Genomic DNA, 141,388 nt, shown 5'->3' with positions numbered 1-141,388 from the left:
CGCTGACAGCTAGCTAAATAAGAGAGATACATTGTTTCTATTCTCTCCGTCTGCTCTTAAAAAGGAGTAAAAGTAACTGAAAATTGAAACTAACTTTATTGTTTGAACTGTGCTTAAAAGGATTGATACAAATAGAAACTGTTTCCCTCTAGAGGAAGCCTTTGAAACTATGACAAGAGCTGAGCTGGGGGAATTTCCAGCTGCAAGATAAGGCTGTGAGACTTTGGGAATGACCTTGAATCGGTTAAGAATGTCGACAGAAGAGGCCTTAGTGGCTGTATTATGTAAGATAAAGGATTCATTGGAACAGCTTCACAAGAAGGTGGATTTTTTGGGACAAAAGGTGAATACCAATACAGAAACTATCCAGAAATTGACACAGGAATCTACTTTGACTTGGCAAACTGCGGAGAAGGCTAGGGAGAAAGCTGTTGCCGTTGAACCTAAAGTAACACAATTGGAGAGAGAAAGAGTCCCAGCCTCATACATGCAATTTGATGATCATAAGTTGATGCCTGTTATGATTGAATCTAAAGGAAAACAGACTTTGAGGATCAGAGCCCTGCCTGAACTGGAGAGGGAAGTTTTGATGGACTTTCTTACACAGGAATCTGCTGATTTTTGGGACCTGGACTTGGGCCAAGAAGAGACTAAAATTGTGAGGGTTTTCAGACTTTACCAGAAGAACTTAGAAGAACAACAGTCAAGAGTGGAAATTTTGAAAGACGTCCTGAAATACCTTTTGGATCTGAGGTTTAACTATGGAGATTTGGTTACCCTGTCGAGATGGAATAAAATTATCTTTAGGTGGGAGTTTCCCCAAGACCTACTCTTCAGCCTCAAAGGAAGGAAAACAAAAATAAGATCAGTAGAAGACAAAGTAAAGTTCTTGTATAAGTACGAAGAAGACCCGCAGAAGGGACTTGGAAAAGAGTTAAGAGCATCGGACAGAAGATCACCAGGTTGGTGGACTATATGGAATTGGCGGAATGGACTGGCAGAATCCGAGACCAGGGAGAAGAGACGGTGGAAGAAGATTGGAAAAAGTTTAAAGACTATTTATAGAAATAATGTAAAATTAATGAGTGTTTGAAAAATGTTGGAATGAAGTTATACGGCTTTAGTAGAAATGTTATAAGGAATTAAGTATAGATAGATTATTAGAGTATTAAAGGGAAAATAAGGTTAAAATATGTTAAGACAATTATATGACAGAAATAGAGGAAGATGGAAAGGATTTGCTGACATAATTAACAGAAGTGGAATACAAAAAGGGAGGTGTGAGGAGGTCGATGAAACAAGGGAATGAAAGTTAAGATATTGGTATGGTAAGAAGTGTGTTTTAAAATGTTTTTGTTTGGTTATGTTTAGTTTATTGTGTTAGTGTTGTGTTGTGTATTGTTTATATATTGTATTGTATTGTATTGGTTTTTTTTTCTTCTCTTCTTTTTCTTCTTCTTTGTAATGTTTAAAAGCAATAAACATTTTGGGCTGCTCTCTTTCTCCTTTCTCCCTGCCACCACCACTGGGTCTCTGCCAGCAGTCAGCCATCGAGGAGGACATTTTCCATGAAAAGGACAATGAAGGAAAAGGCGAGGAGGAGTCCGCAAGACGGCTGGATCTCCTCAGTCCAGACTGGGTAGGTGGCCGTGGCCTAAGCGGTGATAGGCAGAAGGGGAGGGGGGCATATCAACCGCAGGATGAAACTGTTATTTCAGTTAGGGGTGCCTTGAGTTTTAATGTTTGGTTTGGTTTTTTAATTGCTCGTTTTTTGCATCTTTCCTTGCAGGTTCCAAGTATGTCACCCTTTTCCAGTGTTTCCTCCCTGTCCTCCCTGGATTCCCTTTGGGACTCCCTCAATGAGGTACGTAGCAGACAGAGCAGGAGGGAAGCCCTGCTGAGCTGGGCAACCCTGAGGCCGGGGAGGAGGAGGAGGAAGCCGGCCGGCCGGTCAGGCCACCTTCTGAACTGGTCGTGAGCAAGGGGGCAGGCAGGCAGGCAGGGGGCTGCTAAGGGTATGCTTGCTGCCCCACTTGTCCTGATGGACCAGCCCCCCATGGCGCCAGAGCTGTAGGGCTTCCCTGGCTAGCGACTTAGTGTGGGTTCCTGTCTCATTTTGGGCTGCTCTCTTTCTCCTTTCTCCCTGCCACCACCACTGGGTCTCTGCCAGCAGTCAGCCATCGAGGAGGACATTTCCCATGAAAAGGAGGATGAAGGAAAAGGCGAGGAGGAGACCGCAAGACGGCTGGATCTCCTCAGTCCCGACTGGGTAGGTGGCCGTGGCCTAAGCGGTGATAGGCAGAAGGGGAGGGGGGCATATCAACCGCAGGATGAAACTGTTGTTTCAGTTAGGGGTGCCTTGAGTTTTAATGTTTGGTTTGGTTTTTTAATTGCTCGTTTTTTGCATCTTTCCTTGCAGGTTCCAAGTATGTCACCATTTTCCAGTGTTTCCTCCCTGTCCTCCCTGGATTCCCTTTGGGACTCCCTCAATGAGGTACGTAGCCGACAGAGCAGGAGGGAAGCCCTGCTGAGCTGGGCAACCCTGAGGCCGGGGAGGAGGAGGAGGAGGAAGCCGGCCGGCCGGCTGGTCAGGCCACCTTCTGGACTGGTCGTGAGCAAGGGGGCAGGCAGGCAGGCAGGGGGCTGCTAAGGGTATGCTTGCTGCCCCACTCGTCCTGATGGACCAGCCCCCCCCCCATGGCGCCAGGGCTGTAGGGCTTCCCTGGCTAGCGACTCAATGTGGGTTCCTCTCTCATTTTGGGCTGCTCTCTTTCTCCCCTCTCCCCACCACCACCTCTGGGGTCCTGTCTCTACCAGCAGTCAGCCTCTGAAGAGGAAGAGCCACAAGAAGAATCAGGGAGCCCCCCAGAGGAGGACGGGGAGGACAAAGAGGACAGGGAGGACCTTGATTTGGCGTGCCCCCCACCTGGAGAACACCTGGAGGCAAGCGTAATTGAGGTCAGACGAAACATTCATTCATGACATATGAAAAGCTTCCCTGAACATGGCTGTCTTCAGATGTCTTCTAAAAGTCAGATAGTTGTTTATTTCTTTGACATCTGGCGGGAGGGCATTCCACTGGGCGGGTGCCACTACCGAGAAGGCCCTCTGCCTGGTTCCCTGTAACTTGGCTTATCGCAGTGGGGAACCGCCAGAAGGCCCTCAGCGCTGGATCTCAGTGTCCGGGCAGAACGATGGGGGTGGAGATAATTCTCCTGGGTTGCTTTTCGTTTGGTATTTGTTTTGTAAGATAACTCTTTTGAATGTGTTTCCAGGTGGCTCCTGCCAAATGAAGTTAGTAATTGCAAAGTGGGTTTGGCGATAATAAAACCATGTTGGCACTTTGCAAAGCCGGTTCTCTCTGGGGTTTTCCTGCCTCCTATACCTTCCCCCCCATCCGCTTGTTCTTGGTTTTGTGTCTCGTTCAGATCTCTCCAAGGCCGGCCACATGAGAACTTGGGAGAGGAGTGTTCCCTACTGACTACAACCCTTTCGTATAACGCCTCGCCCCCAAACAGAAAAGGAGGGATTCTGACAGCCTGCCACCACACAGGCCCTTCTTCGTGTGGCACCTTCACAAACGGTCTGGAGGGCAGCAACACAAGAAGGGGCCTTTTCTGTGGTGGCTCCCACTTGGGGAATGCTCTCTCAAGGGAGGCTCATCTGGCACCTTCATTATGTATCTTTAGGTACCAAGCAAAGACGTTTCTCTAGAACAGAGCTTTCCAAACTGTGTGTCGCAGAACCTTCATGCTCCTCCCAGGGCTGGAAAAGGGCTAGTTGAACTGAATCCCTATGTTGCGAAATGAGGCATGTCTCCAAAGTGTGTCACCAACATGGAAAGTTCTGCTCTAGAACCAGCCTTTGGCTAATTGAACAATGCATGGCCTTTTCAACATGCTTGTGGATTGGGAGGTTGGCTTATGACTTCGTTTTTGTTTTTAATACATATGTTGTGTTTTTATTTTGTATTTTTATCCTGTAAGCCGCCCTGAGAGCTTCAGGTTTTAATTAATCAACCAATTGATTGATTGATTTATTAAAGATTGTGGCATTTTCCCAGAATCTGGAGGTGAATTGTTTACTTTTCTCACAGGACTGCGAGGAAGAGAGGCCCCCGAAGACCCCCAGTTGCCTGGCTTCCATCATCTCCCGGATTCGCAAGATCTTCAGAAGAGCGCCGCCGCCAGCACCACCAGTGCCACCGGGGCAACCCAGTACAAGAGCCAGCAGCGGGGCGCAGGCAGAACGGAGGCCACTCTGCACGCGGCTCAGGCGCTGGATGCGGCAGCATCGCAGCTGTGTCCACCCCGAACCAAGGTGAGGAGGAGTTGGGAGACTTGCACCGATCCGCCCGGGGGGATTTTGTCAGCCCCCCCCAAGGGATGACACTCGGGGCAATACCCCCCCCCCCCGCACCCCACCTTCCTCCGCCAGTGGTGGCTGGGGAAGTAGCACCTGGAGGCGCGCGAGTCCCTAAGGGACATTTCCTTTTTGTTGTCCTTGCACAGGTCTTAATCCTTGTGGGCTGAACTGGAGAGGAAAGATCAGAACGCGGAGGAAAGCGGGGCGAGAAACCCAAACTCTCGTGGCCCTACGCCCGGGGGGATTTTGTCAGCCCTCCCCCCAAGGGATGACACTTGGGGCAATACCCCCCCCGCACCCCACCTTCCTCCGCCAGTGGTGGCTGGGGAAGTAGCACCTGGAGGCGCACGAGTCCCTAAGGGACATTTCCTTTTTGTTGTCCTTGCACAGGTCTTAATCTTACGCCGGCGTCCCACACGGCCAGCCCCAGTCCTAGAGCCTGTCACCTTTTGAGATTATGGAGCGGAACAGAGAAGACAGCGGGCAAAGGGTGGACGGCGAAGGAGAAGTGCGAGAGAACGACAGCGTCTGCGAGAAGTGCGAGAGAACGACAGCGCCACGCTGCCCACGCCCAAAGGAGGAGGAAGGAAAGGAGGAAAGCAAGCGAGCCAGAAGGGACAGCTAAAGAAAGAACTGAGAAAAGAGACAGCGAGACCTTCTGGGGGTCAAAGAAACTACAATGAGAAGGAAACTGAGTTTCCTTCCCCCCCCCCCCCAGCTTGCTGATGGTCCTGCAATGTTCTATTTACTTTTTATGTATAATTCTGTATTATATTGTTGAACTGTTTTCTTAGGTGATAAGCCTATAAAGGAGGGATTTAAGGGAGGGGGGAAGGTATTAAGGGAAGACTTTGAAAAGAAAGGCAGAAAATAAAAAGGGGTGGGAAGAAATAAGTGAGAGGGAACGTGTAAAGGGAAGATACAAAGCATTATATAATTTTTGATTATTGTTTAAAATAAAGAAATAAGTTGGGTTTTAAGCGATTCCAGTCTTTTAATAATTTCTTTTTGTTCCACCACTGGTAAATCTGCAAAGGAGGCAATGAGTTCGATCTCTTCTGGTGGTGTCAGGCCACTTTCCGGATGGTCATTGTCCTTTGCTAGGGGAGAGGAGGCTACATAGCTCTTCTCCTGGAGTAGAACACCCCCTCCGGTGACCACTGGTGGATCGGGTTTAGCAGATTTTGAGCCCTCTTTGGTTATTGCCTCCAACAGTAGGGGTTTAGGCGTAGAGTCTATAAAAGCTCTCGTTGGTACTATCCCACAGCGAAACAAAAATGCTTTCTTGCGTAGTATGATAGTGGGAATTTTTGTGGATTGGAACGCAAGCAGGACTCTCTGAGATTTATGATGATAGACAAGGGGGAGGACTGCACAGAGGTCAATTTGTGTTGCCTCCATATTTAAAAGCACCTTTAAGAGATCCTTGGCACCCCCCAGAGTTCTCCATCTTGGGTCCCCATTTTGTATAGTTAGGCTCACTTTCCTTGGTGTTAAGATCAAGGATTGATGACCTAATTGAAGGTTAAGGTTGTATTTAAATTTGTCAGTACGCTTGTTATTTAAGGACAAACTCCTCGTCCCCTTCCTCTCTTCAAGGGACTTAACACCGGCTGACGCTGGGGAAGTAGTAACTAGCTTTTGTTGGAGGCTGTGCAGCTGGGACGAAAGATCATCTAGTCTTTTGAATATACAGTGCAAGGTTTTGATTATTAAATGGGACTGTTCAAATGTCATATGATTGGCCGTGCCAAGGACCAGTTCCTCCTTCTGAGGAGAGACTACACTCTTACTGTTGGCCGCATCGCTTGTTGTTTGTGGAATTATTCGCTCTTCGTCTTTAAGTGCTGACGCGCAGTCAATCAGTGGGTTGAAACGGTTCTGCGTTTCTACCATGTAGGAACAATCCAGTAGATTACTCCCTTCTTTAAAGTGACATGGTTCGACCCTTATTTGCTTTGATCTCGGAAAGGGAGCGGGGACCATCTCCTCGGGATCTCTAAGACGTTTCCCATATCCCATGGTTCAGATATCGAGAAGAGGGGGGATAGTATTTCAACGTCAACTCAGGTGATAAATATTTCCTTCTAGCCAGCCAGCACTTGCAATGGGGGTATATTTCGCTGCCTGTTCATATGAAAGTCGGCGTCTTCACCCTCACCCTCACAGGCCGGCAATTTAGGTCTATTTAGATCTACAAGGAGACTACCAGTAAGCAACACAGACCATTCCTTTGAAGTCCTACTCCCACCAGGACTAAGACTAATATAAGATTCTTCTTCAAAGCTTCTCGCAGGGCCCACCGCAGTTCGGTCTCAGATGAAAGGGAAACTCTCAGATGAAAGGGAAACTCACAAAGGCCTCACCTTGAACAGGGGAGTTTCTCGTCATGCAGCTTCGAGCTTGGTCTGGATTCCGAACTCGGCTGCAGTAGAAGTTCACAGCAGGTTTCCTTCAGCTGTTAATCTTCCTTATCACTTAAAACAATTAGAGTAGAGAGCGGCGACACACGAACGGGAGTTCCCATAGGGCTTTCCGAGCAGTTTTTCTTAATATGTCTTTGGCTTAACTCAGCCTGCCTGCCAGTGAAGTGTTTCCCAGCAGCTGCAGAGATCCTTTTTTTGTAAAAATAATAAAAATGCTGATGAAGGTAATAAAAAAGCTGATAAAACTAGTAAAAACTAATATAAACTAATAAAAACCGCACAACTAACACGGAGCTCAAATCAATGCTTCTTCTAACGACGCCATCTTGGGAGACTCGTATTAAATTTATCTTAATTAGTGGTTGAGAGATTATCAGAATCCTGAAATTTGGGAAATCACATTTCAGACTCCATTGCCATTTTCTTTGAAGATTTATTAAGCAGGGAAGCAGGTAAACGGAGAAGAGGAAACAGAGTTCTGTGGCGCAAACCTCAGTTGTCCTGAACGAATTACGAAGAAAAAGATATTCTGGTCACCCCAATGGTCAGTGGGGGGTAGAAACTGTTACGATATGGATGCAATGCAGCTGCAAAGTGCTAGCTTGAAAAGTAAACATGATGGGAATGTTGGGACTGTCCGTGGGAAACAGAGGGACAGTCAACTCACAGTGCGAAGCACCGGAATTAGCTCAGAGTGTAATATGAGCTCTTCCGTTTATTCCTGTCCTGGAAGTACAGGAAGTGTTTTGTCTCTACACAGCTATAGTTTGAAGACAGCAGTCATGTTTTTTGTAACGCTGCAAAGACAGAAATAAAGGCATGTAAATACGTTTCTGTCTATCTCTTTCCCCTGCCAGGGGGCAGGAAAGAGGGGGGGTGTTCTTCTCACGTTTGAGAAGAATCGCCGATCGAGACCTTGCCTGCGCCTGCTGGGGAATGCAGCCAGGGAGGTCAACAGGGAATCATGCCGGGTGCCTTGGAGAGTTGCCAGTTTCTCCTGATATGGGCTTGATTTCCCGACAGAAAGGACCCTGAAGAGGGATTCAAAGGCTGCATTCCAGAGATCCGTTTGAATTCATTCCATGAGTGCATCACATACCCACAAATACTCCTAACTGTTCCTCTTTGTTGCACCTTCCTCTTTGTTGCATCCTCCTCGTCTCCCTCCTGCTTTCCTTTTGGTCCTCCTTCCTCTTCATCGGGCGCCCAAGGAAAGAGACCTGCCTTCTCCGACAAACGGCTTTCAGCATCATCTTCTCAGTTGCTGTTTCTTCTGTCTTGGCAAAGACCATCACGGTGGTGCTGGCCTTCCTGGCCACAAAGCCCGGGAACAGAGTGAGGAGATGGCTGGGCCAGAGTCTGGCCAACTCCATTGTCATCTCCTGTTCTGGGGGGCAAGTTCTCCTCTGCACCATCTGGCTGGGCTCTTCTCCCCCATTCCCAGAGCCCGACATGCGCTCCCAGGTGGAAGAGATCATCCTGCAATGCAACGAAGGGTCTGTGGCCATGTTCTACGTTGCCCTCGGCTACCTGGGCTTCTTGGCTGCCACCTGCTTCACGGTGGCTTTCCTAGCCAGGAAGCTGCCTGGCTCCTTCAACGAAGCCAAGCTGATCACCTTCAGCATGCTGGTCTTCTGCAGTGTTTGGGTGTCTTTTGTGCCCACCTACCTGAGCACCAAGGGCAAGTACATGGTGGCCGTGCAGATCTTCTCTATGTTGGCCTCCAGCGCTGGGCTTCTGGGCTGCATCTTCCTTCCCAAGTGCTACATTATTGTGCTGAGGCCTGAGCTGAACACAAAGGAGCACCTGACAACAAGGAATTCAGGGGACATCTGATTCTTAAAATAGTCCATGTTCCTGATGTCCAGAAGTGCCTAAAGGAAACACAGCTACTCACCCATGCTGTTTATTCTCCATCTCTGAAAGAGATTGTGTTCCTTCTTAGCCTGGATTTTAGGAAGTCCTGTTGACATGAACACTAAGATGGGAGGAAATGATTTGCTCCCTTGCTTTGCCAAGGACTACAATGAGTCCTGGTCTACTGCCCTTAGTTTGTAAACTATTATCTTTTAATAATTTTGTGTTTTGGAAACTTATATTTATCTCACAACAAGATAGTTTAGAGGGAGAGGAGTTAGGTTTTTGAGTCTGTTTGCTTTGTCATGACTACCTATTAACCATATCAATTCTGATATTCAACAATACTGTTTGGTTATGGCAGTTCTATGTATTCAATTTTCTATGCGCCATTTCCCCCATTTATGCGCTATCATTCATAAGCTCACTTCACATCATTTCGTTCTCCTAAGCTTTGTATATCAATAAACTGAGAAATTCATTTAAGACATCTTCCGTAGTCTGTTGGTTTAATTTCTGTATTGTGTAAGCTCTGCTCCCTGTTCCAAAGAGTAGCAACTGACCTTAGCCAAGCCTTGACTGGGATCCAGTGAATTTTATTGCACTGGCCAGGGTTAGGGATCGGGTTAGGGGCGGGCGAGGGAGGCGAGGCAGGCGCCAATCTGGGTGAGTCATTGTGAAAGGAGGCGGGGAGGGCGTTCCACAGGGCAGGCGCCACCACCGAGAAGCCCCTCTGCCTGCTTCCCAGTTTGTGGCACAGGTCGTCATCCGATGAATTTAGAGCTTCATTTATTTCTGTCTTTATATTTAAAGAAATTATGCATTTTTTGCAGAGTGCAAATCCCCCAGGGGCCCCTCTCTCTCCCGGGCTCAACTGAAGGCCCTCCCCCTGCCGGCCTCTCTCGCCTCTGAGGGTGTGCAGAGTGCAGATCCCCCCAGGGGCCCCTCTCTCTCCCGGTCTCACCTGGGGGCCCCGTCCCTGCCAGCCTCTCCGGCCTCTGAGGGCGTGCAGAGTGCAGGATCCCCCCCCCGGGGCCCCTCTCTCTCTCTCCCGGGCTCACCTGGGGGCCCCGTCCCTGCCAGCCTCTCCGGCCTCTGAGGGCGTGCAGAGTGCAGATCCCCCAAGGCCCCTCTCTCTCTCTCTCCCGGGCTCACCTGGGGGCCCCGTCCCTGCCAGCCTCTCCGGCCTCTGAGGGCGTGCAGAGTGCAAATCCCCCAAGGCCCCTCTCTCTCTCTCTCCCGGGCTCACCTGGGGGCCCCATCCCTGCCAGCCTCTCCGGCCTCTGAGGGTGTGCAGAGTGCAGATCCCCCCAGGGGCCCCTCTCTCTCTCTCCCGGGCTCACCTGGGGGCCCCGTCCCTGCCAGCCTCTCCGGCCTCTGAGGGCGTGCAGAGTGCAAATCCCCCAAGGCCCCTCTCTCTCTCTCTCCCGGGCTCACCTGGGGGCCCAGTCCCTGCCAGCCTCTCCGGCCTCTGAGGGCGTGCAGAGTGCAAATCCCCCAAGGCCCCTCTCTCTCTCTCTCCTGGGCTCACCTGGGGGCCCCGTCCCTGCCAGCCTCTCTGGCCTCTGAGGGTGTGCAGAGTGCAGATCCCCCAAGGGGCCCCTCTCTCTCTCGGGCTCACCTGGGGGCCCCGTCCCTGCCAGCCGCTCCGGCCTCTGAGGGCGTGCAGAGTGCAGATCCCCCCAGGGGCCCCTCTCTCTCTCTCCCGGGCTCACCTGGGGGCCCCGTCCCTGCCAGGCTCTCTGGCCTCTGAGGGTGTGCAGAGTGCAGATCCCCCCAGGGGCCCCTCTCTCTCTCTCCCGGGCTCACCTGGGGGCCCCGTCCCTGCCAGGCCCTCTGGCCTCTGAGGGTGTGCAGAGTGCAGATCCCCCCAGGGGCCCCCCTCTCTCTCTTCCGGGCTCACCTGGGGGCCCCGTCCCTGCCAGGCTCTCTGGCCTCTGAGGGTGTGCAGAGTGCAGATCCCCCCAGGGGCCCCTCTCTCTCTCTCCCGGGCTCACCTGGGGGCCCCGTCCCTGCCAGCCTCTCCGGCCTCTGAGGGTGTGCAGAGTGCAGATCCCCCCAGGGGCCCCTCTCTCTCTCTCCCGGGCTCACCTGGGGGCCCCGTCCCTGCCAGCCGCTCCGGCCTCTGAGGGTGTGCAGAGTGCAGATCCCCCCAGGGGCCCCTCTCTCTCTCCCCCGGGCTCACCTGGGGGCCTCGTCCCTGCCAGCCTCTCCGGCCTTTGAGGGCGTGCAGAGTGCAAATCCCCCCAGGGGCCCCTCTCTCTCTCTCCCGGGCTCACCTGGGGGCCCCGTCCCTGCCAGCCTCTCCGGCCTCTGCGGGCATGCAGAGTGCAGATCCCCCCAGGGGCCCCTCTCTCTCTCTCCCGGGCTCACCTGGGGGCCCCGTCCCTGCCAGCCTCTCCGGCCTCTGAGGGCGTGCAGAGTGCAGATCCCCCCAGGGGCCCCTCTCTCTCTCTCCCGGGCTCACCTGGGGGCCCCGTCCCTGCCAGCCTCTCCGGCCTCTGAGGGCGTGCAGAGTGCAGATCCCCCCAGCGGCCCCCCTCTCTCTCTCCCGGGCTCACCTGGGGGCCCCGTCCCTGCCAGGCCCTCTGGCCTCTGAGGGTGTGCAGAGTGCAGATCCCCCCAGGGGCCCCCCTCTCTCTCTTCCGGGCTCACCTGGGGGCCCCGTCCCTGCCAGGCTCTCTGGCCTCTGAGGGTGTGCAGAGTGCAGATCCCCCCAGGGGCCCCTCTCTCTCTCTCCCGGGCTCACCTGGGGGCCCCGTCCCTGCCAGCCTCTCCGGCCTCTGAGGGTGTGCAGAGTGCAGATCCCCCCAGGGGCCCCTCTCTCTCTCTCCCGGGCTCACCTGGGGGCCCCGTCCCTGCCAGCCGCTCCGGCCTCTGAGGGTGTGCAGAGTGCAGATCCCCCCAGGGGCCCCTCTCTCTCTCCCCCGGGCTCACCTGGGGGCCTCGTCCCTGCCAGCCTCTCCGGCCTTTGAGGGCGTGCAGAGTGCAAATCCCCCCAGGGGCCCCTCTCTCTCTCTCCCGGGCTCACCTGGGGGCCCCGTCCCTGCCAGCCTCTCCGGCCTCTGCGGGCATGCAGAGTGCAGATCCCCCCAGGGGCCCCTCTCTCTCTCTCCCGGGCTCACCTGGGGGCCCCGTCCCTGCCAGCCTCTCCGGCCTCTGAGGGCGTGCAGAGTGCAGATCCCCCCAGGGGCCCCTCTCTCTCTCTCCCGGGCTCACCTGGGGGCCCCGTCCCTGCCAGCCTCTCCGGCCTCTGAGGGCGTGCAGAGTGCAGATCCCCCCAGCGGCCCCCCTCTCTCTCTCCCGGGCTCACCTGGGGGCCCCGTCCCTGCCAGCCTCTCCGGCCTCTGAGGGCGTGCAGAGTGCAGATCCCCCCAGGGGCCCCTCTCTCTCCCGGGCTCACCTGGGGGCCCCGTCCCTGCCACCCTCTCCGGCCTCTGAGGGCGTGCAGAGTGCAGATCCCCCCAGGGGCCCCTCTCTCTCTCTCCCGGGGTCACCTGGTGGCCCCGTCCCTGCCAGCCTCTCCGGCCTCTGAGGGCGTGCAGAGTGCAGATCCCCCCAGGGGCCCCCCTCTCTCTCTCCCGGGCTCACCTGGGGGCCCCGTCCCTGCCAGCCTCTCCGGCCTCTGAGGGCGTGCAGAGTGCAGATCCCCCCAGGGGCCCCTCTCTCTCCCGGGCTCACCTGGGGGCCCCGTCCCTTCCAGCCTCTCCGGCCTCTGAGGGCGTGCAGAGTGCAGGATCCAACCCCCAGAGGCCCCTCTCTCTCTCTCCCGGGCTCACCTGGGGGCCCCGTCCCTGCCAGCCTCTCCGGCCTCTGAGGGCGTGCAGAGTGCAGATCCCCCAGGGGCCCCTCTCTCTCCCGGGCTCACCTGGGGGCCCCGTCCCTTCCAGCCTCTCCGGCCTCTGAGGGCGTGCAGAGTGCAGATCCCCCCAGGGGCCCCCCTCTCTCTCTCCCGGGCTCACCTGGGGGCCCCGTCCCTTCCAGCCTCTCCGGCCTCTGAGGGCGTGCAGAGTGCAGATCCCCCCAGGGGCCCCTCTCTCTCTCTCCCGGGCTCACCTGGGGGCCCCGTCCCTTCCAGCCTCTCCGGCCTCTGAGGGCGTGCAGAGTGTAGAGCCCCCCAGGGGCCCCTCTCTCTCTCTCCCGGGCTCACCTGGGGGCCCCGTCCCTGCCAGCCTCTCCGGCCTCTGAGGGCGTGCAGAGTGCAGATCCCCCCAGGGGCCCCTCTCTCTCTCTCCCGGGCTCACCTGGGGGCCCCGTCCCTGCCAGCCTCTCCGGCCTCTGAGGGCGTGCAGAGTGCAGATCCCCCCAGGGGCCCCTCTCTCTCTCTCCCGGGCTCACCTGGGGGCCCCGTCCCTGCCAGCCTCTCCAGCCTCTGAGGGCGTGCAGAGTGCAGATCCCCCCAGGGGCCCCTCTCTCTCTCTCCCGGGCTCACCTGGGGGCCCCGTCCCTTCCAGCCTCTCCGGCCTTTGAGGGCGTGCAGAGTGCAGATCCCCCCAGGGGCCCCTCTCTCTCTCTCCCGGGCTCACCTGGGGGCCCCGTCCCTGCCAGCCTCTCCGGCCTCTGAGGGTGTGCAGAGTGCGGATCCCCCCAGTGGCCCCCTCTCTCTCTCTCTCCCGGGCTCACCTGGGGGCCCCGTCCCTGCCAGCCTCTCCGGCCTCTGAGGGTGTGCAGAGTGCAGATCCCCCCAGGGGCCCCTCTCTCTCTCTCCCGGGCTCACCTGGGGCCCCGTCCCTGCCAGCCTCTCCGGCCTCTGAGGGCGTGCAGAGTGCAAATCCCCCCAGGGGCCCCTCTCTCTCCCGGGCTCACCTGGGGGCCCCGTCCCTGCCAGCCTCTCCGGCCTCTGAGGGTGTGCAGAGTGCAGGATTCACCCCCCAGGGGCCCCCCTCTCTCTCTCCCGGGCTCACCTGGGGGCCCCGTCCCTGCCAGCCTCTCCGGCCTCTGAGGGCGTGCAGAGTGCAGGATCCAACCCCCAGAGGCCCCTCTCTCTCTCTCCCGGGCTCACCTGGGGGCCCCGTCCCTGCCAGCCTCTCCGGCCTCTGAGGGCGTGCAGAGTGCAGATCCCCCCAGGGGCCCCTCTCTCTCTCTCCCGGGCTCACCTGGGGGCCCCGTCCCTGCCAGCCTCTCCGGCCTCTGAGGGCGTGCAGAGTGCAGGATCCTCACCCCAGGGGCCCCTCTCTCTCTCTCCCGGGCTCACCTGGGGCCCCGTCCCTGCCAGCCTCTCCGGCCTCTGAGGGCGTGCAGAGTGCAGATCCCCCAGAGGCCCCTCTCTCTCTCTCCAGGGCTCACATGGGGACCCCCGTCCCTGCCAGCCTCTCCGGCCTCTGAGGGCGTGCAGAGTGCAGATCCCCCAGAGGCCCCTCTCTCTCTCTCCCGGGCTCACCTGGGGGCCCCGTCCCTGCCAGCCTCTCCGGCCTCTGAGGGCGTGCAGAGTGCAGGATCCAACCCCCAGAGGCCCCTCTCTCTCTCTCCCGGGCTCACCTGGGGGCCCCGTCCCTGCCAGCCTCTCCGGCCTCTGAGGGCGTGCAGAGTGCAGATCCCCCCAGGGGCCCCCCTCTCTCTCTCCCGGGCTCACCTGGGGGCCCCGTCCCTGCCAGCCTCTCCGGCCTCTGAGGGCGTGCAGAGTGCAGATCCCCCCAGGGGCCCCTCTCTCTCTCTCCCGGGCTCACCTGGGGGCCCCGTCCCTGCCAGCCTCTCCGGCCTCTGAGGGTGTGCAGAGTGCAGATCCCCCCAGGGGCCCCTCTCTCTCCCGGGCTCACCTGGGGGCCCCGTCCCTGCCAGCCTCTCCGGCCTCTGAGGGTGTGCAGAGTGCAGATCCCCCCAGGGGCCCCTCTCTCTCTCCCGGGCTCACCTGGGGGCCCCGTCCCTGCCAGCCTCCCCGGCCTCTGAGGGTGTGCAGAGTGCAGGATCCCCCCCCCGGGGCCCCTCTCTCTCTCTCCCGGGCTCACCTGGGGGCCCCGTCCCTGCCAGCCTCTCCGGCCTCTGAGGGCGTGCAGAGTGCAGATCCCCCCAGGGGCCCCTCTCTCTCTCTCCCGGGCTCACCTGGGGGCCCCGTCCCTGCCAGCCTCTCCGGCCTCTGAGGGCGTGCAGAGTGCAGATCCCCCCAGAGGCCCCTCTCTCTCTCTCCCGGGCTCACCTGGGGGCCCCGTCCCTGCCAGCCTCTCCGGCCCTTGGGTGACTCTGGCCAGCTGGACGGGCTGCAGGCGCTGGTGTCCCTGGCGGACGAGGAGGGTCATGTGGCCCTCGGAGGGGAAGGGGCCACCTTCAAAAGGCCCTGCAACTCCCGCCAGCCTCCGCCGGCAGACTTCCCAGCATGCACTGCCAGCTCCATTAGGCCAATGGTTGAATCCCAGCATGAATAAATTTGAAATTTACTCGTTTTTCCAGTGTATAACCAAATAATTCAATCTCAAGGAGTCTTATGTTTGGCTTCGCTTATTAGCTTCATGGATAAATTAACCTCTATTAGGTTTCATTTCATTTCCCTCAGGTCCTTCTTCCCAGCATGCTTTGCTGCCCCATCTTCTCACAAACAAGGATCCTGTGTCCTATAACTGAAATTTACTCATTTTCCAATGTGTAACTAAATAAATTAATCCCAAATTGTCTTTCGTTAGGTTTCACTTAATAGCTTTATTGGTAAATTATCCCTTATTAGGTTTCATTTCCCTCACGTCCTTCTTCCCAGCATGCTTTGCTGCCCCTTCTTCTCACAAACATGGATCCAGCTTCCTATACTTGAAATTTACCCATTTTCCAACATATAACTGAATAAATAAATCTGAAGGTGTCTTTTGTTAGGTTTCACTTATTAGCTTTATTGGTAAATTATCCTTTGTTAGGTTTGATTTCATTTCCCTCATGTCCTTCTTCCCAGCATGCTTTGCTGCCCCTTCTTCTCCAAACAAGGATCCTGTTTCCTATCATTTTCTTTTTCTCTAGGCGTATTTGGATTCTTCCATTTAAACTTGATGGAGGGGCAGAGCGATGGAAAAAGAGAGGCGGCTTTTCCTCCCAGCCTTTCCCTCGCCCTTCCCAGGCTGCCCTGCGCAACCTTCCTCCTGGCCTGCTCATCAACTCAGAAGAACCAATTCTTCGACTCCTAAACCCCCATAACCCAGGAAGCCTCCCAGAGACCTCGTCCTTTTCCTCATTCCCTTGGAGGCACCTAGAAGGGCTTCCCCCTTTTCCCGACGTCCCGCGGCTCCGGCGCCCTGGACAACAGAGGCCAAAATGGCCTGGGCCACCCGCCAGTTGTTTGACCTGCAATTTAGAGCTCCCAAAATGCTTGAAATGCATGTTGTGGCTGTGATTTGGAGAGTGCTTTTAATGTTCTGTTGGGAGCCGCCCAGAGTGGCCAGGGAAAGCAATATTATTATTATTATTATTATTATTATTATTATTATTATTATTATTATTATTATCATCATCATCATCATCATCATCATCTCATCGCCTTGATTGCAATGAAACCTAAAGCAGACCCATTGAAATGCAATTATTAACTTGGTTTCGGGTTTACACCAACCATTCTTCTTTTCGCAGTTGAGATGTTATTTCTGACCATTCACTTTGTTCTGATTGGTACCTGATTGATAAACTCATTCTTTAACGTCATCTGAATCTCTTGCTATTGGTTTATAGATACAAATTCTGTTCTTAACCTGAAATTGTTCTTAACCTGAGGTACCATTTTAGCTAATGGGGCCTCCTGCTGCCGCCTCGCCGCTGCCACGTGATTTCTGTTCTCATCCTGAAGCAAAGTTCTTAACCCGAGGTACTATTTCTGGGTTAGGGGAGTCTGTAACCTGAAGCGTCTGTAACCCGAGGTACCACTGTATGTATATAAAGTCAGAACATGATTGTAAAGTTACAAGAAAGGAGATTCCAAACCAACATCAGGAAAAACTTTCCGATAACAATGACTCGCGAATACAGCATCGAAGATGCAGAGAGAAGCCCCGAACAAGGGGGGCTCCTCCTTTTAACAAGTTTCTCCAGGTTACCCCCCACACCTTGTGGGAAGCATCACACACATGTCGTGAACATGTCAGAGAACAGGTGTGGTCCTGGGGTGAAAACTGATGCCGTGTCCATCCCAAATGTCAGGCATCTCTGACCCTCCAGACCTTTCTCTTTCCAATACACGGAGACCGGGAGGACATGGTTTCCGGGATGGGTTGGGGTCCGGCTGGAGGGCTTGACCCTTCTGCCATAGGGCAGGTGGGGACGTGAGCATAAGCTTCAGAGATGAGGGCAATGCCAGGCTCAGCCCCAAGCCCCTCCTCGGATGGCCACCTTCCCCCTGAAGAAGCAGCCTGGGCAGGATGCCAACCCGTCCCGGGAAGGATTTCTGCTGATTTCTTTCTCCAGATTCCTCCTCAATGGAGGGTCGCTCCAATGCAGCCCGTGGGTGTCCATGGCTTCTTCGCCCTTCCCTGCTTGGGCAGCTGCAGTACCAGCGCAGGCGTCGCTAGAGGGCGATGTTTCGCAACCTCTCCTGATCCCGCGCTTCGGATTGGCAAAGGAAAGAGGGCTCTGTCAGGAAGGGCGCTTGGGGATTGGTCAAGCCCTTGATGAAGGGGGGAAAGGAGGAAACGAAGGGGATCGCTGTACGCTGCGCTGCACGGGGTTGAGCTACAGACGTGCAGGTCTGCAACACGTGCAAAGAGTCGGCGAAAGAATCCGAGACCAGGGAGAAGAGTCGGGGGAAGAAGATTGGAAGAAATTTAAAGACTACTTACATAAATACTGCCAAATTAATGAATGTTAGAATGATGTCGGAATGAAGTTAAGTGCTTTTAGCAGTAATGTTATAAAGGAATATGTAAAAATGGATTGTTACTAGGTGAGAATACAAAGCTATAATACATTAAGGTAAAGGATGAAGATAAAGATAAGGAAGGAAAGGATTTGCTGGATTAACTAACTGAATTGGAATACAAAAAAGGGAGGTGTGAGGAGGTCAAGGAAACAAGCAAATGAAAGACAAGACATGAAAAGATTGATTTGTTTTTAATTGTTTGTACTTTGTATTTTTTCTCTTTTTTCTCTTTTTTCCTTATTTTGTAACCTTTTTGAAACTCCAATAAATATCTTTAAAAAACAGCAACAAAGAGTCGGCGAACAAAACACAGGATCAAAATTCAGGGCGCCACCGGTGAAGTCAGTCCTCTGTTCTTTTCTCCGGTTACAACCTCCCTGATTTCAGAATGGGGGGAGAGTCACATTTATAAGCCCCCCCCCCATGGATCAGCAAGGGCATCAGCCCCAATTTCAACCCAGAGGGGAGGGGAGGCCAGGAAGCAAGCCGCCCCCTCCCCTCAGCTGGAAGGGGCCGTTAAAATGGGGAGGGCTCAGAGCCACAGACTTTAAGTCCCCTAAGCTATTGGTCTGAAGCTCAACATCCAAAAAACGAAGATCCTGGCCACTGGTCCCCTCACCTCCTGGCAAATAGAAGGGGAAGAAATGGAGGCAGGGAGAGATTTCACTTGCTTGGGCTCCATGATCACTGCAGATGGTGACAGCAGCCACGAAATTTAGAGACGCCTGCTTCTTGGGAGAAAAGCAATGACAAACCTGGACAGCATCTTAAAAAGCAGAGACATCACCTTGCCAACAAGGGTCCATATAGTTAAAGCCATGGTTTTCCCAGGAGTGATGGATGGAAGTGAGAGCTGGACCATCCAGAAGAATGGATGCTTTTGAATTCTGGTGCTGGAGGGGTTCTGTTTGTCTTTAAAAGGGGGGTCCAACTCTGTTACTCCCCCCCCCCATTTCCCCCATGCGCCTCCCGCTGCCGACCACGCTGAGGACTCAGGCCCCCCCTTCAGCTGCCTCCTTCCTCCAGCTGCTTCTGGCGCCCTCGCTCCGCCTCCCTCCGCCAGGCCACGCCCCTTACAGGCCCCCCGTCTTGGCCAATCAGCGCGGGGCAAGGGCGAAGGGCGGGGCGGGCAAGGCAAGCGGGAAGGGAGGGGAGGGGAGGCTCCTGTGCTCGCGAGAGTGGCAGGCCGCCTACGCCAATCCGGGCGAGCCATTGTGAAAGGAGGCGGGGAGAGTGGAGCTGGGGAAGGCAAGAGGTGGGCGGGGCTTAGTGGGGAGTGGTCACGCCCACTGGGAGGGTCAAGGCAAAGCTGGGAGGAGCCTCTGGCCGGACTTATTTCATTATTATTACTAATATTAATGAGTAATGAAGTATGAATTTGGGGGGAGAGGAATACATTACATTAGTGTGCGATCACTGCATTACTAGGATATTTCATTTCAATCAATCAGATCTTTATTACCTTAGTAGACCAGCATCAGTAGGGTGAGGTACAATCATTTACAGTCTGTAAAACGTTTTGGACAGCTAAAAAGTATTAATCACAAAGTATATATAAAAGTCTAAAAGAAGCTAACAGAATCTAAAAGAAAGGTTTAGGAGCATTAAATGGATGTGGAAGAACATAAAATGTTAGTATATAAAGACTATGGCTATCAATTTACAATGTACTCTGATATGAGTGTTCATTAAATCTAGAATAATAATAATAATAATAATAATAATAATAATAATAATAATAGGTGTTGCAATGGAGGAGTGCAGGGAAAAGAAAACTCTTGGCACTCATTCTTTCTTGCTACAGAATTAAAAGATTTCTCTCCTTTTCTCCTTCTTTTTCTCTTGGGTGGTGTGTTCAGCGGTCACCCTCAGGGGAAACAGGGTCACCCCCCTTGGAGGAAATGGACTGATCGGAACCTGGCTGTGACATCGGCTCAGAATCCCAACCTCACTTGGCAGTTGAAGCCAACCCCTGCCTTGATCAGCAGCCTTTGGGTGCCTTATCTGCAACTGCAAAGTGAGACGATTGACGCCTGGGAAAATGGTGAGGGGACCAGCAGGAAACTGCTAAGGGAGTTTGGAGTCCTTTTATTCTGTTGCAGTTGCAGAGAAAGGAGGGTGGGGGATTGGGGGCCACCCCAGGTGTCATCACTGAGGGGGGTGGCAAAAGGACAAAAAGCCGAGTTTAAAATTAAAATAAAAATTGGGCTCACCAAACCTTTTAGTTGAGTCAAAAAACATGGCTGGCACTGGGCGCCACACCGTGGGGGCTGGCACTTACCGGGGGGGGGGCTGTAGAGTGCCTGATCCTAGCGTCTCTCCTGGGAGTGACATGGTGGCGTGGGCCCCTGCAGGCTGGGCGCTGCCTGAAACACCAGCGTGGGGCTTGCGTCTGCCCTCTGCCTCTCCCTCAGCCGCCCTACAGCTGAGGGGGAGGCAGGAGATAGGCTCCAGGTAGCGCCCCCCACCTGCAGGACCCCCGCGTTGAACTGGGCACCCGAGCGGCTGGCTATGCCGCTGTTCTGTTGTTTCAATTATGGGTGCCTTGAGAGTTAATGTGCTGTGCTTGCTGCCCCACTCGTCCTGATGGACCAGCCCCCCATGGCACCAGGGCTGTAGGTCTTCCCTGGCTAGCTACTCAATGTGGGCAGGAGAGTTTGCCTTCTGGGTTCCTGTCTCATTTTGGGCTGCTCTCGGACTTCCGGGTTGGCGCCTCCGGCAATGGCTGAATTCCTCTGATCGGGAGGCATTTGCCTCGTGGAAATCTGGGTCTGGCCGCCATGGCGAAGGCGGAGACCCACTAAAAATCACCGGCGGGTGAAGCCTGTGAACCTGGGATTCGGCTGGCACCTTTTGCGCCTCCCCCACTCGTGGGGAAACCCGGTTTCGGGGTTCCGGAGCAACGTGGGGTGAGTGTCACGGTGCTTCGAATTGACTGCTTCTTCCACGGAGCAAAGCCGCATAGCTGTTGCTGGAGAGCGCTGACGTTTTCCTGTGGACAATTTGATGTTAAAGCAACTACCCGTGAGTAGAGCGGAGAATTGGATTTTTAAACATCTTAATTTGACACCGAAACGGGGAGGTTCAAAACAGGAAGTCCGCCTTCCCCTTTTGTAAATAGATCACAGCAAAGAGACTGTAAGCTAAAGTCTTGGAAAGCCTATTGTACAGGACTAAATTTCCATCGGTAGAAAACATCAAACCCCCCTTGGAAGCAGGAGAAGAGGGGGAAAGTTTTGGATTGTGTGTGCCTGCAGGAGAAAGTGAAGAAAGTCAAAATACCACCGCTCCGAACCTGGAAACGGGCTGCTAGTAAGACTGACGTTTTTGGATTGGTCGTTGACAGTGAATAGAACATTCGCTGACAGCTAGCTAAATAAGAGAGATACATTGTTTCTATTCTCTCCGTCTGCTCTTAAAAAGGAGTAAAAGTAACTGAAAATTGAAACTAACTTTATTGTTTGAACTGTGCTTAAAAGGATTGATACAAATAGAAACTGTTTCCCTCTAGAGGAAGCCTTTGAAACTATGACAAGAGCTGAGCTGGGGGAATTTCCAGCTGCAAGATAAGGCTGTGAGACTTTGGGAATGACCTTGAATCGGTTAAGAATGTCGACAGAAGAGGCCTTAGTGGCTGTATTATGTAAGATAAAGGATTCATTGGAACAGCTTCACAAGAAGGTGGATTTTTTGGGACAAAAGGTGAATACCAATACAGAAACTATCCAGAAATTGACACAGGAATCTACTTTGACTTGGCAAACTGTGGAGAAGGCTAGGGAGAAAGCTGTTGCCGTTGAACCTAAAGTAACACAATTGGAGAGAGAAAGAGTCCCAGCCTCATACATGCAATTTGATGATCATAAGTTGATGCCTGTTATGATTGAATCTAAAGGAAAACAGACTTTGAGGATCAGAGCCCTGCCTGAACTGGAGAGGGAAGTTTTGATGGACTTTCTTACACAGGAATCTGCTGATTTTTGGGACCTGGACTTGGGCCAAGAAGAGACTAAAATTGTGAGGGTTTTCAGACTTTACCAGAAGAACTTAGAAGAAGAACAGTCAAGAGTGGAAATTTTGAAAGACGTCCTGAAATACCTTTTGGATCTTAGGTTTAACTATGGAGATTTGGTTACCCTGTCGAGATGGAATAAAATTATCTTTAGGTGGGAGTTTCCCCAAGACCTACTCTTCAGCCTCAAAGGAAGGAAAACAAAAATAAGATCAGTAGAAGACAAAGTAAAGTTCTTGTATAAGTACGAAGAAGACCCGCAGAAGGGACTTGGAAAAGAGTTAAGAGCATCGGACAGAAGATCACCAAGTTGGTGGACTATATGGAATTGGCGGAATGGACTGGCAGAATCCGAGACCAGGGAGAAGAGACGGTGGAAGAAGATTGGAAAAAGTTTAAAGACTATTTATAGAAATAATGTAAAATTAATGAGTGTTTGAAAAATGTTGGAATGAAGTTATACGGCTTTAGTAGAAATGTTATAAGGAATTAAGTATAGATAGATTATTAGAGTATTACAGGGAAAATAAGGTTAAAATATGTTAAGACAATTATATGACAGAAATAGAGGAAGATGGAAAGGATTTGCTGAAATAATTAACAGAAGTGGAATACAAAAAGGGAGGTGTGAGGAGGTCAATGAAACAAGGGAATGAAAGTTAAGATATTGGTATGGTAAGAAGTGTGTTTTAAAATGTTTTTGTTTGGTTATGTTTAGTTTATTGTGTTAGTGTTGTGTTGTGTATTGTTTATATATTGTATTGTATTGGGTTTTTTTTCTTCTCTTCTTTTTCTTCTTCTTTGTAATGTTTAAAAGCAATAAACATTTTGGGCTGCTCTCTTTCTCCTTTCTCCCTGCCACCACCACTGGGTCTCTGCCAGCAGTCAGCCATCGAGGAGGACATTTTCCATGAAAAGGACAATGAAGGAAAAGGCGAGGAGGAGTCCGCAAGACGGCTGGATCTCCTCAGTCCTGACTGGGTAGGTGGCCGTGGCCTAAGTGGCCGCAGGATGAAACTGTTGTTTCAGTTAGGGGTGCCTTGAGTTTTAATGTTTGGTTTGGTTTTTTAATTGCTCGTTTTTTGCATCTTTCCTTGCAGGTTCCAAGTATGTCACCCTTTTCCAGTGTTTCCTCCCTGTCCTCCCTGGATTCCCTTTGGGACTCCCTCAATGAGGTACGTAGCCGACACAGCAGGAGGGAAGCCCTGCTGAGCTGGGCAACCCTGAGGCTGGGGAGGAGGAGGAGGAGGAAGCCGGCCGGCCGGCTGGTCAGGCCACCTTCTGGACTGGTCGTGAGCAAGGGGGCAGGCAGGCAGGCAGGGGGCTGCTAAGGGTATGCTTGCTGCCCCACTTGTCCTGATGGACCAGCCCCCCATGGCGCCAGGGCTGTAGGGCTTCCCTGGCTAGCGACTTAGTGTGTGTTCCTGTCTCATTTTGGGCTGCTCTCTTTCTCCTTTCTCCCTGCCACCACCACTGGGTCTCTGCCAGCAGTCAGCCATCGAGGAGGACATTTCCCATGTAAAGGAGGATGAAGGAAAAGGCGAGGAGGAGACCGCAAGACGGCTGGATCTCCTCAGTCCCGACTGGGTAAGTGGCCGTGGCCTAAGTGGCCGCAGGATGAAACTGTTGTTTCAGTTAGGGGTGCTTTGAGTTTTAATGTTTGGTTTGGTTTTTTAATTGCTCGTTTTTTGCATCTTTCCTTGCAGGTTCCAAGTATGTCACCATTTTCCAGTGTTTCCTCCCTGTCCTCCCTGGATTCCCTTTGGGACTCCCTCAATGAGGTACATAGCAGACAGAGCAGGAGGGAAGCCCTGCTGAGCTGGGCAACCCTGAGGCCGGGGAGGAGGAGGAGGAAGCCGGCCGGCCGGCTGGTCAGGCCACCTTCTGGACTGGTCGTGAGCAAGGGGGCAGGCAGGCAGGCAGGGGGCTGCTAAGGGTATGCTTGCTGCCCCACTCGTCCTGATGGACCAGCCCCCCCCCCCATGGCGCCAGGGCTGTAGGGCTTCCCTGGCTAGCGACTCAATGTGGGTTCCTCTCTCATTTTGGGCTGCTCTCTTTCTCCCCTCTCCCCACCACCACCTCTGGGGTCCTGTCTCTAGCAGCAGTCAGCCTCTGAAGTGGCTATCCAGGAGGAAGAGCCACAAGAAGAATCAGGGAGCCCCCCAGAGGAGGACGGGGAGGACAAAGAGGACAGGGAGGACCTTGATTTGGCGTGCCCCCCACCTGGAGAACACCTGGAGGCAAGCGTAATTGAGGTCAGACGAAACATTCATTCATGACATATGAAAAGCTTCCCTGAACAGGGCTGTCTTCAGATGTCTTCTAAAAGTCAGATAGTTGTTTATTTCTTTGACATCTGGCGGGAGGGCATTCCACTGGGCGGGTGCCACTACCGAGAAGGCCCTCTGCCTGGTTCCCTGTAACTTGGCTTATCGCAGTGGGGAACCGCTAGAAGGCCCTCAGCGCTGGATCTCAGTGTCCGGGCAGAACGATGGGGGTGGAGATAATTCTCCTGGGTTGCTTTTCGTTTGGTATTTGTTTTGTAAGATAACTCTTTTGAATGCGTTTCCAGGTGGCTCCTGCCAAATGAAGTTAGTAATTGCAAAGTGGGTTTGGCGATAATAAAACCATGTTGGCACTTTGCAAAGCCGGTTCTCTCTGGGGTTTTCCTGCCTCCTGTACCTTCCCCCCATCCGCTTGTTCTTGGTTTTGTGTCTCGTTCAGATCTCTCCAAGGCCGGCCACATGAGAACTTGGGAGAGGAGTGTTCCCTCCTGACTACAACCCTTTCATATAACTCCTCGCCCCCAAACAGAAAAGGAGGGATTCTGACAGCCTGCCACCACACAGGCCCTTCTTCGTGTGGCACCTTCACAAACGGTCTGGAGGGCAGCAACACAAGAAGGGGCCTTTTCTGTGGTGGCTCCCACTTGGGGAATGCTCTCTCCAGGGAGGCTCATCTGGCACCTTCATTATGTATCTTTAGGTACCAAGCAAAGACGTTTCTCTAGAACAGAGCTTTCCAAACTGTGTGTCGCAGAACCTTTGTGCTCCTCCCAGGGCTGGAAAAGGGCTAGTTGAACTGAATCCCTATGTTGCGAAATGAGGCATGTCTCCAAAGTGTGTCACCAACATGGAAAGTTCTGCTCTAGAACCAGCCTTTGGCTAATTGAACAATGCATGGCCTTTTCAACATGCTTGTGGATTGGGAGGTTGGCTTATGACTTCGTTTTTGTTTTTAATACATATGTTGTGTTTTTATTTTGTATTTTTATCCTGTAAGCCGCCCTGAGAGCTTCAGGTTTTAATTAATCAACCAATTGATTGATTGATTTATTAAAGATTGTGGCATTTTCCCAGAATCTGGAGGTGAATTGTTTACTTTTCTCACAGGACTGCGAGGAAGAGAGGCCCCTGAAGACCCCCAGTTGCCTGGCTTCCATCATCTCCCGGATTCGCAAGATCTTCAGAAGAGCGCCGCCGCCAGCACCACCAGTGCCACCGGGGCAACCCAGTACAAGAGCCAGCAGCGGGGCGCAGGCAGAACGGAGGCCACTCTGCACGCGGCTCAGGCGCTGGATGCGGCAGCATCACAGCTGTGTCCACCCCGAACCAAGGTGAGGAGGAGTTGGGAGACTTGCACCGATCCGCCCGGGGGGATTTTGTCAGCCCCCCCCAAGGGATGACACTCGGGGCAATACCCCCCCCCCCCGCACCCCACCTTCCTCCGCCAGTGGTGGCTGGGGAAGTAGCACCTGGAGGCGCGTGAGTCCCTAAGGGACATTTCCTTTTTGTTGTCCTTGCACAGGTCTTAATCCTTGTGGGCTGAACTGGAGAGGAAAGATCAGAACGCGGAGGAAAGCGGGGCGAGAAACCCAAACTCTCGTGGCCCTACGCCCGGGGGGATTTTGTCAGCCCTCCCCCCAAGGGATGACACTTGGGGCAATACCCCCCCCGCACCCCACCTTCCTCCGCCAGTGGTGGCTGGGGAAGTAGCACCTGGAGGCGCACGAGTCCCTAAGGGACATTTCCTTTTTGTTGTCCTTGCACAGGTCTTAATCTTACGCCGGCGTCCCACACGGCCAGCCCCAGTCCTAGAGCCTGTCACCTTTTGAGATTATGGAGCGGAACAGAGAAGACAGCGGGCAAAGGGTGGACGGCGAAGGAGAAGTGCGAGAGAACGACAGCGTCTGCGAGAAGTGCGAGAGAACGACAGCGCCACGCTGCCCACGCCCAAAGGAGGAGGAAGGAAAGGAGGAAAGCAAGCGAGCCAGAAGGGACAGCTAAAGAAAGAACTGAGAAAAGAGACAGCGAGACCTTCTGGGGGTCAAAGAAACTACAATGAGAAGGAAACTGAGTTTCCTTCCCCCCCCCAGCTTGCTGATGGTCCTGCAATGTTCTATTTACTTTTTATGTATAATTCTGTATTATATTGTTGAACTGTTTTCTTAGGTGATAAGCCTATAAAGGAGGGATTTAAGGGAGGGGGGAAGGTATTAAGGGAAGACTTTGAAAAGAAAGGCAGAAAATAAAAAGGGGTGGGAAGAAATAAGTGAGAGGGAACGTGTAAAGGGAAGATACAAAGCATTATATAATTTTTGATTATTGTTTAAAATAAAGAAATAAGTTGGGTTTTAAGCGATTCCAGTCTTTTAATAATTTCTTTTTGTTCCACCACTGGTAAATCTGCAAAGGAGGCAATGAGTTCGATCTCTTCTGGTGGTGTCAGGCCACTTTCCGGATGGTCATTGTCCTTTGCTAGGGGAGAGGAGGCTACATAGCTCTTCTCCTGGAGTAGAACACCCCCTCCGGTGACCACTGGTGGATCGGGTTTAGCAGATTTTGAGCCCTCTTTGGTTATTGCCTCCAACAGTAGGGGTTTAGGCGTAGAGTCTATAAAAGCTCTCGTTGGTACTATCCCACAGCGAAACAAAAATGCTTAATTCCTTGACATTTGATGGAAGGGCGTTCCACAGGGCAAGCGCCACTACCAAGAAGGCCCTCTGCCTGGTTCCCTGTAACCTCATTTCTCGCAATGAGGGAACCGCCAGAAGGCCCTCGGCGCTGGATCTCAGTGTCCTGGCTGAACAATAGGGGTGTAGATGCTCCTTCAGGTATACTGGGCCGAGGCCATTTAGGGCTTTAAAGGTCAGCACCAACACTTCGAATTGTGCTTGGAAACGTACTGGGAGCCAATGCAGATCTCTCAGGACCGGTGTTATATGGTCCCAGTGGCCACTCCAAGTCACCAGTCTAGCTGCCACATTCTGGATCACCTCTAAAGGTAGCCCCATGTAGAGCTCATTGCAGTAGTCCAAGCGGGCAATAACTAGAGCATGCACCACTCTGGCGAGACAGTCCGCAGGCAGGTAGGGTCTCAGCCAGCATACCAGATGGAGTTGGTAGACAGCCACCCTGGACACAGAATTGACCTGTGCCTCCATGGACAGCTGTGAGTCCAAAATGACTCCCAGGCTGCGCACCTGGTCCTTCAGGGGCACAGTTACCCCATTCAGGACCAGGGAGTCCCCCTACCCCCGCCCACCCCCCGTCCCCCCAAAACAGTACTTCAATCTGTTAGCCGCCATCCATCCTCCAACCGCCTCCAGGCACTCACACAGGACCTTCACTGCCTTCACTGGTTCTGATTTAAAAGAGAGGCAGAGCTGGGTGTCATCTGCATACTGATGAACACCCAACGCGAACCCCCTGATCATTTCTCCCAGCGGCTTCATATACATATTAAAAAGCATGGGGGAGAGGACAGAACCCTGAGGCACCCCACAAGTGAGAGCCCAGGGGTCTGAACACTCATCCCCCAACACTACTTTCTGGACACGGCCTGGGAGAAAGGAGCGGAACCACTGTATAACAGTGCCCCCAGCTCCCAGCCCCTCCAGAAGGATGTTATGGTCAATGGTGTCAAAGCCTGCTGAGAGATCCAGCAGAACTAGGAAGCAGCTCTCACCTTTGTCCCTAGCCCACTGGAGATCATTGACCAGGTCGACCAAGGCAGTTTCAGTCCCATGGTGAGGCATTTCTCATAAATAATGGACAGATGTTGTAAAGTAGCAAATTTTTCACATTGCATGGAAGCAACAGAAAAGTGTTTGCATTTAAAAGGTTCAGACAAAGAGGTGTTTCTTCAGGATTAGGCAGGATCCAAACAATGCAGTTAACAGAAATGGAGTGGTCACTGCCTCTCAGTTTATCCTAGATCACAATGTTAATAGAGCACAGATCATGAGGGATGTAACTGATGCTGCAGCCACTCTTTTCCTCTTTCCCAGATGCAGAACATTGCACCAAATGCTCAGAAGATCACCATTCAAACAAGGACAGAGATCAATGTGTCCCCAAGATTACCACCTTCCTGACTTATGGAGAATATTTGGGAATGGTTTTAGCTTCCATTGCCCTCTTCTTGTCCTTAACAGCAGACACTGTGTTGGGAATCTTCATTAAATACAAGGAAACTCCCATTGTCAAAGCCAACAACCGGGACCTCTCCTACATCCTCCTCGTCTCCCTCCTGCTTTCCTTTTGGTCCTCCTTCCTCTTCATCGGGCGCCCAAGGAAAGAGACCTGCCTTCTCCGACAAACGGCCTTCAGCATCATCTTCTCAGTTGCTGTTTCTTCTGTCTTGGCAAAGACCATCACGGTGGTGCTGGCCTTCCTGGCCACAAAGCCCGGGAACAGGCTGAGGAGATGGCTGGGCCAGAGTCTGGCCAACTCCATTGTCATCTCCTGTTCTGGGGGGCAAGTTCTCATCTGCACCATCTGGCTGGGCTCTTCTCCCCCATCCCCAGAACCCGACATGCGCTCCCAGGTGGAAGAGATCATCCTGCAATGCAACGAAGGGTCTGTGGCCATGTTTTACGTTGCCCTCGGCTACCTGGGCTTCTTGGCTGCCACCTGCTTCACAGTGGCTTTCCTAGCCAGGAAGCTGCCTGGCTCCTTCAACGAAGCCAAGCTGATCACCTTCAGCATGCTGGTCTTCTGCAGTGTTTGGGTGTCTTTTGTGCCCACCTACCTGAGCACCAAGGGCAAGTACATGGTGGCCGTGCAGATCTTCTCTATGTTGGCCTCCAGCGCTGGGCTTCTGGGCTGCATCTTCCTTCCCAAGTGCTACATTATTGTGCTGAGGCCTGAGCTGAACACAAAGGAGCACCTGACAACAAGGAATTCAGGGGACCTCTGATTCTTGAAACAGTCCATGTTCCTGATGTCCAGAAGTGCCTAAAGGAAACACAGCTACTCACCCATGCTGTTTATTCTCCATCTCTGAAAGAGATTGTGTTCATTCTTAGCCTGGGTTTTAGGAAGTCCTGTTCACATGAACAGTAAGATGGGTGGAAATCCTTTGTATGCTGTATCATTTATAAGTGCACTTCACATCATTTCATTCTCCCAAGCTTAGTATATCAATAAACTGAGAAATTGATTTAAATTATCCTCCTTAGTCTGTTGATTTAATTTCTGTATCGTGTAAGCTCTGCTCCCTGTTCCAAAGAGTAGCCGCTGACCTTAAGCATAGCCTTGACTGGAGTAAAATGAATTCTCTTGATTTGGCCTGGATCTGACACGTTGTGCACTGATGTTGAGTGGATCACCAGAGTGAGTGAGCCAGCAACAAGTTCAGCATTGGAGGGAAGCAATGAGGCGATGCCAAATAGTTGTATTCCCTGCCTGCCAAACCTTATGCTCAGTCAAGAAGGAAGAGCGAGAGGCCTCCTCCTCCAACTCAGGTTCGTCCCACTCAGGCCCCCATTTATAGAGGAAAGCCAAGATCAGATGGGCAACTAAAAATAATTCACAGAACAGCCACTGATAAAGCATTTATATTAATTAGCCAAGATCGCATCCTGCTTCAACTTTCATGACTCAAAACTAGTGGAAAGCTTACCAAACTCTCAGTCTTATAGCAATTCAACCTGTAGCATTCCAATGAAGGGTGCTTTATAAATTTAATAAATAAAGGTCCTGAGAGAGCTGACTGTTTGTTTGTTGAATCTGGAGGTCTAAAGACCTAAAATATATTGGTCTATATCCCTATATCTATATACCTGGAGGTCTAAAACAACAACCCAATAACAAACCCCTGAAACCCCACATTTTAAAAGGGCATAAGATGTCCTTCCAATCAACCAAAGGCCTGGTTAAAAAGCAACGTTTTTGCTTGGTGCCTAACTGTGCATAATGAAGGTGCCAGGTGAACTTCCCTGGGGAGAGCATTCCACAGACGGGGAGCCACTGCAGAGAAGTCAACAGACACTCAAGGAATAGTTTCGGAGAAAAAGCTTTATTTCTACCATCCATGAACTGGTAGAAGGAGCAAGTGTGATAGTTCACAAACAAGCACGGGTTCACAGTCATTTGCACAGAGCATATATTCCCCTTCCAGTTCCCTCCCCTTTCTCCTCCCCTTCAGAGTCCTGCCTCGAGTTCCCCTGAGCATGAACAGAAAGCTCCTGTCTTGGGACTCTTGGACTCTTGGCACCCTTCCCAGGAAAGGGAGTGAGAAGCCTTGCGTTCAGCATGTCCAAGATGTTGCAACTGAATGAGATAAAAGTCACTTCTCAGGCCTGAGTATTCTTGGCAATGACAGAGCCTATTCATTAGCCTTTTTTGAAGCTCTCTTGTACTGATAAAAGTCACGGTTTGCCTATGAGAAAACAGAGGAAAACTTTAGCTGTGGCTTTTTTAGGAGACAAAAAAGGAATTTTGGACAGTTTTGAGGCCTGGGGTGATTATTGGGGGGGGGGGGGTGACTTCAGCCTAGGCGGGGTCACCTGTCCTCACCTCCTTCATTCCCTCCTCTTAATTTTTGGACAGCTGCCAGGCTCGTCCCAAGCTAGGCTGTATAGGGCTTTAAAGGTTAAAACCAGCACCTTGAACCTGATCCTACATATTACTATTATTCAACTACCAGACTTTTAGAAGACATCTGAAGGCAGCCCTGTTTAGGGAAGCTTTTAATGTTTGGTGTATTACAGTATTTTAATGTTTTTTTGGAAGCCACCCAGGGTGGCTGGGGAAGCCCAGCCAGGTGGGCGGGATATAAATAATAAATCATTATTATTATTATCCTGTACTCCACTGGGAGCCAGTGCCCTGTGGAACCCCACATTCAAGGCTCCCGGGAATGAAAAACATTCCCCAACTAACACCGTCTGGAAACGACGTCAGACCTAATCTGACGCGTAAATTAATAATGCAGAGTTTTCAATTGAAAGAATAAGAGCTTTACTGAGTTAAAATAAACTTCTTCCTAAACACCATGTTTCCAAACAGTTTGACTGAGATTGCACACTGCTCACAACTGAGGCAGACTGACTCTGACTGAAACCTAAGAGAGAAGACAGAGGGAAAATGGTTGCCAAGTCCCATGCCAGAGCGACTCAGCAGTGAGCAGTCCGGTCTGGAGAACTTGACTAGGCAGCCCCAATGACTGGCCAGTCCCAGCACTTCCCAGCCTGCTTGGCCTAAAGCCCACTTGAAAGGGATCCAGAAAACCAGTTTCTTTCAAAAGCGCCTGGATCTGGTCCAGAACCTTGCTCAGGAAAGGGAGATGAGAAACTGGCACCGGTGGTTAGTTAGGTTTTCTGAATGCAACCACAACAGCAGCTAGGACTTTATACACACGGAAGTGGAAAGAAGAATTCCCCACCAACGAGGAATGGCTTATGAAGCTGGTGGAAGAGGCTGAAATGGAGAAATTCCCTGCGAAACTAAGAGGACATAAGGAAGAATTGTTCAAGGAAGAATGGAGACCATTGTTATATTATCTGCCATACTAACATCCATACCTGAAGTCAAAGGCAGGATTTGAAATATAAGCAGAGGATTACTGATATACGACTTCGGGGCTTAGATAACTTAAACATGTTTTTAAAAACAGGTGATAAAAAGTAGTAATAAAACAAACATCAAAAAAGGAGGGGTGCGAAGTCAAGAAGCAATTATGTATTTAGTTGTTTTAAAAAACAACTCTAGTGTTTAGACAAGTGTTTTGGAATATCTTTGGAGAATTAATAAAAAATATTTTTTAAAAATAAATTTAATAATATAGCATCCACCCAGATTCTTAGGAAGCTGATACAATTTTGTTATTTTAACTTTTTTTAATGTTCTGAAGTAAGTTTGTAAACTTTTTTCTGAATGTCCTGCCTTATCTTAAAATAAAGTGCTTTAGGGGTTATTGGCCTAATCAAGTGCTGCATGGATTTTATGAATCAGATTAAATAAATAAGAATAAATAAATAGATAAAGAATAATAAAGCTGCTAAAATGCTAGCCTGGCTTCTGCGCAGACAATTTGTTTATGAGTAGAGAAGTTTCTGCTCAAAGACGAGGAGCAAGTTGGCTCCATGTGCAACAGAAGCTCTCCTTCCCCAGAACATGTCGAAGGGGAAGGGAGAGCCTAAGGCTCAGAGCAACCTTTCTCCCCTCCACCAACCCCAGAGAGCTTCCCTCTGTTGGAGAAGCCTTTCAAAGATGGGGTGGAAATTCACTTGAAGTGGCTTCAAAGCCACCAAAGAGCTACTTCGCTTCCGGGGGAGAACCAGAAGGGATAGGCAGGAATCAAGCAGCCCAGACCCAGCCAAAGGGGCCAGAGGGTGGGCTTGAGAAAGCCCTCCCCATCGCAGGCTCCACCAGTCTCTGTCTCTAGCAGCCTCCAGGAAACAAGATCTCACCATCATGTATCCCGTTCACAGTAGTGAGGATGGCATTTTTCAGCATTCTCCATTGATTGATTTTTATTTATTCATATTTATTCCTTTATTTATTGATGTACTGAATCTATATATCGCCCTATCCCTGGAGGTCTCAAGGCTGTTCACAGAACAAAATCAAAATATAAAACCACAACATATATAATCAAAATAAAAACAACAAGCCAATAATACCCCCAAAACCCCCACATTTGAAAAGGGCTTAGGATGCCTGGGATACAAGGCTAGGACTCCTACATCTGGCTGTTGTCCATCCCTGACTTTCCCACCTCTTCTTAAAAACCTCCAATGAATCATAGAATGGGAGACTTGAAAAGGGACCCCAAGGTCCTCTAGTCCAACCCTCTGCAATGCAGGAATCTCAGCTGAAGAATCCCAACAGATGGCTATCCAAACTCTGCATTAAAATCTCCAAGGAAGGAGAGTCCATGGTCGGATCCAGCTTCAGGGCTCTTCTTTGGTCCTTGGGAGCAAGGTTCAGGCCAAACTTCCAACTCCCAAACACACCCCTTGACTTCTGTTCAACATGTTTTTCTCCAGCTCTGCACCTGCCGCTTGAGCCATTCAAGACTCCAGAAAGTTATTGTGGTGAAACTTATTCCACTTGGAATAATCAAAATTATAGTCATCTCATCTTCTGAAAGCTCAGGAGATATTTCTGGGGGTAGTACAAGACTCGGAAAGCAACAACAGCATGGCAATATTAATTGCACTGTGACTGGGAAAGAAAAAGTTGGTGCAGAGAATCTTTCCTGTGTTGGAGACAGACTGTGTCAAGATGCAGAGCTGGCGAAAGAGGGGTGTGCCTGCCTTGGGCTTCCGAGCTCTGAAGGTAGAGTTGAAAACCACCCAGATTGGGAAAGCCCAGGCAGTCTGGCCTTGCAAGAGTCTTTGGGTTCTTCTGCTTTGCCTCCTTGGTAGGTAAGAGGAGGAGGAGGCAGAGCCAGAATGAGATCCCTGCTTCTGCTGCTCATGATGCCCTTTGGAGTCTGCGGGAACCACAAGGCGAAATGCCCCTTGAATCTGGTCAGGGATGAAACGGATGCTCGCAATTACTACCGGCCTGGACACTTTCTCATCAGTGGGATCATCTCTCCAAAACGCCTTATTGAGACAACTCCATACAACTTTACTCAGACACCCTTCGCCAGGAATGAAGTGTATGTAAGATCATATGCGGCTGGGTTTCATGGTCCTCCAGTCCTTGCAATGGTTGAAATAGGAAATAGCCCCTTTCTCAGGGCTGGGGAGCCAAGGGCTGATGTTGCAGGACTGCCCTGCCCTGACCATTGGTCTTGCTGGCTGGGGCTGATGGGAGCTGGGTCGTCCAGGAGAAGATTCCACACAAACCTCTCCAATTTCCTTGTTCCCTCTGTCTTCCTAAGTAAAACAATCCTGTACCTATTCCTCTGTGTTGCTTTTAGAAGAATGCAAGAAATCTGGTAAGGGTTCAAAAGGATGCACTGAATTTCCCCACCTGCGGGATGCCATGAAACTCAGACAATTTCCAAGGCTTAAAGGTTTTATGCAATATTATTCCATTTGGACCATTCATAAACTGTCATTAAGGAATGCTACAGTTTTGCACATGGAATTTTAAGAGCCTCTTGGGGACCTTTCGTAGCTGAAGAGCAGGAAAGATGTGCTTTAATTGAAAGGATAAATAAAATAATATGTCAGGGGAGTTCCTTGTAAGTGGACTTAGATCTCTAAAATGTGAAAAGGAATTATTCCTTTTTTGACCACACACAACTGGCCTCATTTCAAAGTAGTGAGGTGTTTGAGGTTTCTTCCTAAGCCAGAGGGTGGCATGAAACTCAAGCAATTTCCAAGCTGCTATGATTATTTTATGTTTATTCTATTTGGGTCATTTGTGAACAACCTTAGCACAAATCTCTTTACACAATGCAACGGGAGACCTACAGCCCATCATGGGGAACTCTGTCTCAGCTACATTAAAGGTTTCCTCCTCCAATCCCAGCACTTTCCCCTTTCTGTCATTTTTTAAAAAAAATTAGAAGCGTTTTAAGAAACTCCTGAAAATGGCTGGATTTTTATGGGCGAAGAACAGGAATGATATGCTTCAAATAAAATGATTATGTAAAATAATACAGACCAGGGGGTGTCCTCATTGGTGGAGTCAGTGATGAAAAATATGAGCAAAATTATAAATTCTACTACACACTCAAACCTGAAAGCCACCAGGCCTCATTTCTAAGTAAAAGTGTACTGAAGTATTTGGTGCTTCCTCTCTTTCAATAAAATTGTCTCTTATCTACCTGTAGTCTAGCCCCTTGGAAGGCGCCAAAGACCACTGCAGGAAAAGCAACCTAGGGAGCAGCTTCCCAGTATATCTCAAATTTTGAGGGCCGCCTTAATTTCCTACTCATAGAAACACAGTAGAAAAGAATCATAGAGTTGTAGAGATGGAAGGGACCTGGAGGAATCTCACCTGGAGCATCCATGACACATGGTCACCTTCGGAGGGAGTCTGTTCCACTGTTGAACAGCTGTGTGCTGTTTGCATCAAAGCTCCGGTTATGGAGCAGAGATTTCCAAATTTTTATTTTATGCTAGACAGGAAAAGGTTTGATGTCGATGCAAAAGGATGGATAAACAAAGAAACAAACAAATATTAATCTTTGTGGATCATATAATGTCCCCAACCCCATTAATATGAATGCCAGTTTCACTCTTTTTAAAGAATTCCTTTATTGCAGGGAGGCAGCTAGGTTCTACTGGCACATGTTGTCTTTCCTGCTCACCATCCAAGAGATCAACCAGGATCTCAGGCTCTTACCCAACATCACCCTGGGCTACAACATCTATGAGAACTATTTCGATGCAAGGATGACTTCGGACGCCATGCTAGAGCTGCTTGCAGGCAGTGGATGCCATATTCCCAATTATCACTGTGGAGAACAGAATCACCTGCTGGCTGTTCTTGAAAGAGGCAATACTGTCATCTCAAGAGTGATTTCAGCCTTGTCAGGCATCTACAAAATCCCACAGGTAAGTAGTGGGAGAGCATGGAGGGAAAGAGAATTTCAGCTGCGTAAGATTCTACTTTCCCTTTGGAGGGGTCAAGTGGGGATATTTTTAAAAATGGGAAAATCCTGAGCTATGGATGCTACATCCCTTTTTCAAAACTGAGCCTTCACCAACTTGTCACCTCCAGATGTTTCAGACTAAAACTCCCAACAGCCTCAGCCAGCAGAGATTTAGATATCAGTCATTTCAGATAATTAAATATCTGTTGTGCTGAAAGTAAAATAAATTGTTGATCTTTTGCTTTCCTTGCTAGATCAGTCATGGCTTCACTGCCCAGGTTCTCGAAGGTAAAACCCTGTTCCCTTTTGTCTACCGGATGAGTCCCAAAGAGGAAAGTCAGTACCAGGGGATTGTTGAATTACTCCTGTATTTTGGATGGACGTGGATTGGCCTCTTCACTCCAGACAATGACAGTGGAGAAAGATTTGTGAGCGCTGTGAAACCTCTGATGCTCAGCAGCGGAACCTGCATTGCTTTATCAAAAAGACTACCAGAAAATAATATAGAACAATTTATCAGACCTGGGGAACCTTTTTTCCTATGGAGACAAGTTGGGGTATTTGTTTCCTATATAACCAATGCACATGTTATCATAATACTCATGGTAATACACAATATCTATGAGAAGGAAATAGGGGCGAAAGTCTGGATCACAACAGCTTCGCAAGAAATCAGATTTAGCTTTTACATCCCTACAAATTACTTCCAGCACCTCCATGGTTCTCTGTCCTTTGAAATTCAGACCGGAATAAGGAGCAACAAAGGTGAGAAATATAAATCGCAGTCCAATCTTCTTGGAGATTTTTTGGATGAAGCTTTTCAGTGTTCATATTCAAAGCATCTGTTGTCTGTGAAAGGCCGAACAAGATGCAGAGAGGAGGAGGAAATGGAGATGGTGTCCCAAGGGGTATGTGAGACAATCCTGTCTCTAGACAGCTATGGCACTTACATCCATGTTCAAGCTGTGGCTCAGGCCTTGCATGCTTCACTTTCCACTAGATCCCAGAGGAGGCTGATGGTGGAGGAAGGAGAGCAATGGGGACCCCAAAGGCCACAGCCGTGGCAGGTATTTCCTTCCCCTTTTTGCAACCTGCAGTCCACACAGATGCTGATCTGTCTAACTGTGGATAGACCTGCAAAATATCATAGTTACTTTTAGTATTACTAATAGTAGCTTACCTTCCAACATGTCTCCGATGAAAATAGGGATGTCCCATCCCATAACGATCATTTTGCTATTTATACCCAGGGCTTTCTTCAGGGGGAACTCGCTGGAACTCAGTTCCAGCACCTCTCAACTGGGTGCCATTTTGACCTTTGGAGGGTCTGTAGCAATAATATTAGTATTATTCTGTTTATATATCAACTTTCATCTGAAGATCACAGGGTGGTTTACAGAATAAAAATACAAAATGAGAATAGAAAAAGCAAATGAAAGAAACAAAACAAGCAAACCAAAAGCACATTAAAATGCCCAGAGATGGTTTTATCCACCCAAATCCTGGTTACAGAATAACTTTCTCGCCTGGCACCTAAAGATTTGTCACAAAGGCAAAGGACAGCATCCCCCAAGCGAGGAGCCACCACAGAAAAGTCCTGTTGTCGTGCTGCCACCCTCCAGATATCTCTCATATATATATATATATATATATATGCAGGTTTTGGTGTCCTCGGGTGTCTCCCCGTGTAAAAGTTGGGGTGTCTAGGCGACGTTTCGACGAGGTCTCACTCGTCATCTTCAGGCTGGTGCTTTCGGCTTCTTGTTACTGGAACAGAGCAGGATCTCAGTAACAAGAAGCCAGTAACAAGAAGCCGAAAGCACCAGCCTGAAGATGACGAGTGAGACCTCGTCGAAACGTCGCCTAGACACCCCAACTTTTACACGGGAAGACACCCGAGGACACCAAAACCTGCATTCCTGTACCCGTGAAAATCTACGAAAGCAAATATATATATATATATATATATATATATATATATATATATATATATATAAAATTTAAGTTTTTCTTCATTTCTCTCCAAGCTCCTGTGTAGTTATTCTTAAAAATATTTATGTTCATAGCTGTTATCCATACTCCTAAATATTAAACTTTCTTCTCAATCATCAGTTCCGTTTTTTGTCTTTTTTATTTTGCTCTTTCACATTTTACACCAATACTTTCGTTCTACCTTTATTTAGTTTAAAACCTGCTACTTCTCCAAACTTGAGAATCTGTTCAAGACCCTTGGTTTACTAGCCAAGGGGTCTTCTACAGTTACCACTTGGTCATCTGCAAATGCCTTGAGTTTATATGCTTTGTAACCTAATGTTGGGGTGCGGGTGGCGTTGTGGGTTAAACCACATAGCCTAGGACTTGCCAATCAGAAGGTCGGTGGTTCGAATCCCCGTGACGGGGTGAGCTCCCATTGCTCAGTCCCTGCTCCTGCCAACCTAGCAATTCGAAAGCATGTCAAAGTGCAAGTAGATAAATAGGTACCGCTCCGGAGGGAAGGTAAACGGCGTTTCCATGAGCTGCTCTGGTTCGCCAGAAGCGGCTTAGTCATGCTGGCCACACGACCCGGAAGATGTACGCCGGCTCCCTCTGCCAATAAAGCAAGATGAACGCCGCAACTCCAGAGTCAGTCAGGACTGGACCTAATGGTCAGGGGTCCCTTTACCTTTACCTTTAACCTACTGTTATCCCTTTTATTTCTTCATCTGATCTTCTACTTCTGACCAGGGTCTCTAAAACTAAAATAATAATGGTGACTGGGGATATCCCTGTCTTGTCCCTTTCATTATTTTGAGTTTTTCTCTTATTACATTATTTACTATCATCATAGCCTGTTAGTCAGAATAAATTGAGTCAATTCCTCTAAGTACAGTGGTACCTCAGGTTACAGACACTTCAGGTTACAGATGCTACAGGTTACAGACTCTGGCAACCCAGAAATAGTACCTCGGGTTAAGAACTTTGCTTCAGGATAAGAACAGAAATCGTGCGGCGGCAGCGGAAGACCTCATTAGCTAAAGTAGTACCTCAGGTTAAGAACAGTGTCAGGTTAAGAATGGACCTCCAGAACGAATTAAGTTCTTTACCTGAGGTACCACTGTAATGACTCTCTGAAATTCATCATCTCTATAGTCTTCTTTGTAGAAGTCCATGAAACATGGTCAAATGCCTTCTCTGCGTCTATAAAAATCAACACTGCTTGCCTATCATTTCTAACCTCCAGATCTTCTATTATATCAATTATATTCCTTATATTATCCTTCATCTGGCGGCCTGGTAAAAAACCAGCCTGGTCCTGATGAATTAAATCCATTAATAGCACTTTCATGTTGTTTGTCAATAGGTCTGCAAACAGCTTATAGTCATTATTTAATAGAGAAATCAGCCTATAATTTTTGACTGATAATAGATCTGTATCTTTTTTCAGAATCAGCGTAATGTAAGTATCTTAAATCTTTTAGTGGTTGTGCCAAATAATCTTGTAATTTCTTATAGTACTTTGCTGATAGACCACCTGGCCCCGGTGTTTTCCCCATTTTGGCTTGATTAATTGCCTGTTGTAGCTTCCCAGTTTCTTAATGCTGCTGCTTTCCCCTGCCATTCCAGCCTCACCCTTTCTTGAGAGAAATCCGGTGTCTGAATACTTCCAGGGGCAGACTGTGCTTGGATGAGAACTGGGAGCTACCAGCGGACTTCGATATTATGAACTGGGTGATGTCTCCCAATAAGTCTCGTGACCTTGTGAAAATTGGGAATATAAGGAGTGAGACGTCTGCTGGTATAAAGTTCACCATTAACCCAGAAGCCATTGAGTGGAACAAGAAATTCAATAAGGTAGAGGGAATAATTGGGGGAGGGGGGGCTAGGAGATCCTGATTGTGGTGTTCCTTGAACAACCACTGCAGAATGACCATGTCAGGCTGACTGTCCAGTAACAGCTGGAACCACCACTCCTTCTTTCTCTAGCTGCTGAGATAGGAGTGGAATTTGGGATGCTCAAATAAAGGATATTGACCTTTCACACATGCAGAAGGATGAAAAGTAATTTATTTTAGAAATGATAATTACTGATTTATTGTATATATTTTTTAATTTGTGAGTAAGCTCACTTGTATTAAATTTGTCTTAATTTGTGGTTGATGTGGTGAAATTTGGAAAATCAATTAAAGCAATTTGGCAAAAAAAACCCAAAAAAACCCCAACTCTCCTTTCAGTTGGGCATTGAACAGCAAAGAGCTTTCTCTCTCTCTCTCTCTGAAACACACAAACACAAACACGGGAATGAACCATGTGAGAGATTATTCGAATCCTGAAATTTGGGGGAATCACATGTCAGACCCATTGTCATTTGCTTTGAAGTTTTTTTAAGAAGGGAAACAGGTAAATGGAGAAGATGAAACAAAGTTCTGTGGCTCAAACCTCAGTTGTACTGAACTAAATTTCAAGCACAAGATATTCTGGTCACCCCAATGGTCAGTGCAGGGTTGAAATTCCAGGCTGCATTCCAGAGATCATGTTCTGAAGCTAAAGAGAACTGACCGCATTAAGGGAATGGGGAGATGGCAGCCTACTGAGGTTCTTGGCTGCTGGAAACGGCAACTGGGATCTCTCAGGATTCCCTGCCAGACAGACCCCTCCCCAACCTTCTATGTGATGTGATGTAGAGCTGTGATGATTTCCTGAATGATTCATTGGGGGCCACAACTGCAAATCTTTGGGTAGATCAGGCTTTCCCAAACTTGGGTCCCCAGTCTTTGGACTACAGCTCCCATCATCCTGAGCCGGGAAGACCGGTTGTCAGGGATCACCACCATGCTATAGAGATTGCGTTACTCCTAACTGTTCCTCTTTGTTGCACCTTCTTGTCTTTCTGGTTAGACTGTACCTCGTTCCAGGTGTACAGAAAGATGTCGACCTGGATATGCCAAAGTGATTCTAGAAGGAAAGCCTGTTTGCTGCTACGCTTGTGCTCGGTGTGCGGAAGGGACCTTCTCCGCTTGGGAAGGTGGGTGACTCCATGGGGAAAGGAATTCCTGGAGAGAGTAAACACAGGGCAGAAATTCAGTCTCACACACTTTTTGTGAGAATTCTGCAGACATAGGGGAATAGGAATCCTTCCTCGACTTCCTTAGTATTAATCACCTTTATTACATCCAGGAAGTGAGTTGATAGGAATGACCATAACGAAGAAATCTCTGGGGTGCAAACTGGGCAGCTCTGATAGGAATGCCCGCAAAGCATTCCTTTTTTATTTTTTAAAACAAGCCACACAAAAAGGAAATAATGTTGACACTTATCAAAAATAATGGATAGACGATGAAAAGCAGCAAATTACTAACAGCAAAAGCACACTAAAAAATAAACAATACTTTATTTGAAAATTATTACAATTATAATCTATGGACCGTTTTGATCTCACTGCTATGAACTTTGCATGTCTGCATTTTAAAGGTTCAGAGGAATAGTCAGGATCCAGTTAACAGAAGTGGAGTGGTCACTGCCTCTCAGTTTATCCTAGATCACAATGTTAATAGAGCACAGATCATTAGGGGTGTAAGTGATGCTGCAGCCATTTTTTCCCCTTCCCCAGATGCAGAACATTGCACCAAATGCTCAGAAGATCACCATTCAAACAAGGACAGAGATTAATGTGTCCCCAAGATTATCATCTTCCTGGCTTATGAAGAATATTTGGGAATAGTTTTAGCTTCCATTGCCCTCTTCTTGTCCTTAACAGCAGGCATTGTGATGGTAATCTTCATTAAATACAAGGAAACTCCCATTGTCAAAGCCAACAACCGGGACCTCTCCTACATCCTCCTCGTCTCCCTCCTGCTTTCCCTTCTGTCCTCCTTCCTCTTCATCGGGCGCCCAAGGAAAGAGACCTGCCTTCTCCGACAAACGGCCTTCAGCATCATCTTCTCAGTTGCTGTTTCTTCTGTCTTGGCAAAGACCATCACGGTGGTGCGCCTTCCTGGCCACAAAGCCCGGGAACAGGGTGAGGAGATGGCTGGGCCAGAGTCTGGCCAACTCCATTGTCATCTCCTGTTCTGGGGGGCAAGTTCTCATCTGCACCATCTGGCTGGGCTCTTCTCCCCCATTCCCAGAGCCCGACATGCGCTCCCAGGTGGAAGAGATCATTCTGCAATGCAACGAAGGGTCTGTGGCCATGTTCTATGTTGCCCTCGGCTACCTGGGCTTCTTGGCTGCCACCTGCTTCACGGTGGCTTTCCTAGCCAGGAAGCTGCCTGGCTCCTTCAACGAAGCCAAGCTGATCACCTTCAGCATGCTGGTCTTCTGCAGTGTTTGGGTGTCTTTTGTGCCCACCTACCTGAGCACCAAGGGCAAGTACATGGTGGCCGTGCAGATCTTCTCTATGTTGGCCTCCAGTGCTGGGCTTCTGGGCTGCATCTTCCTTCCCAAGTGCTACATTATTGTGCTGAGGCCTGAGCTGAACACAAAGGAGCACCTGACAACAAGGAATTCAGGGGACATCTGATTCTTAAAATAGTCCATGTTCCCAGTGTCCAGAAGTGCCTAAAGAAAACACAGCTACTCATCTATTGGAGGGAAGCAATGAGACGAAGCCAGATAGTTGTATTCCCTGCCTGCCAAACCTTTTAAGAGGAGGCATCTTATGCTCAGTCCGGAAGGAAGAGCGAGAGGTCTCCTCCTCCTCCAACTCAGGTTCCTCCCATTCAGGTCCCCATTTATAGAGCAAAACCAAGATCAGATGGGAAGTGAAAATAATTGGCAGAACAGCCACTGATGAAGCATTTAGAATAGGTTAATAAGCCAAGATTGCATCCTACTTAAATTTTCAACACTTCAAATTGGTGGTAAGCTCACTAAGCTCTAAGTCTTTTAGCAATTCAACCTGTAGAATTCCAATGAAGGGTGCAATATAAAATTAATAAATAATGGTCCAGAGAAAGCTGACTAGTTTATGTATGTCTACAACCACAGCAGCTAGAACTTTATATGCACAGAAATGGAAAGACTTCCCCACCAAAGAGGAATAATAATAATAATAATAATAATAATAATAATAATAATAAATTTTATTTATATCCCGCCCTCCCCAGCCGAAGCCGGGCTCAGGGCGGCTAACAACAATCAAACAATCAAACAATCAAACAATCAAACAATCAGATAATCGCACATTCTAAAAATATTTCATTATAAAAATCAATTAAAATCAATTTAATGGCAACTGATTAAGCAAGATTCTGTGCAGGTTGCCAGAGGAGGGAGTCAGGCTGCGCCCTGACCAAAGGCCTGGTGGAACAACTCTGTCTTGCAGGCCCTGCGGAAGGATGTCAGGTCCCGCAGGGCCCTAGTCTCTTGTGACAGAGCATTCCACCAGATTGGAGCCGCAGCTGAGAAGGCCCTGGCTCTAGTTGAGGCCAGCCTAACCTCTCTGAGGACTGGGACCTTGAGGATGTTATTATTTGCAGACCGTAGGTTTCTCTGTGGGGCATACCAGGAGAGGCGGTCCCGTAGGTACGAGGGTCCTAGGCCGTATAGGGCTTTAAAGGTTAAAACCAGCACCTTAAACCTGATCCTGTACTCCACCGGGAGCCAGTGGAGCTGGTATAGTACCGGGTGAATGTGATCTCGCAGCGAAGACCCCATAAGGAGTCTCGCCGCGGCATTCTGCACCCGCTGGAGTTTCTGGGTCAGTCTCAAGGGCAGCCCCACGTAGAGCGAGTTACAATAATCCAGTCTGGAGGTGACCGTCGCATGGATCACAGTGGCTAGGTCAGGGCGAGAGAGATAAGGGGCCAACTGCTTAGCTTGGCGGAGATGAAAAAATGCCGCCTTTGTTATAGCTGTAATCTGCGCCTCCATAGAGAGGGAGGTATCGAAGATTACACCCAGACTCTTAACGGACGGTGCTGGCACTAATTGCACCCCCGCAAGAGATGGGAGTTGCCCCCTCAATGGCTTATGAAACTGGGGGAATATGCTGAAATGGTGAAATTACCTGCTAAAATGACCATCCAAAATGACCATCCAAAATGATGGATTGTTTAAGGAAGAATGGAGACCCTGGATATATTATCTGTCAAACCATCATCCATACATGAAGTCAAAGGCAGAGGATTATTGAAATATGACATCAGGGCTTACATAATAAAAGCATATATATTTTAAAACATCTGATAAAAAGGAGTAATAAAAACAAACATCGAGAAAGGAGAGGTGAGGAGTCAAGAAGAAATTATGTATTTATTTTTACAAATTGTACAAGAAGAAAGGTGTTTTGGAATATCTATGGAGACTTTATTAAATTGTTATAAAAAATATATTTTCGTTAAGGATCCACCCAGATTCTTAGGAAGTTGAGGTAATTTGAGTCTGTTTTATTATTTTAACTTTTTGTATGTTCTGAAGTAAGTTTGTAAACTTTTTATGATTGTTACATAAAGTGCTTTGGGAGTTATTGGCCTAACCCTGTGGTACGTGGATTTTATGCAAGAGATGAAATGAGTAAGTAAGAAAGAAGTAAATATTAATAAATAAATTGATAAAGAATAATAAAACTGCTAGAATGCTAGCCTGGTGCAACGGGCTTGGCGCCTCAATGTGCCTGCTCTTTTTTACATATATTGCCCCCCCCCTCACTGAACCACCCTTAAAACCAATGCTAACTATCCCAGAGTATTCTGTAGGGGACCTGGGTGTGGGGGATAACCAGTGAGCTGGAGTCTCAAGCAGATGTTTTTAAAATAACAATAAAGATTTATTTTTAAACAAGGTAGTATAATACAAGTGGAGAAACTTAGGTTACTCCAATAATAATACGCTAGTTCAATTCATTTTCACAGGTTTCAGCTTTATAGTTTGGTTCCGTTCTAAGGCGGTACTTTCCTTCAGTTAAAGATAAAGGGAGCCCTAACAGTTAAGTCCAGTCGCGGAGCCAGCGTTTGTCCGCAGGTCATGTGGCCAGCATGTCTGGGTCATGTGGCCAGCATGACTAAGCCGCTTCTGGAGAACCAGAGCAGTGCACGGAAACATCGTTTACCTTCCCACTGGAGAAGTACCTATTTATCTACTTGTACTCTGATGTTCTTTCAAACTGCTAGGTTGGCAGGAGCATGGACCGAGCAACGGGAGCTCACCCCGTCGTGGGGATTTGAACCGCCGACCTAGGCAAGCCCTAGGCTCTGTGGTTTAGACCACAGCACCACCCGCATCCCTCTTTTCCTTCAGTTACCCACCCCTTTAACAAACTGAGGGCGGACTTTCAGTAACAGTCTTAAGGGTTCACCACACACACCCTTCCTTCACTGGGTTTTGGGAGTCTCTTCTTTCCTCAGAAGAGTCTCTCCCCTCCAGACTAGTTTGAGACCTAAGTAGACCTCAGCTCCTACTTCTGTCTCAGCCTCAGTCTCCCTGCAAGATCTGGTCCTATTACTCCCGCAGGACACTACACGCAGACACTACACTCAGTCCTTCACTGTACAGTGGAGTGGACCTTTTCTCCAGAACCATCTCTGCCTCCTCAACACTCTTTGTATTTCAACCTGACTCCTATCCTATCTCCCTATCTAACGCCCAACCTCCTTCCTCAACCAGCTCAACTCAACCAACCACACCACCCTCAACAGCCCAACTCCCTGTCTCCCTCCAACGTCTCTCTTTTTAAACTCTTCCTCCTGGAACCTCAGCCAATCAGAGGCTGTCGTTCTTTCACCATTTGCTGGCAGGAGATAAAAGTAAAAAAGAAATACTTATGGAACCAACTTTTCCATCACATCTGGCTTCTGCACACGCAATTGTTTACAAGTAGAGAAGTTTCTGCTCAAAGACCAGGAGAAAGTTGGCTCCATGTGCAACAGAAGCTCTCCTTCCGCAGAACATGTCGAAGGGGAAGGGAGAGTCGAAAGTTCAGAGCAACCTTTTCCACCTCAACCAACCCCAGAGAGCTCCCCTCTGTTGGAGAAGCCTTTCAAAGATGGGGTGGAAATTCACTTGAAGTGGCTTTGAAGCCACCAAGGCGCTACTTCCCTTCAGGGAGAGAACCAGAAGAGAGCGGCAGGAATCAAGCAGCCCAGACCCACCCAAAGGGGCCAGAGACGGGCTTGAGAAAACCCTCCCCATCGCAGGCTCCACCAGTCTCTGTCTCTAGCAGCCTCCAGGAAGCAAGATCCCACCATCATGTATCACGTTCACAGTACTGAGGATTCTCAGCATTCTCCATTTATTCCTTCATATTTATTTACTTGTTGAATCTATATACCGCCCTATGCCTGGAGGCCTCAGGGTGGTTCAGAGAGCAAAATCAAAATGTAAAACCACAATATATATAATCAAATAAAAACTACAACCCAATAACAGCCTCTGCCCTCCCAAAAATACTCTACATTTTAAAAGAGTTTGGATGCCTGGGATACGATGCTGGGACTTCTTCATCTGGCTGCTGTCCATCCCTGACTGTCCGACCTCTTCTTAAAAACCTCCAATGAATCATAGAATGGGAGACTTGGAAAGGGACCCCAAGGTCCTCTAGTCCAACCCTCTGCAATGCAGGAATCTCAGCTAAAGAATCCCAACAGATAGCCATCCAACCTCTGCTTCAAAACGTCCAAGGAAGGAGAGCCCATGGTCGGATCCAGCTCCTTCTTTGGTGCTTGTGAGCAAAGTTCAGGCCAAACTTCCAACTCCCAAACACACCCCTTGACTTCTGTCCAACATGTTTTTCTCCAGCTCTGCACCTGCTGCTTTAGCCATTCAAGACTCCAGAAAGTTATTGTGATGAAACTTATTCCACTTGGAATAATCAAAATTATGGTCTTCTCATCTTCTGAAAGCTCAGGAGATATTTCTGTAGATTGCATGAGGCTCGGAAAGCAACAGCAGCATGACAATATTAATTGCACTGTGTCTAGGAGGAAAAAGTTGGTGCAGAGAATATTTCCTGTGCTGGAGACAGACTGAGTCAAGATGCAGAGCTGGCGAAAGAGGGGTGTGCCTGCCTTGGGCTTCCGAGCTCTGAAGGTAGAGTTGAAAACCACCCAGATTGGGAAAGCCCAGGCAGTCTGGCCTTGAAAGAGTCTTTAGGTTCTTCTGCTTTGCCTCCTTGGCAGGTAAGAGGAGGAGGAGGCAGAGCCAGAATGAGATCCCTGCTCCTTCTGTTGCTGCTTCTGCTGCTCATGATGCCCTTTGGAGTCTGCAGGAACCACAAGGCGAAATGCCCCTTGAATCTGGTCAGGGATGAAACGGATGCTCGCAATTACTACCGGCCTGGACACTTTCTCATCAGTGGGATCATCTCTCCAAAACGCTTTGTTGAGGAAACGCCATACAACTTTTCTCAGACACCCTTCGCCAGGACTGAAGTGTATCTACTTATATGCAGATGGTTTCATGGTCCTCCACTCCTTATATATATATATATATATTTTATAAATATTTATTAAGGTTTTTAAATATAAATGCACACATAATAAACAATCTTATTTCTGTCATAACAATTTCATCACTTCTTTGGACTCCCTCACGTCTCCCGCTCCCATTTACATCGTTAAAATTTTTTCCACACAAATTATCAACTTGTTTTCAATCTCATGTCTATTCATTCAAATATAATCTAGCACTTCTTCCAAAAGATTTTATATTTTCTTTAGTCTCACTTATCATCAAATTTAAATCTAATTTAGTGGTGAGCAGTTTTTTATAATCCAGCATCCTTCTTAAGATTCAACCAAATTACAATGTTTTTGTAAATACATTTTGAATTTCTCCCAGTCTTCCTCCATCTTCTCTTCTCCCAGATCACGGATTCTGCCGGTCATCTCGGCCAGTTGCATATAGTCCATCAGCTGCATCTGCCACTCTTCCAGTGTGGGTAGATCTTGAGTTTTCCAGTTTTTTGCGATAAGAATCCTTGCTGCCGTTGTTGCATACATGAAAAATGTTCGATCCTTCTTTAACACCTTCTGGCCGACAATACCCAGGAGGAAGGCCTCTGGTTTCTTTGTGAAGGTATACTTAAATACCTTTTTCAGTTCATTATATATCATTTCCCAGAAGACCTTCACCTTAGGGCATGTCCACCAGAGGTGAAAGAATGTTCCTTCATTTTCTTTACATTTCCAACATTTATTATCAGACGAATGGTATATTTTAGCAAGTTTAACTGGGGTCATGTACCATCTATATATCATTTTCATAACATTTTCCTTCAGAGCATTACATGCGGTGAAGTTCAGCCCAGTGGTCCACAACCTTTCCCAGTCCTCAAACATAATGTTATGCCCAATGTCCTGTGCCCATTTTATCATAGCCGATTTAACCATTTCGTCTTGTGTATTCCATTTTAGCAGCAAGTTATACATTCTAGATAGTACCTTGGTCTTTGGTTCTAACAATTCTGTTTCTAACTTCGATTTCTCCACCTGGAACCCTAACTTTTTATCATTTTTAAAAAACTTCTTTAATCTGAGCATAATGTAACCAGTCTCGCACCTTATCCTTCATTTTCTCCAAACTCTGCAATTTCCAATTGTCTCCATCTTTTTCTAATATTTCCCAATATTTTGGCCATTTGGCCTCCATATTGGGTCTTTTTCGGGCCTTAGCCTCCAGAGGTGAGAGCCACCTTGGAGTTTTATTTTCCAGTAAGTCTTTATATTTTGTCCAGACATTAAACACTGCTTTCCTGACAATATGGTTCTTGAAGGCCTTATTGATCTTAACTTTATCATACCATAAGTATGCATGCCAACCAAAAGCATTGTTAAAACCTTCCAGGTCCAGAGGAGGCTGATGGTGGAGGAAGGAGAGCAATGGGGACCCCAAAGGCTACAGCCGTGGCAGGTATTTCCTTCCCCTTTTTGCAACCTGCAGTCCACACTGATGCTGATCTTGACTGGGGATAAACATGCAACATATCATAATTACTATTAGTATTAGTAATAGTAGCATACCGCCCAACATTTCTCTGATGAAAATAGGGACATCCCATTCCATAATGAAAATTTTACTGTTGATACCTAGGGCTTTTTTTCTGGGGGGTCGGGATGCACTCAAACTCAGTTCTGGCACCTCTCAGGCGGGTACCATTGCCATTCTCAGAGAGAGGTGTTCATGGTGATTTCCGGCACCCTCTTTGCTAGAAATATAGCACTGTTTATATCCCACACATCTTTTTGGCTTTCCTCAGCACTCTGGGCAGCTCCCAAAATAAAGAAATTCATACTAAAATATAAAACATATTAATATTCCCGATACAGGATTGGACGGCTTGTGGGTTGGACAACTCCACATTTGCCAACTTTTCTCCAATGAAGAAAAGGAAAAGTGGGACATTCCGGGATCAAATGAAAAACTGTCTCTAATCCAGGGACATCCCTGGAAAATTGGGGCACTTGCAGGGTCTGTAGTAATAATAATGGCTGAATAGGAATTCCAGTCTACATGAGATACACGCAGGCCCCAAATCATAAGAGGTTGAAGTGAGTAGGACTGAGATATCCATCTTGGCTTCAAGCTTTCTCAGTGCTGGTGTTTCCCCCTGTCATTCCAGCTTCACCCTTTCTTGAGAGAAATTCGGTGTCTGAATACTTCCAGAGGCAGGCTGTGCTTGGATGAGAACTGGGAGCTGCCAGGAGACTTCAATATTATGAACTGGGTGATCTCTCCCAATAAGTCTTGTGTCGTTATTGGGAATATAAGGAGAGAGACATCTGCTAGCATAAAGTTCACCATTAACCCAGAAGCCATTGAGTGGCCCAAGAAATTCAACAAGGTAGGAGGAATCACAGAGAGGGGAGGCTAGGAGATCCCAGCTTTCCTTGAACAACTGCTGCAAAATGGCTATATCAGGTTGACCAATGATGTCTTGACCGTCCAATAACAGCTGCAACGGCCACTCCTTCTTTCCACAGCAGCTGAGATAGGAGGGAAATTTGGGGTGCTCACAGAAAGCATAGAGCCCAGAGGTACTTAGAAAAGACACTATCTATTTCCGAGCCAGACTGAGAATTTAAGAATTCTCGATAGAATCTTTAACCAAATGGACTACATAGATAAGAAGAAAAGGGAAAGCCCCTAGTAAAAGGGAACTATTGGGTTTTCATACATGCAGAAGGATGGAAAGCGATTTATTTTAGAAATGATGATTACTGATTTATTGTGGATTTCTTAAATTTGTGGAGTAAGCTCACTTGTAGATGTTGCAAATGTTAAAGTATTGTATGTGCAGGAATAGAGAAGTGCACAGTTGTTGGTAAAAGATGATAATTTAAAAAAGCAACAACCCTATTGTAACATAAGGTTAACGTTAAGAAATGGCATGTAAACTAGAAATAACTAGGGAAATAGATCAGCGACAAGAGGAAACCTTGCATTCCTCAAGAACAGAGTGAGGGAAACCAATATTTGGAAAAGTCATATCAATTTTATCTGAATTAGTGGTTGAGAGATTATCCGAATCCTGAAATTTGGGGAAATCACATTTCAGACTCCATTGCTATCTTCTTTGAAGATTTTTTAGGCAGGGAAGCAGGTAAACGGAGAAGAGGAATCAGAGTTCTGTGGTGCAAACCTCAGTTGTCCTGAACGAATTATGAAGAACATGATATTCTGGTCACTCCAATGGTCAGTGGGGGGTTGAAAGGACCCTGATGAGGGGGTCAAAGACTGCAGTCCAGAGATCCGTTTCAATTCACTGTATGAGTGAATTACATACCCACAAATACTCCTAACTGTTCCTCTTTCTTGCACCTTCTTGTCTTTCTGGTTAGGGCGTATCTCGTTCCAGGTGTACAGAAAGATGTCAGCCTGGATATGCCAAGGTGGTTCTAGAAGGAAAGCCCATTTGCTGCTATGCTTGTGCTCAGTGTGCGGAAGGAACCTTCTCCGCCCAGGAAGGTGGGTGACTCCAAGGGGGAAGGAACTTCTGGAGAGAGTAAACACAGGGCAGAAATTCAGTCTCACCCACTTTTTGTGAGATTTCTGCAGACACTGGGGAATGTGGATTCTTCCTCGACATCCATAGGATTAATCAACTTTATTACATCCAGGAAGGGAGTTGAAAGGAGTGGCCATAAGGAAGAAATCTCTGGGGTTGAAAGTGAGCAGCTGTGAGAGGAATGCCCATAAAGGATTCCTTTTTTATTTTTTATACCAAGTCACACCAAAAAGGAAATAATTTTGATATTTATAAAAAATAATGGACAGGTGATGCAAACCAGCAAATTTTTAATAGCAAATGCACAATAAAAAACAATACTTCATATGAAAATTATTACAATATAATCAATGGACTGTTTTGATCTCACTACTATGAACATTGCATGGAAGCAACAGAAAACTGCATTTAAAATGTCAAGTTAAAGAGCTGTTTCTTCAGGACTAGGCAGGATCCAAACAATGCAGTTAACAGAAGTGGAGTGCTCATTGCTACTCAGTTACCCTAGATCACAAGGTTGCTTGACCTATTTTAACATTCTTATTTCCTGAGGTCCACCACAGACTTTTTCAAAACGTAAAAGAGCACCGATCATGAGGGATGTAACTGATGCTGCAGCCACTCTTTGTCCTCTTTCCCAGATGCAGAACATTGCACCAAATGCTCAGAAGATCACCATTCAAACAAGGACAGAGATCAATGTGTCCCCAAGATTACCACCTTCCTGACTTATGGAGAATATTTGGGAATGGTGTTAGCTTCCATTGCCCTCTTCTTGTCCTTAACAGCAGACACTGTGTTGGGAATCTTCATTAAATACAAGGAAACTCCCATTGTCAAAGCCAACAACCGGGACCTCTCCTACATCCTCCTCGTCTCCCTCCTGCTTTCCTTTCTGTCCTCCTTCCTCTTCATCGGGCGCCCAAGGAAAGAGACCTGCCTTCTCCGACAAACGGCCTTCAGCATCATCTTCTCAGTTGCTGTTTCTTCTGTCTTGGCAAAGACCATCACGGTGGTGCTGGCCTTCCTGGCCACAAAGCCCGGGAACAGGCTGAGGAGATGGCTGGGCCAGAGTCTGGCCAACTCCATTGTCATCTCCTGTTCTGGGGGGCAAGTTCTCCTCTGCACCATCTGGCTGGGCTCTTCTCCCCCATTCCCAGAGCCCGACATGCGCTCCCAGGTGGAAGAGATCATCCTGCAATGCAACGAAGGGTCTGTGGCCATGTTCTACGTTGCCCTCGGCTACCTGGGCTTCTTGGCTGCCACCTGCTTCACGGTGGCTTTCCTAGCCAGGAAGCTGCCTGGCTCCTTCAACGAAGCCAAGCTGATCACCTTCAGCATGCTGGTCTTCTGCAGTGTTTGGGTGTCTTTTGTGCCCACCTACCTGAGCACCAAGGGCAAGTACATGGTGGCCGTGCAGATCTTCTCTATGTTGGCCTCCAGCGCTGGGCTTCTGGGCTGCATCTTCCTTCCCAAGTGCTACATTATTGTGCTGAGGCCTGAGCTGAACACAAAGGAGCACCTGACAACAAGGAATTCAGGGGACATCTGATTCTTAAAATAGTCCATGTTCCTGATGTCCAGAAGTGCCTAAAGGAAACACAGCTACTCACCCATGCTGTTTATTCTCCATCTCTGAAAGAGATTGTGTTCCTTCTTAGCCTGGATTTTAGGAAGTCCTGTTGACATGAACACTAAGATGGGAGGAAATGATTTGCTCCCTTGCTTTGCCAAGGACTACAATGAGTCCTGGTCTACTGCCCTTAGTTTGTAAACTATTATCTTTTAATAATTTTGTGTTTTGGAAACTTATATTTATCTCACAACAAGATAGTTTAGAGGGAGAGGAGTTAGGTTTTTGAGTCTGTTTGCTTTGTCATGACTACCTATTAACCATATCAATTCTGATATTCAACAATACTGTTTGGTTATGCCAGTTCTATGTATTCAATTTTCTATGCTCCATTTCCCACATTTATGCACTATCATTCATAAGCTCACTTCACATCATTTCGTTCTCCTAAGCTTTGTATATCAATACACTGAGAAATTCATTTAAGACATCTTCCGTAGTCTGTTGGTTTAATTTCTGTATTGTGTAAGCTCTGCTCCCTGTTCCAAAGAGTAGCAACTGACCTTAGCCAAGCCTTGACTGGGATCCAATGAACTTTATTGCACTGGCCAGGGTTAGGGGCGGGCGAGGCTAGCGGGAAGAGAGGGGAGAGGGAACTCTCATGGGAGTGGCTCACGGGAGTGGCAGGCCGCCTACGCCAATCTGGGCAAGTCATTGTGAAAGGAGGTGGGGAGAGGCAATGGGTTGTGAAAGGCAGCAGTGGAAAGCTGGGAGAGGCAGGGCGGGGTTTAGTGGAGAGTGGCCACGCCCACTAGGCAGGGCAAGTCAAAGCTGGGCTGACTTATTTCATTATTATTGCTAATATTATTACTAATATTAATTAGTAATGAAATATTAATTTGAGGGGAATGTATATTTATATTATATTATGTTTTATGTTATGTTGTGTTGATATGTTATGTTATGTTATGTTATGTTATGTTATGTTATGTTATGTTATGTTATGTTATGTTATGTTATGTTATGTTATGTTGTTATATATTATATTATATTATATTATATTATATTATATTATATTATATTATATTATATTATATTATATTATTATAATGTTGGGACACAGGTGGTGCTGTGGGTTAAACCACAGAACCTAGGGCTTGCCGATCAGAAGGTCGGTGGTTCGAATCCCCGCAACGGGGTGAGCTCCCGTTGCTCGGTCCCTACTCCTGCCAACCTAGCAGTTCGAAAACAAGTCAAAGTGCAAGTAGATAAATAGGTACCACTCCGGCGGGAAGGTAAACGGCGTTTCCATGTGCTGCTCTGGTTCGCCAGAATGACCATGCTGGCCACATGACCCAGAAGCTGTATGCTGGCTCCCTCGGCCAATAAAGCGAGATGAGCGCCGCAACCCCAGAGTCGTCCGCGACTGGACCTAATGGTCAGGGCTCCCTTTACCTTGACTTATTCTATTCTATTCTATTCTATTCTATTCTATTCTATTCTATTCCATATTACTTTATTTTCCCATGTAGAACATGCCCCCGTGTATAAGACACCCCCTATTTGGGGGGAATCAGAATTAAGAAGATGGGGGGATCCCATTTTACTCCTCTTATACACGGAAAAGTACGATATTATATTAGATTATATTATTATACAGGGTGATTCATAATGAAGTACACAGTTTCAACACACTATAAAAAAGAATATAATATATCTCATGTTACCTGTGACAGAATTGTAGGGCAATGTTTAAAGTATTTTAGAAACAGTCACAGATGTTCTATGTGTGCACCCTTTGTCACACGACACACATCACAATCGAAAATGCCGTTGCACAGCAAACTCCGTTTTGCTCAGTTCAAGAACACAAAACGCCTTCTCCACTGCAGACGCAGCCATTTTGCCTGATAGTCACGTGACACGCGCACTATCACCTCCATCACTTCCCTCAGTCGCGGGACACAAACTTTGAGTACATCTACCTAACAGTTCGCAGCTGTTTTCCGTGTCGGCGCCTGTCTTACAGGATCTGGAAACTGTATATTTCATTATGAATTACCCTGTATTATATTATTTTGGTGTCCAATCACTGCATGACTATAGGATACTTCATTTCAATCAATCAAATCTTTATTACGGTAGTAGACCAGCATTCAGTAGGGTGGGGTACAGTCTTTTCCAATCTGTAAAACGTTTTGGAAAGCTAAAAAGAATTTAAACGCAAAGCATATATAAAAGTCTAAAAGAAGTTAAAAGAAGCTAAAAGAAGAGTTTCGGAGCATTAAACGGATGTGGAAGAGCAGAAAAAGTCAGTATATAAAAGACTATGGCTATCAATTTACAGGGCACTCTGATAGGAATGTTCATTAAATCTAGTGTAACAACAACAGCCATTTATTTATACCCCACCCATCTGGCTTGGTTTCCCCAGCCACTCTGGGTGGCTCCCAATAGAATATTCAAAACACGATAAATACATCAAACACTAAAAACATCCATAAACAGGGCTACCTTCAGATGTCTTCTAAAAGTCAGGGAGTTGTTTCCTTCCTTGACATCTGCTGGGAGGGCGTTCCACAGGGAGGGCGCCACCACCAAGAAGGCCCTCTGCCTGGTTCCCGGTTTGTGGCACAGGTCATCATCCGATGAATTTGGAGCTTCATTTATTTCTGTGTTTATATTTAAAGAAATTATGCATTTTAACAGTATTGCTCCTTGATTGTAATATCAAGAATGCACTTAAAATTACTACGCACAACCGTGAATAAGTGATTGCAATGCACACACAGTTCAGCAGCATACATATTTGTTAACAAAGTCTAATATTACTATCTTGTTGTGATTCTTATTACTTTTATTGCTACTAATCCCAGTGGCTTACAAGACTGAGCTCTCTTCTGCCTTGGTCAGGCCCCACCTGGAATACTGTGTCCAATTCCGGGCACCACAATTTAAGAAGGATGCTGACCAATGGGAAGAAACCCCTCACCCCCCAGAGAGATGCCGGCTCAAAGAGCCCCCTGAGCTTAGACTACGAAGCCTCTGAGGGCGTGCAGAGTGCAGATCCCCCCAGGGGCCCCTCTCTCTCCTGGGCTCACCTGGGGGCCCCGTCCCTGCCAGCCTCTCCGGCCCCTGAGGGCGTGCAGAGCGCAAATCCCCCCAGGGGCCCCTCTCTCTCTCTCCCGGGCTCACCTGGGGGCCCCGTCCCTGCCAGCCTCTCCGGCCTCTGAGGGTGTGCAGAGTGCAGATCCCCCCAGGGGCCCCTCTCTCTCTCTCCCGGGCTCACCTGGGGGCCCCGTCCCTGCCAGCCTCTCCGGCCTCTGAGGGTGTGCAGAGTGCAGATCCCCCCAGGGGCCCCTCTCTCTCCCGGGCTCACCTGGGGGCCCCGTCCCTGCCAGCCTCTCCGGCCTCTGAGGGCGTGCAGAGTGCAGATTCCCCCAGGGGCCCCTCTCTCTCCCGGGCTCACCTGGGGGCCCCGTCCCTGCCAGCCCCTCCGGCCTCTGAGGGTGTGCAGAGTGCAGATCCCCCCAGGGGCCCCTCTCTCTCTCTCCCGGGCTCACCTGGGGTTCCTGCCCCTGCCAGCCTCTCCGGCCTCTGAGGGCGTGCAGAGTGCAGGATCCACCCCCCAGGGGCCCCTCTCTCTCCCGGGCTCACCTGGGGGCCCCGTCCCTGCCAGCCTCCCCGGCCTCTGAGGGCGTGCAGAGTGCAGATCCCCCAGGGGCCCCTCTCTCTCTCTCCCGGGCTCACCTGGGGGCCCCGTCCCTGCCAGCCTCCCCGGCCTCTGAGGGCGTGCAGAGTGCAGATCCCCCCAGGGGTCCCTCTCTCTCTCTCCCGGGCTCACCTGGGGCCCCGTCCCTGCCTGCCTCTCCGGCCTCTGAGGGTGTGCAGAGTGCAGGATCCAACCCCCCAGGGGTCCCTCTCTCTCTCTCCCGGGCTCACCTGGGGGCCCCGTCCCTGCCAGCCTCTCCGGCCTCTGAGGGCGTGCAGAGTGCAGATCCCCCCAGGGGCCCCTCTCTCTCTCTCCCGGGCTCACCAGGGGCCTCGTCCCTGCCAGCCTCTCCGGCCTCTGAGGGCGTGCAGAGTGCAGATCCCCCCAGGGGCCCCTCTCTCGCCCGGGCTCACCTGGGGGCCCCGTCCCTGCCAGCCCCTCCGGCCTCTGAGGGCGTGCAGAGTGCAGATCCCCCCAGGGGCCCCTCTCTCTCTCTCCCGGGCTCACCTGGGGGCCCCGTCCCTGCCAGCCTCTCCGGCCTCTGAGGGCGTGCAGAGTGCAGGATCCCCCCCCCCCGGGGCCCCTCTCTCTCTCTCCTGGGCTCACCTGGGGGCCCCGTCCCTGCCAGCCTCTCCGGCCTCTGAGGGCGTGCAGAGTGCAAATCCCCCAGGGGCCCCTCTCCCTCCCGGGCTCACCTGGGGCCCCGTCCCTGCCAGCCTCTCCGGCCTCTGTGGGCGTGCAGAGTGCAGATCCCCCCAGGGGCCCCTCTCTTTCCCAGACTGACCTGGGGGCCCCGTCCCTGCCAGCCTCTCCGGCCTCTGAGGGCGTGCAGAGTGCAGATCCCCCCAGGGGCCCCTCTCTCTCTCTCCCGGGCTCACCTGGGGGCCCCGTCCCTGCCAGCATCTCCGGCCTCTGAGGGCGTGCAGAGTGCAGATCCCCCCAGGGGCCCCTCTCTCTCTCTCCCGGGCTCACCTGGGGGCCCCGTCCCTGCCAGCCTCTCTGGCCTCTGAGGGTGTGCAGAGTGCAAATCCCCCCAAGGGCCCCTCTCTCTCTCTCCCGGGCTCACCTGGCGGCCCCGTCCCTGCCAGCCTCTCCGGCCTCTGAGGGCGTGCAGAGTGCAGATCCCCCCAGGGGCCCCTCTCTCTCCCGGGCTCACCTGGGGGCCCCGTCCCTGCCAGCCTCTCCGGCCTCTGAGGGCGTGCAGAGTGCAGGATCCACCCCCCAGGGGCCCCTCTCTCTCTCTCCCGGGCTCACCTGGGGGCCCCGTCCCTGCCAGCCTCTCCGGCCTCTGAGGGTGTGCAGAGTGCAGATCCCCCCAGGGGCCCCTCTCTCTCCCGGGCTCACCTGGGGGCCCCGTCCCTGCCAGCCTCTCCGGCCTCTGAGGGTGTGCAGAGTGCAGATCCCCCCAGGGGCCCCTCTCTCTCCCGGGCTCACCTGGGGGCCCCGTCCCTGCCAGCCTCTCCGGCCTCTGAGGGTGTGCAGAGTGCAGATCCCCCCAGGGGCCCCTCTCTCTCTCTCCCGGGCTCACCTGGGGGCCCCGTCCCTGCTAGCCTCTCCGGCCTCTGAGGGCGTGCAGAGTGCAGATCCCCCCAGGGGCCCCTCTCTCTCTCTCCCGGGCTCACCTGGGGGCCCCGTCCCTGCCAGCCTCTCCGGCCTCTGAGGGCGTGCAGAGTGCAGATCCCCACAGGGGCCCCTCTCTCTCCCGGGCTCACCTGGGGGCCCCGTCCCTGCCAGCCTCTCCGGCCTCTGAGGGTGTGCAGAGTGCAGATCCCCCCAGGGGCCCCTCTCTCTCTCTCCCGGGCTCACCTGGGGGCCCCGTCCCTGCCAGCCTCTCCGGCCTCTGAGGGTGTGCAGAGTGCAGATCCCCCAGGGGCCCCTCTCTCTCTCTCCCGGGCTCACCTGAGGGCCCTCCCCCTGCCGGCCTCTCTCGCCTCTGAGGGTGTGCAGAGTGCAGATCCCCCCAGGGGCCCCTCTCTCTCCCGGGCTCACCAGGGGCCCCGTCCCTGCCAGCCTCTCCGGCCTCTGAGGGCGTGCAGAGTGCAGGATCCCCCCCCCCGGGGCCCCTCTCTCTCTCTCCCGGGCTCACCTGGGGGCCCCGTCCCTGCCAGCCTCTCCGGCCTCTGATGGCGTGCAGAGTGCAGGATCCAACCCCCAGGGGCCCCTCTCTCTCTCTCCCGGGCTCACCTGGGGGCCCCGTCCCTGCCAGCCTCTCCGGCCTCTGAGGGCGTGCAGAGTGCAGGATCCAACCCCCAGGGGCCCCTCTCTCTCTCTCCCGGGCTCACCTGGGGGCCCCGTCCCTGCCAGCCTCTCTGGCCTCTGAGGGTGTGCAGAGTGCAGATCCCCCCAGGGGCCCCTCTCTCTCTCTCCCGGGCTCACCTGGGGGCCCCGTCCCTGCCAGCCTCTCCGGCCTCTGAGGGCGTGCAGAGTGCAGGATCCCCCCCCCGGGGCCCCTCTCTCTCTCTCCCGGGCTCACCTGGGGGCCCCGTCCCTGCCAGCCTCTCGGGCCTCTGAGGGCGTGCAGAGTGCAGATCCCCCAGGGGCCCCTCTCTCTCTCTCCCGGGCTCACCTGGGGGCCCCGTCCCTGCCAGCCTCTCTGGCCTCTGAGGGCGTGCAGAGTGCAGATCCCCCCAGGGGCCCCTCTCTCTCTCTCCCGGGCTCACCTGGGGGCCCCGTCCCTGCCAGCCTCTCGGGCCTCTGAGGGCGTGCAGAGTGCAGATCCCCCAGGGGCCCCTCTCTCTCTCTCCCGGGCTCACCTGGGGGCCCCGTCCCTTCCAGCCTCTCCGGCCTCTGAGGGTGTGCAGAGTGCAGATCCCCCCAGGGGCCCCTCTCTCTCTCTCCCGGGCTCACCTGGGGCCCCGTCCCTGCCAGCCTCTCTGGCCTCTGAGGGCGTGCAGAGTGCAGATCCCCCAGGGGCCCCTCTCTCTCTCCCGGGCTCACCTGGGGCCCCGTCCCTGCCAGCCTCTCCGGCCTCTGAGGGTGTGCAGAGTGCAGATCCCCCCAGGGGCCCCTCTCTCTCTCTCCCGGGCTCACCTGGGGGCCCTGTCCCTGCCAGCCTCTCCGGCCTCTGAGGGCGTGCAGAGTGCAGATCCCCCCAGGGGCCCCACTCTCTCCCGGGCTCACCTGGGGGCCCCGTCCCTGCCAGCCTCTCTGGCCTCTGAGGGTGTGCAGAGTGCAGATCCCCCAGGGGCCCCTCTCTCTCTCTCCCGGGCTCACCTGGGGGCCCCGTCCCTGCGAGCCTTTCCGGCCTCTGAGGGCGTGCAGAGTGCAAATCCCCCCAGAGGCCCCTCTCTCTCTCTCCCGGGCTCACCTGGGGGCCCCGTCCCTGCCAGCCCCTCCGGCCTCTGAGGGCGTGCAGAGTGCAGATCCCCCCAGGGGTCCCTCTCTCTCTCTCCCGGGCTCACCTGGGGGCCCCGTCCCTGCCAGCCTCTCCGGCCTCTGAGGGCGTGCAGAGTGCAGATCCCCCCAGGGGCCCCTCTCTCTCCCGGGCTCACCTGGGGGCCCCGTCCCTGCCAGCCTCTCCGGCCTCTGAGGGCGTGCAGAGTGCAGATCCCCCCAGGGGCCCCTCTCTCTCCCGGGCTCACCTGGGGGCCCCGTCCCTGCCAGCCTCTCCGGCCTCTGAGGGCGTGCAGAGTGCAGGATCCACCCCCCAGGGGCCCCTCTCTCTCTCTCCCGGGCTCACCTGGGGGCCCCGTCCCTGCCAGCCTCTCCGGCCTCTGAGGGTGTGCAGAGTGCAGATCCCCCCAGGGCCCCTCTCTCTCCCGGGCTCACCTGGGGGCCCCGTCCCTGCCAGCCTCTCCGGCCTCTGAGGGTGTGCAGAGTGCAGATCCCCCCAGGGGCCCCTCTCTCTCCCGGGCTCACCTGGGGGCCCCGTCCCTGCCAGCCTCTCCGGCCTCTGAGGGTGTGCAGAGTGCAGATCCCCCCAGGGGCCCCTCTCTCTCTCTCCCGGGCTCACCTGGGGGCCCCGTCCCTGCTAGCCTCTCTGGCCTCTGAGGGCGTGCAGAGTGCAGATCCCCCCAGGGGCCCCTCTCTCTCTCTCCCGGGCTCACCTGGGGGCCCCGTCCCTGCCAGCCTCTCCGGCCTCTGAGGGCGTGCAGAGTGCAGATCCCCACAGGGGCCCCTCTCTCTCCCGGGCTCACCTGGGGGCCCCGTCCCTGCCAGCCTCTCCGGCCTCTGAGGGTGTGCAGAGTGCAGATCCCCCCAGGGGCCCCTCTCTCTCTCTCCCGGGCTCACCTGGGGGCCCCGTCCCTGCCAGCCTCTCCGGCCTCTGAGGGTGTGCAGAGTGCAGATCCCCCAGGGGCCCCTCTCTCTCTCTCCCGGGCTCACCTGAGGGCCCTCCCCCTGCCGGCCTCTCTCGCCTCTGAGGGTGTGCAGAGTGCAGATCCCCCCAGGGGCCCCTCTCTCTCCCGGGCTCACCAGGGGCCCCGTCCCTGCCAGCCTCTCCGGCCTCTGAGGGCGTGCAGAGTGCAGGATCCCCCCCCCCGGGGCCCCTCTCTCTCTCTCCCGGGCTCACCTGGGGGCCCCGTCCCTGCCAGCCTCTCCGGCCTCTGATGGCGTGCAGAGTGCAGGATCCAACCCCCAGGGGCCCCTCTCTCTCTCTCCCGGGCTCACCTGGGGGCCCCGTCCCTGCCAGCCTCTCCGGCCTCTGAGGGCGTGCAGAGTGCAGGATCCAACCCCCAGGGGCCCCTCTCTCTCTCTCCCGGGCTCACCTGGGGGCCCCGTCCCTGCCAGCCTCTCTGGCCTCTGAGGGCGTGCAGAGTGCAGATCCCCCCAGGGGCCCCTCTCTCTCTCTCCCGGGCTCACCTGGGGGCCCCGTCCCTGCCAGCCTCTCTGGCCTCTGAGGGCGTGCAGAGTGCAGATCCCCCCAGGGGCCCCTCTCTCTCTCTCCCGGGCTCACCTGGGGGCCCCGTCCCTGCCAGCCTCTCGGGCCTCTGAGGGCGTGCAGCGTGCAGATCCCCCAGGGGCCCCTCTCTCTCTCTCCCGGGCTCACCTGGGGGCCCCGTCCCTTCCAGCCTCTCCGGCCTCTGAGGGTGTGCAGAGTGCAGATCCCCCCAGGGGCCCCTCTCTCTCTCTCCCGGGCTCACCTGGGGCCCCGTCCCTGCCAGCCTCTCTGGCCTCTGAGGGCGTGCAGAGTGCAGATCCCCCAGGGGCCCCTCTCTCTCTCCCGGGCTCACCTGGGGCCCCGTCCCTGCCAGCCTCTCCGGCCTCTGAGGGTGTGCAGAGTGCAGATCCCCCCAGGGGCCCCTCTCTCTCTCTCCCGGGCTCACCTGGGGGCCCTGTCCCTGCCAGCCTCTCCGGCCTCTGAGGGCGTGCAGAGTGCAGATCCCCCCAGGGGCCCCACTCTCTCCCGGGCTCACCTGGGGGCCCCGTCCCTGCCAGCCTCTCTGGCCTCTGAGGGTGTGCAGAGTGCAGATCCCCCAGGGGCCCCTCTCTCTCTCTCCCGGGCTCACCTGGGGGCCCCGTCCCTGCCAGCCTCTCCAGCCTCTGAGGGCGTGCAGAGTGCAGATCCCCCCCAGGGGCCCCCCTCTCTCTCTCCCGGGCTCACCTGGGGGCCCCGTCCCTGCCAGCCTCTCCAGCCTCTGAGGGCGTGCAGAGTGCAGATCCCCCCAGGGGCCCCTCTCTCTCTCTCCCGGGCTCACCTGGGGGCCCCGTCCCTGCCAGCCTCCCCGGCCTCTGAGGGTGTGCAGAGTGCAGATCCCCCCAGGGGCCCCTCTCTCTCTCTCCCGGGCTCACCTGGGGGCCCCGTCCCTGCCAGCCTCTCCGGCCTCTGAGGGCGTGCAGAGTGCAGATCCCCCAGGGGCCCCCCTCTCTCTCTCCCGGGCTCACCTGGGGGCTCCGTCCCTGCCAGCCTCTCCGGCCTCTGAGGGCGTGCAGAGTGCAGGATCCCCCCCCCGGGGCCCCTCTCTCTCTCTCCCGGGCTCACCTGGGGGCTCCGTCCCTGCCAGCCCCTCCGGCCTCTGAGGGCGTGCAGAGTGCAGGATCCACCCCCCAGGGGCCCCTCTCTCTCTCTCCCGGGCTCACCTGGGGGCCCCGTCCCTGCCAGCCTCTCCGGCCTCTGAGGGTGTGCAGAGTGCGGATCCCCCCAGTGGCCCCCCTCTCTCTCTCTCTCCCGGGCTCACCTGGGGGCCCCGTCCCTGCCAGCCTCTCCGGCCTCTGAGGGCGTGCAGAGTGCAGATCCCCCCAGGGGTCCCTCTCTCTCTCTCCCGGGCTCACCTGGGGGCCCCGTCCCTGCCAGCCTCTCCGGCCTCTGAGGGCGTGCAGAGTGCAGATCCCCCAGGGGCCCCTCTCTCTCTCTCCCGGGCTCACCTGGGGGCCCCGTCCCTGCCAGCCTCCCCGGCCTCTGAGGGTGTGCAGAGTGCAGATCCCCCCAGGGGCCCCTCTCTCTCTCTCCCGGGCTCACCTGGGGGCCCCGTCCCTGCCAGCCTCTCCGGCCTCTGAGGGCGTGCAGAGTGCAGATCCCCCAGGGGCCCCTCTCTCTCTCTCCCGGGCTCACCTGGGGGCCCCGTCCCTGCCAGCCTCCCCGGCCTCTGAGGGCGTGCAGAGTGCAGATCCCCCCGGGGCCCCTCTCTCTCTCTCCCGGGCTCACCTGGGGGCCCCGTCCCTGCCAGCCCCTCCGGCCTCTGAGGGCGTGCAGAGTGCAGATCCCCCAGGGGCCCCCCTCTCTCTCTCCCGGGCTCACCTGGGGGCCCCGTCCCTGCCAGCCTCTCCGGCCCTTGGGTGACTCTGGCCAGCTGGACGGGCTGCAGGCGCTGGTGTCCCTGGCGGACGAGGAGGGTCATGTGGCCCTCGGAGGGGAAGGGGCCACCTTCAAAAGGCCCTGCAACTCCCGCCAGCCTCCGCCGGCAGACTTCCCAGCATGCACTGCCAGCTCCATTAGGCCAATGGTTGAATCCCAGCATGAAGAAATTTGAAATTTACTCGTTTTTCCAGTGTATAACCAAATAATTCAATCTCAAGGAGTCTTATGTTTGGCTTCGCTTATTAGCTTCATGGATAAATTAACCTCTATTAGGTTTCATTTCATTTCCCTCAGGTCCTTCTTCCCAGCATGCTTTGCTGCCCCATCTTCTCACAAACAAAGATCCTGTGTCCTATAATTGAAATTTACTCATTTTCCAATGTGTAACTAAATAAATTAATCCCAAATTGTCTTTCGTTAGGTTTCACTTAATAGCTTTATTGGTAAATTATCCCTTATTAGGTTTCATTTCCCTCAGGTCCTTCTTCCCAGCATGCTTTGCTGCCCCTTCTTCTCCAAACAAGGATCCTGTTTCCTATAATTGAAATTTACCCATTTTCCAATGTTTAACTGAATAAATACATCTGAAAGTGTCTTTCGTTAGGTTTCACTTATTAGCTTTATTGGTAAATTATCCTTTATTAGGTTTCATTTCCCTCACGTCCTTCTTCCCAGCATGCTTTGCTGCCCCTTCTTCTCACAAACATGGATCCAGCTTCCTATACTTGAAATTTACCCATTTTCCAACGTATAACTGAATAAATAAATCCCAAGGTGTCTTTTGTTAGGTTTCACTTATTAGCTTTATTGGTAAATTATCCTTTGTTAGGTTTGATTTCATTTCCCTCATGTCCTTCTTCCCAGCATGCTTTGCTGCCCCTTCTTCTCCAAACAAGGATCCTGTTTCCTATCATTTTCTTTTTCTCTAGGCGTATTTGGATTCTTCCATTTAAACTTGATGGAGGGGCAGAGCGATGGAAAAAGAGAGGCGGCTTTTCCTCCCAGCCTTTCCCTCGCCCTTCCCAGGCTGCCCTGCGCAACCTTCCTCCTGGCCTGCTCATCAACTCAGAAGAACCAATTCTTCGACTCCTAAACCCCCATAACCCAGGAAGCCTCCCAGAGACCTCGTCCTTTTCCTCATTCCCTTGGAGGCACCTAGAAGGGCTTCCCCCTTTTCCCCACGTCCCGCGGCTCCGGCGCCCTGGACAACAGAGGCCAAAATGGCCTGGGCCACCCGCCAGTTGTTTTCCCTGCAATTTAGAGCTCCCAAAATGCTTGAAATGCATGTTGTGGCTGTGATTTGGAGAGTGCTTTTAATGTTCTGTTGGGAGCCGCCCAGAGTGGCCAGGGAAAGCAATATTATTATTATTATTATTATTATTATTATTATTATTATTATTATTATTATCATCATCATCTCATCGCCTTGATTGCAATGAAACCTAAAGCCGACCCATTGAAATGCAATTATTAACTTGGTTTCGGGTTTACACCAACCATTCTTCTTTTCGCAGTTGAGATGTTATTTCTGACCATTCACTTTGTTCTGATTGGTACCTGATTGATAAACTCATTCTTTAACGTCATCTGAATCTCTTGCTATTGGTTTATAGATACAAATTCTGTTCTTAACCTGAAATTGTTCTTAACCTGAGGTACCATTTTAGCTAATGGGGCCTCCTGCTGCCGCCTCGCCGCTGCCACGTGATTTCTGTTCTCATCCTGAAGCCAAGTTCTTAACCCGAGGTACTATTTCTGGGTTAGGGGAGTCTGTAACCTGAAGCGTCTGTAACCCGAGGTACCACTGTATGTATATAAAGTCAGAACATGATTGTAAAGTTACAAGAAAGGAGATTCCAAACCAACATCAGGAAAAACTTTCCGATAACAATGACTCGCGAATACAGCATCGAAGATGCAGAGAGAAGCCCCGAACAAGGGGGGCTCCTCCTTTTAACAAGTTTCTCCAGGTTACCCCCCACACCTTGTGGGAAGCATCACACACATGTCGTGAACATGTCAGAGAACAGGTGTGGTCCTGGGGTGAAAACTGATGCCGTGTCCATCCCAAATGTCAGGCATCTCTGACCCTCCAGACCTTTCTCTTTCCAATACACGGAGACCGGGAGGACATGGTTTCCGGGATGGGTTGGGGTCCGGCTGGAGGGCTTGACCCTTCTGCCATAGGGCAGGTGGGGACGTGAGCATAAGCTTCAGAGATGAGGGCAATGCCAGGCTCAGCCCCAAGCCCCTCCTCGGATGGCCACCTTCCCCCTGAAGAAGCAGCCTGGGCAGGATGCCAACCCGTCCCGGGAAGGATTTCTGCTGATTTCTTTCTCCAGATTCCTCCTCAATGGAGGGTCGCTCCAATGCAGCCCGTGGGTGTCCATGGCTTCTTCGCCCTTCCCTGCTTGGGCAGCTGCAGTACCAGCGCAGGCGTCGCTAGAGGGCGATGTTTCGCAACCTCTCCTGATCCCGCGCTTCGGATTGGCAAAGGAAAGAGGGCTCTGTCAGGAAGGGCGCTTGGGGATTGGTCAAGCCCTTGATGAAGGGGGGAAAGGAGGAAACGAAGGGGATCGCTGTACGCTGCGCTGCACGGGGTTGAGCTACAGACGTGCAGGTCTGCAACACGTGCAAAGAGTCGGCGAAAGAATCCGAGACCAGGGAGAAGAGTCGGGGGAAGAAGATTGGAAGAAATTTAAAGACTACTTACATAAATACTGCCAAATTAATGAATGTTAGAATGATGTCGGAATGAAGTTAAGTGCTTTTAGCAGTAATGTTATAAAGGAATATGTAAAAATGGATTGTTACTAGGTGAGAATACAAAGCTATAATACATTAAGGTAAAGGATGAAGATTAAAAATAAGGAAGGAAAGGATTTGCTGGATTAACTAACTGAATTGGAATACAAAAAAGGGAGGTGTGAGGAGGTCAAGGAAACAAGCAAATGAAAGACAAGACATGAAAAGATTGATTTGTTTTTAATTGTTTGTACTTTGTATTTTTTCTCTTTTTTCCTTATTTTGTAACCTTTTTGAAACTTCAATAAATATCTTTAGAAAACAACAACAAAGAGTCGGCGAACAAAACACAGGATCAAAATTCAGGGCGCCACCGGCGAAGTCAGTCCTCTGTTCTTTTCTCCGGTTACAACCTCCCAGATTTCAGAATGGGGGGAGAGTCACATTTATAAGCCCCCCCCCCATGGATCAGCAAGGGCATCAGCCCCAATTTCAACCCAGAGGGGAGGGGAGGCCAGGAAGCAAGCCGCCCCCTCCCCTCAGCTGGAAGGGGCCGTTAAAATGGGGAGGGCTCAGAGCCACAGACTTTAAGTCCCCTAAGCTATTGGTCTGAAGCTCAACATCCAAAAAACGAAGATCCTGGCCACTGGTCCCCTCACCTCCTGGCAAATAGAAGGGGAAGAAATGGAGGCAGGGAGAGATTTCACTTGCTTGGGCTCCATGATCACTGCAGATGGTGACAACAGCCACGAAATTTAGAGACGCCTGCTTCTTGGGAGAAAAGCAATGACAAACCTGGACAGCATCTTAAAAAGCAGAGACATCACCTTGCCAACAAGGGTCCATATAGTTAAAGCCGTGGTTTTCCCAGTTGAGATGGATGGAAGTGAGAGGTGGACCATCCAGAAGAATGGATGCTTTTGAATTCTGGTGCTGGAGGGGTTCTGTTTGTCTTTAAAAGGGGGGTCCAACTCTGTTACTCCCCCCCCCCATTTCCCCCATGCGCCTCCCGCTGCCGACCACGCTGAGGACTCAGCCCCCCCCTTCAGCTGCCTCCTTCCTCCAGCTGCTTCTGGCGCCCTCGCTCCGCCTCCCTCCGCAGGCCACGCCCCTTACAGGCCCCCCGTCTTAGCCAATCAGCGCGGGCGAGGCAAGCGGGAAGGGAGGGGAGGGGAGGCTCCTGTGCTCGCGAGAGTGGCAGGCCGCCTACGCCAATCCGGGCGAGCCATTGTGAAAGGAGGCGGGGAGAGTGGAGCTGGGGAAGGCAAGAGGTGGGCGGGGCTTAGTGGGGAGTGGTCACGCCCACTGGGAGGGTCAAGGCAAAGCTGGGAGGAGCCTCTGGCCGGACTTATTTCATTATTATTACTAATATTAATGAGTAATGAAGTATGAATTTGGGGGGAGAGGAATACATTACATTAGTGTGCGATCACTGCATTACTAGGATATTTCATTTCAATCAATCAGATCTTTATTACCTTAGTAGACCAGCATCAGTAGGGTGAGGTACAATCATTTACAGTCTGTAAAACGTTTTGGACAGCTAAAAAGTATTAATCACAAAGTATATATAAAAGTCTAAAAGAAGCTAACAGAATCTAAAAGAAGGGTTTAGGAGCATTAAATGGATGTGGAAGAACATAAAATGTTAGTATATAAAGACTATGGCTATCAATTTACAAGGTACTCTGATATGAGTGTTCATTAAATCTAGAATAATAATAATAATAATAATAATAATAATAATAATAATAATAGGTGTTGCAATGGAGGAGTGCAGGGAAAAGAAAACTCTTGGCAATCATTCTTTCTTGCTACAGAATTAAAAGATTTCTCTCCTTTTCTCCTTCTTTTTCTCTTGGGTGGTGTGTTCAGCGGTCACCCTCAGGGGAAACAGGGTCACCCCCCTTGGAGGAAATGGACTGATCGGAACCTGGCTGTGACATCGGCTCAGAATCCCAACCTCACTTGGCAGTTGAAGCCAACCCCTGCCTTGATCAGCAGCCTTTGGGTGCCTTATCTGCAACTACAAAGTGAGAAGATTGACGCCTGGGAAAATGGTGAGGGGACCAGCAGGAAACTGCTAAGGGAGTTTGGAGTCCTTTTATTCTGTTGCAGTTGCAGAGAAAGGAGGGTGGGGGATTGGGGGCCACCCCAGGTGTCATCACTGAGGGGGGTGGCAAAAGGACAAAAAGCCGAGTTTAAAATAAAAATAAAAATTGGGCTCACCAAACCTTTTAGTTGAGTCAAAAAACATGGCTGGCACTGGGCGCCACACCGTGGGGGCTGGCACTTACCGGGGGGGGGGGCTGCAGAGTGCCTGATCCACGCGTCTCTCTTGGGAGTGACATGGTGGCGTGGGCCCCTGCAGGCTAGGCGCTGCCTGAAACACCAGCGTGGGGCTTGCGTCTGCCCTCTGCCTCTCCCTCAGCCGCCCTACAGCTGAGGGGGAGGCAGCAGATAGGCTCCAGGTAGCGCCCCCCACCTGCAGGACCCCCGCGTTGAACTGGGCACCCGAGTGGCTGGCTATGCCGCTGTTCTGTTGTTTCAATTATGGGTGCCTTGAGAGTTAATGTGCTGTGCTTGCTGCCCCACTCGTCCTGATGGACCAGCCCCCCATGGCACCAGGGCTGTAGGTCTTCCCTGGCTAGCTACTCAATGTGGGCAGGAGAGTTTGCCTTCTGGGTTCCTGTCTCATTTTGGGCTGCTCTCGGACTTCCGGGTTGGTGCCTCCGGCAATGGCTGAATTCCTCTGATCGGGAGGCATTTGCCTCGTGGAAATCTGGGTCTGGCCGCCATGGCGAAGGCGGAGACCCACTAAAAATCACCGGCGGGTGAAGCCTGTGAACCTGGGATTCGGCTGGCACCTTTTGCGCCTCCCCCACTCGTGGGGAAACCCGGTTTCGGGGTTCCGGAGCAACGTGGGGTGAGTGTCACGGTGCTTCGAATTGACTGCTTCTTCCACGGAGCAAAGCCGCATAGCTGTTGCCGGAGAGCGCTGACGTTTTCCTGTGGACAATTTGATGTTAAAGCAACTACCCGTGAGTAGAGCGGAGAATTGGATTTTTAAACGTCTTAATTTGACACCGAAACGGGGAGGTTCAAAACAGGAAGTCCGTCTTCCCCTTTTGTAAATAGATCACAGCAAAGAGACTGTAAGCTAAAGTCTTGGAAAGCCTATTGTACAGGACTAAATTTCCATCGGTAGAAAACATCAAACCCCCCTTGGAAGCAGGAGAAGAGGGGGGAAGTTTTGGATTGTGTGTGCCTGCAGGAGAGAGTGAAGAAAGTCAAAATACCACCGCTCCGAACCTGGAAATGGGCTGCTAGTAAGACTGACGTTTTTGGATTGGTCGTTGACAGTGAATAGAACATTCGCTGACAGCTAGCTAAATAAGAGAGATACATTGTTTCTATTCTCTCCGTCTGCTCTTAAAAAGGAGTAAAAGTAACTGAAAATTGAAACTAACTTTATTGTTTGAACTGTGCTTAAAAGGATTGATACAAATAGAAACTGTTTCCCTCTAGAGGAAGCCTTTGAAACTATGACAAGAGCTGAGCTGGGGGAATTTCCAGCTGCAAGATAAGGCTGTGAGACTTTGGGAATGACCTTGAATCGGTTAAGAATGTCGACAGAAGAGGCCTTAGTGGCTGTATTATGTAAGATAAAGGATTCATTGGAACAGCTTCACAAGAAGGTGGATTTTTTGGGACAAAAGGTGAATACCAATACAGAAACTATCCAGAAATTGACACAGGAATCTACTTTGACTTGGCAAACTGCGGAGAAGGCTAGGGAGAAAGCTGTTGCCGTTGAACCTAAAGTAACACAATTGGAGAGAGAAAGAGTCCCAGCCTCATACATGCAATTTGATGATCATAAGTTGATGCCTGTTATGATTGAATCTAAAGGAAAACAGACTTTGAGGATCAGAGCCCTGCCTGAACTGGAGAGGGAAGTTTTGATGGACTTTCTTACACAGGAATCTGCTGATTTTTGGGACCTGGACTTGGGCCAAGAAGAGACTAAAATTGTGAGGGTTTTCAGACTTTACCAGAAGAACTTAGAAGAACAACAGTCAAGAGTGGAAATTTTGAAAGACGTCCTGAAATACCTTTTGGATCTTAGGTTTAACTATGGAGATTTGGTTACCCTGTCGAGATGGAATAAAATTATCTTTAGGTGGGAGTTTCCCCAAGACCTACTCTTCAGCCTCAAAGGAAGGAAAACAAAAATAAGATCAGTAGAAGACAAAGTAAAGTTCTTGTATAAGTACGAAGAAGACCCGCAGAAGGGACTTGGAAAAGAGTTAAGAGCATCGGACAGAAGATCACCAGGTTGGTGGACTATATGGAATTGGCGGAATGGACTGGCAGAATCCGAGACCAGGGAGAAGAGACGGTGGAAGAAGATTGGAAAAAGTTTAAAGACTATTTATAGAAATAATGTAAAATTAATGAGTGTTTGAAAAATGTTGGAATGAAGTTATACGGCTTTAGTAGAAATGTTATAAGGAATTAAGTATAGATAGATTATTAGAGTATTAAAGGGAAAATAAGGTTAAAATATGTTAAGACAATTATATGACAGAAATAGAGGAAGATGGAAAGGATTTGCTGACATAATTAACAGAAGTGGAATACAAAAAGGGAGGTGTGAGGAGGTCGATGAAACAAGGGAATGAAAGTTAAGATATTGGTATGGTAAGAAGTGTGTTTTAAAATGTTTTTGTTTGGTTATGTTTAGTTTATTGTGTTAGTGTTGTGTTCTCTTCTTTTTCTTCTTCTTTGTAATGTTTAAAAGCAATAAACATTTTGGGCTGCTCTCTTTCTCCTTTCTCCCTGCCACCACCACTGGGTCTCTGCCAGCAGTCAGCCATCGAGGAGGACATTTTCCATGAAAAGGACAATGAAGGAAAAGGCGAGGAGGAGTCCGCAAGACGGCTGGATCTCCTCAGTCCAGACTGGGTAGGTGGCCGTGGCCTAAGCGGTGATAGGCAGAAGGGGAGGGGGGCATATCAACCGCAGGATGAAACTGTTATTTCAGTTAGGGGTGCCTTGAGTTTTAATGTTTGGTTTGGTTTTTTAATTGCTCGTTTTTTGCATCTTTCCTTGCAGGTTCCAAGTATGTCACCCTTTTCCAGTGTTTCCTCCCTGTCCTCCCTGGATTCCCTTTGGGACTCCCTCAATGAGGTACGTAGCAGACAGAGCAGGAGGGAAGCCCTGCTGAGCTGGGCAACCCTGAGGCCGGGGAGGAGGAGGAGGAAGCCGGCCGGCCGGTCAGGCCACCTTCTGAACTGGTCGTGAGCAAGGGGGCAGGCAGGCAGGCAGGCAGGGGGCTGCTAAGGGTATGCTTGCTGCCCCACTTGTCCTGATGGACCAGCCCCCCATGGCGCCAGAGCTGTAGGGCTTCCCTGGCTAGCGACTTAGTGTGGGTTCCTGTCTCATTTTGGGCTGCTCTCTTTCTCCTTTCTCCCTGCCACCACCACTGGGTCTCTGCCAGCAGTCAGCCATCGAGGAGGACATTTCCCATGAAAAGGAGGATGAAGGAAAAGGCGAGGAGGAGACCGCAAGACGGCTGGATCTCCTCAGTCCCGACTGGGTAGATGGCCGTGGCCTAAGCGGTGATAGGCAGAAGGGGAGGGGGGCATATCAACCGCAGGATGAAACTGTTGTTTCAGTTAGGGGTGCCTTGAGTTTTAATGTTTGGTTTGGTTTTTTAATTGCTCGTTTTTTGCATCTTTCCTTGCAGGTTCCAAGTATGTCACCATTTTCCAGTGTTTCCTCCCTGTCCTCCCTGGATTCCCTTTGGGACTCCCTCAATGAGGTAAGTAGCCGACAGAGCAGGAGGGAAGCCCTGCTGAGCTGGGCAACCCTGAGGCCGGGGAGGAGGAGGAGGAGGAAGCCGGCCGGCCGGCTGGTCAGGCCACCTTCTGGACTGGTCGTGAGCAAGGGGGCAGGCAGGCAGGCAGGGGGCTGCTAAGGGTATGCTTGCTGCCCCACTCGTCCTGATGGACCAGCCCCCCCCCCATGGCGCCAGGGCTGTAGGGCTTCCCTGGCTAGCGACTCAATGTGTGTTCCTCTCTCATTTTGGGCTGCTCTCTTTCTCCCCTCTCCCCACCACCACCTCTGGGGTCCTGTCTCTAGCAGCAGTCAGCCTCTGAAGAGGAAGAGCCACAAGAAGAATCAGGGAGCCCCCCAGAGGAGGACGGGGAGGACAAAGAGGACAGGGAGGACCTTGATTTGGCGTGCCCCCCACCTGGAGAACACCTGGAGGCAAGCGTAATTGAGGTCAGACGAAACATTCATTCATGACATATGAAAAGCTTCCCTGAACATGGCTGTCTTCAGATGTCTTCTAAAAGTCAGATAGTTGTTTATTTCTTTGACATCTGGCGGGAGGGCATTCCACTGGGCGGGTGCCACTACCGAGAAGGCCCTCTGCCTGGTTCCCTGTAACTTGGCTTATCGCAGTGGGGAACCGCCAGAAGGCCCTCAGCGCTGGATCTCAGCAGAACGATGGGGGTGGAGATAATTCTCCTGGGTTGCTTTTCGTTTGGTATTTGTTTTGTAAGATAACTCTTTTGAATGCGTTTCCAGGTGGCTCCTGCCAAATGAGGTTAGTAATTGCAAAGTGGGTTTGGCGACAATAAAACCATGTTGGCACTTTGCAAAGCCGGTTCTCTCTGGGGTTTTCCTGCCTCCTATACCTTCCCCCCCCATCCGCTTGTTCTTGGTTTTGTGTCTCGTTCAGATCTCTCCAAGGCCGGCCACATGAGAACTTGGGAGAGGAGTGTTCCCTACTGACTACAACCCTTTCATATAACGCCTCGCCCCCAAACAGAAAAGGAGGGATTATGACAGCCTGCCACCACACAGGCCCTTCTTCGTGTGGCACCTTCACAAACGGTCTGGAGGGCAGCAACACAAGAAGGGGCCTTTTCTGTGGTGGCTCCCACTTGGGGAATGCTCTCTCAAGGGAGGCTCATCTGGCACCTTCATTATGTATCTTTAGGTACCAAGCAAAGACGTTTCTCTAGAACAGAGCTTTCCAAACTGTGTGTCGCAGAACCTTCATGCTCCTCCCAGGGCTGGAAAAGGGCTAGTTGAACTGAATCCCTATGTTGCGAAATGAGGCATGTCTCCAAAGTGTGTCACCAACATGGAAAGTTCTGCTCTAGAACCAGCCTTTGGCTAATTGAACAATGCATGGCCTTTTCAACATGCTTGTGGATTGGGAGGTTGGCTTATGACTTCGTTTTTGTTTTTAATACATATGTTGTGTTTTTATTTTGTATTTTTATCCTGTAAGCCGCCCTGAGAGCTTCAGGTTTTAATTAATCAACCAATTGATTGATTGATTTATTAAAGATTGTGGCATTTTCCCAGAATCTGGAGGTGAATTGTTTACTTTTCTCACAGGACTGCGAGGAAGAGAGGCCCCCGAAGACCCCCAGTTGCCTGGCTTCCATCATCTCCCGGATTCGCAAGATCTTCAGAAGAGCGCCGCCGCCAGCACCACCAGTGCCACCGGGGCAACCCAGTACAAGAGCCAGCAGCGGGGCGCAGGCAGAACGGAGGCCACTCTGCACGCGGCTCAGGCGCTGGATGCGGCAGCATCGCAGCTGTGTCCACCCCGAACCAAGGTGAGGAGGAGTTGGGAGACTTGCACCGATCCGCCCGGGGGGATTTTGTCAGCCCCCCCCAAGGGATGACACTCGGGGCAATACCCCCCCCCCGCACCCCACCTTCCTCCGCCAGTGGTGGCTGGGGAAGTAGCACCTGGAGGCGCGCGAGTCCCTAAGGGACATTTCCTTTTTGTTGTCCTTGCACAGGTCTTAATCCTTGTGGGCTGAACTGGAGAGGAAAGATCAGAACGCGGAGGAAAGCGGGGCGAGAAACCCAAACTCTCGTGGCCCTACACCCGGGGGGATTTTGTCAGCCCTCCCCCCAAGGGATGACACTTGGGGCAATACCCCCCCCGCACCCCACCTTCCTCCGCCAGTGGTGGCTGGGGAAGTAGCACCTGGAGGCGCACGAGTCCCTAAGGGACATTTCCTTTTTGTTGTCCTTGCACAGGTCTTAATCTTACGCCGGCGTCCCACACGGCCAGCCCCAGTCCTAGAGCCTGTCACCTTTTGAGATTATGGAGCGGAACAGAGAAGACAGCGGGCAAAGGGTGGACGGCGAAGGAGAAGTGCGAGAGAACGACAGCGTCTGCGAGAAGTGCGAGAGAACGACAGCGCCACGCTGCCCACGCCCAAAGGAGGAGGAAGGAAAGGAGGAAAGCAAGCGAGCCAGAAGGGACAGCTAAAGAAAGAACTGAGAAAAGAGACAGCGAGACCTTCTGGGGGTCAAAGAAACTACAATGAGAAGGAAACTGAGTTTCCTTCCCCCCCCCCCAGCTTGCTGATGGTCCTGCAATGTTCTATTTACTTTTTATGTATAATTCTGTATTATATTGTTGAACTGTTTTCTTAGGTGATAAGCCTATAAAGGAGGGATTTAAGGGAGGGGGGAAGGTATTAAGGGAAGACTTTGAAAAGAAAGGCAGAAAATAAAAAGGGGTGGGAAGAAATAAGTGAGAGGGAACGTGTAAAGGGAAGATACAAAGCATTATATAATTTTTGATTATTGTTTAAAATAAAGAAATAAGTTGGGTTTTAAGCGATTCCAGTCTTTTAATAATTTCTTTTTGTTCCACCACTGGTAAATCTGCAAAGGAGGCAATGAGTTCGATCTCTTCTGGTGGTGTCAGGCCACTTTCCGGATGGTCATTGTCCTTTGCTAGGGGAGAGGAGGCTACATAGCTCTTCTCCTGGAGTAGAACACCCCCTCCGGTGACCACTGGTGGATCGGGTTTAGCAGATTTTGAGCCCTCTTTGGTTATTGCCTCCAACAGTAGGGGTTTAGGCGTAGAGTCTATAAAAGCTCTCGTTGGTACTATCCCACAGCGAAACAAAAATGCTTTCTTGCGTAGTATGATAGTGGGAATTTTTGTGGATTGGAACGCAAGCAGGACTCTCTGAGATTTATGATGATGGACAAGGGGGAGGACTGCACAGAGGTCAATTTGTGTTGCCTCCATATTTAAAAGCACCTTTAAGAGATCCTTGGCACCCCCCAGAGTTCTCCATCTTGGGTCCCCATTTTGTATAGTTAGGCTCACTTTCCTTGGTGTTAAGATCAAGGATTGATGACCTAATTGAAGGTTAAGGTTGTATTTAAATTTGTCAGTACGCTTGTTATTTAAGGACAAACTCCTCGTCCCCTTCCTCTCTTCAAGGGACTGACGCTGGGGAAGTAGTAACTAGCTTTTGTTGGAGGCTGTGCAGCTGGGACGAAAGATCATCTAGTCTTTTGAATATACAGTGCAAGGTTTTGATTATTAAATGGGACTGTTCAAATGTCATATGATTGGCCGTGCCAAGGACCAGTTCCTCCTTCTGAGGAGAGACTACACTCTTACTGTTGGCCGCATCGCTTGTTGTTTGTGGAATTATTCGCTCTTCGTCTTTAAGTGCTGACGCGCAGTCAATCAGTGGGTTGAAACGGTTCTGCGTTTCTACCATGTAGGAACAATCCAGTAGATTACTCCCTTCTTTAAAGTGACATGGTTCGACCCTTATTTGCTTTGATCTCGGAAAGGGAGCGGGGACCATCTCCTCGGGATCTCTAAGACGTTTCCCATATCCCATGGTTCAGATATCGAGAAGAGGGGGGATAGTATTTCAACGTCAACTCAGGTGATAAATATTTCCTTCTAGCCAGCCAGCACTTGCAATGGGGGTATATTTCGCTGCCTGTTCATATGAAAGTCGGCGTCTTCACCCTCACCCTCACAGGCCGGCAATTTAGGTCTATTTAGATCTACAAGGAGACTACCAGTAAGCAACACAGACCATTCCTTTGAAGTCCTACTCCCACCAGGACTAAGACTAATATAAGATTCTTCTTCAAAGCTTCTCGCAGGGCCCACCGCAGTTCGGTCTCAGATGAAAGGGAAACTCTCAGATGAAAGGGAAACTCACAAAGGCCTCACCTTGAACAGGGGAGTTTCTCGTCATGCAGCTTCGAGCTTGGTCTGGATTCCGAACTCGGCTGCAGTAGAAGTTCACAGCAGGTTTCCTTCAGCTGTTAATCTTCCTTATCACTTAAAACAATTAGAGTAGAGAGCGGCGACACACGAACGGGAGTTCCCATAGGGCTTTCCGAGCAGTTTTTCTTAATATGTCTTTGGCTTAACTCAGCCTGCCTGCCAGTGAAGTGTTTCCCAGCAGCTGCAGAGATCCTTTTTTTGTAAAAATAATAAAAATGCTGATGAAGGTAATAAAAAAGCTGATAAAACTAGTAAAAACTAATAAAAACTAATAAAAACCGCACAACTAACACGGAGCTCAAATCAATGCTTCTTCTAACGACGCCATCTTGGGAGACTCGTATTAAATTTATCTTAATTAGTGGTTGAGAGATTATCAGAATCCTGAAATTTGGGAAATCACATTTCAGACTCCATTGCCATTTTCTTTGAAGATTTATTAAGCAGGGAAGCAGGTAAACGGAGAAGAGGAAACAGAGTTCTGTGGCGCAAACCTCAGTTGTCCTGAACGAATTACGAAGAAAAAGATATTCTGGTCACCCCAATGGTCAGTGGGGGGTAGAAACTGTTACGATATGGATGCAATGCAGCTGCAAAGTGCTAGCTTGAAAAGTAAACATGATGGGAATGTTGGGACTGTCCGTGGGAAACAGAGGGACAGTCAACTCACAGTGCGAAGCACCGGAATTAGCTCAGAGTGTAATATGAGCTCTTCCGTTTATTCCTGTCCTGGAAGTACAGGAAGTGTTTTGTCTCTACACAGCTATAGTTTGAAGACAGCAGTCATGTTTTTTGTAACGCTGCAAAGACAGAAATAAAGGCATGTAAATACGTTTCTGTCTATCTCTTTCCCCTGCCAGGGGGCAGGAAAGAGGGGGGGTGTTCTTCTCACGTTTGAGAAGAATCGCCGATCGAGACCTTGCCTGCGCCTGCTGGGGAATGCAGCCAGGGAGGTCAACAGGGAATCATGCCGGGTGCCTTGGAGAGTTGCCAGTTTCTCCTGATATGGGCTTGATTTCCCAACAGAAAGGACCCTGAAGAGGGATTCAAAGGCTGCATTCCAGAGATCCGTTTGAATTCATTCCATGAGTGCATCACATACCCACAAATACTCCTAACTGTTCCTCTTTGTTGCACCTTCCTCTTTGTTGCATCCTCCTCGTCTCCCTCCTGCTTTCCTTTTGGTCCTCCTTCCTCTTCATCGGGCGCCCAAGGAAAGAGACCTGCCTTCTCCGACAAACGGCCTTCAGCATCATCTTCTCAGTTGCTGTTTCTTCTGTCTTGGCAAAGACCATCCCGGGAACAGGCTGAGGAGATGGCTGGGCCAGAGTCTGGCCAACTCCATTGTCATCTCCTGTTCTGGGGGGCAAGTTCTCATCTGCACCATCTGGCTGGGCTCTTCTCCCCCATTCCCAGAGCCCGACATGCGCTCCCAGGTGGAAGAGATCATCCTGCAATGCAACGAAGGGTCTGTGGCCATGTTCTACGTTGCCCTCGGCTACCTGGGCTTCTTGGCTGCCACCTGCTTCACGGTGGCTTTCCTAGCCAGGAAGCTGCCTGGCTCCTTCAACGAAGCCAAGCTGATCACCTTCAGCATGCTGGTCTTCTGCAGTGTTTGGGTGTCTTTTGTGCCCACCTACCTGAGCACCAAGGGCAAGTACATGGTGGCCGTGCAGATCTTCTCTATGTTGGCCTCCAGCGCTGGGCTTCTGGGCTGCATCTTCCTTCCCAAGTGCTACATTATTGTGCTGAGGCCTGAGCTGAACACAAAGGAGCACCTGACAACAAGGAATTCAGGGGACATCTGATTCTTAAAATAGTCCATGTTCCTGATGTCCAGAAGTGCCTAAAGGAAACACAGCTACTCACCCATGCTGTTTATTCTCCATCTCTGAAAGAGATTGTGTTCCTTCTTAGCCTGGATTTTAGGAAGTCCTGTTGACATGAACACTAAGATGGGAGGAAATGATTTGCTCCCTTGCTTTGCCAAGGACTACAATGAGTCCTGGTCTACTGCCCTTAGTTTGTAAACTATTATCTTTTAATAATTTTGTGTTTTGGAAACTTATATTTATCTCACAACAAGATAGTTTAGAGGGAGAGGAGTTAGGTTTTTGAGTCTGTTTGCTTTGTCATGACTACCTATTAACCATATCAATTCTGATATTCAACAATACTGTTTGGTTATGGCAGTTCTATGTATTCAATTTTCTATGCGCCATTTCCCACATTTATGCGCTATCATTCATAAGCTCACTTCACATCATTTCGTTCTCCTAAGCTTTGTATATCAATAAACTGAGAAATTCATTTAAGACATCTTCCGTAGTCTGTTGGTTTAATTTCTGTATTGTGTAAGCTCTGCTCCCTGTTCCAAAGAGTAGCAACTGACCTTAGCCAAGCCGTGACTGGGATCCAGTGAATTTTATTGCACTGGCCAGGGTTAGGGATCGGGTTAGGGGCGGGCGAGGCAGGCGAGGCAGGCGCCAATCTGGGTGAGTCATTGTGAAAGGAGGCGGGGAGGGCGTTCCACAGGGCAGGCGCCACCACCGAGAAGCCCCTCTGCCTGCTTCCCAGTTTGTGGCACAGTCGTCATCCGATGAATTTAGAGCCTCATTTATTTCTGTGTTTATATTTAAAGAAATGATGCATTTTAAAAGTATTGCACATTGATGGTAAAATTAAGAATGCACTTAAAATTACTACGCACAACAATGAACAAGTGATTGCAATGCACACACAGTTAAGCAGCATAAATATTTGTTAACGAAGTCTATTCTTGTTGTGATTATTATTACTTTTATTGCTACTAATCCCAGTGGCTTACAAGACTGAGCTCTGTTCTGCCTTGGTCAGTCCCCACCTGGAATACTGTGTCCAATTCCGGGCACCACTATTTAAGAAGGATGTTGACCAATGGGAAGAAACCCCTCACCCCCCAGAGAGATGCCGGCTCAAAGAGCCCCCTGAGCTTAGACTACAAAGCCTCTGAGGGCGTGCAGAGTGCAAATCCCCCCATGGGCCCCTCTCTCTCTCTCCCGGGCTCACCTGGGGGCCCCGTCCCTGCCAGCCTCTCCGGCCTCTGAGGGTGTGCAGAGTGCAGATCCCCCCAGGGGCCCCACTCTCTCCCGGGCTCACCTGGGGGCCCCGTCCCTGCCAGCCTCTCCGGCCTCTGAGGGTGTGCAGAGTGCAAATCCCCCAGGGGCCCCTCTCTCTCCCGGGCTCACCTGGGGGCCCCGTCCCTGCCAGCCTCTCCGGCCTCTGAGGGTGTGCAGAGTGCAGATCCCCCAGGGGCCCCTCTCTCTCTCTCCCGGGCTCACCTGGGGGCCCCGTCCCTGCCAGCCTCTCCAGCCTCTGAGGGTGTGCAGAGTGCAGATCCCCCCAGGGGCCCCTCTCTCTCTCTCCCGGGCTCACCTGGGGGCCCCGTCCCTGCCAGCCTCTCCGGGCTCTGAGGGTGTGCAGAGTGCAGATCCCCCCAGGGGCCCCTCTCTCTCTCTCCCGGGCTCACCTGGGGGCCCCATCCCTGCCAGCCTCTCCGGCCTCTGAGGGTGTGCAGACTGCAAATCCCCCAGGGGCCCCTCTCTCTCCCGGGCTCACCTGGGGGCCCCGTCCTTGCCAGCCTCTCTGTCCTCTGAGGGCGTGCAGAGTGCAGATCCCCCCAGGGGCCCCTCTCTTTCCCAGACTGACCTGGGGGCCCCGTCCCTGCCAGCCTCTCCGGCCTCTGAGGGTGTGCAGAGTGCAGATCCCCCCAGGGGCCCCTCTCTCTCCCAGGCTCACCTGGGGGCCCCGTCCCTGCCAGCCTCTCCGGCCTCTGAGGGTGTGCAGAGTGCAGATCCCCCCAGGGGCCCCTCTCTCTCTAGGGCTCACCTGGGGCCCCCGTCCCTGCCAGCCTCTCCGGCCTCTGAGGGCGTGCAGAGTGCAGATCCCCCCCGGGGCCCCTCTCTCTCTCTCCCGGGCTCACCTGGGGGCCCCGTCCCTGCCAGCCTCTCCGGCCTCTGAGGGCGTGCAGAGTGCAGATCCCCCCAGGGGCCCCTCTCTCTCCCGGGCTCACCTGGGGGCCCCGTCCCTGCCAGCCTCTCTGGCCTCTGAGGGTGTGCAGAGTGCAGATCCCCCCCGGGGCCCCTCTCTCTCTCTCCCGGGCTCACCTGGGGGCCCCGTCCCTGCCAGCCTCTCCGGCCTCTGAGGGCGTGCAGAGTGCAGATCCCCCCAGGGGCCCCTCTCTCTCTCTCCCGGGCTCACCTGGGGGCCCCGTCCCTGCCAGCCTCTCCGGCCTCTGAGGGCGTGCAGAGTGCAGATCCCCCCCGGGGCCCCTCTCTCTCTCTCCCGGGCTCACCTGGGGGCCCCGTCCCTGCCAGCCTCTCCGGCCTCTGAGGGCGTGCAGAGTGCAGATCCCCCCAGGGGCCCCTCTCTCTCCCGGGCTCACCTGGGGGCCCCGTCCCTGCCAGCCTCTCCGGCCTCTGAGGGTGTGCAGAGTGCAGATCCCCCAGGGGCCCCTCTCTCTCTCTCCCGGGCTCACCTGAGGGCCCCGTCCCTGCCAGCCTCTCCAGCCTCTGAGGGTGTGCAGAGTGCAGATCCCCCCAGGGGCCCCCCTCTCTCTCTCCTGGCTCACCTGGGGGCCCCGTCCCTGCCAGCCTCTCCGGCCTCTGAGGGTGTGCAGAGTGCAGATCCCCCCAGGGGCCCCACTCTCTCCCGGGCTCACCTGGGGCCCCCGTCCCTGCCAGCCTCTCCGGCCTCTGAGGGCGTGCAGAGTGCAAATTCCCCAGGGGGCCCCTCTCTCTCCCGGGCTCACCTGGGGGCCCCGTCCCTGCCAGCCTCTCCGGCCTCTGAGGGTGTGCCAGAGTGCAAATTCCCAGGGGCCCCTCTCTCTCCCGGGCTCACCTGGGGCCCCCGTCCCTGCCAGCCTCTCCGGCCTCTGAGGGCGTGCAGAGTGCAAATTCCCCAGGGGCCCCTCTCTCTCCCGGGCTCACCTGGGGGCCCCGTCCCTGCCAGCCTCTCCGGCCTCTGAGGGCGTGCAGAGTGCAAATTCCCCAGGGGCCCCTCTCTCTCCCGGGCTCACCTGGGGGCCCCGTCCCTGCCAGCTCTCCGGCCTCTGAGGGCGTGCAGAGTGCAAATTCCCCAGGGGCCCCTCTCTCTCCGGGCTCACCTGGGGGCCCCGTCCTGCCAGCCTCTCCGGCCTCTGAGGGCGTGCAGAGTGCAAATTCCCCAGGGGCCCCTCTCTCTCTCTCCCGGGCTCACCTGGGGGCCCCGTCCCTGCCAGCCTCTCCAGCCTCTGAGGGTGTGCAGAGTGCAGGACCCCCAGGGGCCCCTCTCTCTCCGGGCTCACCTGGGGGCCCCGTCCCTGCCAGCCTCTCCGGCCTCTGAGGGCGTGCAGAGTGCAAATTCCCCAGGGGCCACTCTCTCTCCAGGGCTCACATGGGGCCCCCGTCCCTGCCAGCCTCTCTGGCCTCTGAGGGCGTGCAGAGTGCAGATCCCCCCAGGGGCCCCTCTCTTTCCCAGACTAACCTTGGGTCCTGCCCCTGCCAGCCTCTCTGGCCTCTGAGGGCGTGCAGAGTGCAGATCCCCCCAGGGGCCCCTCTCTTTCCCAGACTGACCTGGGGGCCCCGTCCCTGCCAGCCTCTCCGGCCTCTGAGGGTGTGCAGAGTGCAGATCCCCCAGGGGCCCCTCTCTTTCCCAGACTCACCTGGGGGCCCCGTCCCTGCCAGCCTCTCCGGCCTCTGAGGGCGTGCAGAGTGCAGATCCCCCCAGGGGCCCTCTCTTTCCCAGACTGACCTGGGGGCCCGTCCCTGCCAGCCTCTCCGGCCTCTGAGGGTGTGCAGAGTGCAGATCCCCCCAGGGGCCCCTCTCTCTCTCTCCTGGGCTCACCTGGGGGCCCCGTCCCTGCCAGCCTCTCCGGCCTCTGAGCGCGTGCAGAGTGCAGATCCCCCCAGGGGCCCCTCTCTCTCTCTCACAGGCTCACCTGGGGGCCCCGTCCCTGCCAGCCTCTCCGGCCTCTGAGGGCGTGCAGAGTGCAAATCCACCAGGGGCCCCTCTCTCTCCCGGGCTCACCTGGGGGCCCCGTCCCTGCCAGCCTCTCCGGCCTCTGTGGGCGTGCAGAGTGCAGATCCCCCCAGGGGCCCCTCTCTTTCCCAGACTGACCTGGGGGCCCCGTCCCTGCCAGCCTCTCCGGCCTCTGAGGGTGTGCAGAGTGCAGATCCCCCCAGGGGCCCCTATCTCTCCATGGCTCACCTGGGGGCCCCGTCCCTGCCAGCCTCTACGGCCTCTGAGGGCGTGCAGACTGCAAATCCCCCAGGGTCCCCTCTCTCTCTCTCCTGGGCTCACCTGGGGGCCCCGTCCCTGCCAGCCTCTCCGGCCTCTGAGCGCGTGCAGAGTGCAGATCCCCCCAGGGGCCCCTATCTCTCCATGGCTCACCTGGGGGCCCCGTCCCTGCCAGCCTCTATGGCCTCTGAGGGCGTGCAGACTGCAAATCCCCCAGGGGCCCCTCTCTCTCCCGGGCTCACCTGGGGGCCCCGTCCCTGCCAGCCTCTCCGGCCTCTGAGGGCGTGCAGAGTGCAAATCCCCCAGGGGCCCCTCTCTCTCCCGGGCTCACCTGGGGGCCCCGTCCCTGCCAGCCTCTCCAGCCTCTGAGGGCGTGCAGAGTGCAGATCCCCCCAATGGCCCCTCTCTCTCCCGGGCTCACCTGGGGGCCCTGCTCTGCCAGCCTCTCCGGCCTCTGAGGGCGTGCAGAGTGCAGATCCCCCCAGGGGGCCCTCTCTCTCTCTCCAGGGCTCACATGGGGGCCCCCGTCCCTGCCAGCCACTCCAGCCTCTGAGGGTGTACAGAGTGCAGGATCCCCCCAGGGGCCCCTCTCTCTCCAGGGCTCACATGGGGGCCCCCGTCCCTGCCAGCCTCTCCGGCCTCTGAGGGCGTGCAGAGTGCAGATCCCCCCAGGGGCCCCTCTCTCTCTCTCCCGGGCTCACCTGGGGCCACGTCCCTGCTAGCCTCTCTGGCCTCTGAGGGCGTGCAGAGTGCAGATCCCCCCAGGGGCCCCTCTCTCTCTCTCCCGGCTCACCTGAGGGCCCCGTCCCTGCCAGCCTCTCCGGCCTCTGAGGGTGTGCAGAGTGCAGATCCCCCCAGGGCCCCTCTCTTTCCAGACTGACCTGGGGCCCCCGTCCCTGCCAGCCTCTCCGGCCTCTGAGGGCGTGCAGAGTGCAAATTCCCCAGGGCCCCTCTCTCTCCCGGGCTCACCTGGGGCCCCGTCCCTGCCAGCCTCTCCGGCCTCTGAGGGCGTGCAGAGTGCAAATTCCCCAGGGGCCCCTCTCTCTCCCGGGCTCACCTGGGGCCCCCGTCCCTGCCAGCCTCTCCGGCCTCTGAGGGTGTGCAGAGTGCAGATCCCCCCAGGGGCCCCTCTCTCTCCCGGGACTCACCTGGGGGCCCCGTCCCTGCCAGCCTCTCCGGCCTCTGAGGGCGTGCAGAGTGCAAATTCCCCAGGGGCCACTCTCTCTCCAGGGCTCACATGGGGCCCCCGTCCCTGCCAGCCTCTCCGGCCTCTGAGGGCGTGCAGAGTGCAGATCCCCCCAGGGGCCCCTCCTTTCTCTCCTGACTCACCTGGGGGCCACGTCCCTGCCAGCCTCTCTGGCCTCTGAGGGCGTGCAGAGTGCAGATCCCCCCAGGGGCCCCTCTCTCTCTCTCCCGGGCTCACCTGAGGCCCCGTCCCTGCCAGCCTCTCCGGCCTCTGAGGGTGTGCAGAGTGCAGATCCCCCCAGGGCCCTCTCTTTCCCAGACTAACCTTGGGTCCCTGCCCCTGCCAGCCTCTCTGGCCTCTGAGGGCGTGCAGAGTGCAGATCCCCCCAGGGGCCCCTCTCTTTCCCAGACTGACCTGGGGGCCCCGTCCCTGCCAGCCTCTCCGGCCTCTGAGGGTGTGCAGAGTGCAGATCCCCCCAGGGGCCCCTCTCTCTCTCTCCTGGGCTCACCTGGGGGCCCCGTCCCTGCCAGCCTCTCCGGCCTCTGAGCGCGTGCAGAGTGCAGATCCCCCCAGGGGCCCTCTCTCTCTCTCACAGGCTCACCTGGGGGCCCCGTCCCTGCCAGCCTCTCCGGCCTCTGAGGGCGTGCAGAGTGCAAATCCCCCAGGGTCCCCCAGGGGCCCCTCTCTCTCCCGGGCTCACCTGGGGGCCCCGTCCCTGCCAGCCTCTCCGGCCTCTGTGGGCGTGCAGAGTGCAGATCCCCCCAGGGGCCCCTCTCTTTCCCAGACTGACCTGGGGGCCCCGTCCCTGCCAGCCTCTCCGGCCTCTGAGGGTGTGCAGAGTGCAGATCCCCCCAGGGGCCCCTATCTCTCCATGGCTCACCTGGGGGCCCCGTCCCTGCCAGCCTCTACGGCCTCTGAGGGCGTGCAGACTGCAAATCCCCCAGGGTCCCCTCTCTCTCTCTCCTGGGCTCACCTGGGGGCCCCGTCCCTGCCAGCCTCTCCGGCCTCTGAGCGCGTGCAGAGTGCAGATCCCCCCAGGGGCCCCTATCTCTCCATGGCTCACCTGGGGGCCCCGTCCCTGCCAGCCTCTACGGCCTCTGAGGGCGTGCAGACTGCAAATCCCCCAGGGGCCCCTCTCTCTCCCGGGCTCACCTGGGGGCCCCGTCCCTGCCAGCCTCTCCGGCCTCTGAGGGCGTGCAGAGTGCAAATCCCCCAGGGGCCCCTCTCTCTCCCGGGCTCACCTGGGGGCCCCGTCCCTGCCAGCCTCTCCGGCCTCTGAGGGTGTGCAGAGTGCAGATCCCCCCAGGGGCCCCTCTCTCTCTCTCCAGGGCTCACATGGGGGCCCCCGTCCCTGCCAGCCACTGCAGCCTCTGAGGGTGTACAGAGTGCAGATCCCCCCAGGGGCCCCTCTCTCTCCAGGGCTCACATGGGGGCCCCCGTCCCTGCCAGCCTCTCCGGCCTCTGAGGGCGTGCAGAGTGCAGATCCCCCCAGGGGCCCCCCTCTCTCTCTCCTGGACTCACCTGGGGGCCACGTCCCTGCTAGCCTCTCTGGCCTCTGAGGGCGTGCAGAGTGCAGATCCCCCCAGGGGCCCCTCTCTCTCTCTCCCGGGCTCACCTGAGGGCCCCGTCCCTGCCAGCCTCTCCGGCCTCTGAGGGTGTGCAGAGTGCAGATCCCCCCAGGGGCCCCTCTCTTTCTCAGACTAACCTGGGTTCCCTGCCCCTGCCAGCCTCTCTGGCCTCTGAGGGTGTGCAGAGTGCAGATCCCCCCAGGGGCCCCTCTCTTTCTCAGACTAACCTGGGTTCCCTGCCCCTGCCAGCCTCTCCGGCCTCTGAGGGTGTGCAGAGTGCAGATCCCCCCAGGGCCCCCTCTCTCTCCCGGGCTCACCTGGGGGCCCCGTCCATGCCAGCCTCTCCGGCCTCTGAGGTTGTGCAGAGTGCAGATCCCCCAGGGGCACCTCTCTTTCCCAGACTCACCTGGGGGCCCCATCCCTGCCACCCTCTCCGGCCTCTGAGGGCGTGCAGAGTGCAGATCCCCCCAGGGGCCCCTCTCTTTCCCAGACTGACCTGGGGGCCCCGTCCCTGCCAGCCTCTCCGGCCTCTGAGAGTGTGCAGAGTGCAGATCCCCCCAGGGGCCCCCCTCTCTCTCTCCCGGGCTCACCTGGGGGCCCCGTCCCTGCCAGCCTCTCCGGCCTCTGAGGGTGTGCAGAGTGCAGGATCCCCCCCCCGGGCCCCTCTCTCTCTCTCCCGGGCTCACCTGGGGGCCCCGTCCCTGCCAGCCTCTCCGGCCTCTGAGGGCGTGCAGAGTGCAGATCCCCCCAGGGGCCCCTCTCTCTCTCTCCCGGGCTCACCTGGGGGCCCCGTCCCTGCCAGCCTCTCCGGCCTCTGAGGGCGTGCAGAGTGCAGATCCCCCCAGGGGCCCCTCTCTCTCCCGGGCTCACCTGGGGGCCCCGTCCCTACCAGCCTCTCCGGCCTCTGAGGGCGTGCAGAGTGCAGATCCCCCCAGGGGCCCCTCTCTCTCTCTCCCGGGCTCACCTGGGGGCCCCGTCCCTGCCAGCCTCTCCGGCCTCTGAGGGCGTGCAGAGTGCAGATCCCCCCCGGGGCCCCTCTCTCTCTCTCCCGGGCTCACCTGGGGGCCCCGTCCCTGCCAGCCTCTCCGGCCTCTGAGGGCGTGCAGAGTGCAGATCCCCCCAGGGGCCCCCCTCTCTCTCTCCCGGGCTCACCTGGGGGCCCCGTCCCTGCCAGCCTCTCCGGCCTCTGAGGGCGTGCAGAGTGCAGATCCCCCCAGGGGCCCCTCTCAATCCTGGGTTCACCTGGGGGCCCCGTCCCTGCCAGCCTCTCCGGCCTCTGAGGGCGTGCAGAGTGCAGATCCCCCAGGGGCCCCTCTCTCTCTCTCCCGGGCTCACCTGGGGCCCCGTCCCTGCCAGCCTCTCCGGCCTCTGAGGGCGTGCAGAGCGCAGATCCCCCAGGGGCCCCCCTCTCTCTCTCCCGGGCTCACCTGGGGGCCCCGTCCCTGCCAGCCTCTCCGGCCTCTGAGGCCGTGCAGAGTGCAGGATCCAACCCCCAGAGGCCCCTCTCTCTCTCTCCCGGGCTCACCTGAGGGCCCCGTCCCTGCCAGCCTCTCCGGCCTCTGAGGGCGTGCAGAGTGCAGGATCCAACCCCCAGAGGCCCCTCTCTCTCTCTCCCGGGCTCACCTGGGGGCCCCGTCCCTGCCAGCCTCTCCGGCCTCTGAGGGCGTGCAGAGTGCAGGATCCAACCCCCAGAGGCCCCTCTCTCTCTCTCCCGGGCTCACCTGGGGGCCCCGTCCCTGCCAGCCTCTCCGGCCTCTGAGGGCGTGCAGAGTGCAGATCCCCCCAGGGGCCCCCCTCTCTCTCTCCCGGGCTCACCTGGGGGCCCCGTCCCTGCCAGCCTCTCCGGCCTCTGAGGGCGTGCAGAGTGCAGATCCCCCCAGGGGCCCCACTCTCTCCCGGGCTCACCTGGGGGCCCCGTCCCTGCCAGCCTCTCCGGCCTCTGAGGGCGTGCAGAGTGCAAATCCCCCCAGGGGCCCCTCTCTCTCTCTCCCGGGCTCACCTGAGGGCCCCGTCCCTGCCAGCCTCTCCGGCCTCTGAGGGTGTGCAGAGTGCAGATCCCCCCAGGGGCCCCACTCTCTCCCGGGCTCACCTGGGGGCCCCGTCCCTGCCAGCCTCTACGGCCTCTGAGGGTGTGCAGAGTGCAGATCCCCCAGGGGCCCCTCTCTCTCTCTCCCGGGCTCACCTGGGGCCCCGTCCCTGCCAGCCTCTCCGGCCTCTGAGGGTGTGCAGAGTGCAGATCCCCCCAGGGGCCCCTCTCTCTCTCTCCCGGGCTCACCTGGGGCCCCGTCCCTGCCAGCCTCTCCGGCCTCTGAGGGTGTGCAGAGTGCAGATCCCCCCCGGGGCCCCCCTCTCTCTCTCCCGGGCTCACCTGGGGGCCCCGTCCCTGCCAGCCTCTCCGGCCTCTGAGGGCGTGCAGAGTGCAAATCCCCCCAGGGGCCTCTCTCTCTCTCTCCCGGGCTCACCTGGGGGCCCCGTCCCTGCCAGCCTCTCCGGGCTCTGAGGGCGTGCAGAGTGCAAATTCCCCAGGGGCCCCTCTCTCTCCTGGGCTCACCTGGGGGCCCCGTCCCTGCCAGCCTCTCTGTCCTCTGAGGGCGTGCAGAGTGCAGATCCCCCCAGGGGCCCCTCTCTTTCCCAGACTGACCTGGGGGCCCCGTCCCTGCCAGCCTCTCCGGCCTCTGAGGGTGTGCAGAGTGCAGATCCCCCCAGGGGCCCCTCTCTCTCCCGGGCTCACCTGGGGGCCCCGTCCCTGCCAGCCTCTCCGGCCTCTGAGGGCGTGCAGAGTGCAGATCCCCCCAGGGGCCCCTCTCTCTCCTGGGTTCACCTGGGGGCCCCGTCCCTGCCAGCCTCTCCGGCCTCTGAGGGCGTGCAGAGTGCAGATCCCCCCAGAGGCCCCTCTCTCTCTCTCCCGGGCTCACCTGGGGGCCCCGTCCCTGCCAGCCTCTCCGGCCTCTGAGGGCGTGCAGAGTGCAGATCCCCCCAGGGGCCCCTCTCTCTCCTGGGTTCACCTGGGGGCCCTGTCCCTGCCAGCCTCTCCGGCCTCTGAGGGCGTGCAGAGTGCAGATCCCCCCAGGGGCCCCCCTCTCTCTCTCCCGAGGTCATCTGGGGGCCCCGTCCCTGCCAGCCTCTCGGGCCTCTGAGGGCGTGCAGAGTGCAGATCCCCCCCAGGGGCCCCCCTCTCTCTCTCCCGGGCTCACCTGGGGGCCCCGTCCCTGCCAGCCTCCCCGGCCTCTGAGGGCGTGCAGAGTGCAGATCCCCCAGGGGCCCCCCTCTCTCTCTCCCGGGCTCACCTGGGGGCCCCGTCCCTGCCAGCCTCCCCGGCCTCTGAGGGTGTGCAGAGTGCAGGATCCCCCCCCCGGGGCCCCTCTCTCTCTCTCCCGGGCTCACCAGGGGCCCCGTCCCTGCCAGCCTCTCCGGCCCTTGGGTGACTCTGGCCAGCTGGACGGGCTGCAGGCGCTGGTGTCCCTGGCGGACGAGGAGGGTCATGTGGCCCTCGGAGGGGAAGGGGCCACCTTCAAAAGGCCCTGCAACTCCCGCCAGCCTCCGCCGGCAGACTTCCCAGCATGCACTGCCAGCTCCATTAGGCCAATGGTTGAATCCCAGCATGAATAAATTTGAAATTTACTCGTTTTTCCAGTGTATAACCAAATAATTCAATCTCAAGGAGTCTTATGTTTGGCTTCGCTTATTAGCTTCATGGATAAATTAACCTCTATTAGGTTTCATTTCATTTCCCTCAGGTCCTTCTTCCCAGCATGCTTTGCTGCCCCATCTTCTCACAAACAAAGATCCTGTGTCCTATAATTGAAATTTACTCATTTTCCAATGTGTAACTAAATAAATTAATCCCAAATTGTCTTTGGTTAGGTTTCACTTAATAGCTTTATTGGTAAATTATCCCTTATTAGGTTTCATTTCCCTCAGGTCCTTCTTCCCAGCATGCTTTGCTGCCCCTTCTTCTCCAAACAAGGATCCTGTTTCCTATAATCGAAATTTACCCATTTTCCAATGTTTAACTGAATAAATACATCTGAAAGTGTCTTTCGTTAGGTTTCACTTATTAGCTTTATTGATAAATAAAGCGCCCTGCTTGTGGTTAACGCTTAGCTGGAATGAAATATTCAACGCAGCAATAGAGAAATTAAAATAGTAATTTATTTGTCAGACAAATAAATGAGAGGCTCAGTGGTACATGGTTACCAAGCTCTGGCCTGGCCTCCTGCCATTCTGGCCAGCACTTATATTCCCTTAATCCAGCCCCCTTTGCTCCTCCTGTGGCTGCCTCTGTCCAATCAGCCTGGTTGAAATTCCTATTGGCTGTTTGCTAGAACCAATCACAAGAGATACACCCACTTCCTTCTGTCCTTTTATGGAACACAAAGAGCTATATATTGTTACATCTATAAATGACAAATAAGTAGTAATATATCTTACATATGTCTCAACAAGGAATCTTAATTACCAGCTCACCTCTTGCCCTCCTTGCCCTATTGCCTTCTAAAACAGATGGTTAATCTTAAATTTTTATCTTCAACAGATGTCAAGGATCTTGAGTTCACATCAACATTGAAAGATCTCCTTCATTTGATGGTTTCTAAACAAAAAGGCCTGACAACTATATATCAGGAGTGCTCGATGGCGTCTCCTGTCTGGCAGGAGGCTGGGCTCATTTGCCCCTCTGGTCTCCTATTGCAATATGACTCTATGAAATAAGAATCTAGCATTTCTTAAATCCTTTGCATAATTACATTTAAGCCAATATATTTAAGCTAATATATTTCATACATTATCATAGGTAGCCTTTTAAAAGGAATAAGGCCTTTGTAAAGTAAAAAAGGAACTCAGTAAAAAACAGCTTTAAAAGAAGCCTCTTCAGTTTACACCCCTCCTTTCACAGCCAGCTAGATGCTTCTCCATTGCTCTTGGCCTTTCAACCTTAGGAAGAAGATATGGCTCATTTTACTGGGAGGCAAATGGTATTATTTTACTATTTATCCACCCTTAATTTAGTACTTTGCAATATGCAAGGTCAGTGTCTGTAACTCCCTTTTTTTACGACTTTGAGAATTGTTTTCTGCTATAAATCAGGGGGCCCCTTTCCTAGGAGGAAAACATTGCCAAGGTTCTTTCTAAGCAGCTGGTCTTTTGCCTGGCATGAAACATTTGAAAATCTTTAAGCTTATTTTAAAATGCAAGCCCTGATTAAACATATAGAAGCTTTGATAAAAATGCAGGCTTATGATTAGATGCCTCACTATAATTGAAATTTACCCATTTTCCAATGTATAACTGAATAAATACATCTGAAAGTGTCTTTCGTTAGGTTTCACTTAATAGCTTTATTGATAAATTACCCTTTATTAGGTTTCATTTCCCTCACGTCCTTCTTCCCAGCATGCTTTGCTACCCCTTCTTCTCACAAACATGGATCCAGCTTCCTATACTTGAAATTTACCCATTTTCCAACATATAACTGAATAAATAAATCCCAAGGTGTCTTTTGTTAGGTTTCACTTATTAGCTTTATTGGTAAATTATCCTTTGTTAGGTTTGATTTCTTTTCCCTCATGTCCTTCTTCCCAGCATGCTTTGCTGCCCCTTCTTCTCCAAACAAGGATCCTGTTTCCTATCATTTTCTTTTTCTCTAGGCGTATTTGGATTCTTCCATTTAAACTTGATGGAGGGGCAGAGCGATGGAAAAAGAGAGGCGGCTTTTCCTCCCAGCCTTTCCCTCGCCCTTCCCAGGCTGCCCTGCGCAACCTTCCTCCTGGCCTGCTCATCAACTCAGAAGAACCAATTCTTCGACTACTAAACCCCCATAACCCAGGAAGCCTCCCAGAGACCTCGTCCTTTTCCTCATTCCCTTGGAGGCACCTAGAAGGGCTTCCCCCTTTTCCCGACGTCCCGCGGCTCCGGCGCCCTGGACAACAGAGGCCAAAATGGCCTGGGCCACCCGCCAGTTGTTTGACCTGCAATTTAGAGCTCCCAAAATGCTTGAAATGCATGTTGTGGCTGTGATTTGGAGAGTGCTTTTAATGTTCTGTTGGGAGCCGCCCAGAGTGGCCAGGGAAAGCAATATTATTATTATTATTATTATTATTATTATTATTATTATTATTATTATTATTATTATCATCATCATCTCATCGCCTTGATTGCAATGAAACCTAAAGCCGACCCATTCAGAGATGAGGGCAATGCCAGGCTCAGCTCCAAGCCCCTCCTCGGATGGCCACCTTCCCCCTGAAGAAGCAGCCTGGGCAGGATGCCAACCCGTCCCGGGAAGGATTTCTGCTGATTTCTTTCTCCAGATTCCTCCTCAATGGAGGGTCGCTCCAATGCAGCCCGTGGGTGTCCATGGCTTCTTCGCCCTTCCCTGCTTGGGCAGCTGCAGTACCAGCGCAGGCGTCGCTAGAGGGCGATGTTTCGCAACCTCTCCTGATCCCGCGCTTCGGATTGGCAAAGGAAAGAGGGCTCTGTCAGGAAGGGCGCTTGGGGATTGGTCAAGCCCTTGATGAAGGGGGGAAAGGAGGAAACGAAGGGGATCGCTGTACGCTGCGCTGCACGGGGTTGAGCTACAGACGTGCAGGTCTGCAACACGTGCAAAGAGTCGGCGAAAGAATCCGAGACCAGGGAGAAGAGTCGGGGGAAGAAGATTGGAAGAAATTTAAAGACTACTTACATAAATACTGCCAAATTAATGAATGTTAGAATGATGTCGGAATGAAGTTAAGTGCTTTTAGCAGTAATGTTATAAAGGAATATGTAAAAATGGATTGTTACTAGGTGAGAATACAAAGCTATAATACATTAAGGTAAAGGATGAAGATAAAGATAAGGAAGGAAAGGATTTGCTGGATTAACTAACTGAATTGGAATACAAAAAAGGGAGGTGTGAGGAGGTCAAGGAAACAAGCAAATGAAAGACAAGACATGAAAAGATTGATTTGTTTTTAATTGTTTGTACTTTGTATTTTTTCTCTTTTTTCTCTTTTTTCCTTATTTTGTAACCTTTTTGAAACTCCAATAAATATCTTTAAAAAACAACAACAAAGAGTCGGCGAACAAAACACAGGATCAAAATTCAGGGCGCCACCGGCGAAGTCAGTCCTCTGTTCTTTTCTCCGGTTACAACCTCCCTGATTTCAGAATGGGGGGAGAGTCACATTTATAAGCCCCCCCCCCCATGGATCAGCAAGGGCATCAGCCCCAATTTCAACCCAGAGGGGAGGGGAGGCCAGGAAGCAAGCCGCCCCCTCCCCTCAGCTGGAAGGGGCCGTTAAAATGGGGAGGGCTCAGAGCCACAGACTTTAAGTCCCCTAAGCTATTGGTCTGAAGCTCAACATCCAAAAAACGAAGATCCTGGCCACTGGTCCCCTCACCTCCTGGCAAATAGAAGGGGAAGAAATGGAGGCAGGGAGAGATTTTACTTGCTTGGGCTCCATGATCACTGCAGATGGTGACAGCAGCCACGAAATTTAGAGACGCCTGCTTCTTGGGAGAAAAGCAATGACAAACCTGGACAGCATCTTAAAAAGCAGAGACATCACCTTGCCAACAAGGGTCCATATAGTTAAAGCCATGGTTTTCCCAGGAGTGATGGATGGAAGTGAGAGCTGGACCATCCAGAAGAATGGATGCTTTTGAATTCTGGTGCTGGAGGGGTTCTGTTTGTCTTTAAAAGGGGGGTCCAACTCTGTTACTCCCCCCCCCCATTTCCCCCATGCGCCTCCCGCTGCCGACCACGCTGAGGACTCAGCCCCCCCTTCAGCTGCCTCCTTCCTCCAGCTGCTTCTGGCGCCCTCGCTCCGCCTCCCTCCGCCAGGCCACGCCCCTTACAGGCCCCCCGTCTTGGCCAATCAGCGCGGGGCAAGGGCGAAGGGCGGGGCGGGCGAGGCAAGCGGGAAGGGAGGGGAGGGGAGGCTCCTGTGCTCGCGAGAGTGGCAGGCCGCCTACGCCAATCCGGGCGAGCCATTGTGAAAGGAGGCGGGGAGAGTGGAGCTGGGGAAGGCAAGAGGTGGGCGGGGCTTAGTGGGGAGTGGTCACGCCCACTGGGAGGGTCAAGGCAAAGCTGGGAGGAGCCTCTGGCCGGACTTATTTCATTATTATTACTAATATTAATGAGTAATGAAGTATGAATTTGGGGGGAGAGGAATACATTACATTAGTGTGCGATCACTGCATTACTAGGATATTTCATTTCAATCAATCAGATCTTTATTACCTTAGTAGACCAGCATCAGTAGGGTGAGGTACAATCATTTACAGTCTGTAAAACGTTTTGGACAGCTAAAAAGTATTAATCACAAAGTATATATAAAAGTCTAAAAGAAGCTAACAGAATCTAAAAGAAGGGTTTAGGAGCATTAAATGGATGTGGAAGAACATAAAATGTTAGTATATAAAGATTATGGCTATCAATTTACAATGTACTCTGATATGAGTGTTCATTAAATCTAGAATAATAATAATAATAATAATAATAATAATAATAATAATAATAATAGGTGTTGCAATGGAGGAGTGCAGGGGAAAAGAAAACTCCTGGCACTCATTCTTTCTTGCTACAGAATTAAAAGATTTCTCTCCTTTTCTCCTTCTTTTTCTCTTGGGTGGTGTGTTCAGCGGTCACCCTCAGGGGAAACAGGGTCACCCCCCTGGAGGAAATGGACTGTTCGGAACCTGGCTGTGACATCGGCTCAGAATCCCAACCTCACTTGGCAGTTGAAGCCAACCCCTGCCTTGATCAGCAGCCTTTGGGTGCCTTATCTGCAACTGCAAAGTGAGACGATTGACGCCTGGGAAAATGGTGAGGGGACCAGCAGGAAACTGCTAAGGGAGTTTGGAGTCCTTTTATTCTGTTGCAGTTGCAGAGAAAGGAGGGTGGGGGATTGGGGGCCACCCCAGGTGTCATCACTGAGGGGGGTGGCAAAAGGACAAAAAGCCGAGTTTAAAATTAAAATAAAAATTGGGCTCACCAAACCTTTTAGTTGAGTCAAAAAACATGGCTGGCACTGGGCGCCACACCGTGGGGGCTGGCACTTACCGGGGGGGGGGGGGGCTGTAGAGTGCCTGATCCTAGCGTCTCTCCTGGGAGTGACATGGTGGCGTGGGCCCCTGCAGGCTGGGCGCTGCCTGAAACACCAGCGTGGGGCTTGCGTCTGCCCTCTGCCTCTCCCTCAGCCGCCCTACAGCTGAGGGGGAGGCAGGAGATAGGCTCCAGGTAGCGCCCCCCACCTGCAGGACCCCCGCGTTGAACTGGGCACCCGAGCGGCTGGCTATGCCGCTGTTCTGTTGTTTCAATTATGGGTGCCTTGAGAGTTAATGTGCTGTGCTTGCTGCCCCACTCGTCCTGATGGACCAGCCCCCCATGGCACCAGGGCTGTAGGTCTTCCCTGGCTAGCTACTCAATGTGGGCAGGAGAGTTTGCCTTCTGGGTTCCTGTCTCATTTTGGGCTGCTCTCGGACTTCCGGGTTGGCGCCTCCGGCAATGGCTGAATTCCTCTGATCGGGAGGCATTTGCCTCGTGGAAATCTGGGTCTGGCCGCCATGGCGAAGGCGGAGACCCACTAAAAATCACCGGCGGGTGAAGCCTGTGAACCTGGGATTCGGCTGGCACCTTTTGCGCCTCCCCCACTCGTGGGGAAACCCGGTTTCGGGGTTCCGGAGCAACGTGGGGTGAGTGTCACGGTGCTTCGAATTGACTGCTTCTTCCACGGAGCAAAGCCGCATAGCTGTTGCTGGAGAGCGCTGACGTTTTCCTGTGGACAATTTGATGTTAAAGCAACTACCCGTGAGTAGAGCGGAGAATTGGATTTTTAAACATCTTAATTTGACACCGAAACGGGGAGGTTCAAAACAGGAAGTCCGCCTTCCCCTTTTGTAAATAGATCACAGCAAAGAGACTGTAAGCTAAAGTCTTGGAAAGCCTATTGTACAGGACTAAATTTCCATCGGTAGAAAACATCAAACAGGAGGAAGCAGGAGAAGAGGGGGAAAGTTTTGGATTGTGTGTGCCTGCAGGAGAAAGTGAAGAAAGTCAAAATACCACCGCTCCAAACCTGGAAACGGGCTGCTAGTAAGACTGACGTTTTTGGATTGGTCGTTGACAGTGAATAGAACATTCGCTGACAGCTAGCTAAATAAGAGAGATACATTGTTTCTATTCTCTCCGTCTGCTCTTAAAAAGGAGTAAAAGTAACTGAAAACTGAAACTAACTTTATTGTTTGAACTGTGCTTAAAAGGATTGATACAAATAGAAACTGTTTCCCTCTAGAGGAAGCCTTTGAAACTATGACAAGAGCTGAGCTGGGGGAATTTCCAGCTGCAAGATAAGGCTGTGAGACTTTGGGAATGACCTTGAATCGGTTAAGAATGTCGACAGAAGAGGCCTTAGTGGCTGTATTATGTAAGATAAAGGATTCATTGGAACAGCTTCACAAGAAGGTGGATTTTTTGGGACAAAAGGTGAATACCAATACAGAAACTATCCAGAAATTGACACAGGAATCTACTTTGACTTGGCAAACTGCGGAGAAGGCTAGGGAGAAAGCTGTTGCCGTTGAACCTAAAGTAACACAATTGGAGAGAGAAAGAGTCCCAGCCTCATACATGCAATTTGATGATCATAAGTTGATGCCTGTTATGATTGAATCTAAAGGAAAACAGACTTTGAGGATCAGAGCCCTGCCTGAACTGGAGAGGGAAGTTTTGATGGACTTTCTTACACAGGAATCTGCTGATTTTTGGGACCTGGACTTGGGCCAAGAAGAGACTAAAATTGTGAGGGTTTTCAGACTTTACCAGAAGAACTTAGAAGAACAACAGTCAAGAGTGGAAATTTTGAAAGACGTCCTGAAATACCTTTTGGATCTTAGGTTTAACTATGGAGATTTGGTTACCCTGTCGAGATGGAATAAAATTATCTTTAGGTGGGAGTTTCCCCAAGACCTACTCTTCAGCCTCAAAGGAAGGAAAACAAAAATAAGATCAGTAGAAGACAAAGTAAAGTTCTTGTATAAGTACGAAGAAGACCCGCAGAAGGGACTTGGAAAAGAGTTAAGAGCATCGGACAGAAGATCACCAAGTTGGTGGACTATATGGAATTGGCGGAATGGACTGGCAGAATCCGAGACCAGGGAGAAGAGACGGTGGAAGAAGATTGGAAAAAGTTTAAAGACTATTTATAGAAATAATGTAAAATTAATGAGTGTTTGAAAAATGTTGGAATGAAGTTATACGGCTTTAGTAGAAATGTTATAAGGAATTAAGTATAGATAGATTATTAGAGTATTACAGGGAAAATAAGGTTAAAATATGTTAAGACAATTATATGACAGAAATAGAGGAAGATGGAAAGGATTTGCTGAAATAATTAACAGAAGTGGAATACAAAAAGGGAGGTGTGAGGAGGTCGATGAAACAAGGGAATGAAAGTTAAGATATTGGTATGGTAAGAAGTGTGTTTTAAAATGTTTTTGTTTGGTTATGTTTAGTTTATTGTGTTAGTGTTGTGTTGTGTATTGTTTATATATTGTATTGTATTGGGTTTTTTTTTTCTTCTCTTCTTTTTCTTCTTCTTTGTAATGTTTAAAAGCAATAAACATTTTGGGCTGCTCTCTTTCTCCTTTCTCCCTGCCACCACCACTGGGTCTCTGCCAGCAGTCAGCCATCGAGGAGGACATTTTCCATGAAAAGGACAATGAAGGAAAAGGCGAGGAGGAGTCCGCAAGACGGCTGGATCTCCTCAGTCCTGGAGAGGTCAAAGTTAGAAACAGAATTGCTAGAACCCAATACTAAGAATTTGTCTAGAATGTATAATCTGCTGCTAAAATGGAACACACAAGATGAAATGGTTAAATCAGTCATGATTAAGTGGGCACAAGATATTGGTCATGATATTATGTTTGCTGACTGGGAGCAGTTATGGACCACAGGTATTAAATTTACGGCATGTAGTGCCCTGAAAGAGAACATAATGAAAATGATCTATAGGTGGTACATGACCCCAGTCAAGCTTGCAAAGATATATCATTTGCCCAATAACAATTGCTGGAAGTGTAATGAATGTGAAGGAACTTTTTATCACCTTTGGTGGACCTGCCCAAAGATTAAGGCCTACTGGGAAATGATCTATAATGAAATTAAGAAAATCCTTAAGTGGACATTTGTAAAGAAACCGGAGGCTTTTCTCTTGGGCATGGTCGGCCAATTGGTACCAAAGAAAGATAGGACCTTTTTTATGTACGCAACAACAGCAGCAAGAATCCTCTTGGCGAAGTATTGGAAGACTAAAGAACTACCTACTCTGGAAGAATGGCAGACCAAGGTGACTGAATTTATGGGACTGGCAGAGATGACCGGCAGAATCCGTGACCAGAAGAAAGAGACAGTGGAGGAGGACTGGAAAAAATTTAAAATCTATCTTAAAAATTGTTGTAAAATTTCGGAATGTTAAGATGTCAGGGGATTGGACACTAAGAATTACAGCTATAAATCGAAATTTATAAAGCAGAAACTCTTTTTAAAGAGAATTAAATATAAAAATGGGATGAAGAATTGCTAAAAATTTTGAAATTTGGATGCAGTGAAGGGGAGGTTTGGGGAAGTCGCATTATGTTTGTTTTGTTTTTTCTTTATGTTGTAAAATCAATAAAAATTATTATAAAAAAAAAAAAGGATCTCCTCAGTCCTGACTGGGTAGGTGGCCGTGGCCTAAGTGGCCGCAGGATGAAACTGTTGTTTCAGTTAGGGGTGCCTTGAGTTTTAATGTTTGGTTTGGTTTTTTAATTGCTCGTTTTTTGCATCTTTCCTTGCAGGTTCCAAGTATGTCACCCTTTTCCAGTGTTTCCTCCCTGTCCTCCCTGGATTCCCTTTGGGACTCCCTCAATGAGGTACGTAGCAGACAGAGCAGGAGGGAAGCCCTGCTGAGCTGGGCAACCCTGAGGCCGGGGAGGAGGAGGAGGAGGAAGCCGGCCGGCCGGCTGGTCAGGCCACCTTCTGGACTGGTCGTGAGCAAGGGGGCAGGCAGGCAGGCAGGGGGATGCTAAGGGTATGCTTGCTGCCCCACTTGTCCTGATGGACCAGCCCCCCATGGCGCCAGGGCTGTAGGGCTTCCCTGGCTAGCGACTTAGTGTGGGTTCCTGTCTCATTTTGGGCTGCTCTCTTTCTCCTTTCTCCCTGCCACCACCACTGGGTCTCTGCCAGCAGTCAGCCATCGAGGAGGACATTTCCCATGTAAAGGAGGATGAAGGAAAAGGCGAGGAGGAGACCGCAAGACGGCTGGATCTCCTCAGTCCCGACTGGGTAAGTGGCCGTGGCCTAAGTGGCCGCAGGATGAAACTGTTGTTTCAGTTAGGGGTGCTTTGAGTTTTAATGTTTGGTTTGGTTTTTTAATTGCTCGTTTTTTGCATCTTTCCTTGCAGGTTCCAAGTATGTCACCATTTTCCAGTGTTTCCTCCCTGTCCTCCCTGGATTCCCTTTGGGACTCCCTCAATGAGGTACGTAGCAGACAGAGCAGGAGGGAAGCCCTGCTGAGCTGGGCAACCCTGAGGCCGGGGAGGAGGAGGAGGAGGAAGCCGGCCGGCCGGCTGGTCAGGCCACCTTCTGGACTGGTCGTGAGCAAGGGGGCAGGCAGGCAGGCAGGGGGCTGCTAAGGGTATGCTTGCTGCCCCACTCGTCCTGATGGACCAGCCCCCCCCCCATGGCGCCAGGGCTGTAGGGCTTCCCTGGCTAGCGACTCAATGTGGGTTCCTCTCTCATTTTGGGCTGCTCTCTTTCTCCCCTCTCCCCACCACCACCTCTGGGGTCCTGTCTCTACCAGCAGTCAGCCTCTGAAGTGGCTATCCAGGAGGAAGAGCCACAAGAAGAATCAGGGAGCCCCCCAGAGGAGGACGGGGAGGACAAAGAGGACAGGGAGGACCTTGATTTGGCGTGCCCCCCACCTGGAGAACATCTGGAGGCAAGCGTAATTGAGGTCAGACGAAACATTCATTCATGACATATGAAAAGCTTCCCTGAACAGGGCTGTCTTCAGATGTCTTCTAAAAGTCAGATAGTTGTTTATTTCTTTGACATCTGGCGGGAGGGCATTCCACTGGGCGGGTGCCACTACTGAGAAGGCCCTCTGCCTGGTTCCCTGTAACTTGGCTTATCGCAGTGGGGAACCGCTAGAAGGCCCTCAGCGCTGGATCTCAGTGTCCGGGCAGAACGATGGGGGTGGAGATAATTCTCCTGGGTTGCTTTTCGTTTGGTATTTGTTTTGTAAGATAACTCTTTTGAATGCGTTTCCAGGTGGCTCCTGCCAAATGAAGTTAGTAATTGCAAAGTGGGTTTGGCGATAATAAAACCATGTTGGCACTTTGCAAAGCCGGTTCTCTCTGGGGTTTTCCTGCCTCCTATACCTTCCCCCCATCCGCTTGTTCTTGGTTTTGTGTCTCGTTCAGATCTCTCCAAGGCCGGCCACATGAGAACTTGGGAGAGGAGTGTTCCCTACTGACTACAACCCTTTCATATAACGCCTCGCCCCCAAACAGAAAAGGAGGGATTCTGACAGCCTGCCACCACACAGGCCCTTCTTCGTGTGGCACCTTCACAAACGGTCTGGAGGGCAGCAACACAAGAAGGGGCCTTTTCTGTGGTGGCTCCCACTTGGGGAATGCTCTCTCCAGGGAGGCTCATCTGGCACCTTCATTATGTATCTTTAGGTACCAAGCAAAGACGTTTCTCTAGAACAGAGCTTTCCAAACTGTGTGTCGCAGAACCTTCATGCTCCTCCCAGGGCTGGAAAAGGGCTAGTTGAACTGAATCCCTATGTTGCGAAATGAGGCATGTCTCCAAAGTGTGTCACCAACATGGAAAGTTCTGCTCTAGAACCAGCCTTTGGCTAATTGAACAATGCATGGCCTTTTCAACATGCTTGTGGATTGGGAGGTTGGCTTATGACTTCGTTTTTGTTTTTAATACATATGTTGTGTTTTTATTTTGTATTTTTATCCTGTAAGCCGCCCTGAGAGCTTCAGGGTTTAATTAATCAACCAATTGATTGATTGATTTATTAAAGATTGTGGCATTTTCCCAGAATCTGGAGGTGAATTGTTTACTTTTCTCACAGGACTGCGAGGAAGAGAGGCCCCTGAAGACCCCCAGTTGCCTGGCTTCCATCATCTCCCGGATTCGCAAGATCTTCAGAAGAGCGCCGCCGCCAGCACCACCAGTGCCACCGGGGCAACCCAGTACAAGAGCCAGCAGCGGGGCGCAGGCAGAACGGAGGCCACTCTGCACGCGGCTCAGGCGCTGGATGCGGCAGCATCGCAGCTGTGTCCACCCCGAACCAAGGTGAGGAGGAGTTGGGAGACTTGCACCGATCCGCCCGGGGGGATTTTGCCACCCCCCTGGGATGACACTCGGGGCAATACCCCCCCCCCCCGCACCCCACCTTCCTCCGCCAGTGGTGGCTGGGGAAGTAGCACCTGGAGGCGCGTGAGTCCCTAAGGGACATTTCCTTTTTGTTGTCCTTGCACAGGTCTTAATCCTTGTGGGCTGAACTGGAGAGGAAAGATCAGAACGCGGAGGAAAGCAGGGCGAGAAACCCAAACTCTCGTGGCCCTACGCCCGGGGGGATTTTGTCAGCCCTCCCCCCAAGGGATGACACTTGGGCCAATACCCCCCCCCCCGCACCCCACCTTCCTCCGCCAGTGGTGGCTGGGGAAGTAGCACCTGGAGGCGCACGAGTCCCTAAGGGACATTTCCTTTTTGTTGTCCTTGCACAGGTCTTAATCTTACGCCGGCGTCCCACACGGCCAGCCCCAGTCCTAGAGCCTGTCACCTTTTGAGATTATGGAGCGGAACAGAGAAGACAGCGGGCAAAGGGTGGACGGCGAAGGAGAAGTGCGAGAGAACGACAGCGTCTGCGAGAAGTGCGAGAGAACGACAGCGCCACGCTGCCCACGCCCAAAGGAGGAGGAAGGAAAGGAGGAAAGCAAGCGAGCCAGAAGGGACAGCTAAAGAAAGAACTGAGAAAAGAGACAGCGAGACCTTCTGGGGGTCAAAGAAACTACAATGAGAAGGAAACTGAGTTTCCTTCCCCCCCCCCCAGCTTGCTGATGGTCCTGCAATGTTCTATTTACTTTTTATGTATAATTCTGTATTATATTGTTGAACTGTTTTCTTAGGTGATAAGCCTATAAAGGAGGGATTTAAGGGAGGGGGGAAGGTATTAAGGGAAGACTTTGAAAAGAAAGGCAGAAAATAAAAAGGGGTGGGAAGAAATAAGTGAGAGGGAACGTGTAAAGGGAAGATACAAAGCATTATATAATTTTTGATTATTGTTTAAAATAAAGAAATAAGTTGGGTTTTAAGCGATTCCAGTCTTTTAATAATTTCTTTTTGTTCCACCACTGGTAAATCTGCAAAGGAGGCAATGAGTTCGATCTCTTCTGGTGGTGTCAGGCCACTTTCCGGATGGTCATTGTCCTTTGCTAGGGGAGAGGAGGCTACATAGCTCTTCTCCTGGAGTAGAACACCCCCTCCGGTGACCACTGGTGGATCGGGTTTAGCAGATTTTGAGCCCTCTTTGGTTATTGCCTCCAACAGTAGGGGTTTAGGCGTAGAGTCTATAAAAGCTCTCGTTGGTACTATCCCACAGCGAAACAAAAATGCTTAATTCCTTGACATTTGATGGAAGGGCGTTCCACAGGGCAAGCGCCACTACCAAGAAGGCCCTCTGCCTGGTTCCCTGTAACCTCATTTCTCGCAATGAGGGAACCGCCAGAAGGCCCTCGGCGCTGGATCTCAGTGTCCTGGCTGAACAATAGGGGTGTAGATGCTCCTTCAGGTATACTGGGCCGAGGCCATTTAGGGCTTTAAAGGTCAGCACCAACACTTCGAATTGTGCTTGGAAACGTACTGGGAGCCAATGCAGATCTCTCAGGACCGGTGTTATATGGTCCCAGTGGCCACTCCAAGTCACCAGTCTAGCTGCCACATTCTGGATCACCTCTAAAGGTAGCCCCATGTAGAGCTCATTGCAGTAGTCCAAGCGGGCAATAACTAGAGCATGCACCACTCTGGCGAGACAGTCCGCAGGCAGGTAGGGTCTCAGCCAGCATACCAGATGGAGTTGGTAGACAGCCACCCTGGACACAGAATTGACCTGTGCCTCCATGGACAGCTGTGAGTCCAAAATGACTCCCAGGCTGCGCACCTGGTCCTTCAGGGGCACAGTTACCCCATTCAGGACCAGGGAGTCCCCCTACCCCCGCCCACCCCCGTCCCCCCAAAACAGTACTTCAATCTGTTAGCCGCCATCCATCCTCCAACCGCCTCCAGGCACTCACACAGGACCTTCACTGCCTTCACTGGTTCTGATTTAAAAGAGAGGCAGAGCTGGGTGTCATCTGCATACTGATGAACACCCAACGCGAACCCCCTGATCATTTCTCCCAGCGGCTTCATATACATATTAAAAAGCATGGGGGAGAGGACAGAACCCTGAGGCACCCCACAAGTGAGAGCCCAGGGGTCTGAACACTCATCCCCCAACACTACTTTCTGGACACGGCCTGGGAGAAAGGAGCGGAACCACTGTATAACAGTGCCCCCAGCTCCCAGCCCCTCCAGAAGGATGTTATGGTCAATGGTGTCAAAGCCTGCTGAGAGATCCAGCAGAACTAGGAAGCAGCTCTCACCTTTGTCCCTAGCCCACTGGAGATCATTGACCAGGTCGACCAAGGCAGTTTCAGTCCCATGGTGAGGCATTTCTCATAAATAATGGACAGATGTTGTAAAGTAGCAAATTTTTCACATTGCATGGAAGCAACAGAAAAGTGTTTGCATTTAAAAGGTTCAGACAAAGAGGTGTTTCTTCAGGATTAGGCAGGATCCAAACAATGCAGTTAACAGAAATGGAGTGGTCACTGCCTCTCAGTTTATCCTAGATCACAATGTTAATAGAGCACAGATCATGAGGGATGTAACTGATGCTGCAGCCACTCTTTTCCTCTTTCCCAGATGCAGAACATTGCACCAAATGCTCAGAAGATCACCATTCAAACAAGGACAGAGATCAATGTGTCCCCAAGATTACCACCTTCCTGACTTATGGAGAATATTTGGGAATGGTTTTAGCTTCCATTGCCCTCTTCTTGTCCTTAACAGCAGACACTGTGTTGGGAATCTTCATTAAATACAAGGAAACTCCCATTGTTAAAGCCAACAACCGGGACCTCTCCTACATCCTCCTCGTCTCCCTCCTGCTTTCCTTTTGGTCCTCCTTCCTCTTCATCGGGCGCCCAAGGAAAGAGACCTGCCTTCTCCGACAAACGGCCTTCAGCATCATCTTCTCAGTTGCTGTTTCTTCTGTCTTGGCAAAGACCATCACGGTGGTGCTGGCCTTCCTGGCCACAAAGCCCGGGAACAGAGTGAGGAGATGGCTGGGCCAGAGTCTGGCCAACTCCATTGTCATCTCCTGTTCTGGGGGGCAAGTTCTCCTCTGCACCATCTGGCTGGGCTCTTCTCCCCCATTCCCAGAGCCCGACATGCGCTCCCAGGTGGAAGAGATCATCCTGCAATGCAACGAAGGGTCTGTGGCCATGTTTTACGTTGCCCTCGGCTACCTGGGCTTCTTGGCTGCCACCTGCTTCACAGTGGCTTTCCTAGCCAGGAAGCTGCCTGGCTCCTTCAACGAAGCCAAGCTGATCACCTTCAGCATGCTGGTCTTCTGCAGTGTTTGGGTGTCTTTTGTGCCCACCTACCTGAGCACCAAGGGCAAGTACATGGTGGCCGTGCAGATCTTCTCTATGTTGGCCTCCAACGCTGGGCTTCTGGGCTGCATCTTCCTTCCCAAGTGCTACATTATTGTGCTGAGGCCTGAGCTGAACACAAAGGAGCACCTGACAACAAGGAATTCAGGGGACCTCTGATTCTTGAAACAGTCCATGTTCCTGATGTCCAGAAGTGCCTAAAGGAAACACAGCTACTCACCCATGCTGTTTATTCTCCATCTCTGAAAGAGATTGTGTTCATTCTTAGCCTGGGTTTTAGGAAGTCCTGTTCACATGAACAGTAAGATGGGTGGAAATCCTTTGTATGCTGTATCATTTATAAGTGCACTTCACATCATTTCATTCTCCCAAGCTTAGTATATCAATAAACTGAGAAATTGATTTAAATTATCCTCCTTAGTCTGTTGATTTAATTTCTGTATCGTGTAAGCTCTGCTCCCTGTTCCAAAGAGTAGCCGCTGACCTTAAGCATAGCCTTGACTGGAGTAAAATGAATTCTCTTGATTTGGCCTGGATCTGACACGTTGTGCACTGATGTTGAGTGGATCACCAGAGTGAGTGAGCCAGCAACAAGTTCAGCATTGGAGGGAAGCAATGAGGCGATGCCAAATAGTTGTATTCCCTGCCTGCCAAACCTTATGCTCAGTCAAGAAGGAAGAGCGAGAGGCCTCCTCCTCCAACTCAGGTTCGTCCCACTCAGGCCCCCATTTATAGAGGAAAGCCAAGATCAGATGGGCAACTAAAAATAATTCACAGAACAGCCACTGATAAAGCATTTATATTAATTAGCCAAGATCGCATCCTGCTTCAACTTTCATGACTCAAAACTAGTGGAAAGCTTACCAAACTCTCAGTCTTATAGCAATTCAACCTGTAGCATTCCAATGAAGGGTGCTTTATAAATTTAATAAATAAAGGTCCTGAGAGAGCTGACTGTTTGTTTGTTGAATCTGGAGGTCTAAAGACCTAAAATATATTGGTCTATATCCCTATATCTATATACCTGGAGGTCTAAAACAACAACCCAATAACAAACCCCTGAAACCCCACATTTTAAAAGGGCATAAGATGTCCTTCCAATCAACCAAAGGCCTGGTTAAAAAGCAACGTTTTTGCTTGGTGCCTAACTGTGCATAATGAAGGTGCCAGGTGAACTTCCCTGGGGAGAGCATTCCACAGACGGGGAGCCACTGCAGAGAAGTCAACAGACACTCAAGGAATAGTTTCGGAGAAAAAGCTTTATTTCTACCATCCATGAACTGGTAGAAGGAGCAAGTGTGATAGTTCACAAACAAGCACGGGTTCACAGTCATTTGCACAGAGCATATATTCCCCTTCCAGTTCCCTCCCCTTTCTCCTCCCCTTCAGAGTCCTGCCTCGAGTTCCCCTGAGCATGAACAGAAAGCTCCTGTCTTGGGACTCTTGGACTCTTGGCACCCTTCCCAGGAAAGGGAGTGAGAAGCCTTGCGTTCAGCATGTCCAAGATGTTGCAACTGAATGAGATAAAAGTCACTTCTCAGGCCTGAGTATTCTTGGCAATGACAGAGCCTATTCATTAGCCTTTTTTGAAGCTCTCTTGTACTGATAAAAGTCACGGTTTGCCTATGAGAAAACAGAGGAAAACTTTAGCTGTGGCTTTTTTAGGAGACAAAAAAGGAATTTTGGACAGTTTTGAGGCCTGGGGTGATTATTGGGGGGGGGGTGACTTCAGCCTAGGCGGGGTCACCTGTCCTCACCTCCTTCATTCCCTCCTCTTAATTTTTGGACAGCTGCCAGGCTCGTCCCAAGCTAGGCTGTATAGGGCTTTAAAGGTTAAAACCAGCACCTTGAACCTGATCCTACATATTACTATTATTCAACTACCAGACTTTTAGAAGACATCTGAAGGCAGCCCTGTTTAGGGAAGCTTTTAATGTTTGGTGTATTACAGTATTTTAATGTTTTTTTGGAAGCCACCCAGGGTGGCTGGGGAAGCCCAGCCAGGTGGGCGGGATATAAATAATAAATCATTATTATTATTATCCTGTACTCCACTGGGAGCCAGTGCCCTGTGGAACCCCACATTCAAGGCTCCCGGGAATGAAAAACATTCCCCAACTAACACCGTCTGGAAACGACGTCAGACCTAATCTGACGCGTAAATTAATAATGCAGAGTTTTCAATTGAAAGAATAAGAGCTTTACTGAGTTAAAATAAACTTCTTCCTAAACACCATGTTTCCAAACAGTTTGACTGAGATTGCACACTGCTCACAACTGAGGCAGACTGACTCTGACTGAAACCTAAGAGAGAAGACAGAGGGAAAATGGTTGCCAAGTCCCATGCCAGAGCGACTCAGCAGTGAGCAGTCCGGTCTGGAGAACTTGACTAGGCAGCCCCAATGACTGGCCAGTCCCAGCACTTCCCAGCCTGCTTGGCCTAAAGCCCACTTGAAAGGGATCCAGAAAACCAGTTTCTTTCAAAAGCGCCTGGATCTGGTCCAGAACCTTGCTCAGGAAAGGGAGATGAGAAACTGGCACCGGTGGTTAGTTAGGTTTTCTGAATGCAACCACAACAGCAGCTAGGACTTTATACACACGGAAGTGGAAAGAAGAATTCCCCACCAACGAGGAATGGCTTATGAAGCTGGTGGAAGAGGCTGAAATGGAGAAATTCCCTGCGAAACTAAGAGGACATAAGGAAGAATTGTTCAAGGAAGAATGGAGACCATTGTTATATTATCTGCCATACTAACATCCATACCTGAAGTCAAAGGCAGGATTTGAAATATAAGCAGAGGATTACTGATATACGACTTCGGGGCTTAGATAACTTAAACATGTTTTTAAAAACAGGTGATAAAAAGTAGTAATAAAACAAACATCAAAAAAGGAGGGGTGCGAAGTCAAGAAGCAATTATGTATTTAGTTGTTTTAAAAAACAACTCTAGTGTTTAGACAAGTGTTTTGGAATATCTTTGGAGAATTAATAAAAAATATTTTTTAAAAATAAATTTAATAATATAGCATCCACCCAGATTCTTAGGAAGCTGATACAATTTTGTTATTTTAACTTTTTTTAATGTTCTGAAGTAAGTTTGTAAACTTTTTTCTGAATGTCCTGCCTTATCTTAAAATAAAGTGCTTTAGGGGTTATTGGCCTAATCAAGTGCTGCATGGATTTTATGAATCAGATTAAATAAATAAGAATAAATAAATAGATAAAGAATAATAAAGCTGCTAAAATGCTAGCCTGGCTTCTGCGCAGACAATTTGTTTATGAGTAGAGAAGTTTCTGCTCAAAGACGAGGAGCAAGTTGGCTCCATGTGCAACAGAAGCTCTCCTTCCCCAGAACATGTCGAAGGGGAAGGGAGAGCCTAAGGCTCAGAGCAACCTTTCTCCCCTCCACCAACCCCAGAGAGCTTCCCTCTGTTGGAGAAGCCTTTCAAAGATGGGGTGGAAATTCACTTGAAGTGGCTTCAAAGCCACCAAAGAGCTACTTCGCTTCCGGGGGAGAACCAGAAGGGATAGGCAGGAATCAAGCAGCCCAGACCCAGCCAAAGGGGCCAGAGGGTGGGCTTGAGAAAGCCCTCCCCATCGCAGGCTCCACCAGTCTCTGTCTCTAGCAGCCTCCAGGAAACAAGATCTCACCATCATGTATCCCGTTCACAGTAGTGAGGATGGCATTTTTCAGCATTCTCCATTGATTGATTTTTATTTATTCATATTTATTCCTTTATTTATTGATGTACTGAATCTATATATCGCCCTATCCCTGGAGGTCTCAAGGCTGTTCACAGAACAAAATCAAAATATAAAACCACAACATATATAATCAAAATAAAAACAACAAGCCAATAATACCCCCAAAACCCCCACATTTGAAAAGGGCTTAGGATGCCTGGGATACAAGGCTAGGACTCCTACATCTGGCTGTTGTCCATCCCTGACTTTCCCACCTCTTCTTAAAAACCTCCAATGAATCATAGAATGGGAGACTTGAAAAGGGACCCCAAGGTCCTCTAGTCCAACCCTCTGCAATGCAGGAATCTCAGCTGAAGAATCCCAACAGATGGCTATCCAAACTCTGCATTAAAATCTCCAAGGAAGGAGAGTCCATGGTCGGATCCAGCTTCAGGGCTCTTCTTTGGTCCTTGGGAGCAAGGTTCAGGCCAAACTTCCAACTCCCAAACACACCCCTTGACTTCTGTTCAACATGTTTTTCTCCAGCTCTGCACCTGCCGCTTGAGCCATTCAAGACTCCAGAAAGTTATTGTGGTGAAACTTATTCCACTTGGAATAATCAAAATTATAGTCATCTCATCTTCTGAAAGCTCAGGAGATATTTCTGGGGGTAGCACAAGACTCGGAAAGCAACAACAGCATGGCAATATTAATTGCACTGTGACTGGGAAAGAAAAAGTTGGTGCAGAGAATCTTTCCTGTGTTGGAGACAGACTGTGTCAAGATGCAGAGCTGGCGAAAGAGGGGTGTGCCTGCCTTGGGCTTCCGAGCTCTGAAGGTAGAGTTGAAAACCACCCAGATTGGGAAAGCCCAGGCAGTCTGGCCTTGCAAGAGTCTTTGGGTTCTTCTGCTTTGCCTCCTTGGTAGGTAAGAGGAGGAGGAGGCAGAGCCAGAATGAGATCCCTGCTTCTGCTGCTCATGATGCCCTTTGGAGTCTGCGGGAACCACAAGGCGAAATGCCCCTTGAATCTGGTCAGGGATGAAACGGATGCTCGCAATTACTACCGGCCTGGACACTTTCTCATCAGTGGGATCATCTCTCCAAAACGCCTTATTGAGACAACTCCATACAACTTTACTCAGACACCCTTCGCCAGGAATGAAGTGTATGTAAGATCATATGCGGCTGGGTTTCATGGTCCTCCAGTCCTTGCAATGGTTGAAATAGGAAATAGCCCCTTTCTCAGGGCTGGGGAGCCAAGGGCTGATGTTGCAGGACTGCCCTGCCCTGACCATTGGTCTTGCTGGCTGGGGCTGATGGGAGCTGGGTCGTCCAGGAGAAGATTCCACACAAACCTCTCCAATTTCCTTGTTCCCTCTGTCTTCCTAAGTAAAACAATCCTGTACCTATTCCTCTGTGTTGCTTTTAGAAGAATGCAAGAAATCTGGTAAGGGTTCAAAAGGATGCACTGAATTTCCCCACCTGCGGGATGCCATGAAACTCAGACAATTTCCAAGGCTTAAAGGTTTTATGCAATATTATTCCATTTGGACCATTCATAAACTGTCATTAAGGAATGCTACAGTTTTGCACATGGAATTTTAAGAGCCTCTTGGGGACCTTTCGTAGCTGAAGAGCAGGAAAGATGTGCTTTAATTGAAAGGATAAATAAAATAATATGTCAGGGGAGTTCCTTGTAAGTGGACTTAGATCTCTAAAATGTGAAAAGGAATTATTCCTTTTTTGACCACACACAACTGGCCTCATTTCAAAGTAGTGAGGTGTTTGAGGTTTCTTCCTAAGCCAGAGGGTGGCATGAAACTCAAGCAATTTCCAAGCTGCTATGATTATTTTATGTTTATTCTATTTGGGTCATTTGTGAACAACCTTAGCACAAATCTCTTTACACAATGCAACGGGAGACCTACAGCCCATCATGGGGAACTCTGTCTCAGCTACATTAAAGGTTTCCTCCTCCAATCCCAGCACTTTCCCCTTTCTGTCATTTTTTTAAAAAAATTAGAAGCGTTTTAAGAAACTCCTGAAAATGGCTGGATTTTTATGGGCGAAGAACAGGAATGATATGCTTCAAATAAAATGATTATGTAAAATAATACAGACCAGGGGGTGTCCTCATTGGTGGAGTCAGTGATGAAAAATATGAGCAAAATTATAAATTCTACTACACACTCAAACCTGAAAGCCACCAGGCCTCATTTCTAAGTAAAAGTGTACTGAAGTATTTGGTGCTTCCTCTCTTTCAATAAAATTGTCTCTTATCTACCTGTAGTCTAGCCCCTTGGAAGGCGCCAAAGACCACTGCAGGAAAAGCAACCTAGGGAGCAGCTTCCCAGTATATCTCAAATTTTGAGGGCCGCCTTAATTTCCTACTCATAGAAACACAGTAGAAAAGAATCATAGAGTTGTAGAGATGGAAGGGACCTGGAGGAATCTCACCTGGAGCATCCATGACACATGGTCACCTTCGGAGGGAGTCTGTTCCACTGTTGAACAGCTGTGTGCTGTTTGCATCAAAGCTCCGGTTATGGAGCAGAGATTTCCAAATTTTTATTTTATGCTAGACAGGAAAAGGTTTGATGTCGATGCAAAAGGATGGATAAACAAAGAAACAAACAAATATTAATCTTTGTGGATCATATAATGTCCCCAACCCCATTAATATGAATGCCAGTTTCACTCTTTTTAAAGAATTCCTTTATTGCAGGGAGGCAGCTAGGTTCTACTGGCACATGTTGTCTTTCCTGCTCACCATCCAAGAGATCAACCAGGATCTCAGGCTCTTACCCAACATCACCCTGGGCTACAACATCTATGAGAACTATTTTGATGCAAGGATGACTTCGGACGCCATGCTAGAGCTGCTTGTAGGCAGTGGATGCCATATTCCCAATTATCACTGTGGAGAACAGAATCACCTGCTGGCTGTTCTTGAAAGAGGCAATACTGTCATCTCAAGAGTGATTTCAGCCTTGTCAGGCATCTACAAAATCCCACAGGTAAGTAGTGGGAGAGCATGGAGGGAAAGAGAATTTCAGCTGCGTAAGATTCTACTTTCCCTTTGGAGGGGTCAAGTGGGGATATTTTTAAAAATGGGAAAATCCTGAGCTATGGATGCTACATCCCTTTTTCAAAACTGAGCCTTCACCAACTTGTCACCTCCAGATGTTTCAGACTAAAACTCCCAACAGCCTCAGCCAGCAGAGATTTAGATATCAGTCATTTCAGATAATTAAATATCTGTTGTGCTGAAAGTAAAATAAATTGTTGATCTTTTGCTTTCCTTGCTAGATCAGTCATGGCTTCACTGCCCAGGTTCTCGAAGGTAAAACCCTGTTCCCTTTTGTCTACCGGATGAGTCCCAAAGAGGAAAGTCAGTACCAGGGGATTGTTGAATTACTCCTGTATTTTGGATGGACGTGGATTGGCCTCTTCACTCCAGACAATGACAGTGGAGAAAGATTTGTGAGCGCTGTGAAACCTCTGATGCTCAGCAAAGGGATCTGCATTGCTTTATCAAAAAGACTACCAGAAAATGATCCAGGTCAATTTATCAGACCTGGGGAACCTTTTTTCCTATGGAGACAAGTTGGGGTATTTGTTTCCTATATAACCAATGCACATGTTATCATAATACTCATGGTAATACACGATATCTATGAGAAGGAAATAGGGGCGAAAGTCTGGATCACAACAGCTTCGCAAGAAATCAGATTTAGCTTTTACATCCCTACAAATTACTTCCAGCACCTCCATGGTTCTCTGTCCTTTGAAATTCAGACCGGAATAAGGAGCAACAAAGGTGAGAAATATAAATCGCAGTCCAATCTTCTTGGAGATTTTTTGGATGAAGCTTTTCAGTGTTCATATTCAAAGCATCTGTTGTCTGTGAAAGGCCGAACAAGATGCAGAGAGGAGGAGGAAATGGAGATGGTGTCCCAAGGGGTATGTGAGACAATCCTGTCTCTAGACAGCTATGGCACTTACATCCATGTTCAAGCTGTGGCTCAGGCCTTGCATGCTTCACTTTCCACTAGATCCCAGAGGAGGCTGATGGTGGAGGAAGGAGAGCAATGGGGACCCCAAAGGCTACAGCCGTGGCAGGTATTTCCTTCCCCTTTTTGCAACCTGCAGTCCACACAGATGCTGATCTGTCTAACTGTGGATAGACCTGCAAAATATCATAGTTACTTTTAGTATTACTAATAGTAGCTTACCTTCCAACATGTCTCCGATGAAAATAGGGATGTCCCATCCCATAACGATCATTTTGCTATTTATACCCAGGGCTTTCTTCAGGGGGAACTCGCTGGAACTCAGTTCCAGCACCTCTCAACTGGGTGCCATTTTGACCTTTGGAGGGTCTGTAGCAATAATATTAGTATTATTCTGTTTATATATCAACTTTCATCTGAAGATCACAGGGTGGTTTACAGAATAAAAATACAAAATGAGAATAGAAAAAGCAAATGAAAAAAACAAAACAAGCAAACCAAAAGCACATTAAAATGCCCAGAGATGGTTTTATCCACCCAAATCCTGGTTACAGAATAACTTTCTCGCCTGGCACCTAAAGATTTGTCACAAAGGCAAAGGACAGCATCCCCCAAGCGAGGAGCCACCACAGAAAAGTCCTGTTGTCGTGCTGCCACCCTCCAGATATCTCTCATATATATATATATATATATATATATATATATATATATATATGCTTTCGTAGATTTTCACGGGTACAGGAATGCAGGTTTTGGTGTCCTCGGGTGTCTTCCCGTGTAAAAGTTGGGGTGTCTAGGCGACGTTTCGACGAGGTCTCACTCGTCATCTTCAGGCTGGTGCTTTTGGCTTCTTGTTACTGGAACAGAGCAGGATCTCAGTGTTTGAGTTCCTATAAATACTGTAGAGGGGGTGTGGTGTATAGCCTCCAATGTTCTGGGCAGAGAGGAAGTTCCCAGGCTAGTGTGCCTTTTCTTCTTTTGTTCCTTAATTACTTGAGAGATATCTTGAGTGATTTATTGAGTGATATCCTGAGTACCACTTAGGTGGGTCATTAGGTGTGGATTAGTTGTTAAAGTCTTTGTGTCTTGACCTCTTGAACTTTGTGAAGAGTTTTCCTGAGAAGATGGCTGTACTGTACTTAGTTGTGCTCTGGCTTGGCTTCGTGTATAGGGGCGAGCTGTGGTTTTGTGGCTTGTGTCAGCCAGATCTGTGTAGGGATTGCAGGGGGGTGCAGCATCCGGAGGTGCCACCATGGATTGGCTACTGGATGGTGTCTGTAATTCATCTGTGGAGAGGGTCTTGGTTTGGGTCTGGTGTGGTTGATTGGTGTTGGCGTTCTGTGTGCCTCTGGATCTGGTGTCAGTTTTTGTGGGGAGGGCTAATTTCCAGATGTCTGGCAAGCGGGATGTGTCGTCACGCTTGTTCATGTTGTGAGGGTGTTTCTCTATCTCGATGGCTTCCATGATTATTCTCTTGTGGTGATGTTCCGTGTTAAAGAGCAATTTGGAATCTGCAAAATTAATTTCGTGTCCTGTTTCTTTCATGTGTTGGAAAAGAGAGGAAGTTTTTTCTTCTTTTTTGATGGCATTCTTGTGTTCTGCGATACGTGCATTTATTCGTCTGTTTGTTTGTCCAATGTACGTGGCTGGGCAGACTTTGCAGGGTATTTCATAGATCCCTTGGTTTTCCAACTGGATTTTATCCTTGGGGTGAATCCTCACTCTTCACCTCAAACTCTGTAACAAAATCCACCCTGCACTCTGGGACAAATGCAAACAACTAGCCGTCTGGAGAGCTGAAACGGAGACCTCACATAAGACAGACACACACACCAACAAACTCCACAAACTAGAGAAACGCCAGAAGCCCAGCCACCCTCCACAGCAACCCATGAAACAAACAGTACATAACATATCAGACAGGATCCTCACCACAACTGAAACCAAAGTACTCTCCAAAGGTTTCAACTTTGCAGTCGCCCCGAGACGCATCCCCACGGAAAACATCATATGCGGAGTCGAAGCTAGCCTAACCAAAATCAACCCAGATGAAGCCAATAAAATCAGACTTGAAGTCACCAACATCCTCTGCTCCAGCAAACCACCCAGAAGCAATTTACACAAAGAAGAACAGAAAGCACTCACCAACCTGAGGAAAGACAACAACATAATCATTCTCCCAGCAGACAAAGGTAATGCCACAGTGGTGATGAACACATCGGACTACCAAGCAAAACTATCAAATCTACTCCAAGATCCTGCCTACAAACCTATAAAAACAGATCCCACCACCTACCTGGAAAAAACCACCAAATCCAAAATAAAAGCCTCTCCTATCAGTGAAGAAATCCAGCTAAGAATCATCCCCAGAGAAAAATCATCCAGATGCCCCAAACTCTACGGCCTCCCCAAGATACACAAAGAAGGAACACCACTCAGACCAATAGTCAGCTCCATAGGCTCACCTCTACAAAATCTCGCTAAATTTCTCGCCAAGCAACTTCAGCCCTATGCAGAATCCATCTCTTCACACGTACCAAACTCCTTCCAGTTCATAGAAACAATAAAGAAGCAAAACCTACATCCTAATGACCTACTTGTGAGCTTCGATGTTGTATCTCTCTTCACACAAGTGCCCATTAATGAAGCCTTGACAGCTATTCAAAACAAATACAATCCCCCCGAATACATCTTGGACCTGACCAACCACTGCCTAACCAACACGTACTTCATCCACAATGGACAAAGATACAAACAGATAGAAGGAGCACCTATGGGATCACCCCTCTCACCGGTCATCGCAAACCTGTACATGGAACACTTTGAAACCAATGCTTTAGACAAGTCAGAACACAAACCCAAACTTTGGCTCAGATATGTTGACGACACCTTTGTAATTTGGCCACACGGGAAAGAAAAACTGGATAGCTTCCTCACACATCTCAACAACTTACACCCCAAAATACAATTCACTATGGAAATAGAAGCCAACAACCAACTTCCCTTCCTTGACGTCCTAATCTACAAAAAACCTGATGGCTCCCTAGGACACACTATCTACCGGAAAAAAACACACACCAACCGCTACTTACATGCACAATCACACCACCACCCTGCACAAATAAACTCCGTAGCCAAGACTCTCATCTCCAGAACCAAACGCCTGGCTGACAAAGACCACTTGACAACTGAGTTACAGAATCTCTCAAACGTGTTAATTGCCAATGGATACCAGCAAAACAGGATTACGAAGCTAATCCAAAAGGAAACACCCCCCAAAAACCAAGACACAGAAGAAAACAATGGCATGGCCCTCCTTCCTTATATCAAGGGCACTACAGATAAAATTAGCAAAATCCTCCATAAACACAATATCAAAACAGCCTTTTGCACCAACCAAAAAATAGCCAATATCCTCAGAAACCCCAAGGATAAAATCCAGTTGGAAAACCAAGGGATCTATGAAATACCCTGCAAAGTCTGCCCAGCCACGTACATTGGACAAACAAACAGACGAATAAATGCACGTATCGCAGAACACAAGAATGCCATCAAAAAAGAAGAAAAAACTTCCTCTCTTTTCCAACACATGAAAGAAACAGGACACGAAATTAATTTTGCAGATTCCAAATTGCTCTTTAACACGGAACATCACCACAAGAGAATAATCATGGAAGCCATCGAGATAGAGAAACACCCTCACAACATGAACAAGCGTGACGACACATCCCGCTTGCCAGACATCTGGAAATTAGCCCTCCCCACAAAAACTGACACCAGATCCAGAGGCACACAGAACGCCAACACCAATCAACCACACCAGACCCAAACCAAGACCCTCTCCACAGATGAATTACAGACACCATCCAGTAGCCAATCCATGGTGGCACCTCCGGATGCTGCACCCCCCTGCAATCCCTACACAGATCTGGCTGACACAAGCCACAAAACCACAGCTCGCCCCTATACACGAAGCCAAGCCAGAGCACAACTAAGTACAGTACAGCCATCTTCTCAGGAAAACTCTTCACAAAGTTCAAGAGGTCAAGACACAAAGACTTTAACAACTAATCCACACCTAATGACCCACCTAAGTGGTACTCAGGATATCACTCAATAAATCACTCAAGATATCTCTCAAGTAATTAAGGAACAAAAGAAGAAAAGGCACACTAGCCTGGGAACTTCCTCTCTGCCCAGAACATTGGAGGCTATACACCACACCCCCTCTACAGTATTTATAGGAACTCAAACACTGAGATCCTGCTCTGTTCCAGTAACAAGAAGCCAAAAGCACCAGCCTGAAGATGACGAGTGAGACCTCGTCGAAACGTCGCCTAGACACCCCAACTTTTACACGGGAAGACACCCGAGGACACCAAAACCTGCATATATATATATATATATATATAAAATTTAAGTTTTTCTTCATTTCTCTCCAAGCTCCTGTGTAGTTATTCTTAAAAATATTTATGTTCATAGCTGTTATCCATACTCCTAAATATTAAACTTTCTTCTCAATCATCAGTTCCGTTTTTTGTCTTTTTTATTTTGCTCTTTCACATTTTACACCAATACTTTCGTTCTACCTTTATTTAGTTTAAAACCTGCTACTTCTCCAAACTTGAGAATCTGTTCAAGACCCTTGGTTTACTAGCCAAGGGGTCTTCTACAGTTACCACTTGGTCATCTGCAAATGCCTTGAGTTTATATGCTTTGTAACCTAATGTTGGGGTGCGGGTGGCGTTGTGGGTTAAACCACATAGCCTAGGACTTGCCAATCAGAAGGTCGGTGGTTCGAATCCCCGTGACGGGGTGAGCTCCCATTGCTCAGTCCCTGCTCCTGCCAACCTAGCAATTCGAAAGCATGTCAAAGTGCAAGTAGATAAATAGGTACCGCTCCGGAGGGAAGGTAAACGGCGTTTCCATGAGCTGCTCTGGTTCGCCAGAAGCGGCTTAGTCATGCTGGCCACACGACCCGGAAGATGTACGCCGGCTCCCTCTGCCAATAAAGCAAGATGAACGCCGCAACTCCAGAGTCAGTCAGGACTGGACCTAATGGTCAGGGGTCCCTTTACCTTTACCTTTAACCTACTGTTATCCCTTTTATTTCTTCATCTGATCTTCTACTTCTGACCAGGGTCTCTAAAACTAAAATAATAATGGTGACTGGGGATATCCCTGTCTTGTCCCTTTCATTATTTTGAGTTTTTCTCTTATTACATTATTTACTATCATCATAGCCTGTTAGTCAGAATAAATTGAGTCAATTCCTCTAAGTACAGTGGTACCTCAGGTTACAGACACTTCAGGTTACAGATGCTACAGGTTACAGACTCTGGCAACCCAGAAATAGTACCTCGGGTTAAGAACTTTGCTTCAGGATAAGAACAGAAATCGTGCGGCGGCAGCGGAAGACCTCATTAGCTAAAGTAGTACCTCAGGTTAAGAACAGTGTCAGGTTAAGAATGGACCTCCAGAACGAATTAAGTTCTTTACCTGAGGTACCACTGTAATGACTCTCTGAAATTCATCATCTCTATAGTCTTCTTTGTAGAAGTCCATGAAACATGGTCAAATGCCTTCTCTGCGTCTATAAAAATCAACACTGCTTGCCTATCATTTCTAACCTCCAGATCTTCTATTATATCAATTATATTCCTTATATTATCCTTCATCTGGCGGCCTGGTAAAAAACCAGCCTGGTCCTGATGAATTAAATCCATTAATAGCACTTTCATGTTGTTTGTCAATAGGTCTGCAAACAGCTTATAGTCATTATTTAATAGAGAAATCAGCCTATAATTTTTGACTGATAATAGATCTGTATCTTTTTTCAGAATCAGCGTAATGTAAGTATCTTAAATCTTTTAGTGGTTGTGCCAAATAATCTTGTAATTTCTTATAGTACTTTGCTGATAGACCACCTGGCCCCGGTGTTTTCCCCATTTTGGCTTGATTAATTGCCTGTTGTAGCTTCCCAGTTTCTTAATGCTGCTGCTTTCCCCTGCCATTCCAGCCTCACCCTTTCTTGAGAGAAATCCGGTGTCTGAATACTTCCAGGGGCAGACTGTGCTTGGATGAGAACTGGGAGCTACCAGCGGACTTCGATATTATGAACTGGGTGATGTCTCCCAATAAGTCTCGTGACCTTGTGAAAATTGGGAATATAAGGAGTGAGACGTCTGCTGGTATAAAGTTCACCATTAACCCAGAAGCCATTGAGTGGAACAAGAAATTCAATAAGGTAGAGGGAATAATTGGGGGAGGGGGGGCTAGGAGATCCTGATTGTGGTGTTCCTTGAACAACCACTGCAGAATGACCATGTCAGGCTGACTGTCCAGTAACAGCTGGAACCACCACTCCTTCTTTCTCTAGCTGCTGAGATAGGAGTGGAATTTGGGATGCTCAAATAAAGGATATTGACCTTTCACACATGCAGAAGGATGAAAAGTAATTTATTTTAGAAATGATAATTACTGATTTATTGTATATATTTTTTAATTTGTGAGTAAGCTCACTTGTATTAAATTTGTCTTAATTTGTGGTTGATGTGGTGAAATTTGGAAAATCAATTAAAGCAATTTGGCAAAAAAAAACCCAAAAAACCCCAACTCTCCTTTCAGTTGGGCATTGAACAGCAAAGAGCTTTCTCTCTCTCTCTCTCTGAAACACACAAACACAAACACGGGAATGAACCATGTGAGAGATTATTCGAATCCTGAAATTTGGGGGAATCACATGTCAGACCCATTGTCATTTGCTTTGAAGTTTTTTTAAGAAGGGAAACAGGTAAATGGAGAAGATGAAACAAAGTTCTGTGGCTCAAACCTCAGTTGTACTGAACTAAATTTCAAGCACAAGATATTCTGGTCACCTCAATGGTCAGTGCAGGGTTGAAATTCCAGGCTGCATTCCAGAGATCATGTTCTGAAGCTAAAGAGAACTGACCGCATTAAGGGAATGGGGAGATGGCAGCCTACTGAGGTTCTTGGCTGCTGGAAACGGCAACTGGGATCTCTCAGGATTCCCTGCCAGACAGACCCCTCCCCAACCTTCTATGTGATGTGATGTAGAGCTGTGATGATTTCCTGAATGATTCATTGGGGGCCACAACTGCAAATCTTTGGGTAGATCAGGCTTTCCCAAACTTGGGTCCCCAGTCTTTGGACTACAGCTCCCATCATCCTGAGCCGGGAAGACCGGTTGTCAGGGATCACCACCATGCTATAGAGATTGCGTTACTCCTAACTGTTCCTCTTTGTTGCACCTTCTTGTCTTTCTGGTTAGACTGTACCTCGTTCCAGGTGTACAGAAAGATGTCGACCTGGATATGCCAAAGTGATTCTAGAAGGAAAGCCTGTTTGCTGCTACGCTTGTGCTCGGTGTGCGGAAGGGACCTTCTCCGCTTGGGAAGGTGGGTGACTCCATGGGGAAAGGAATTCCTGGAGAGAGTAAACACAGGGCAGAAATTCAGTCTCACACACTTTTTGTGAGAATTCTGCAGACATAGGGGAATAGGAATCCTTCCTCGACTTCCTTAGTATTAATCACCTTTATTACATCCAGGAAGTGAGTTGATAGGAATGACCATAACGAAGAAATCTCTGGGGTGCAAACTGGGCAGCTCTGATAGGAATGCCTGCAAAGCATTCCTTTTTTATTTTTTAAAACAAGCCACACAAAAAGGAAATAATGTTGACACTTATCAAAAATAATGGATAGACGATGAAAAGCAGCAAATTACTAACAGCAAAAGCACACTAAAAAATAAACAATACTTTATTTGAAAATTATTACAATTATAATCTATGGACCGTTTTGATCTCACTGCTATGAACTTTGCATGTCTGCATTTTAAAGGTTCAGAGGAATAGTCAGGATCCAGTTAACAGAAGTGGAGTGGTCACTGCCTCTCAGTTTATCCTAGATCACAATGTTAATAGAGCACAGATCATTAGGGGTGTAAGTGATGCTGCAGCCATTTTTTCCCCTTCCCCAGATGCAGAACATTGCACCAAATGCTCAGAAGATCACCATTCAAACAAGGACAGAGATTAATGTGTCCCCAAGATTATCATCTTCCTGGCTTATGAAGAATATTTGGGAATAGTTTTAGCTTCCATTGCCCTCTTCTTGTCCTTAACAGCAGGCATTGTGATGGTAATCTTCATTAAATACAAGGAAACTCCCATTGTCAAAGCCAACAACCGGGACCTCTCCTACATCCTCCTCGTCTCCCTCCTGCTTTCCCTTCTGTCCTCCTTCCTCTTCATCGGGCGCCCAAGGAAAGAGACCTGCCTTCTCCGACAAACGGCCTTCAGCATCATCTTCTCAGTTGCTGTTTCTTCTGTCTTGGCAAAGACCATCACGGTGGTGCGCCTTCCTGGCCACAAAGCCCGGGAACAGGGTGAGGAGATGGCTGGGCCAGAGTCTGGCCAACTCCATTGTCATCTCCTGTTCTGGGGGGCAAGTTCTCATCTGCACCATCTGGCTGGGCTCTTCTCCCCCATTCCCAGAGCCCGACATGCGCTCCCAGGTGGAAGAGATCATTCTGCAATGCAACGAAGGGTCTGTGGCCATGTTCTATGTTGCCCTCGGCTACCTGGGCTTCTTGGCTGCCACCTGCTTCACGGTGGCTTTCCTAGCCAGGAAGCTGCCTGGCTCCTTCAACGAAGCCAAGCTGATCACCTTCAGCATGCTGGTCTTCTGCAGTGTTTGGGTGTCTTTTGTGCCCACCTACCTGAGCACCAAGGGCAAGTACATGGTGGCCGTGCAGATCTTCTCTATGTTGGCCTCCAGTGCTGGGCTTCTGGGCTGCATCTTCCTTCCCAAGTGCTACATTATTGTGCTGAGGCCTGAGCTGAACACAAAGGAGCACCTGACAACAAGGAATTCAGGGGACATCTGATTCTTAAAATAGTCCATGTTCCCAGTGTCCAGAAGTGCCTAAAGAAAACACAGCTACTCATCTATTGGAGGGAAGCAATGAGACGAAGCCAGATAGTTGTATTCCCTGCCTGCCAAACCTTTTAAGAGGAGGCATCTTATGCTCAGTCCGGAAGGAAGAGCGAGAGGTCTCCTCCTCCTCCAACTCAGGTTCCTCCCATTCAGGTCCCCATTTATAGAGCAAAACCAAGATCAGATGGGAAGTGAAAATAATTGGCAGAACAGCCACTGATGAAGCATTTAGAATAGGTTAATAAGCCAAGATTGCATCCTACTTAAATTTTCAACACTTCAAATTGGTGGTAAGCTCACTAAGCTCTAAGTCTTTTAGCAATTCAACCTGTAGAATTCCAATGAAGGGTGCAATATAAAATTAATAAATAATGGTCCAGAGAAAGCTGACTAGTTTATGTATGTCTACAACCACAGCAGCTAGAACTTTATATGCACAGAAATGGAAAGACTTCCCCACCAAAGAGGAATAATAATAATAATAATAATAATAATAATAATAATAATAATAATAAATTTTATTTATATCCCGCCCTCCCCAGCCGAAGCCGGGCTCAGGGCGGCTAACAACAATCAAACAATCAAACAATCAAACAATCAGATAATCGCACATTCTAAAAATATTTCATTATAAAAATCAATTAAAATCAATTTAATGGCAACTGATTAAGCAAGATTCTGTGCAGGTTGCCAGAGGAGGGAGTCAGGCTGCGCCCTGACCAAAGGCCTGGTGGAACAACTCTGTCTTGCAGGCCCTGCGGAAGGATGTCAGGTCCCGCAGGGCCCTAGTCTCTTGTGACAGAGCATTCCACCAGATTGGAGCCGCAGCCGAGAAGGCCCTGGCTCTAGTTGAGGCCAGCCTAACCTCTCTGAGGACTGGGACCTTGAGGATGTTATTATTTGCAGACCGTAGGTTTCTCTGTGGGGCATACCAGGAGAGGCGGTCCCGTAGGTACGAGGGTCCTAGGCCGTATAGGGCTTTAAAGGTTAAAACCAGCACCTTAAACCTGATCCTGTACTCCACCGGGAGCCAGTGGAGCTGGTATAGTACCGGGTGAATGTGATCTCGCAGCGAAGACCCCATAAGGAGTCTCGCCGCGGCATTCTGCACCCGCTGGAGTTTCTGGGTCAGTCTCAAGGGCAGCCCCACGTAGAGCGAGTTACAATAATCCAGTCTGGAGGTGACCGTCGCATGGATCACAGTGGCTAGGTCAGGGCGAGAGAGATAAGGGGCCAACTGCTTAGCTTGGCGGAGATGAAAAAATGCCGCCTTTGTTATAGCTGTAATCTGCGCCTCCATAGAGAGGGAGGTATCGAAGATTACACCCAGACTCTTAACGGACGGTGCTGGCACTAATTGCACCCCCGCAAGAGATGGGAGTTGCCCCCTCAATGGCTTATGAAACTGGGGGAATATGCTGAAATGGTGAAATTACCTGCTAAAATGACCATCCAAAATGACCATCCAAAATGATGGATTGTTTAAGGAAGAATGGAGACCCTGGATATATTATCTGTCAAACCATCATCCATACATGAAGTCAAAGGCAGAGGATTATTGAAATATGACATCAGGGCTTACATAATAAAAGCATATATATTTTAAAACATCTGATAAAAAGGAGTAATAAAAACAAACATCGAGAAAGGAGAGGTGAGGAGTCAAGAAGAAATTATGTATTTATTTTTACAAATTGTACAAGAAGAAAGGTGTTTTGGAATATCTATGGAGACTTTATTAAATTGTTATAAAAAATATATTTTCGTTAAGGATCCACCCAGATTCTTAGGAAGTTGAGGTAATTTGAGTCTGTTTTATTATTTTAACTTTTTGTATGTTCTGAAGTAAGTTTGTAAACTTTTTATGATTGTTACATAAAGTGCTTTGGGAGTTATTGGCCTAACCCTGTGGTACGTGGATTTTATGCAAGAGATGAAATGAGTAAGTAAGAAAGAAGTAAATATTAATAAATAAATTGATAAAGAATAATAAAACTGCTAGAATGCTAGCCTGGTGCAACGGGCTTGGCGCCTCAATGTGCCTGCTCTTTTTTACATATATTGCCCCCCCCTCACTGAACCACCCTTAAAACCAATGCTAACTATCCCAGAGTATTCTGTAGGGGACCTGGGTGTGGGGGATAACCAGTGAGCTGGAGTCTCAAGCAGATGTTTTTAAAATAACAATAAAGATTTATTTTTAAACAAGGTAGTATAATACAAGTGGAGAAACTTAGGTTACTCCAATAATAATACGCTAGTTCAATTCATTTTCACAGGTTTCAGCTTTATAGTTTGGTTCCGTTCTAAGGCGGTACTTTCCTTCAGTTAAAGATAAAGGGAGCCCTAACAGTTAAGTCCAGTCGCGGAGCCAGCGTTTGTCCGCAGGTCATGTGGCCAGCATGTCTGGGTCATGTGGCCAGCATGACTAAGCCGCTTCTGGAGAACCAGAGCAGTGCACGGAAACATCGTTTACCTTCCCACTGGAGAAGTACCTATTTATCTACTTGTACTCTGATGTTCTTTCAAACTGCTAGGTTGGCAGGAGCATGGACCGAGCAACGGGAGCTCACCCCGTCGTGGGGATTTGAACCGCCGACCTAGGCAAGCCCTAGGCTCTGTGGTTTAGACCACAGCACCACCCGCATCCCTCTTTTCCTTCAGTTACCCACCCCTTTAACAAACTGAGGGCGGACTTTCAGTAACAGTCTTAAGGGTTCACCACACACACCCTTCCTTCACTGGGTTTTGGGAGTCTCTTCTTTCCTCAGAAGAGTCTCTCCCCTCCAGACTAGTTTGAGACCTAAGTAGACCTCAGCTCCTACTTCTGTCTCAGCCTCAGTCTCCCTGCAAGATCTGGTCCTATTACTCCCGCAGGACACTACACGCAGACACTACACTCAGTCCTTCACTGTACAGTGGAGTGGACCTTTTCTCCAGAACCATCTCTGCCTCCTCAACACTCTTTGTATTTCAACCTGACTCCTATCCTATCTCCCTATCTAACGCCCAACCTCCTTCCTCAACCAGCTCAACTCAACCAACCACACCACCCTCAACAGCCCAACTCCCTGTCTCCCTCCAACGTCTCTCTTTTTAAACTCTTCCTCCTGGAACCTCAGCCAATCAGAGGCTGTCGTTCTTTCACCATTTGCTGGCAGGAGATAAAAGTAAAAAAGAAATACTTATGGAACCAACTTTTCCATCACATCTGGCTTCTGCACACGCAATTGTTTACAAGTAGAGAAGTTTCTGCTCAAAGACCAGGAGAAAGTTGGCTCCATGTGCAACAGAAGCTCTCCTTCCGCAGAACATGTCGAAGGGGAAGGGAGAGTCGAAAGTTCAGAGCAACCTTTTCCACCTCAACCAACCCCAGAGAGCTCCCCTCTGTTGGAGAAGCCTTTCAAAGATGGGGTGGAAATTCACTTGAAGTGGCTTTGAAGCCACCAAGGCGCTACTTCCCTTCAGGGAGAGAACCAGAAGAGAGCGGCAGGAATCAAGCAGCCCAGACCCACCCAAAGGGGCCAGAGACGGGCTTGAGAAAACCCTCCCCATCGCAGGCTCCACCAGTCTCTGTCTCTAGCAGCCTCCAGGAAGCAAGATCCCACCATCATGTATCACGTTCACAGTACTGAGGATTCTCAGCATTCTCCATTTATTCCTTCATATTTATTTACTTGTTGAATCTATATACCGCCCTATGCCTGGAGGCCTCAGGGTGGTTCAGAGAGCAAAATCAAAATGTAAAACCACAATATATATAATCAAATAAAAACTACAACCCAATAACAGCCTCTGCCCTCCCAAAAATACTCTACATTTTAAAAGAGTTTGGATGCCTGGGATACGATGCTGGGACTTCTTCATCTGGCTGCTGTCCATCCCTGACTGTCCGACCTCTTCTTAAAAACCTCCAATGAATCATAGAATGGGAGACTTGGAAAGGGACCCCAAGGTCCTCTAGTCCAACCCTCTGCAATGCAGGAATCTCAGCTAAAGAATCCCAACAGATAGCCATCCAACCTCTGCTTCAAAACGTCCAAGGAAGGAGAGCCCATGGTCGGATCCAGCTCCTTCTTTGGTGCTTGTGAGCAAAGTTCAGGCCAAACTTCCAACTCCCAAACACACCCCTTGACTTCTGTCCAACATGTTTTTCTCCAGCTCTGCACCTGCTGCTTTAGCCATTCAAGACTCCAGAAAGTTATTGTGATGAAACTTATTCCACTTGGAATAATCAAAATTATGGTCTTCTCATCTTCTGAAAGCTCAGGAGATATTTCTGTAGATTGCATGAGGCTCGGAAAGCAACAGCAGCATGACAATATTAATTGCACTGTGTCTAGGAGGAAAAAGTTGGTGCAGAGAATATTTCCTGTGTTGGAGACAGACTGAGTCAAGATGCAGAGCTGGCGAAAGAGGGGTGTGCCTGCCTTGGGCTTCCGAGCTCTGAAGGTAGAGTTGAAAACCACCCAGATTGGGAAAGCCCAGGCAGTCTGGCCTTGAAAGAGTCTTTAGGTTCTTCTGCTTTGCCTCCTTGGCAGGTAAGAGGAGGAGGAGGCAGAGCCAGAATGAGATCCCTGCTCCTTCTGTTGCTGCTTCTGCTGCTCATGATGCCCTTTGGAGTCTGCAGGAACCACAAGGCGAAATGCCCCTTGAATCTGGTCAGGGATGAAACAGATGCTCGCAATTACTACCGGCCTGGACACTTTCTCATCAGTGGGATCATCTCTCCAAAACGCTTTGTTGAGGAAACGCCATACAACTTTTCTCAGACACCCTTCGCCAGGACTGAAGTGTATCTACTTATATGCAGATGGTTTCATGGTCCTCCACTCCTTATATATATATATATATATTTTTATAAATATTTATTAAGGTTTTTAAATATAAATGCACACATAATAAACAATCTTATTTCTGTCATAACAATTTCATCACTTCTTTGGACTCCCTCACGTCTCCCGCTCCCATTTACATCGTTAAAATTTTTTCCACACAAATTATCAACTTGTTTTCAATCTCATGTCTATTCATTCAAATATAATCTAGCACTTCTTCCAAAAGATTTTATATTTTCTTTAGTCTCACTTATCATCAAATTTAAATCTAATTTAGTGGTGAGCAGTTTTTTATAATCCAGCATCCTTCTTAAGATTCAACCAAATTACAATGTTTTTGTAAATACATTTTGAATTTCTCCCAGTCTTCCTCCATCTTCTCTTCTCCCAGATCACGGATTCTGCCGGTCATCTCGGCCAGTTGCATATAGTCCATCAGCTGCATCTGCCACTCTTCCAGTGTGGGTAGATCTTGAGTTTTCCAGTTTTTTGCGATAAGAATCCTTGCTGCCGTTGTTGCATACATGAAAAATGTTCGATCCTTCTTTAACACCTTCTGGCCGACAATACCCAGGAGGAAGGCCTCTGGTTTCTTTGTGAAGGTATACTTAAATACCTTTTTCAGTTCATTATATATCATTTCCCAGAAGACCTTCACCTTAGGGCATGTCCACCAGAGGTGAAAGAATGTTCCTTCATTTTCTTTACATTTCCAACATTTATTATCAGACGAATGGTATATTTTGGCAAGTTTAACTGGGGTCATGTACCATCTATATATCATTTTCATAACATTTTCCTTCAGAGCATTACATGCGGTGAAGTTCAGCCCAGTGGTCCACAACCTTTCCCAGTCCTCAAACATAATGTTATGCCCAATGTCCTGTGCCCATTTTATCATAGCCGATTTAACCATTTCGTCTTGTGTATTCCATTTTAGCAGCAAGTTATACATTCTAGATAGTACCTTGGTCTTTGGTTCTAACAATTCTGTTTCTAACTTCGATTTCTCCACCTGGAACCCTAACTTTTTATCATTTTTAAAAAACTTCTTTAATCTGAGCATAATGTAACCAGTCTCGCACCTTATCCTTCATTTTCTCCAAACTCTGCAATTTCCAATTGTCTCCATCTTTTTCTAATATTTCCCAATATTTTGGCCATTTGGCCTCCATATTGGGTCTTTTTCGGGCCTTAGCCTCCAGAGGTGAGAGCCACCTTGGAGTTTTATTTTCCAGTAAGTCTTTATATTTTGTCCAGACATTAAACACTGCTTTCCTGACAATATGGTTCTTGAAGGCCTTATTGATCTTAACTTTATCATACCATAAGTATGCATGCCAACCAAAAGCATTGTTAAAACCTTCCAGGTCCAGAGGAGGCTGATGGTGGAGGAAGGAGAGCAATGGGGACCCCAAAGGCTACAGCCGTGGCAGGTATTTCCTTCCCCTTTTTGCAACCTGCAGTCCACACTGATGCTGATCTTGACTGGGGATAAACATGCAACATATCATAATTACTATTAGTATTAGTAATAGTAGCATACCGCCCAACATTTCTCTGATGAAAATAGGGACATCCCATTCCATAATGAAAATTTTACTGTTGATACCTAGGGCTTTTTTTCTGGGGGGTCGGGATGCACTCAAACTCAGTTCTGGCACCTCTCAGGCGGGTACCATTGCCATTCTCAGAGAGAGGTGTTCATGGTGATTTCCGGCACCCTCTTTGCTAGAAATATAGCACTGTTTATATCCCACACATCTTTTTGGCTTTCCTCAGCACTCTGGGCAGCTCCCAAAATAAAGAAATTCATACTAAAATATAAAACATATTAATATTCCCGATACAGGATTGGACGGCTTGTGGGTAGGACAACTCCACATTTGCCAACTTTTCTCCAATGAAGAAAAGGAAAAGTGGGACATTCCGGGATCAAATGAAAAACTGTCTCTAATCCAGGGACATCCCTGGAAAATTGGGGCACTTGCAGGGTCTGTAGTAATAATAATGGCTGAATAGGAATTCCAGTCTACATGAGATACACGCAGGCCCCAAATCATAAGAGGTTGAAGTGAGTAGGACTGAGATATCCATCTTGGCTTCAAGCTTTCTCAGTGCTGGTGTTTCCCCCTGTCATTCCAGCTTCACCCTTTCTTGAGAGAAATTCGGTGTCTGAATACTTCCAGAGGCAGGCTGTGCTTGGATGAGAACTGGGAGCTGCCAGGAGACTTCAATATTATGAACTGGGTGATCTCTCCCAATAAGTCTTGTGTCGTTATTGGGAATATAAGGAGAGAGACATCTGCTAGCATAAAGTTCACCATTAACCCAGAAGCCATTGAGTGGCCCAAGAAATTCAACAAGGTAGGAGGAATCACAGAGAGGGGAGGCTAGGAGATCCCAGCTTTCCTTGAACAACTGCTGCAAAATGGCTATATCAGGTTGACCAATGATGTCTTGACCGTCCAATAACAGCTGCAACGGCCACTCCTTCTTTCCACAGCAGCTGAGATAGGAGGGAAATTTGGGGTGCTCACAGAAAGCATAGAGCCCAGAGGTACTTAGAAAAGACACTATCTATTTCCGAGCCAGACTGAGAATTTAAGAATTCTCGATAGAATCTTTAACCAAATGGACTACATAGATAAGAAGAAAAGGGAAAGCCCCTAGTAAAAGGGAACTATTGGGTTTTCATACATGCAGAAGGATGGAAAGCGATTTATTTTAGAAATGATGATTACTGATTTATTGTGGATTTCTTAAATTTGTGGAGTAAGCTCACTTGTAGATGTTGCAAATGTTAAAGTATTGTATGTGCAGGAATAGAGAAGTGCACAGTTGTTGGTAAAAGATGATAATTTAAAAAAGCAACAACCCTATTGTAACATAAGGTTAACGTTAAGAAATGGCATGTAAACTAGAAATAACTAGGGAAATAGATCAGCGACAAGAGGAAACCTTGCATTCCTCAAGAACAGAGTGAGGGAAACCAATATTTGGAAAAGTCATATCAATTTTATCTGAATTAGTGGTTGAGAGATTATCCGAATCCTGAAATTTGGGGAAATCACATTTCAGACTCCATTGCTATCTTCTTTGAAGATTTTTTAGGCAGGGAAGCAGGTAAACGGAGAAGAGGAATCAGAGTTCTGTGGTGCAAACCTCAGTTGTCCTGAACGAATTATGAAGAACATGATATTCTGGTCACTCCAATGGTCAGTGGGGGGTTGAAAGGACCCTGATGAGGGGGTCAAAGACTGCAGTCCAGAGATCCGTTTCAATTCACTGTATGAGTGAATTACATACGCACAAATACTCCTAACTGTTCCTCTTTCTTGCACCTTCTTGTCTTTCTGGTTAGGGCGTACCTCGTTCCAGGTGTACAGAAAGATGTCAGCCTGGATATGCCAAGGTGGTTCTAGAAGGAAAGCCCATTTGCTGCTATGCTTGTGCTCAGTGTGCGGAAGGAACCTTCTCCGCCCAGGAAGGTGGGTGACTCCAAGGGGGAAGGAACTTCTGGAGAGAGTAAACACAGGGCAGAAATTCAGTCTCACCCACTTTTTGTGAGATTTCTGCAGACACTGGGGAATGTGGATTCTTCCTCGACATCCATAGGATTAATCAACTTTATTACATCCAGGAAGGGAGTTGAAAGGAGTGGCCATAAGGAAGAAATCTCTGGGGTTGAAAGTGAGCAGCTGTGAGAGGAATGCCCATAAAGGATTCCTTTTTTATTTTTTATACCAAGTCACACCAAAAAGGAAATAATTTTGATATTTATAAAAAATAATGGACAGGTGATGCAAACCAGCAAATTTTTAATAGCAAATGCACAATAAAAAACAATACTTCATATGAAAATTATTACAATATAATCAATGGACTGTTTTGATCTCACTACTATGAACATTGCATGGAAGCAACAGAAAACTGCATTTAAAATGTCAAGTTAAAGAGCTGTTTCTTCAGGACTAGGCAGGATCCAAACAATGCAGTTAACAGAAGTGGAGTGCTCATTGCTACTCAGTTACCCTAGATCACAAGGTTGCTTGACCTATTTTAACATTCTTATTTCCTGAGGTCCACCACAGACTTTTTCAAAACGTAAAAGAGCACCGATCATGAGGGATGTAACTGATGCTGCAGCCACTCTTTGTCCTCTTTCCCAGATGCAGAACATTGCACCAAATGCTCAGAAGATCACCATTCAAACAAGGACAGAGATCAATGTGTCCCCAAGATTACCACCTTCCTGACTTATGGAGAATATTTGGGAATGGTGTTAGCTTCCATTGCCCTCTTCTTGTCCTTAACAGCAGACACTGTGTTGGGAATCTTCATTAAATACAAGGAAACTCCCATTGTCAAAGCCAACAACCGGGACCTCTCCTACATCCTCCTCGTCTCCCTCCTGCTTTCCTTTCTGTCCTCCTTCCTCTTCATCGGGCGCCCAAGGAAAGAGACCTGCCTTCTCCGACAAACGGCCTTCAGCATCATCTTCTCAGTTGCTGTTTCTTCTGTCTTGGCAAAGACCATCACGGTGGTGCTGGCCTTCCTGGCCACAAAGCCCGGGAACAGGCTGAGGAGATGGCTGGGCCAGAGTCTGGCCAACTCCATTGTCATCTCCTGTTCTGGGGGGCAAGTTCTCCTCTGCACCATCTGGCTGGGCTCTTCTCCCCCATTCCCAGAGCCTGACATGCGCTCCCAGGTGGAAGAGATCATCCTGCAATGCAACGAAGGGTCTGTGGCCATGTTCTACGTTGCCCTCGGCTACCTGGGCTTCTTGGCTGCCACCTGCTTCACGGTGGCTTTCCTAGCCAGGAAGTTGCCTGGCTCCTTCAACGAAGCCAAGCTGATCACCTTCAGCATGCTGGTCTTCTGCAGTGTTTGGGTGTCTTTTGTGCCCACCTACCTGAGCACCAAGGGCAAGTACATGGTGGCCGTGCAGATCTTCTCTATGTTGACCTCCAGTGCTAGGCTTCTGGGCTGCATCTTCCTTCCCAAGTGCTACATTATTGTGCTGAGGCCTGAGCTGAACACAAAGGAGCACCTGACAACCAGAAATGAAGGGGACATCTGATTCTTAAAATAGTCCATGTTCCTGATGTCCAGAAGTGCCTAAAGGAAACACAGCTACTCACCCATGCTGTTTATTCTCCATCTCTGAAAGAGATTGTGTTCCTTCTTAGCCTGGATTTTAGGAAGTCCTGTTGACATGAACACTAAGATGGGAGGAAATGATTTGCTCCCTTGCTTTGCCAAGGACTACAATGAGTCCTGGTCTACTGCCCTTAGTTTGTAAACTATTATCTTTTAATAATTTTGTGTTTTGGAAACTTATATTTATCTCACAACAAGATAGTTTAGAGGGAGAGGAGTTAGGTTTTTGAGTCTGTTTGCTTTGTCATGACTACCTATTAACCATATCAATTCTGATATTCAACAATACTGTTTGGTTATGCCAGTTCTATGTATTCAATTTTCTATGCTCCATTTCCCACATTTATGCACTATCATTCATAAGCTCACTTCACATCATTTCGTTCTCCTAAGCTTTGTATATCAATACACTGAGAAATTCATTTAAGACATCTTCCGTAGTCTGTTGGTTTAATTTCTGTATTGTGTAAGCTCTGCTCCCTGTTCCAAAGAGTAGCAACTGACCTTAGCCAAGCCTTGACTGGGATCCAATGAACTTTATTGCACTGGCCAGGGTTAGGGGCGGGCGAGGCTAGCGGGAAGAGAGGGGAGAGGGAACTCTCATGGGAGTGGCTCACGGGAGTGGCAGGCCGCCTACGCCAATCTGGGCAAGTCATTGTGAAAGGAGGTGGGGAGAGGCAATGGGTTGTGAAAGGCAGCAGTGGAAAGCTGGGAGAGGCAGGGCGGGGTTTAGTGGAGAGTGGCCACGCCCACTAGGCAGGGCAAGTCAAAGCTGGGCTGACTTATTTCATTATTATTGCTAATATTATTACTAATATTAATTAGTAATGAAATATTAATTTGAGGGGAATGTATATTTATATTATATTATGTTTTATGTTATGTTGTGTTGATATGTTATGTTATGTTATGTTATGTTATGTTATGTTATGTTATGTTATGTTATGTTGTTATGTATTATATTATATTATATTATATTATATTATATTATATTATATTATATTATATTATATTATATTATTATAATGTTGGGACACAGGTGGTGTTGTAGGTTAAACCACAGAACCTAGGGCTTGCCGATCAGAAGGTCGGTGGTTCGAATCCCCGCAACGGGGTGAGCTCCCGTTGCTCGGTCCCTACTCCTGCCAACCTAGCAGTTCGAAAACAAGTCAAAGTGCAAGTAGATAAATAGGTACCACTCCGGCGGGAAGGTAAACGGCGTTTCCATGTGCTGCTCTGGTTCGCCAGAATGACCATGCTGGCCACATGACCCAGAAGCTGTATGCTGGCTCCCTCGGCCAATAAAGCGAGATGAGCGCCGCAACCCCAGAGTCGTCCGCGACTGGACCTAATGGTCAGGGCTCCCTTTACCTTGACTTATTCTATTCTATTCTATTCTATTCTATTCTATTCTATTCTATTCTATTCTATTCTATTCCATATTACTTTATTTTCCCATGTAGAACATGCCCCCGTGTATAAGACACCCCCTATTTGGGGGGAATCAGAATTAAGAAGATGGGGGGATCCCATTTTACTCCTCTTATACACGGAAAAGTACGATATTATATTAGATTATATTATTATACAGGGTGATTCATAATGAAGTACACAGTTTCAACACACTATAAAAAAGAATATAATATATCTCATGTTACCTGTGACAGAATTGTAGGGCAATGTTTAAAGTATTTTAGAAACAGTCACAGATGTTCTATGTGTGCACCCTTTGTCACACGACACACATCACAATCGAAAATGCCGTTGCACAGCAAACTCCGTTTTGCTCAGTTCAAGAACACAAAACGCCTTCTCCACTGCAGACGCAGCCATTTTGCCTGATAGTCACGTGACACGCGCACTATCACCTCCATCACTTCCCTCAGTCGCGGGACACAAACTTTGAGTACATCTACCTAACAGTTCGCAGCTGTTTTCCGTGTCGGCGCCTGTCTTATGAATTACCCTGTATTATATTATTTTGGTGTCCAATCACTGCATGACTATAGGATACTTCATTTCAATCAATCAAATCTTTATTACGGTAGTAGACCAGCATTCAGTAGGGTGGGGTACAGTCTTTTCCAATCTGTAAAACGTTTTGGAAAGCTAAAAAGAATTTAAACGCAAAGCATATATAAAAGTCTAAAAGAAGTTAAAAGAAGCTAAAAGAAGAGTTTCGGAGCATTAAACGGATGTGGAAGAGCAGAAAAAGTCAGTATATAAAAGACTATGGCTATCAATTTACAGGGCACTCTGATAGGAATGTTCATTAAATCTAGTGTAACAACAACAGCCATTTATTTATACCCCACCCATCTGGCTTGGTTTCCCCAGCCACTCTGGGTGGCTCCCAATAGAATATTCAAAACACGATAAATACATCAAACACTAAAAACATCCATAAACAGGGCTACCTTCAGATGTCTTCTAAAAGTCAGGGAGTTGTTTCCTTCCTTGACATCTGCTGGGAGGGCGTTCCACAGGGAGGGCGCCACCACCAAGAAGGCCCTCTGCCTGGTTCCCGGTTTGTGGCACAGGTCATCATCCGATGAATTTGGAGCTTCATTTATTTCTGTGTTTATATTTAAAGAAATTATGCATTTTAACAGTATTGCTCCTTGATTGTAATATCAAGAATGCACTTAAAATTACTACGCACAACCGTGAATAAGTGATTGCAATGCACACACAGTTCAGCAGCATACATATTTGTTAACAAAGTCTAATATTACTATCTTGTTGTGATTCTTATTACTTTTATTGCTACTAATCCCAGTGGCTTACAAGACTGAGCTCTCTTCTGCCTTGGTCAGTCCCCACCTGGAATACTGTGTCCAATTCCGGGCACCACAATTTAAGAAGGATGCTGACCAATGGGAAGAAACCCCTCACCCCCCAGAGAGATGCCGGCTCAAAGAGCCCCCTGAGCTTAGACTACAAAGCCTCTGAGGGCGTGCAGAGTGCAGATCCCCCCAGGGGCCCCTCTCTCTCTCTCCCGGGCTCACCTGGGGGCCCCGTCCCTGCCAGCCTCTCCGGCCTCTGAGGGCGTGCAGAGCGCAAATCCCCCCAGGGGCCCCTCTCTCTCTCTCCCGGGCTCACCTGGGGGCCCCGTCCCTGCCAGCCTCTCCGGCCTCTGAGGGCGTGCAGAGTGCAGATCCCCCAGGGGCCCCTCTCTCTCTCTCCCGGGCTCACCTGGGGGCCCCGTCCCTGCCAGCCTCTCCGGCCTCTGAGGGCGTGCAGAGCGCAAATCCCCCCAGGGGCCCCTCTCTCTCTCTCCCGGGCTCACCTGGGGGCCCCGTCCCTGCCAGCCTCTCCGGCCTCTGAGGGCGTGCAGAGTGCAGATCCCCCCAGGGGCCCCTCTCTCTCCCGGGCTCACCTGGGGGCCCCGTCCCTGCCAGCCTCTCCGGCCTCTGAGGGCGTGCAGAGTGCAGATCCCCCCAGGGGCCCCTCTCTCTCCCGGGCTCACCTGGGGGCCCCATCCCTGCCAGCCTCTCCGGCCTCTGAGGGCGTGCAGAGTGCAGATCCCCCCAGGGGCCCCTCTCTCTCCCGGGCTCACCTGGGGGCCCCATCCCTGCCAGCCTCTCCGGCCTCTGAGGGTGTGCAGAGTGCAGATCCCCCAGGGGCCCCTCTCTCTCTCTCCCGGGCTCACCTGGGGGCCCCGTCCCTGCCAGCCTCTCTGGCCTCTGAGGGTGTGCAGAGTGCAGATCCCCCCAGGGGCCCCTCTCTCTCCCGGGCTCACCAGGGGCCCCGTCCCTGCCAGCCTCTCCGGCCTCTGAGGGCGTGCAGAGTGCAGGATCCAACCCCCAGGGGCCCCTTTCTCTCTCTCCCGGGCTCACCTGGGGGCCCCGTCCCTGCCAGCCTCTCCGGCCTCTGAGGGCGTGCAGAGTGCAGATCCCCCCAGGGGCCCCTCTCTCTCTCTCCTGGGCTCACCTGGGGGCCCCGTCCCTGCCAGCCTCTCCGGCCTCTGAGGGCGTGCAGAGTGTAGAGCCCCCCAGGGGCCCCTCTCTCTCTCTCCTGGGCTCACCTGGGGGCCCCGTCTCTGCCAGCCTCTCCGGCCTCTGAGGGCGTGCAGAGTGCAGATCCCCCCAGGGGCCCCTCTCTCTCCCGGGCTCACCTGGGGGCCCCGTCCCTGCCAGCCTCTCCGGCCTCTGAGGGCGTGCAGAGTGCAAATCCCCCCAGGGGCCCCTCTCTCTCCCGGGCTCACCTGGGGGCCCCGTCCCTGCCAGCCTCTCCGGCCTCTGAGGGCGTGCAGAGTGCAGATCCCCCCAGGGGCCCCTCTCTCTCTCTCCCGGGCTCACCTGGGGGCCCCGTCTCTGCCAGCCTCTCCGGCCTCTGAGGGCGTGCAGAGTGCAGATCCCCCAGGGGCCCCTCTCTCTCCCGGGCTCACCTGGGGGCCCCGTCCCTGCCAGCCTCTCCGGCCTCTGAGGGCGTGCAGAGTGCAAATCCCCCCAGGGGCCCCTCTCTCTCCCGGGCTCACCTGGGGGCCCCGTCCCTGCCAGCCTCTCCGGCCTCTGAGGGCGTGCAGAGTGCAGATCCCCCCAGGGGCCCCTCTCTCTCTCTCCCGGGCTCACCTGGGGGCCCCGTCCCTGCCAGCCTCTCCGGCCTCTGAGGGCGTGCAGAGTGCAGATCCCCCCAGGGGCCCCCCTCTCTCTCTCCCAGGCTCACCTGGGGGCCCCGTCCCTGCCAGCCTCTCCGGCCTCTGAGGGCGTGCAGAGTGCAGGATCCTCACCCCAGGGGCCCCTCTCTCTCTCTCCCGGGCTCACCTGGGGGCCCCGTCCCTGCCAGCCTCTCCGGCCTCTGAGGGTGTGCAGAGTGCAGATCCCCCCAGGGGCCCCTCTCTCTCCCGGGCTCACCAGGGGCCCCGTCCCTGCCAGCCTCTCCGGCCTCTGAGGGCGTGCAGAGTGCAGGATCCAACCCCCAGGGGCCCCTTTCTCTCTCTCCCGGGCTCACCTGGGGGCCCCGTCCCTGCCAGCCTCTCCGGCCTCTGAGGGCGTGCAGAGTGCAGGATCCAACCCCCAGGGGCCCCTTTCTCTCTCTCCCGGGCTCACCTGGGGGCCCCGTCCCTGCCAGCCTCTCCGGCCTCTGAGGGTGTGCAGAGTGCAGATCCCCCCAGGGGCCCCTCTCTTTCCCAGACTGACCTGGGGGCCCCGTCCCTGCCAGCCTCTCCGGCCTCTGAGGGCGTGCAGAGTGCAGATCCCCCCAGGGGCCCCTCTCTCTCTCTCCTGGGCTCACCTGGGGGCCCCGTCCCTGCCAGCCTCTCCGGCCTCTGAGGGCGTGCAGAGTGTAGAGCCCCCCAGGGGCCCCTCTCTCTCTCTCCTGGGCTCACCTGGGGGCCCCGTCTCTGCCAGCCTCTCCGGCCTCTGAGGGCGTGCAGAGTGCAGATCCCCCCCGGGGCCCCTCTCTCTCTCTCCCGGGCTCACCTGGCGGCCCCGTCCCTGCCAGCCTCTCCGGCCTCTGAGGGTGTGCAGAGTGCAGATCCCCCCAGGGGCCCCTCTCTTTCTCAGACTAACCTGGGTTCCCTGCCCCTGCCAGCCTCTCCGGCCTCTGAGGGCGTGCAGAGTGCAGATCCCCCCAGGGGCCCCTCTCTTTCTCAGACTAACCTGGGTTCCCTGCCCCTGCCAGCCTCTCCGGCCTCTGAGGGTGTGCAGAGTGCAGATCCCCCCAGGGGCCCCCCTCTCTCTCTCCCAGGCTCACCTGGGGGCCCCGTCCCTGCCAGCCTCTCCGGCCTCTGAGGGCGTGCAGAGTGCAGATCCCCCCAGGGGCCCCTCTCTCTCTCTCCCGGGCTCACCTGGGGGCCCCGTTCCTGCCAGCCTCTCCGGCCTCTGAGGGTGTGCAGAGTGCAGGATCCCCCCCCCCCGGGGCCCCTCTCTCTCTCTCCCGGGCTCACCTGGGGGCCCCGTCCCTGCCAGCCTCTCTGGCCTCTGAGGGCGTGCAGAGTGCAGGATCCACCCCCCAGGGGCCCCTCTCTCTCCCGGGCTCACCTGGGGGCCCCGTCCCTGCCAGCCTCCCCGGCCTCTGAGGGTGTGCAGAGTGCAGGATCCCCCCCCCGGGGCCCCTCTCTCTCTCTCCCGGGCTCACCTGGGGCCCCGTCCCTGCCAGCCTCTCCGGCCCTTGGGTGACTCTGGCCAGCTGGACGGGCTGCAGGCGCTGGTGTCCCTGGCGGACGAGGAGGGTCATGTGGCCCTCGGAGGGGAAGGGGCCACCTTCAAAAGGCCCTGCAACTCCCGCCAGCCTCCGCCGGCAGACTTCCCAGCATGCACTGCCAGCTCCATTAGGCCAATGGTTGAATCCCAGCATGAATAAATTTGAAATTTACTCGTTTTTCCAGTGTATAACCAAATAATTCAATCTCAAGGAGTCTTATGTTTGGCTTCGCTTATTAGCTTCATGGATAAATTAACCTCTATTAGGTTTCATTTCATTTCCCTCAGGTCCTTCTTCCCAGCATGCTTTGCTGCCCCATCTTCTCACAAACAAAGATCCTGTGTCCTATAATTGAAATTTACTCATTTTCCAATGTGTAACTAAATAAATTAATCCCAAATTGTCTTTCGTTAGGTTTCACTTAATAGCTTTATTGGTAAATTATCCCTTATTAGGTTTCATTTCCCTCACGTCCTTCTTCCCAGCATGCTTTGCTGCCCCTTCTTCTCACAAACATGGATCCAGCTTCCTATACTTGAAATTTACCCATTTTCCTTTTTTTTAAAAAAATATTTTTATTAGTTTTACAGAATAATAAAGAATAAAATACAAAAGTTTCATAAATCATATTTCTTTTACAGAATCTTTTGGACTTCCCCACATCTTCCCGAATCTGCATTATTTATAATACCAACTTCAGCATTTTGTTATCTTATTTCATCGCTTATTGTATCTTTCATTTTGTCATATTGAGGCATCTAATCATAAGCCTGCATGTTTATCAAAGCTTCTATATATTTCAATCAAGGCTTGTATTTAAAAATGAGCTTAAAAAAAGGATTTTCAAATGTTTCATGCCAGGCAAAAGACCAGCTGCCTAAAAGAACCTTGGCAAGATGTTTTTCCTCCTAAGACAAGAAGGGCCCCATTGATTTATAGTAGAAAAACAATTCTCAAAGTCATAAAAAGGGAGAATTACATATGCTGCCCCAAGGCTGAGAAAACACCATTAGGAATGGGGAAAGATAATACTAATGTGCCTCCCAGTAAAATGAGCCAGATCTTCTTTCTAAGGTTGAAAGGCCAGGAGCAAATGGAAGGAAAAACATTTAGCTAGAAAGAAAGAGAGCATTTTTGGGGAAGTCTCTTCTAAAGCTGTTTCTTAAACTGAGAGAGTTAAAAAAGGTTAAAATGTGTTAAATGTTGGAAAGGCAACTGGCTTGGCAGAAGAAGCAGCTTCTTCCTATTTTATTTTGAGGCTGGAGAGGAGGGGGAAAGGGGGAGGTGCAAACTGAAGAGGCTTCTTTTAAAAGCTGTGTTTTATTGAGTTCCTTCCTTTTCACTTTGAGAAGCTTTATTCTTTTAAGAGGCTACCTATGATAAATGTATGAAATATATTAGCTTAAATATATTGGCTTAAATGTAATTATGCAAAGGATTTAAGGAATGCTAGATTCTTATTTCATATGGTTGTAAGAGTTGTATTTATCCTGAAATTAAGTCAGCCACCAGCCCCCCCTTGCCAGACAGAAGACGCCATCCGGGCAGTCTTGATATATAGTTGTCAGGCATTTTGTTTAGAAACATTAAATGAAGGAAATCTTTCAATGTTTATGTGAAACTCAAGATCCTTGACATCTGTTGAACATAAAATGTAAGATTAAACCATTTGTTTTAGAAGGCAATAGGGCAAGAAGGGCAAGAGGTGAGCTGGTAATTAAGATTCCATGTAAGATATATTATTACTTATTTGTCATTTATATATAGCTCTTTGTCTCCCATATAAGGGCAAGGAAGTGGGTGTATCTTTTGTGGGTGTATCTTTTGTGATTGGCTCTAGCAAACAGCCAATAGGAATTTCAACCAGGCTGATTGGACAGAGGCAGCCACAGGAGGAGCAAAGGGGGCTGGATTAAGGGAATATAAGTGCTGGCCAGAATGGCAGGAGGCCAGGCCAGAGCTTGGTAACCACGTACCACTGAGCCTCTTATTTATTTGTCTGACAAATAAATTACTATTTTAATTTCTCTATTGCTGCGTTGAATATTTCATTCCAGCTAAGCGTTAACCACAAGCAGGGTGCTACATTTTATGGTGCCCTGTGACTCGGATAAGTGGTCTGCTGGAACGCAGCCCCTTCGCCCTACTGGGCAGGGTACAAGAGAGAGGACAACTGCTTACCCAAAGCGCGCACTGGTAATTTTTTCCAGGGGGAACGCAGAAGACTCGTCTGTCTGATACCCTGCTCACTGGCGGCGACGGACCGGGGGAAACAGGGAACCAACCAAGGGTAAGTGCACAAAGGGATTTTTGGCCCTCCAATTAATTGGGAGGAAGAGAAGTCTTGATCAAACTTCTGCGTCTCAGTAAGGGGAAACTGAGTACGCTAGGTGGTTGGGTACATCAGATGGTGATCTGGTGTAGGGAAAGGGAAAAATTGGGAGGTAGAGTGTGGTGAAGTATCCAGCGCATTGTATGTGTGAGAAAGTACAGAGCAATCTGTAGCTGACCCGAGTGTGGAGTGGGCAGTACTTCGGTTCCTAGTAAGGCGACTTCACTAGGCAAGGAAACCCACGAAGCGCGTCTGTGAGTGACTGAGTGGATACTTCACAGGGCCATACAATGGGAGTTGGGGGTTCAAAGGGGGAAAATACACCTCTTGAGTGTATGTTAAATAATTTTAAGAAAGCCTTCTCAGGGGCATATGGAGTCAAAATGACGCCAGAGCGCTTGAGAACGTTATGTGAACTAGAATGGCCAAAACAAATTACTGGATGGCCATCCCAGGGAACCTTTGATATAAATTTAGTAAGCAAACTTTGGACTGATATCGCCAAAGAAACTGGAGGGTGCCCAGAACAATTTCCATATATAGATTCCTGGCTGAGCACATTAAATAAAAATCCTCCATGGATAAGGGAATGCAAAGTCAAACGATGCAAATTATTGGCTGTAAAAGCCGAAGCTAGGAAAGGAATCTTGCCAAATAAACTCAAACCCATTTTTGAGGGGCCAGAGGAAGAGGTGCTTCCACCTCCACCCTATGCTCCACATCGAAGGGAGCTTAATCCAAACACTCCACCAGTTGTAACCCCAAGGCAAGAAACTGGAATGAATAATGGGAGTGGAGTCACAGAGCTTGATTCCTTGATAGATTATGATAAATATCTTCAGGAGGCATTGGAGTCCTATAATAAAGCCCAAGCAGAAGTGGTTATTCCACCTGTGACTCCTAATAGACCTCCATCTACAGTCTCCTTTAGTGGAACAACTGATTGCCCACCCCAAACCCCTGTACATCCAAGTCCCAGAGAAATGTTACAGAAGTTACAGGGAGACCTTGCTCGGTCAGCAAGCAATACAGCCAGGCGTATAAAGCTGCTAAAAGAACGCCTTGCGACAGATACCATCCCCTATGATTTGAGGCCCCTAGAGCAAAGTGAAGAGAAAGATCACGTAGTAGCCCCTCTTAGAAGAGTATTTGATGCACTTGAGGAGCCTGCGCTGGTTAATGGGCAACCCGGACCACGGCCACCTCGAACTTCGACCCTGCAATATATTCCATTCACAACTACAGATCTGATGAATTGGAAAACACACACCCCATCTTTTGCAGAAAAACCTCAGGCTATGATGGACTTGGTGACTTCAATAGTAAATACTCATAGCCCTACTTGGACAGATTGTCGCCAGCTCCTAAATACTCTGTTCACCACTGAGGAAAGGAGAGACATAATTGAAAAGGCACAGATATATTTGCGTGAGCAGGCCAGAGCGGGAAATATTTATAATATTGACCGTCATCTCCAAGATAACTTTCCCTTGGAAGATCCTAATTGGGATCCAAACAATGCAATTCACCTGGCCAGACTCACCACCTACCGCCAGACACTTGTGCAAGGTATCCGCAGGGCATGCCAGAAGCCCACTAATATGTCTAAAGTCTCAGAAGTAGAACAAAAACCAAATGAGAGTCCGGGAGACTTTTTAGAGAGGCTGCAAGAAGCCTATCGTATATGGACTCCTTTTGACCCTGAAGCCCCTGAAAACAGTAGAATGATTACTGCTGCATTTGTGGCCCAGTGCGCTTCTGACATTCGTAAGAAAATTCAGAAATCAGAAGGATGGGAAGGGATGCTGATGAGCCAAATTATGGCCATTGCACGCCGAGTTTATCGGAATAGGGATGAGGCTGAGAAGCAAGAGAAGAAGAAGTGGCAGAAGGAAAAGATGGTAATGCTAGCCACAGCAGTGAAGCAAGACCACCGCCCCTTAAATGGAGGGCGAGGGCGAGGAAGGAATCCACCACTGGGAAGGAATCAATGTGCAAATTGCAAGAAGGAGGGTCATTGGAAGCGGGAGTGTCCTGAACCCCTGAGGTTGGAAGAAGTACGCCCAGGCCCAGGCCCAGGCTCCGGCTCCGGCCCAAGAAACCAGGGAAGGGGACGGGGAATGATCCGAGATGGAAGATATCAGAGACCAGGACAGGGACGGAGTAGAGACAATTTCATTGGACTGGCAGAAGAGGATTTTACCCAAGACTAGGAACGACCGGACTCCATAAAGTTAGGCTTCCAGGAGCCCACGGTCACGATTCAATTAGGGAGCCATTTAATAGATTTTATGATTGATACTGGGGCTGAATACTCGGTACTCCCAGAACTATTGCAGAAAAAGGCATCTAAAAGTGTAGTCATTAAAAGTGCCACTGGACAGTCAGCCAAGAGGTCTTTCCTCCAACCTTTGGAATGCCAGATTGGGGGACATCGTTTAACCCATCAGTTTTTGTATATACCTGAGTGTCCAATACCTCTCTTAGGTAGAGATATGCTGTCCAAATTGCAGGCCCAAATCACTTTCACTCCTCGAGGTCCAGAAATGAAACTGCCATCAAAAGCAGCAGGAATAATTACCCTCTCAGTACCTAAGGAACAATCATGGCGCCTAATGTCAGCCTTGCAAGTCCAACCCACATTGGATACAGAATTAAACAAGCTCCTCCGAACTCTACAGGTGCCACCAGGAGTATGGGCTGAAAATAGCCCACCAGGAATGGCTAAGAATATAGCTCCAATTGTAGTAACCCTAAAACCTATGGCTACCCCTGTATCTGTAAAGCAATATCCCTTACCCCGGCGAGCAGCGGAGGGCATCCAGAAACATTTGGACCGCCTATTAAAATATGGTCTGCTTAAGTCTTGCCAATCAGAATGGAACACACCCCTTTTGCCTGTTCGAAAACCTGGGACAGATGAATATAGGCCAGTGCAGGACTTGAGGCTCGTAAACCAGGCTATCGAGACCTTGCACCCAAATGTGCCAAACCCATATACCTTGCTGAGTTTGATCCCACCAGAAGCAACATTTTTTACTGTATTGGACTTGAAAGATGCATTCTTCTGTTGCCGGCTGGCACCACAGAGCCAACCTATATTTGCCTTCCAGTGGGAAGACCCTTTGACAGGAACAAAAGGCCAGCTAACCTGGACAAGATTGCCCCAAGGATTCAAAAATTCCCCAACTTTATTTGGCACTGCCTTGGCGAGGGATCTAACAAGTTACCCCTCAACACCGGGAGAAAAGGTGGTTCTGCAATATGTGGATGATCTTATACTAGCTGCAAAGGATTTTGATACCTGTAAAGAAGGGACAGAGGAACTGCTCCACTTGCTCTGGGAAGCTGGCTACCGAGTTTCCCAGAAAAAGGCACAGTTATGTTTAGAAAAGGTCAAATATTTGGGCTTTGACATCTCACACCAACAA

General features: G+C 50.4%; 2 protein-coding genes, 3 long non-coding RNA genes and 2 pseudogenes across 7 annotated transcripts; 4 read left to right on the top strand and 3 right to left on the bottom strand.

Moving 5' to 3' along the window:
* The first annotated feature begins 32,906 nt into the window (after positions 1–32,906).
* LOC309327322 (vomeronasal type-2 receptor 26-like) lies at positions 32,907–42,063 on the top strand (annotated as a pseudogene). Its single transcript, XR_014161599.1, has 6 exons — positions 32,907–33,376; positions 34,937–35,228; positions 35,521–36,333; positions 38,870–39,097; positions 40,142–40,268; positions 40,854–42,063. The product of XR_014161599.1 is annotated as a vomeronasal type-2 receptor 26-like (transcript).
* LOC309327351 lies at positions 34,669–36,319 on the bottom strand. Its single transcript, XR_014150510.1, has 2 exons — positions 36,217–36,319; positions 34,669–34,789 (listed from the first exon to the last, which is right to left on the bottom strand). It is a non-coding gene; the product is annotated as an uncharacterized lncRNA (long non-coding RNA).
* Positions 42,064–48,740: 6,677 nt separating the features above from the next.
* LOC309327058 (vomeronasal type-2 receptor 26-like) lies at positions 48,741–51,735 on the top strand (the record flags this gene model as incomplete). The annotated part of the gene is made up of 3 exons (XM_081836091.1): positions 48,741–49,019; positions 50,017–50,143; positions 50,825–51,735. Coding segments are annotated over 3 exons (1,317 nt in total), but the record flags the coding sequence as incomplete, so codon positions are not given.
* A 2,549-nt stretch (positions 51,736–54,284) lies between these two features.
* LOC309327348 lies at positions 54,285–110,632 on the bottom strand. Its single transcript, XR_014150506.1, has 3 exons — positions 110,508–110,632; positions 108,960–109,080; positions 54,285–54,428 (listed from the first exon to the last, which is right to left on the bottom strand). It is a non-coding gene; the product is annotated as an uncharacterized lncRNA (long non-coding RNA).
* Positions 106,939–119,704, top strand: LOC309327321 (vomeronasal type-2 receptor 26-like; annotated as a pseudogene). The gene is made up of 6 exons (XR_014161598.1): positions 106,939–107,667; positions 109,228–109,519; positions 109,812–110,624; positions 116,535–116,762; positions 117,807–117,933; positions 118,519–119,704. The product of XR_014161598.1 is annotated as a vomeronasal type-2 receptor 26-like (transcript).
* LOC309327355 lies at positions 115,583–117,922 on the bottom strand. Its single transcript, XR_014150514.1, has 3 exons — positions 117,814–117,922; positions 116,440–116,666; positions 115,583–115,658 (listed from the first exon to the last, which is right to left on the bottom strand). It is a non-coding gene; the product is annotated as an uncharacterized lncRNA (long non-coding RNA).
* Positions 119,705–125,652: 5,948 nt separating the features above from the next.
* LOC309328505 (vomeronasal type-2 receptor 26-like) lies at positions 125,653–129,398 on the top strand (the record flags this gene model as incomplete). The annotated part of the gene is made up of 4 exons (XM_081838506.1): positions 125,653–125,751; positions 126,461–126,682; positions 127,680–127,806; positions 128,488–129,398. The coding sequence occupies 4 exons, from the start codon at positions 125,653–125,655 to the stop codon at positions 129,396–129,398; spliced, it is 1,359 nt and encodes a 452-aa protein (XP_081694632.1).
* Between the last annotated feature and the right edge of the window lie 11,990 nt (positions 129,399–141,388).

Source organism: Podarcis erhardii (genome assembly GCF_964252035.2).
Source record: "Podarcis erhardii genome assembly, chromosome: 13".
Lineage (NCBI taxonomy): Eukaryota > Metazoa > Chordata > Lepidosauria > Squamata > Lacertidae > Podarcis > Podarcis erhardii.
Note: the sequence above shows the minus strand (reverse complement) of the source record. Positions and strands in the feature narration are given on the sequence as shown.